This window comes from Sciurus carolinensis, chromosome 9, assembly GCF_902686445.1.
Source record: "Sciurus carolinensis chromosome 9, mSciCar1.2, whole genome shotgun sequence".
Taxonomy (NCBI): domain Eukaryota; kingdom Metazoa; phylum Chordata; class Mammalia; order Rodentia; family Sciuridae; genus Sciurus; species Sciurus carolinensis.
Window position 1 is genome coordinate 67,277,210 of NC_062221.1, and position 144,179 is coordinate 67,421,388.

The 144,179-nt window shown below is 44.6% G+C and overlaps 2 protein-coding genes, 1 non-coding gene and 2 pseudogenes across 3 annotated transcripts; 3 read left to right on the top strand and 2 right to left on the bottom strand.

The window, feature by feature from the left end:
* The first annotated feature begins 34,159 nt into the window (after positions 1–34,159).
* LOC124993413 (protein tyrosine phosphatase type IVA 1-like) lies at positions 34,160–34,647 on the top strand (annotated as a pseudogene).
* Positions 34,648–46,746: 12,099 nt separating this feature from the next.
* Positions 46,747–96,193, top strand: Muc4 (mucin 4, cell surface associated). The gene is made up of 25 exons (XM_047565556.1): positions 46,747–46,918; positions 65,949–68,057; positions 68,380–68,532; positions 70,263–70,396; positions 71,151–71,315; positions 72,142–72,297; positions 73,641–73,771; positions 75,629–75,717; positions 79,640–79,819; positions 79,988–80,113; positions 80,719–80,838; positions 81,177–81,385; positions 81,893–81,983; positions 82,451–82,618; positions 82,941–83,042; positions 83,513–83,746; positions 84,770–84,907; positions 86,881–87,062; positions 88,595–88,754; positions 89,593–89,772; positions 90,163–90,236; positions 91,546–91,610; positions 91,693–91,928; positions 94,238–94,400; positions 95,605–96,193. The coding sequence occupies exons 1-25, from the start codon at positions 46,837–46,839 to the stop codon at positions 95,798–95,800; spliced, it is 5,643 nt and encodes a 1,880-aa protein (XP_047421512.1). The 5' UTR covers positions 46,747–46,836; the 3' UTR covers positions 95,801–96,193.
* Positions 58,805–58,865, bottom strand: LOC124993853 (small nucleolar RNA SNORD78). The gene has a single exon (XR_007110370.1). It is a non-coding gene; the product is annotated as a small nucleolar RNA SNORD78 (small nucleolar RNA).
* Positions 96,194–100,571: 4,378 nt separating the features above from the next.
* Positions 100,572–117,888, bottom strand: Muc20 (mucin 20, cell surface associated). Its single transcript, XM_047565557.1, has 6 exons — positions 117,767–117,888; positions 112,886–114,193; positions 108,833–109,504; positions 106,033–106,704; positions 104,682–104,773; positions 100,572–101,824 (listed from the first exon to the last, which is right to left on the bottom strand). The coding sequence occupies exons 1-6, from the start codon at positions 117,840–117,842 to the stop codon at positions 101,756–101,758; spliced, it is 2,889 nt and encodes a 962-aa protein (XP_047421513.1). The 5' UTR covers positions 117,843–117,888; the 3' UTR covers positions 100,572–101,755.
* LOC124993784 (ubiquitin-like) lies at positions 107,389–107,757 on the top strand (annotated as a pseudogene).
* Positions 117,889–144,179: the final 26,291 nt, after the last annotated feature.

The following is a 144,179-nucleotide window of genomic DNA, read 5'->3' on the forward strand; positions in this document are numbered from 1 at the left end:
TTGTGATCCTCCTGCCTTGGCCTCCTAAATCGCTGGTATTACCGGCATGTGCTACCACACCTGTCAGCAGAGCCTTTTTGTACCCCAGAATGGCAATCCTTTGAGAAGTGACAGTGGGGCCAAGAGAAGAATCCAGCGTATGCATGCAGGAGAGGGGTCCCACTTGATACTGTGCCCAGGTTAGTTGCCACTACCACAAAACACCCAAGGGAGAAAGATGGCTGAGCATGCAGACACTGCCGCTCTTGGATGTGTCATGGTCATTTCCTGCTGTGTGCTTGCTCTGTCAAAGTGATCCACCTACATGGCCCCCTTGCTCTTCTCGACCAGCAACAAGGGAAGGGGACACTCCCCAACAAGGTCAGACTGGAATAGGTAGGGCCGACTGACCACCCGCTCCCAGCCCTCCAGGCGGAGGCCAATCAGACTCGTCAGGGAGACCAGTCACAGCAGGAACTCGTTTATCGAGGAAATCACACAGCTTTTATGTAGGGTGTAGGCTAGGCGGGAACCAATCAGCTTAAAAGTCAGCAAGGCATGGGGGGTTCACGCAGGTGAGAGTCCCATAGGACTATATGGCAAGTACGAGCTGATCACATTGGTGGAACTGTTGTTAACCAATCCCTGACGGTGGTCTGATTTATTGTCATTAACCTTTGAAACCGCCTTTGAGCCTTGATCTTGCTCACTCGCCAGGGAGTAAGGAGTCAGCCTGAGTTAGTTAACATGTCATTAGTCCCAACAGTATGTGTGCATAGGGTCATAATGTCTGATTCATTCTACTGTCTGTCCTACCCCCATACCCCACCTTTGCTTTTTTCATGCAGTATATTGTGGAAATTGTTCCAGATCAATACACATGCAGCTGTTGCATTCTTTTCAATGGGCATGTGATACACAATTGCATAAAGATGCTGTAATGAGGTTTCGACGTGGTGATTTTACAGTGATTACAGAATCCCCAAGAATTCAGTGCTAGCAGCTATGTCTTCCATCTCAGAGTTTCAAGGCACAAAGGGAATTCCAAGCGGGACCTTCTAGGTTGCTGATAGTGGGGACAGGGGGTATAGGGTCCTACAGAGTGACTAAGCTACCAATGGAGGGATGAGTATGTCCTGAAAGAGAGCACCAAGACCCGGGTATTGAGGAAAGTCCATAGCTGGGAGGAGAAGGAGGAAGGTGAGGAAACAGGAAACTAGTAGACAAAGGACCAGTCAGAGAGCAGCTGAGGAACCGGGATGGCTCAGGGCAACAAAGGTCAAAGGCAGAAAGAATTCCTTAAGGAGGAGAAAGTCAACACAGACACGCATCCCAGTGACTGGGGCCTCTGACTTCTGTAAAAACTTCTTAGTGTTGAGAGCAGGGTGGTATCTGTGCTGCTAACTGTCTCAAGGACAAACAGGACTGCTGGGCCCCTGTGCTTACCAAGGTTGTTAAGAGATATTTGTCCGAGGAATGTGCGGTTGCCTGGAGACCTTATCTGTCAAGGACGGGAGTGGGGCTTAGCCCCGACTCATCTCCTGCATAGTTCACCCCTTCCCTCTTCCCTTCTTCCGCTAGGACCGTTCAGTTCTGGCAGGACCTAATGAGAATCAAATAGATTGGCAGGACCCAACCAGAGGAGGACTAATGTTTAGCTGTTCAAATGTTAACCAATTAAAAGAACACTGTAAAACTGCTTGCCTTTCATTATAAAAACCCTGCTAACGAGGGCTCGGGCCTCTCTGAGCTTCACCGGTTTTCGAGGACGCAGAGGACCAGGTTTGAACTTGCTAATAAATGACTCTTTGTTGCTTGCATTGATCGTGGTCTTTGTGGGGTCTTGAGCCTTTGGGCACAACATATGGGGGCTCGTCCGGGATGCCCCAAGCCCACCTAGACACCTGATCATCGAGTCATTCGGCCAGTGAGTAAGGCATTGCCGTGTGTTTTCTGGTCTGGATTGCCTGCAGGTTCTGGTTCTGGGCTGGCATAGTCCTGGCGGACGCACTATAGGACCCAACAGGGTCTCAGGAGACGTCCCCTCGACCCATCGGGCGACTTTGTCGCATCTGGTGACTCTGTCACATCTGGACAGCTTCTGTGCTGCATCTGGGCAACATCTGTGCTGCATTTGGGCGACTGTCGCATTTGGGTGACTCTCACATCTGGGAAGCTTCTGTGCTGCAATTGGGCAACTTTGTCACATCTGGGTAACTCTTTGTCCCATTTGGGCATTGTGTTGCATCTGGACAACTGTTTGATACAATCAGAAATTGTTTGTTTTTATTGACAAAGTACCAGCTAGCCAATTTTTGATTTGGTGCGCTACGTGTCTGTCTGTTTGTGTATTGTACTATATGGTCTTTACTCTTGCCTTCTATTAAATTCTTCATTGTGTTAATCCGATCTTAGGCTTAGGGATACTCATTGCAGGGTACTTTACAGTCCTTCTCCTTGTTCCTGAGAGATTTGTTTACTCCAATCCCCCTAGGCAGAGAGCTCAGCAGCTCCATTCCTCAAAAGTAGTAAGAAATAATGTTTTGTGATTTTCTGCATTCAAACCTAACCTGATTTCTCAACCAGGAAGGAAAAGGGTTAAAAAGCCCTAGGTGATCCCTCCCTCCCCCCTGCCTGGCCTTGCTAAAGCCTGCATTGGAATGTAAACTGCAGCAGTCTTAGCGGGAAAGGGGGGTGACCTGAAGAAAAGAAAAAAAAAGATGTCCGTTTTAAACTCCTGGACTTCTACACAGAACTAACTCATTCTCTAGGATTCTTGTTTTGTTTTGTTTTTCTCTAATGCTTTATTTTTGAGCTCATAATTTTGATCCTGCATACCTAGGTTAATGATTTTTTTCTTTTTGATCAGTTCTATTTTTATTCAACTAGAGTTTTTGAACATCTGTTACATTGCAATGGAGATTCACCTATAAAGTTACAAGGCCTTTGATTTTGTATTATTTGTATGTCGTGCTAATGTCATGTTTTGTCTGTATCAAAACTGAGTGCTCCTAAAATTAAAATTAAAAAATGGATCCAAATACTTTTATTCACATGATTTAAAAGGATTCGATTTAAATTGGGTATACTAATAAAAGTAAAATGTCTTTAGAAATAACTCGCAAGTCTCTAGGTGGTCAAACTAATGGAATGTTGATGTTAAACAATGTCTAATATCAATTGTTTCTAGGACTTTTCTTCAACAGGAAAGAGACAGCAAATACTGTTCAGGACACTTGTCTGATATCTTGGTTTTTACAGAATAAGTGAATTAGAGTTAACATGTATGGGATTACTCAAATGTGTTTGTTGGTGACATCTGATTAATTTGCAAAGTTAAAATGCTCATTGTTAAATAACATCAAGTACTTTTAACTCCTTAAATTACATGGGGTAACATACTTAAACATTATTGGTGTTTTCATAGGTTGGTAAATTAAAAAGGGTTTAAAATTGCTTTGTGTCATTACTAAAAACAGGGTTATTAAGAGTTATGTTCTAACAGATAAAACCTCAACTCGGAGGGTAAGCGTTCCATCTGCTCCCTTACCACTTCCCCCTGCTCCCCCTCTAGTTCTGCAAAGCTCCAAGGAGCTCTTAGATTTGGATTTAGAGTTACCATCTCCCCTCTCACTGTGTTTCAGTTAGAGCACTATAAACCACAAAGTATTTTATCTTGTTAAATCGGAGTAATTTGTCTAAATTCAAAAATTTCATAAGAGTTGTTTCAGAATGTGGACAAAAAGGTGTCAACAGATAGGAAAGAGAAAATAAAAGGTTCTGGGTTTGGAAATATATTTAATAAAAAGGAAAAGAAAATGTTTCTGGGTAAGAAAGTGCCTGTGTGATGGAATACATGAGGGTCTAAGTAAGTGCTAAGAAAGTCTGTGTGTAAGGAAAGGGCAAGTTTCAACAAGTCTGTGTGTAACTAAGTTGGTTGTATGCATGTGAGACAGCTAAAGCTATTTAAGGTTTTTCCTAAGGTGAAATACTAATGTTCTGATATAAGCCAAAGTTTAATCTATATGGTAAAATGACATGGTAAAATAACAAGGATTTCTTAGAAACACTAATTTACTCTTAACTTTGTGTCTATTAAGTTTTATTCTTTAAAACAATTAGTCTTAAAAATTGAGGTTTATACATTTATGGTTAAACAACTGTTAAGAGTATTGTACTATGTTACAGAGTCTAAATTTTTCTTTAAAAACTGAATTTAGTAAGATTAAAGTGTCAAGGTAATTGTGAAATGGTCACTCCTTGTATATTAAATGTATTCATATTTTCCAGGTATACAAGTTTTTAAAGCAGGAAATTTGTCAAGCTGCTATTCTCCAGAATAAACTTGTCTGTACTGGTAATATTAAACTTAAAGAGTACATTTTATTGGGGATTTATTTCTATCATTTAATGTTCTATTATGGGACATATTATCAGTAAGGTATATGTAAAATTGGTTACTTATTTCACTGAGATAAAAATTTAAATGTAAATGTATATCTAAGAGTTAGTGACAGCCTGATTTGTTTAAAGGTTCATATTGTAGATGGTGAAAGCATTTTGCTACACAAAAGAAAAGTTAAAAGCTCTCTCAGCCTTTCTTTGATTGATTCCTGTTTTGGATATAATGTTAGACTGTGTTAACTAATGTTCATATGGGTTCAGAAATCAATATATGTAAACTTCTTAAAATGACATTTAAGAAAGAGTGTAATGCGCAATAGCAAAAATGGGACAACAATGACTGAGGTTGGGGTCCCTGACTTCATGACTGTAGCATGTCTGGTACCTGGGAGTGTTCCTGTGTAGGAGCACAAGATGCCTAACTGCTGTGGCAGTAGCCTCCCTGGGGAGGCTCTGTACAGGAGTCCTATCAGCTCTTACATTGATCTCAGGCACACAGCTCTTGGGCAGAAAGAAATTGTTTTGCTAGATAACCAATGTTTCATCAGTTCCGTTCTCTAGTTCCTGCCCACCTTACAGTAACTTTGGACAGTGGACTTCTTTGAGAGCTACACGGAGTTCCTAACATTGCACTTTGCAGTTGTGGGAAAAAGTTATGTAGATGTTCTAGTCTCTGTAACTCTCCTGAAAACAAAGAATAATGCTTACATAGTCTTTAACCTAATAATAAGACATGTATAAAGATTGCTAATATAACTCTTTAGGTCTGCATTTCCATCAGAGAACAGAGCTCCATCTGATCTCAGCTTAATCTTCAAAATCTGTGTTTATAAACCTTTATTTTCTAATACTCCTTTGACTTTCACTGAACTTGAAAATTTGGTCATGCTGGTCATGGCAAAAGGGGCAAAAATTAGCTTTAGGATTAGAACATTTTACTTAAGACTTGTGAAGAGCCCTGCCTTACCTGAGATAAGGCTCTGCCTCACCCTGCTACATGTTAGAATGACTCCAAAGTAAGCCAGACCTTAACTCATTTAAAGTTGTGCTCAAAAGTTTGATGTTTGTTGTAAAGATTACTGTGATCTCAAACAGGGTATATAATGTAGAACTCAGCCAAAATTCAAGATAACTATTATACAAGCTAAATATGTTTTTACTCTTGCTAATTTCATTTTGTAAAACTGTTGCCTGTTACTGTTTTTCAGAAAGAGCTGCTTCCAGAACATACAACCTAGGTAACTTGTGATAATAGGCCATAACCTTCAAAACAGATAGTATGTGGTAGTACTTTAATAAAAGGGTAAATGACTGTAAAGTTATGGACATTAAAGTTATGACTGGTGAGACTGGCTTGCTGGATGATTAAGATCAAACTTAGAAATTGGAATTAAATACAGAGGCCAAGAAAAAAACAGTATCTTGCCCTCAAAGTCAGCCTGAACCCAGGGAATAAGAGGACTTCTCTAAGGAGCGCTGCAACTCTGGGTCACACAACCTCCTGATCAAGGAGATTGTTGAGATTGGAGGATGAAAATCACTCAGTGCATCTGCTGCAGAGGAGGGTTATGGAAAAAGGGAGACACCCCTAATGCTTTCAAGGAAAGCCACCTCATCGAGAAGACCCTGCCTAACCAATGGCACTAATGGAGCTAAGAAGCTGCTCTTAAGTTCTCTATGAGTGGCCCCTGTGGAAACTCAGCTGACTCTTTAACAAGACAGGAACCAGGTTGATTTGACCAGCTTGATCTTGGACACCCAGCAAAACAGTTAAAACCAAAATATAGCCATTCTTGGGCATTTAAAAGAAATAATAGTTAAAAGTAACTTAAGATGTACACTTGTGTTAACCCACTAAAATTAAGAGTGGAAGCTACAAAAGAAAGATTCTTAGGCAAATGTGCCTGATAACTATCAAGGAAAACTGCCAGAGTCAGAAGATTTTAGTCAGTTTAAGGCCTACAGTCACAGGTAGGCTTTATCTATGGTTGCTAGTTGATTATCTAGCCCTAAGTAACAGAAATATAGAGATCTCTACTTAACACAGTCTATACCAATAAAGGGATATTGTATAAAAATCAGATGACATTAAGAGTTAAATATTGTGTTTACATTCCTGATAACCTGGACAATGTTAAAGTCCCCGAATAAAGGCCTTGTCCCCTCCAGCCTTTGCTAGGCCTTGTTATGGGAACAACTTCTCAGTTCTTCTACCCCCTGGTGAGGAATTATTGACTTCTGTCATCTTTATGATATTCATTGGCATGTTCCAGATTCCGCAACATTTATATTGTATCAATCTCATTTCATTACTCATGTCTTTTTGTTCTTCTCTCATAGAAGCACCCATCCCCAGATGCCTTTACAGCCTGCTCTTCCCCAACCAGACTTCTACTTTGGACCCCTCAGTTGACCCAATTTCTAAAAAGGAAACTCCAAACTGCTTGCCCCACGCTGCCCACTTCCAGCTTGAAGAAGCCAGATTGGTCATCGCCCATTTTCCCTACAGCAGTGAAGGAGTTCCTAGTCTTAGAGGGGTAAATGAAGTCAGAATTGGGGACAGGCAGTTAGTATAGAAATATGGGATCGGGTCAAATTAAGGAAGTGAAGGCCATGAAGGCCATCTGCTTCTGGAAGTTGGAGACTGCCCCTGGGAGAATAAAATGTTAAGGATCTCCTAAGCTCATTAATTACCAAATTTACCTGCCTTTAAAGACTGTAAGCAAGGAGGTCTATGTGCAACTCTGGGAGAAGAATGTTGGTTTTATGCTAATCATTCTGGAGTAGTGAGAGAATCCATGGCAAAAGTCAGAGAAGGACTAACAAACAGAAAGAAAGAATGGGAAGCTAGTCAGAGCTGGTTTGAATCCTGGTTCAATTTTCCCCTTGGTTAACTACTCTGGTGTCTGCTATGGTAGGACCCCTATTATTGTTGTTACTAGCTTTAACTATAGGACCTTGTATAATCAATAAGTTAATTGCTTTTGTTAAAGATAGAATAAATACAGTACAGCTAATGGTGCTAAAGGCCCAATATCAGCCCATTAAACAGCAAGAATTAAAATAATAGAGACCCAAGATTGGCTCTCTAAATGTTCTTGGAAAGGGGGGAATGTTGAGAGCAGGGTGGTATCTGTGCTGCTAACTGTCTCAAGGACAAACAGGACTGCTGGGCCCCTGTGCTTACCAAGGTTGTTAAGAGATATTTGTCCGAGGAATGTGCGGTTGCCTGGAGACCTTATCTGTCAAGGACGGGAGTGGGGCTTAGCCCCGACTCATCTCCTGCATAGTTCACCCCTTCCCTCCTCCCTTCTTCCGCTAGGACCGTTCAGTTCTGGCAGGACCTAATGAGAATCAAATAGATTGGCAGGACCCAACCAGAGGAGGACTAATGTTTAGCTGTTCAAATGTTAACCAATTAAAAGAACACTGTAAAACTGCTTGCCTTTCATTATAAAAACCCTGCTAACGAGGGCTCGGGTCTCTCTGAGCGTCACCGGTTTTCGAGGACGCAGAGGACCAGGTTCGAACTTGCTAATAAATGACTCTTTGTTGCTTGCATTGATCGTGGTCTCTGGTGGTCTTTGTGGGGTCTCGAGCCTTTGGGCACAACATTAGATTTGTGACTTTTCCAAAAAAGCCTTATGATTTTTAAAAATATAAACTATTTCTGGCTAGGAGGGGCCACATACCTATAATCCCAGCTACTTGGGAAACTGAGGCAGGAGGATCTCAAGTTCAAGATCAGCAACTTAGCAAGACCCCGTTCCAAAATAAAAAAAATAAATAAAAAGGTCTGGGGGTAGAGCTCAGTGGTAAAGTGGCCCTGGGTTCAATTCCCAGTACCACACACACACACACACACACACACACACACCACACACAATTTTATATATGGATATATATTACTTTATATTATATGTATTATATATGATATGATTTATACACATATAAACTATACCCACAATAACTACATAGTCATTTAACATGTAGTAGTTGGCTGTGTCCGTTTTGTGTGCCAAGCCCTGCTCTTGGATTGGGGCTCAGAGGTAAATAAGATGGTGGGTATTCCTGCTCTCAGGAGGTTCATATTTTAGTGAACAAGTTAATAACATTTCAGGTAACTATAAATGCCAAGAATGAAATTGAATAGTAGTGACTGGGATGGGCAGTGGCATGGCATTTCCAAGGATTGCCTTTCTATGGAGGTGACATTGTGACATTTAAGTGGAGATTTGAACAAGACAGAAGGGTCAGTCCAGCAACCTGCTGAGAGGTGAATGTGAGAATGCAACCAAATGTAGGTTTTAGTCCAGTTTGGAGGGTGGGAAAGAGATCAGGAAGCACTCAAGCGAGAAAGCAGCCCCTGAGGTGAATCTCCCTGCCCTTTTGGTCCTGGAGATCAAATCCAGGGCTTCTCACATGATAGGCAGTGCTCTATACTGATGTACATCCAAACCCTTTTAGAAATCTTTATTTTGAGACAGGAACACACTAAGTTTCCAAGGTTGGCCTCGAACTTACAATCCTCTTTCCTTGGCCTCCTGAGTTTCTAGGGTTACAGGTGGGTGCCACTATACCCAGCCTGAGGTGCTTTTTGATTGATGAGTTCACATTCATCAAGGAGCAGAGCCAGGCTGCCCCTGTGGATTGGAGCGAGTGATGCAAGATGAGGCTAAAAGCTAAGAAAGCACATGTCCTGGGGGACTTTATAACCCATGATAAGAAATTTATATATTACCAGTGTCCTAAGGATCATGAGCAGCCATTCAAGAGTTTTAAGCAGGATAGAGATACAAGCAATGTTGAAAATAAAGAAAATCACTCATCACTAGAGAGTGGATGGAGGGGACAGGGCTAGTGGCACAGTGACAGTTCAGGGGGTTGGGGTAGTTATCCAGGTGAGAAAGGACAGTGTCTGGAGCTAGGGTAAGGTCTATGACGACGTAGGTGAGAGGATGGGACAGAGAGGAGAGATTTAGAGGGGGATAGAATTGACAACACTTCTGTATCATCTAAGTGGATTTTGAAGGTGACTGAGGAAAAAAAAAGATCAAGGAAGAATTTGACTTTTTGGGTTGGGACACTGGATAAAGGGGGATACTCAGTAGATACAGAAGACAGAAGCAAGAGCAGGTTTGGGGAAAAACAAATTGTGCTTTATCTACATAAATAAATCCTCAGTCACAAACAGGAATGAAGTAGTAATGATGCTAATGTGTAATGCTTCAACATGGACGAATCTTGAAAATGTGCTAAGTGAAAGAAGTCAGACACCAAGACCAAATACTGTATGGTTTCATTTATACAAAATGTCCAGAAGAGGCACATCCATAGAGAGAGAGCATGGATTCGTGGTCGCAGGGGATGGGAGAAGGGAATGGGAAATATATTGCTTACTTGGTACAGGATTATTTCAGGAGTGATAAAATGTTCTGGTATTAGGGATGATGGTTCTACAATATTATAAATATATTAAAAACCTTTAAAGTGGCTAAAACAATGAATTTTATGTTAGATGAATTTTATCTCAATAAAAAATTAAAACATTTTTAAAAAAGCAGATTTGGCATATGGTGTTGAGTTTGGTTTGGGAGATGTGAATTTGAAATGTCTGAGGGACATCCAGGTGGACCAGCCCAGCAGGTAGGTGTCTGCGACCTCTGACATAAGAATGAGGTGTCAGATGGAACCTCAGAGAAGCCTCAAGCTGCTCCTCTCCTTCTGGCCCATTCTATTTTGGGAGCCTCTGCCATCTCTTTAGATTTATGCCAGTGGAGACAAAGTTCAAGTTACCTCTTTGTATTGATTACTAGACTTCTTTGCAATGCAGGTCTTTGTATTTTCATGGAAGGATTAAAGGAGAAGCAAAGATGGAAGGCTTCCCTTATTGGTCAGCTTAGTGTACATAGTTGTGACCAAGATAGACCTCGTCCACAAAGACATGTACCTGTCAGAGGGTATGGCCTTAGGGTGCATTCTACAGGACTGCAGAATCTATTGCCAGCATCAATGCTTGGAGTAAGTTATTTGGTGGCTGATTTTTCTGGGGCCAAATTAAACCCAAAGTTCACTTGGACTTTGTGTTTCCATAGTGTTTTTATTTTGACTTATTTGATACTTAGAGACTGAGTTTCTTTTTCTTTCTTTTCTTCTCTCTCTCTCTCTCTCTCTCTCTCTCTCTCTCTGTAGCAGGGATTGAACCCAGAGGCACTCAACCACGAGCTACATCCAGCCCATTTTATCTTTTATTTTAAGACAGGGTCTTGCTAAGTTGCTTACTGGGGCGTTCCTATGTTGCTAAAGCTGGCTTTGAACTCAAGATCCTCCTGCCTGGACCTCCCCACCTGCTGGTATTACAGGTGTGTGTCACTGCTCCCAGCTGCTCTGAGTTTCTTTCCCACATTTTGCATTTAGAATTCTTTCCCTTTGGGCCAGGGGTGTAGCTCAGCAGTAGAGCACTTGCCTAGCATATGTGAGGCCCTAGGTTCCTTCCCAAAAAAAGAGAGAAAAAGAGAATTCTCTTACCAAATGGAGCAAAAGATTTACACAATCATTCAGTTAATCACTTACCACATATTTGAAAACCCAATAAGTACAAATATTTGATCTTCTCATATGACTCTTATCTTTTTCAGTTGAGTGGATAAAAATCAACTGATCATTTCCTCTTCTGAATCTTACATTTTGATCATTTAAAAAAATGAATTATTTTGTGGTTTCTCTTATTTATTAGGCAGTGTATTGATAAATACCCTGGTAGTCTATGAGCAGCATCTTCTTCTTCTTCTTTGTACTGGGATTGAATCCAGGGGAATTTAACTACTGAGCTAAGTCACTGCCCTTTTTTATTTTTTAGTTTGAGACAGGGCCTTGCTAACTAAGTAACTTCGGGCCTTGCTAAGTTGCTGAGGCTGACTTTGAACTTGTGATCCTACTGCCTCAGCCTCCTGAGCTGCTGGGATTACAGGAGTGTGCCACCATGTCTAGCATATGTGAGCTTCTTGAAGGACAGTTTCCTTTTGTATTCTGTATCGTAGACACCCTGGGGGGGCGCCTGGTATAAGGAGTCAGGACTCTTTGGAGAAACGACTAATTCTAGGCAAGAAGTATTACAAGATGAGCTGAAGTATTTTTTAGAAGGACAGAAAGTGAGGAAATTTTTAACATACACAAAGTGATGAGGTCTATCAAAGGAGTACAGGGGCCACTCACAGTCAAAGATGAAAACACTTGGGCAACAAAATAAATAAAATAGTACATCTAAAGTACAAAATAAACATCCAGCCAACCACGGTGGCTCATGCCTGTAATCACAACAGCTCAGGAGGCTGAGGCAGGAGGATCATGAGTTCAAAGCCAGCCTCAGCAACTTAGCAAGGCCCTAAGCAATGTGGTGAGACCCTGTCTCTAAATAAATAAGGGTTGGGGATGTCTCTCAGTGGTTAATATCTTTGGGTTTAATCCCCAGTACCAAAACAACAACAACAACAAAAAACCAAACAAACAAAAAAACCCAACCAAACCCATCCAGATTTACAATTTATATTTTTTGATATAAATTAATTATCAAATAATTAAGTAGGAGAAATCCTGGGATTCTTGAACTCTGAAAACAAATCTCTGCAGAAGAATTCTTAACTATTTGTGGGATCCTCCCCGCTAAAGATGTGGAGTGTAGAGCCCCAACCCAAAATAATAGTCTGTACACAGTGACTTCTCTCCAAAGAGTACAGCAAGGACCGGGGGAGGAGAGACTTCACAGCAGACAGGAGAAGCATGTCCTCAGCCAGGTGATCACCGTCAACATCATGTGGTCGGTCGTGTTGACAGTGTGCACACTTGGGGCACGCGATGGGATGATAATGGCACTTCTGTCTGTGAAGTCCCTCTCAAAAAGCCCCAGCCTAATTGTGGGAAAACATCCGCGTAACCCAACTGAGGGACACAATACAGAACTCCTGGCCAGCATTCCTCCAGACTGTCAAGGTCATCCCAGAAAAATCTGAGAAACTGTCACAGTCAAGAGGAGCCTAAGGAGACACACAATCAAATGCAGTACTTGGAACAGACAAAGGACATTCAGGTAAGAAAGGCTGAATTAAGTTAGGATAAATCATATAAAATTAGTAATGTGCTTACTTTAGTTAATAGGTATCAATATTAGCTTGGTAATTATGGCAAGAAGCCATACTAACATAAGATACTAATAATGGGGTATAGATGTAGAGTACATGATTACTCTCTGTACTGCCTTCACAGTTTCTCTTGAAATCTATATTTGTTCTAAAAATGTACTGAAAATTTGGGGCTGGGGTTGTGGCTCAGTGGTAGAGCACTTGCCTAGCATGTGTGAGACAGTGGGTTCAATCCTCAGCACCACATAAAAATAAATAAATAAAAATAAAGGTCTATGGACTACTAAAAATATATTTTAAAAAAGAAAATTTATTATTAGAAAAATGAAATTTGTGAAGACCAAAGATATACATCAATCCCTATACTTTAAATGATAATATGCTTTTTGCCAGGGGGATTACCAGGGACTGAACCCAGGGTTGCTTAAAAACTGAGCCACATTTCCAGCCCCCTTTTTTAATGTTTTATTCTGAGACAGGGTCTCACTAATTTCTTAGTGCCTCACTAAGTTGCTGAGGCTGGTCTTGAACTTGTGATCCTCCTGCCTCAGCCTCTGAGTCTCTGGGATTAGAGGCATGTGCTTTTCAATCTTTTATTTATCAAGTTGCAAGGTACAATTGTGTTTATAAATACCCAATGATTACTTAGACTATTTTTTTCTGACAAAAATAAGTTATGGCATAATTAGATATCCTTCATCTAACTTTTAGATTATTCTGTTTCGATGATTTAGAGCTGAGGTTAGCACACTTTTTTTTCTTTTCTTTTTTTCTGGGGGCAAGGGTACTGGGGATTGAACTCAGGGGCACTCGACCACTGAGCCACACTCCCAGCCCTATTTTGTATTTTATTTAGAGACAGGATCTCACTGAGTTGCTTAACACCTTGCTTTTGCTGAGGCTGGCTCTGAACTTGTGATCCTCCTGCCTCAGCCCCCCAAGCTGCTGGAATTACAGGTATGCAGCACTGTGCCCAGTAGCAAACTTTTTCTGTAAAGAACCATATCATATGGTCCCTGTCGCAATAATTCAACTGTCATTTTAGCTTGAAGAAAGCCAGAGACAGTTTGCAAAACAGTGGGCATGGCTGTGTTCCATAAAACTTTATTTACAAAAACGACCAGAGGCCAGATTTGACCCATTGACCATAGTTGGCCCCTCCTTCATATGGAGGATCATTTGAACCAAATATTTGTGGAATTTATCAATTTCCTCAAGGGCATCTTGGCTTTCAAATCACTATTTTATAGTGAAGCAACCTATTTGTATCTTTTTCCCAGAGACTCAGAGGCTGAGGCAGGAGGATCACAAGTAGATTTGTTTTCAATTTTTTTGTTTCCAAGGAATATTTATTGATGAGCCCATAAATATAAAAGTGTTTCTAACCACCCTGTGAGAGACATGCTGAAAAAATAGAGATTTTATTTCTTGGGGTTCTACATATGATTTCACACAGTACAGAGTTTCACAATTGTCAAAATCCTCATTTAATTTCCATGATTTTTTTCTAAATAGTTTCTTTGCATTGATCTATTTACCAATTCTTAGGCCAGGAGTATACTTTAAAATATCATATATATTTATGTGTCAGTAATGTCAGCTGTCCTCAGTTTATAACACATTCTGCTATTTAAAAACATGAATTAATCCTCCTGCGATTTTGCTGGCCATGTCTTAGGCCATTGGAAGCCACTGCCAAGGACTGGCCAGGTTTTGGTCCCAGTTGTACTTGTCAAAGCAAAACAAAACAACCAAAAACATCCTTTTCAGCAGGCAGCTATGCTAATCAGTGTGGCCAAACCTCCTGGGGTGCCCATTCCCCCCAACCCTGCTTCCTGCACTGGCCAGGATGTCTGTGGAAAGGTTTTCATTCTTTTACTTTTTAAATACACCTTTATTTTTCGTTGGCAACTGTATTTCTTGTTGGCAATTGTATACATTTGTAGGGTATGCTGTGACATTTCAACACTTGTGTACAATGTGTCATGATCAAATCAGGGTAATCGGCATGCCCGTCACCTTAGACAGACACCACGTCTTGTGTTAGGGACATTCAGAATCCCTCCATTAGCTATTTGGAAGTACCTGACTCATTTTTGTGGTTCTCCATTCTTAACTAAACTGCCGTTTCCAAAAGAATTTCTGTGGAAAGGACATTTTTACTTTTTAAATTTTTATTTAAAAATGTTTTCATGGGTGCCCTATAGTTGTATATAATGGGAGATTTGTTGTTTTATATTCATACATGCCCACAATATAACAATATAATTTGACCAAGATCACTCCCCAGCACTTTCCCCTCCCTCCCCACCTCCCACTTGCTGGTCCCTTTTCTCTACTGATCTCCCTTTGATTTTCATGAGGTTATACTAGAATCCTTTTTTTCCTTTTTTCTCTCCAGTTTATGAGAGAAACATGTGATCCTTGACCTTCTGAGTTTGGCTTCTTTCACTTAACGTAATGTTCTCAAGTTCCATCTGAAGGGTTATGGAAAATAATATTACTACAAGACAGCCCCTGGGAAAAACAGAAAGATGGTGTGGCTCGGGAGGAAGGAGGGAAATTAGCCAAACATTAAATCTCTCCCAGTAAATCCTTTTCCAGGAACAATGGGCCCTGAAGGAAGGAGGTGGATACTGAAGCTGAGCCCTAAAATTGGACCTTCCCTCATTGTCCATTAGTTCCTGAACTGAGGCACAATAAATAGTGAAACTCTGAGAAACAATGAATCCCAGAGGAAGAAGAAAAGCAATGGACAGGAACTGAGTTCTCATTCCTCAGGGTCTGAGTTCCTGTCTCCTCCCAGTAACAATGAATTTCAAACTTTTTACAACTGCCTTCCTGAGTTAAAATTTTAACCTGCACAATTAGTTCCCTGACTGTCCAGTTGGCATGTCAGCAGGTTCCAATGATTAAATCACCCTCATTGTACCTTATAAAATTCAAACCCCTTCTCTGACCAGTGGCCATTTTCCTACACAGAAAATGAGCCCCTCCAGTGCCTGCCTGATTGACTCCATTGCAGAATAAAAGAAAGCTTGAAGATCCATTCGAGGTCTGTTTCCGTCCCCGTTATTTGTGTTCTCATAATGGTGCTGACACTGTGTTGGTTATTTTTCCTGAAAATGACAATTTCATTGTTCTTTATGGCTGAATAAAACTCCATTGTGCATATTACCACATTTTATTTATCCATTCATCCACCGATGGACACCTAGGTTGGTTCCATAGTTTGGCTATTATGAATTGTGCTGCTATAAATGTAGATATGCATGTGTCACTGTAGTATGATGACTGTAATTCTTTAGGATAAATACTGAGGAGTGGTGTAGCTGGGGCATAGGTGCTTCTATGCCTAGTCTTTTGAGGAATCTCCATACTGGTTGTACTAACTTAAAGTCCCACTAACAGCGTAAAAGTGTTCCTTTTCTTCACATCCTCTCTAGCATTTATTATTGTTTGTATTCTTGATGACTGCCATTCTGGTTGGTGTGAGATGGATTCTCAGCTAAGTTCTACAAGACCTTCAAAGAAGAACTCATTCCAATACTTCTCAAAGTATTCCAGGAAATAGAAAAGGAGGGAACTCCACCAAACTCATTCTATGAAGCTAATATCACCCTCATACCCAAACCAGGAAAAGACACATCAAGGAAAGAAAATTTTAGACCAATATCCTTGATGAATATAGATGCAAAGATCCTTAACAAAATACTGGCAAACCATATCCAAAAACATATTAAGAAGATAGTGCACCACGATCAAGTGGGGTTCAACTCTGGAATGCAAGGTTAATTTGACATCCGTAAATCAATAAACATAATCCAGTTGGAGAATATCATGCTAAGTGAGGTAAGCCAATCTCAAAAAACCAAAAGACGAATGATCTCACTGATAAGTGGATGATGACACATAATGGGGGGTGGGAGGGGTTAGTGTTAGGGTTAGGGAGGGGGGCAAGAATGGAGGAAGGAAGGACTGTATAGAGGGAAAAGAGGGGTGGGAGGGGTGGGGGGAAGGGAAAAATTAACAGAATGAATCAAACAACATTACCCTATGTAAATTTATGATTACCCAAATGGTATGCCTTTACTCCATGTACAAACAGAGAAACAACATGTATCCCATTTGTTTACAAAAAAAAAAAAAAAAAAAAAAAAAAAAAAAAAAGCCAAACGAGACACAGCCTCACTGCCCAACAACAGGAAGATGGATAACATAAGGGTGATTCAGTTACATAACGGAATGGCACTTGGTAGAGGACTGATTATCCAGTATGCATGAATCTTCAAAAGGGCACACTGAGCAAAAGAACCCAGACTCAAAAGCATACCTACTGCATGATTCCATTCTTAGAAAGTTCTAGAATAGAAATAGAAATGGTTATCTCTGGGTGGAGAGGAGAATTGACTGGAAGGAACTTTCTGAGATGATGGCAATGTTCTACGTGGGTTTTGCATGATGGTTGCAGGGTGTATATAATGTATATATGATTACATGAATGGTGTGAATCTACATTGTATACAACCATAGAAATGAAAAGTTGTACCCCATTTGTGTACAACAAATCAAAATGCAAAATGCAATCTGTAAAATAAAAAAAGATTTTAAAAAATCTTTTCCACACACACTTCAGACAGAGCACTCATCTCCAAAGTTCATAAAGAACTTAAAAAACTTTACACCCAAAATAAAAGGAACCCAATCAATAAATGGGCTAAGGAACTGGGCAGACACTTCCCAGGTGATCAACAAATATATGAAAAAGTGCTCATCATCCCTAGTAATTAGAGAAATGCAAACTAAAAGCACCCTAAGATTTCATCTAACACCAATTAGAATGGCTATTGGGAACACAAGCAATAATAAGTGTTGGCGTGGATGTGGGAAAAAGGGCACGCTCATACATTGCTGATGGAGTTGCAAATTGGTACAGCCACTCTGGAAAGCAGTATGGAGATTCCTCAGAACACTTGTAATGGACCTACCATTTGACCCAGCTATCCCACTCCTCAGTTTATACCCAGAGGACTTAACATCAGCATACTACAGTGATGCAGCCACATCAATGTTCATAGCAGTTCAATTTCCAATAGCTAGATTGTGGAACCAACCTAGATGCCCTTCAGTTGATGAATGGATAAAGAAATTGTGGTATATATACACAATGGAATATTACTCAGCCTTAAAGAAGAATAAAATTATGGCATTTGCTGGTAATTGGATGAAGTTGGAAAATATCATGCTAAGTGAAATAGGCCAAGCTCAAAAAACCAAAGTCCAAATGTTTTCTCTGATATATGGATGACAATATATAATGAAGGGGCAGGGTGAGAGGGAGGTGGGGAAGAGAAGAATGAAGGAACTTTGGATGGTGTAGAGGAAAATGGTGTGGGAGGGGGTGGGAGACAGAAAGGTAGTAGAATGAAACAGTATTAACACTACATATATGTATGATTACATGAATGGTGTGAATCTACATTGTATACAACCATAGAAATGAAAAGTTGTACCCCATTTGTGTACAACAAATCAAAATGCAAAATGCAATCTGTAAAATAAAAAAAGATTTTAAAAAATCTATAGTTCAGTTGGCTATAGTTCAGTTGGTAGAGTGCTTGCCTCACAAGTACAAGGGCCTGGGTTCAATCCCCAGCACCAAAAAAAATAAAATAAAATAAAATGTATCACAAGCTGGGTGTGGTGGTGTCTATAGTTCCAGCAGCTGTAGAGTCTGAGGCAGGAAGATAATGAGTTCAAAGCCAGCTTCAGCAATTTAGCGAGGTCCTGTCTCTAAATAAAATATTTTTAAAAGGGCTGGGGATGTGCTGAATGGTTAGTGCCCCTGGGTTCAATCCCAAAAATTATTTATATGTAAAAAAACCCAAAATAAAAAACAATGCTTCACAGTCAAAAAAAAAAAAAAAAAAAAAAAAAAAAGGCCTAAAGGTAAAGCACATTACCCCTCATCACTTGCAACTTGCTATTCATGGAGATGAAGAATTGAACTCTCTCATCAAGGCTACAATTGCTGCTGGTGGTATCATCCTACATATCCACACATCTCTGATGGGAAGAAAGGACAACAGAAGACTGTCCAAAGGATGCCTGGATTCCTTATTATCTCAGGACTCTAATACTCTAAACAGCTGTCCAGTGTTGGTGAGTCTGGTGGACTGTATCTCTGTGAAAAAATCCAATTTTGCCTTCTTTGTAATTCTATTTGAGCAACTTGGAAGTTTAATTAACTCTCCAACCAACCAAATTTCTGCATTCGAGTCTTAATCAGATTTAAGTGTTACTGTGGCCTCAAAGAAGCTATTGATTTTGAAGTAGTGGATTTTGATTGAGTTGACTGTTTTAAAAAAACTGTTTGGATTTTAATTGTGATGCAGAAGTTATAGTAACAAACATTTGGCTTTGTACAGACATTATTTCCACCCTGATGGATAAGTTCAATAAAGGTCATATAAAAAAAGTTAAATGTTCAACAATAGGGAAAAAGTATGTTAGATTATGGCATAGCTATTTGATAGAGCTCTTTCATTAAAATTAAAGTTGTAATATTGAAGAAGTATAATAGAGTAAATAAGACAACAGAATATGAATGGTACCTCCTTCATTGGTCTAACAAGCTATGTTAAAATATATATGTAGATGAGAAATTTGGGAACAAAAAATGTTAAAAGTTATTTGTGGGTAAGTTGGGTTATATGTGGTCTTCTACTCTCTTATGTTAGATTTTTCTAAAATATTTGCATATTGTATTTATATTTTAACAAAGGAGGAAAGAATGAAGAGAGAGACTGAGACAGAGACAGAGCGCCTCCCAGTGCAGGTCTTGGTGGTGAACACAGTTGTGCCGCCCGCTCTGGCCCCCCAACCCAGGCCAACATCCCAGCTCCTCCCAGGAAGGAGGTGAGCAGGAAACTCCTGAAGGGGAGGAGAGGTATTATGGCTTGAATGTGCCCCCCACGGTTCAGGTGTTGAAAACACCCCCAAATTCATGTTAGTGGTATTTGAAGTTTGGGATATAATTAGGATTCGATGAGGCCTGAGAGTAGGACCTCCATGGTGACATTTGTGGTTTAATAAGAAGGAAAGAGACCTGAGCTAGTATCCTTGTTCTTTCTCATCATGTGATGTTCTCAGCCACGTTATGATACAGTAAGTAGGCCCTCATCAGAGGCTGAGTGGATCCCAGGCACTGTGCTTTTAACCTTACCAGACTCTAGAACTATGCGCTAAATAAACTTCTATTCTTTATAAATTACACAGTCTCAGGTATTTTGTTATAACAACACAAACTGGACTAAGACAAGAGAGAAGAGTCATGATCTGTCCCTTCCTTGCCAACCACCCTTCTGTCTACCACTGGGTTCCTCCTCCACCTACTCTGGTCCTACATCCTTCAATTCCCTCTCACATCTCAGGATGGTTGATTAGTCAGTCTTTCTCTGTCTTTCTCTCCCTCCCTGGGGGAAGCCAGCTGCTATGTTGCTGAGCAGCTCCTGCACATGCAGCAAGGCATTGAAGCTCTGGTCAGGGGCCCCATGAGTGGATCTGGAAGCCCTTATCTGACGCAGTCTTCACTGACACCTTCACTACAACCTCCTGAGAGACCCTGAGTGCAGCCACCTAGCTCAGCTCTCTAAATCCCCCGCCCTCAGAGTAAAATAACAGACACACGTTTTAAGCCCTTCAGTTTGGCAGTAATTTGACAGGCGGCCACAGCTGCCAACGTACTCTCTTGCTCCCTTCAGAGATGCTTCCTCCAATAAATCTTTGCGTGTCATGCTCATGGCGTCAGCTTTTCAGAGGACTGAAGTAACACAGGTGGAAAGAGATGATGGTAAAAAGAGCCACTCCTTACTGAACACCTGCCTGTGGTAGACACTTCTAATCACATAACTGTTTAGTTAATCCTCACGACAATCCTGAGACACGGTTTATAGATGGAGAAACTGAGACAGAGGGTTAAACTCTTTTGAATGTGGAGAAAGAATTCAGAATAGCAAAAGGAGCTCCGGTCACTGTAGAAGGTTCCAGCTCTGCCGGGATTTTGGATCAGCCATTACTCTCCTCTAGACCTCAGTTTCTCCACGGTCTACCTCCTGTCCCCACCACCCATCCCCGCTGCCCCAGCCACAGCACCCACTCTTCCTGCTGTGGCATAGAATTATCAGATGAAATATAGGGCGTGGAGTCAGGTCTGAATTTCACATAAACCACAAATGATCTGTAGTATAACTATGCCCCAAATTTTGTTCAGAACATGTACTAAAAAAAACAACAATAACAAAAAAAAAAACCATTTTCTGTTGATGTGAACTTCAAATTTAACTGGCTGTTCTGTTTTTATTTGTTAGATCTGGCTTCCTCCCTCTTTGCAGGGATTCTCACCCTTTCCTTTCAGATCACTGACACTCTAGGTTCTGGTCACTGAATGGAGCAATCCGGTCTTCCCAGTCCTCACCCCAAAACTCAGCCCACACCTGCATATCTAAATCCCTTGAAGACATTTGCTCTTTCATTAGCTCAGAGCATTCACAGTTTATGAATTTTCTTTGATTTCCTCAATTGTTCCCTCTCTCTTACTGGCAGGGAAGTCACCTTAAGCACAGAAGACTTCCTCCTCCTCTTCCTCCTCCTCCTCCTCCTCCTCCTCCTCCTCCTCCTCCTCCTCCTCCTCCTCCTCCTTCTCTTCTTTTCTCCTTTGGTACTAGGGGTTAAACCCAGGGGTGCTCAACCACTGAACCACATCCACAGCCCTTTTATTTTTTATTTTGAGACAGGGTCTTGCTAAGTTGCTTAGCAACTTACATATGTGACTGAGATTGTCCCTGAAATTGTGATCCTCCTGCCTCAGCCTCCTGAGCCACTGGGACTACAGGCATGTGCCACTGTGCCTGGCCAGAAAGGTTTCTTGAGCTGATATCAGTGCCTAGACACTGCCAATAATGTGCATAAAGAAATATATATATTTTTTTTCTTTTTTTTTTTTTTGACCAGGAATGGTGGCATGTGCAAAAAATAAAAAAAGGATTAGAGATGTAACTCAGTGGTAAAATGCCTTGAGTTTGATCCCCAGTACCACACACACACACACACACACACACACACACACGGGGGGAGGGGGAGAGAGAGAGAGAGAGAAAGAATTTGCCCTCAGAAGTTGATCTGCAGAACAGGGATGGGACCTGAGAGGGTGTCTAGGCAGGTAGCTTGGTTTGAAGGGAGAGGCCTTGGACACAGGGACCCAGCTCTGCACTCCTTGGGGAGAGCTGAGACACTGTCTGACAAGAGCCCAGCCTTAACCTCTGGATGGTGTTAGGGAGCACAAGGGAAAGCAGTTTTGTGGTCAAATAAATTTGGAAAACTTCTTGTAAACCAGTGTTCACTCCAGAGCCACAAACAGGCCAATGCACACCACAGATTTCCAGGACAGGTGAAGCAGCAGCCTTCTGAAACCTTCGTTAGCCATGGAGTCCTTTTCTGGAAAGTAGCTCCGTAAGGGTGCTCTGCTTTGGAGGAGGCAGCCTTACATTTTCCTCTCCCTAATCCTGATTCTGTGCTTGCCGAGCTGCCTAGTTTTGTTTTCAGACGTCCAGGAGTTGTGAAGGGGCCGCCCTGTCAGCAGACACAGTGTGCTAATCCTTGCAAAGGGACAGTCCCTGGTGAAGATTAAGAGATTCGCACCAGGGAGAAGAGATCAATAGGCAAATGCAGGCATTCGGCCAGTTTGGGAGCTATTTTATATTTTAGGTTAATAAAAGTCCTGGTTTATGTACCAGTTCTGCTCCCGTGGGTCCGGTTAGCAGGCTGTGACCCCAGAGGCTTGTTACAGCTGGGGCAGTAACAAGACCTCACTCCTGGCCTCGTGGAGAGACAGGGTTTGGCCAGTTCCCTCCCATAGAACCCCTTCCAGCTCTGGGATTAAGGGTGTACACAGCACAGATTTTTCAGAGATGCTAAATTTGTCAAGGGCCAAGGGGTCATCATAGAACAGCCACCTTAGCGATGGGCAAAAGGCCAGGGGTCTAGGAGGGAAGAGAGAAGTGAGGGAGAAGGCAAGCAGGACAAAGAAGAGGCGAGATGCATCATGGGGTTGAGAGATCAGGTCCAGACCTGCGGGGCAGAGGCCTGAAAGGAGGCAGTGAGAAAGGGCTGGGGAGCAGGAAGTGGGTGCCAGGCAGGGGAGAGGCCCTGCCTTGGGGCTGAGATGCTGTGGCTCCGCCCTGGTGGCGGGCTGCGGGGTTGGAGGTGCAGAGGCCGTCTTTGAGGGAGGAACTCACTTTGAGCTTCTCACCTGGGTGGAGGGGCTGGCAGAGGTGGTTCTGGGTGGTGGAAGAAAGCTCCGGAACTGAGGACTGTCAGCTTCATATTCCCACCTTCCCGTTTGGACGCCCCTTTGCCAGCGGCTGCCGGGGTCTGGTTCCTCTGGTCCGTTGTGGTTGTGTGAGGCCTATGAGCCTTGGGGACAGTTGAGACCCCTCCACAGAGGACCCCTCCCCACCTCTGCCAGGATCCCCAGGCAGCTGAGTTCACTTACTTGGCCAGCCTGGGTGCCTCTGGGGCCTGAGCTCTCCTCCCGTAGGCAGTGCTGAGACAGGCTTGCCACTCGTGACCCCCCTCCCTGTGCGCCGTAGGGTGCGCCCCACCCAGTTCTCAGGGCGGCCAACATGGAAACATCTTGCTTCCTTGTTCCTCTTGGCAGCCAAATCACCACTGTCTTGGCCCAAAACGCCCCTTGTGCCAGCGCCCTCCGGTCAGAGACCCACCCAGGCAGCCTCAGAGTCTGACAGTGTCAGAACGGGAAGGGGCTGGCCAGGTCAACCTCGTTTCACAGAAAAGGAAACTGAGACTAGTGGCGTGCTTCTTCCCATGGTAGTGAGAGCGACCAGGTCTGGGACTCTTCTGAACCAAGTCAACGCTGGCACACAGAGTCCCTGTGATCCAAGCAGGCTTCAGCCTCCAAGGGGCCGATGACAACAGGTGGCTGCTTTCCCATAACCTCAGTGGCTTACAGGGCCCCCCCAGCCTCCTGTGCTGCACGTGGACAGGTCCAGCCCGCTCCCCTGGGGCCCAGCACCACCAGTGGTTGTTCTGATTTTCCACAGGCCATTGGGTGATTAGTTTCATTACATGTGGCTCAGCGTATCCAGCAGGTTAAGGGGCGGCAATTCCAGTAGGCTCTTTTTCCTCCCTCCCAGGGTTACTGTGAAGCCAAAATGAGATTCTTTTTTTTTTTTTTTGTACCAGGGATTGAACCCGAGGGTGCTTAACCACTGAACCACATCCCTATCCCTTTTTTTATATTTTATTTAGAGACTGGATCTCACTGAGTTACTTAGTGCCTCACTAAATTGCTAAGACTGGCTTTGAACTGGCAATCCTCCTGCCTCAGCCTCCGGAGCTGCTGGGATTATAGGCATGCACCATCACACTGGGCCCCAAATGAGATTCTGATGAAAAGTTTTTAAGGAAGGAACTGTGAGGCTTTGCTAAGGTGACAGGAAATGAAATCCTATCACTGAAATTTGACTTTACCTGGGTCAGTCCACTTTGTCCCCACCCACTTCTGAGCCACATAGATTCTTGCTTTGCTGATGTTGTTCCCTTGTCTGGATGGTCTTTCCTTTATGCCTTAAAGGGTTTTTTGTTTAAACAATGTCTATTAAGCCCTATCTGTGCCAGGGAGGAGGCTAGAAGCAGAGGCAAGGTTGTGGGGAGCAAGACTAGCAGTCTCTGTTCTCATCCGTCTGGTCTGGAGTCAAAAATGAAACAGAAAGACAAGCAAATAATTGTAATTGTGATGTGTTAGGAAGGAAAACAGTACTATAGAGACATACAGACGGATGATAGGGCTTAATAGATATTGTTTAAACAAAAAACCCTTTAATTTTCTCATCTGTAAAATAGAATGGTAACACCTACTGCAAAATTTCCAGTAATTATATAATATATTATATAATATATATAATATATTTTATATAATCAGTGTAATTTTAAAAAATTTAAAAAGCTTTTTTGCAGTATTTGCAGTTGAACTCAGGGCCTCATGCATGCTAGGCAAGTGCTCTACCATTGAGCTACAGTCCCAACCGTAAAACTTAACTTTAATTGACAAATAAGATTTTATATATGTATGTTATTCAGAATATTTTGAGATATGTGGATATTGTGGAATGGCAAAATCAAGCTAGTCAACGTACGCATTACCTCACATACGTATGATTTGTGTGTGTGAGTAGAGAATACTTGAGATCTCTCTTAAGCAATTTCCAAGTATATACAATAGTAGTTATTAACTACAGTCACCATGATGTACAATAGCTCTCTGGAACTTATTTTTCTTTTCTTTCTTTCTTTCTTTCTTTCTTTCTTTTACATTTTTCTTATCTCACTGAAAACCTGTGTCCTTTGACCCACATTTTAATCCTCCCAACCCCCCAGCCTCTAGGGACCACCACTTCACCGTAAGTTTGTAGGAGTCTGATGTCTTTAGATTTTGTGCAGAAGTGAGATTATTCAATATTTGCCTTCGGGTCCTCCAGGTTCATTCATGCTGTCACAAATGACAGAATCTCCTTCTTTTTTTAATGACCACATAATAGTCTGTGTCTGTGCACCACCTTTTCTTCCATCAATCATTGCTAAGGGACACCTGATTCCACATCTGGGCTGTTGTGAATGTGCTGCGATAGACAGGGATGCAGTTTCCTCTGGATGGACGCCTAGCAGTAGGATGGCTGGACCCCACAGTAGTTCTGCTTTTGATTTTTTGAGGACCCTCCACGTGGTCTCCCATGATAGCTGTGCTAGTTTACATTCCCACTGGGAGCCCACCAACGTTCCCTTCCTCCTCCTCTCTGCCAGCACTCACCTCTCATTTTTGCAACAGCATGCTTTCTAAGTGAGTGAGGTGATATCCCACTGTGGTTTTAACGTGGAGCCTTTTTTTCAAATCCCTGTTAGCCAGTTGTACATCTTCTTTTGAGAAATGTCTATTCAGATCTTTGCCCATTTTTAAATCAGGTTATTTGTTTTCTTGCTTTTCAGTTGTTTGAATTCCTCACACGGTTTGCATATTAAGCCCTTATCAGATGTATGGCTTGCAACTATCTCCTCCCATTCTACAGGCTGTGTCTTCATGTGGATCATTTCCTTTGCTTTGCAGAGATGTTCACTTTGATGTAAGCCCACCTGTTTTGTTCTGCTTTTCTTGCCTGTGCTTTTTAGGGTAACATCCAAATAAATTATTACACAGACCAAAGGCAAGGAGATTTCCCATGTTTTCTTCTAGCAGTTCTACAGTTTTGTGTTTTATGTTTAAGTCTTTAATCCATTTTGAGTTGATTTTTGTATACAGTGTGAGATGAGAACCTAATTTCATTCTTTTGCGTGTGGATGTGCAGTTTTCCCAGCATATTTATTGAATATGTTCTTTGGGAGCTTTTTTTAAAAATATTTTTAGTTGTAGATGGACACAATGCTGTTATTTTGTTTATTTAGATTTATGTAATACTGAGGATTAAACCCAGTGCCTCCCATGTGCTAGGCAGGCACTCTACCACTGAGCCACAGTCACAGCCCCATCTTTGGGGGCTTTATCAAAAACCAGTTGACCAACTGGGTGTAGTGGGGCACACCTGTAATCCCAGTGGCTTGGGAAGCTTAGGCAGGAGGATGGCAAGTTCAAAGCCAGCCTCAGCAACTTATTGAGGCCCTAAGCAACTTATGGAGACCCTGTATCAAAATAAAAAATAAATAAAAGGGATGTGACTCAGTCTTTAAGCAATACCTGAACCAAAAAACAAACAAACAAACAAAACTCAGTTGACCAAAATGTGCAGATTTATTTCTGGGTTCCTTATTTCATCCTATTCATCTATGTGTCTATTTTTATACTAGTGTCAAGTTATCTTGATTACTACAGTTTATAGATTTTATAAAGAGAGATAAATACTAAAATGCCAAACATAATGAATGCTTGACAAATATTTACTTTTGATTAAGAAAAAACAACAAAAAGTCAACATACAGGAGGTGCCCAGCACAAAGGAGCTTGGCCTAGAGCTTAGCAGATTGTAGCAATCAGCTCCTCTGGGCGGGTGGGTACATTTTATTCTGCCACCTGTGCATAAGATGACATAGCTTACTGACCCTCAGGAGGCTTCAAACCTCCAGGGGAAAGCCAACGAGGGAGCAGAGCTTGTGTGGCCTTGTGCTGCCCTCCATGGAGATACACCTTGCCTGGGAGCTGCCCAGAGGGGCTGGGGGGCCAGTGGCAGGCAGTGCCAGGAGGCTTCTCTCTGCTTTGGGCCCCCTCGGCCAGCCCTTAGGGGCAACAGGCCTCAGTCATGGCAGACAGCCCGGGCCAGCTTCACTCTCTCTGCCTGCCAGGGAGGAGGCAGGGGCTGCCTTCCTTACTTTTTGGGTTTCTCCTGTGTACACAACACAGTTCTGGGCACACAGCAGATGCCCACTTAATGATCATGAAATGAATCCGAGGGCTCATTGGTGAGTAAAATGGTCTGGCATAGTGGCCTCAGTCCCAGGGTGGGAGGTTGTATTTTAACAGACCAGGTGGCCAGAGGGGACGATCTCTTCAGAAGAGGCTGTGGAAGGTAAACCTGGTGGTGATGATGGTTAAGGAACTGGAGAAGCCAGGGGACAGTGCACTTGGGGTGACGCGGTGGCTGCCTTCAGGTATCTGAGGTGCTGCCCCAGGGAGGAGGGGTGGGGGCTGGCCAGGCATGACGAGTAATTAGAGCTTGTTAAATATAAGGAAAAAGCCTGACGCTTTGTATTGCCCAGAAGTCATAAAGGTAGCGAGTGCTCTAGTTCCTTGTCACTAGAAGGGATCCGCCGGGGTGGACCGTGCCTGGTGGGCTACCACAGAGTAACGCCTCACAGACTTTTAAACTCCAACCCACATGAAAAGACATTTCACACTGCAGCCCTCTACACAGGGAAACAGGGTTGTAAGGCAGCGGTGCTCAGGGCAAGCTGGGCAGGCTCTGCAGTTCCCGCCCAGAGGTCCCGTCCGGCTGGGAGACTCTGCAGGCCTCTCCGCCTTCCTTCCTCGGAATTCAAATTCCTAATCTGAGAAAAACTCACTTAGGAATATAAATCTTCATTTTAGTAACTAGCAAAACTTTATTTTTTTGGGAGGGGGGTACCAGGAATTAAACTCAGGGGCATTGGACCACTAAGTCACATCCCTAGCCCTATTTTGTATTTTATTTGAAGCAGGGTCTCACTGAGTTGCTTAGCACCTCTCTTTTGCTGAGGCTGCCTTTGAACTCAGATCTTCTTGCCTCAGCCTCCTGAGCTGCTGGGATTACAGGTGTCCAGCAACTTTTTTTTTTAAAATCATAAAAGCATATTCAATGTTGAAAAGACCAATGGGGGGGGGAGAAAAAAGATTACCCATAATCTCACCACTTATTCACTGTTAATGTTCATTTTAATACATTTCACTGTTTTTTTTCATGCTATATAGCTTTTTTTAAAATTAAAATCCTATTGTATAAGACATTTTATAAACATGTTACTTCAAGATGTTTTATTAATTTATTCATTTTCCCCTGATTGCAATATATATTCTTCCACATAATTTTTCATAAGTACAGTATATTTTATTGCACTGATGTGTCATAAAGCCATTCAGGTAGTTTCCAAGTCTTTGTGTATGTGACCTGTGATTTCCTTTGTATGAATTCCTAAAAGTGAATTGTGAAGAGGAAAAGGAAAATCTTAAGACTACAACCATGTGTTAGCAAGTTATTTTCCATAAATGTATCAATATATAATCCCAAGAGACTAGGCATGGTGGTGCACGCCTATAAACCCAGCAACTTGGGAGGCTGAGGTGGAAGGATGACAAGCTTGAGGTCAGCCTTAGAAACTTAGTGAGACTGAGACTGTCTCAAAATAAAAAAATAAAAAGAACCAGGAATGTAGCTCAGTGGTAGAACATCCCTGGGTTCAATCCCTAGTACCAACACACACACACACACACACACACACACAGTCCCAAGAGCAATTATGAATGTTCATTTTCCTGTATGTTCTTCATATAAGGTCTTTTATTTCAAACCTTTATAAATTTAATTTAAAAATAGTTTCTTTTAAAATACGAATTTCTTTAAACACTGATGGAATTGCAAACTTTTTCTGGTTATTTATTTGTTTATTCACGTCCTTTCCCCTGATTTTTATTTTATTTTAAAATGTTGATATTCTTATTCTGGAAGTGATTTTTACATATTAAATAACATCATATTTTTAAAGTATGTTGTTCTAAATATTTCCTTAGCTGTTTGCCATTGCCTTTCAAGCTATGCTATTTTTGCTGGGGATATAGCTCAGTGGGAGAATGCTTGCCTACCATGCCCAAGGTCCTGGGTTTGATCCCCAGCACTGAAAAAAAAAAAAAAAAAAAGTCAAGTTATGATAGTTTAAAAAAAAAATTGGTACCAGGGATTGAACCCAGGGGCACTTAACCACTGAGCCACATCCTTAGCCCTTTTTAATACTTTATATGGAGACAGGGTCTCACCAAATCATTTAAGGCCTTGTTAAATTGCTGAGGCTGGTTTTGAACTCGAGATCCTCCTGCCTTAGTCTCCCAAGTCAGTGGGATCACAGACGTGCACCACTGCGCCCAGTGTTGTTGTTGTTTTTAACATATAGGGTTGACCTTTTTTAAGAAAAAGATATTGCTACCACATGTGGTAATGCACACCTATAATCCCAGCTGCTGGGGAGGGTAAGGCAGGAGCGTTGCCGGTTCCACACCAGCCAGGGCAATTTAGCAAGACCTTGTCTCAAAATAATGACACAGGTAACTCAGTGGTAGAGCACCTGGGTTCAATCTCAAGTACTCAAGGGGAAGATGGTATTGCCAAATACTTTCAGAAGCCAAAAGCAATCATTTTGGATTTTGCAGTTATTTCCCCACCTCTTCACAGCTTCCTCTGCCTTCTCTCCCCTCAGCACGCACACTCCAGGAGCACAGAAGGGAGAGTTCTTGATTAGCGAGGCTTATTTTATTTTCTGATCTCATTTTCTCTAATGATCTCCAGATCATGGTCAGGGTTCTGACCACAAAGTTAGACAGCAGGATCAAGTGTAGATAGTCTACATCCTGGACTTCCCATCTGAATAACTCTGCCTTCACCCTCCATCTTGTAAAAAGTCTGGCACCAAACCTGCCCAATATGGGACAGAGGGGACAGTGGCAGGTGTGGGAAGACTCCTGGCTTCCAAGTCTCCTGCTGCATCACCCATACCCAGGCCATCAGGGGCCTCTCAAGAAGGTTCCAGAGTAGAAGGACCCTTTGCAGTTCTGCCTCTTGGGCCCCCCACAGCCATTCCTCCTCTCAGATTGACCTTCTCACAACAAAACCCTGCATCCCAGGCCTTCCCACTTTGACCTCCCCACTTGCTCACTTGTTCACTCCACGAGGAATCTCCAGGCTGTTTTGCGTTGGTGGCAAGTTGAGAAGTAAGAGTGAATAGGCTGTGGACAAAGACCTGAGCTCTAATTCTGACCCTGGCCTTTGTTGTCTGCATAATCCTGGTGCTGAGCTACTCAGAGACATTTTGGTAGTTTTCTGTATGCAAATTATTTGTTTACATATATGGAGAAGAATACCTATTAGGCCATTGTCAATAAACAAAAGCAAAAACAGGATTTTTAAAAAGTGGGCAGAGGGAAAAAAGTTGTTTGTGAAGAGTTTTGCATTTATATTTTTTCAGCCCATTGGTAGGTGAGTGACTGGACAAAGGGCCCAGGAAGCAGTCTGCCCCTAAGCAGGCTGGCTGGGGCCCTCCAAGACAGCAATTTTAGTTTCTTATGGATTCTCTGGAAGCCCCAAGAATTTAGCCACAGGATGATGGGCCCTCTAAGGCCCAATAGGGTCTCTTTTGTTATTCATAACCTCTCACATATATGGGTCCCCACGTGCTCTTTGGATTGCCTCAAAGTAACTCCCTTACAGGGTTATTTCTGTGACAACTGCAGGTATCAACGTATGCAAACATCAGACCAAAACAGTCAGTCTGCTACAACTCCTGTTCTAAAGCTGGAATTGGTTCCAATGTGATTGATGTATTAGGATATGTGAGCATACTGTGAATATTTTATTTATGAGCAACTTTGAGAAACACTAGGTGAAAGAGTAAAAAAACAGACCCAGCTGAATGGAGCCCTGTAGGAATACAAAAAACCCACACACGCACACTCCTCAGACATGCCCCAGCTTCCTCAGTTCACCAAATGGGCTATGAGCCACCTCGTTCCACATCTAGTGTCACTTCCTCCCTCCCATCCACCTTGCTTAATAACAACAGCCACTACCTTTCCAACATCATGCCCACCAGCAACTGCAGGACCTTCTCAAGGTAAAATGCTATGTTCATTGTAATGTTCATGGTTCATGTATTTCTTCTTTTTTTGGTTTCCAGGATTTAACTCGGGGGCACTATACCACAGCCATTTTTATGCCTTTGTTTTAGAGACAGGGTCTTACTAAGTTGTTGAGGCTGACCTAGAACTTGCAATCCTCCTGCCTCAGCCTCCCAAGTCACAGGATTACAGGTGTGCACCACCATGCCAGGCCAGGTCACATACTTTTGAAACCACCTCTGGTTACAGCAGAACTGACTAGTTGGCATGCCATTTCTATTGGCGTTTCTTTTATGTTTTAGCAATTTTCATATTGTTACAGCAGAAATTCTATAAAGACCCTGCCTTCATTTATTCATCCATCCATTTGACAAATATTTACTGAAAATCTTTCAGGGGTCAAGCACTGTACCAGGCATGGAGACCTGGGGGAAGGGAGTATATGACACTTGAATGAGCCACCCAAGGAAACCAGAGACAGGAAAAAGAGCCAACAAGCAGTGCCAGTTTGGCCTGGGTTGCCCCTCTTGGGTGTTGGGAGGCAATTCTTCATGAATCTCTCACATTTCTGAAAGTCTCACGAGCAGAGGCATTTGATAGCCTTTTGATCTGGACTATCTTTTCCAGAATGTTTATATAGCGAAAGTCTTGGAAGAAAGGGTTAGTGTCTCCCTCTGGGCCAAAAGGCAGTTTTGTTTGCTGTTAAATATAATAAAGATTATATCTACCACTGGGGAAAAGGTTGGGCAGTTTTGTTTTGCAGTCCCTTGTAAGAGACTGATGGGGGCTTCTCAGCTGTGATGTCACAGAATCCACGTCGGTCTGCCTCTGTGTCATCTCCATGGGACTTGGAGGGCAAGGGAAACCAAGGTGACCATGAAGTTTATGCTCCCTGCTATGCCTTGAGCAATGAAGTCCTTTGTCTGACCCAGGGTCTCATGTCTTCTGCCAGTACCTATGAAACTATGGCAGGTTACCTTGTTGGCTTGCAAGTAGAGTAAAATCCCAGAACCTTCACAGTTTCTGATATCCATGGGGCTCTCTTCAACCCAGTGGATTGTGAAGCAAATCCAAGAGGACCTATAGGAGGAAAAGACTGGGCACTGGGCACTGGGCACTTGCAGATCAGGAAGAACCCTGGGCAGCAGAGTAGGTAAGGAAGCTAAGTTCTGCCTGGGGAAGAAAGAGTTGCAGCAACCCACCCCCATGAGCTTCAGTCAAACCCCGAGGCACTGTGAAGACCAGCCAGGGAGAGTGGGGACCAGAGGAGGCCAGCAAACCTCCTCCTCCCTGCAGGGAGAAGGAAGGCCTGGGAGGAATCCCTGGGGCGATGTGGGGGAGGGTCTTCTCCCTGGAAGTAGGTGTGAGCTACGAGGGAACCTGGCCAGAGCTTCCTGAGGGACAGGTGGTGGCAGAAAGGCTCAGGAAGGCTCTGAAGTCTATGGAATCCAGCTGGAAGCTGGAGACTCCAGCACTGCTGCAGAAAGACTCCTCTCCCTCAGGTGACAACTTTCACAGACTGGTGCCCTCCCACTGGCTGACTAGCCACTCACTAACTCTCACACTTGTACATGAACTCGAAAGGCCTCCATCCCAGGGAGAAAACAGAGACACCACCAAACCCAGACCCTCTCTGCACAAAACCCTCCCCTGACCTGCTTCCCAACATAGGGCTGTGGGAAACGTTGCTTTCGACAAAGCTGGATTCTCTATGTCCCCTTGGTTCCTCTGTGGTTTTCCTCATTTCTGAGGCTGCCCTGTAGAACTGGATTCCAGCCAGGTACCCAAAGAATTTCATCCACATTCAAGGGAATTTTGGTGAGTCAGTTACCAATACTTCTCAAACTTCTCATAGGGCCCTGCCGAAGGAGCTCTGGTTCCACTGTCCCATTTATTTATTATTCTCTGACAAAGTTGTAGTTTATGTACCACCCCCAAAAAAACTTAAGATTTTATTTTTTAAATTTAAGTTAAATATGGTCATAGTACCAGTACTTAAGAATAATGACTTCAATTTAGAGGGTTCAATATATACATTAATAGTATTTGAAATTAGAGATTATACTATAATTCATATGGAGAAAAATTTCCCAGTTCTTGGAAGACCAAAATGTATTGTTTTATTACTATAAAATATTATTAATTCAGTGTCTTTTTTGATAATTATATTCAAGTCGCTCTTTATAAGAAATAATCCTTGTAAGAGGCCTTAATTTTGGTTTAAATGTAATTTTTTTCTGCCAGTTAAACTAACATAAAGATGTATACAATATGTGTGCACTATTTAAGGTAGGTACACATTGAAGGGTAATAAACTTAACCACTAGAATGTTCTCCCAAGGATAAATGAAGAAAGAAAAGCTTAGGATGGTTCCCCCGGCACCAATGGAACTTTTTATTTAATTTTATTTATTTACGGTGCTGAATATCGAACCCAGGGCCTCTCACATGCCAGATAAGTGCTGTACCACTGAGCCACAACTCCAGCCCCTAGGACAGTTTTTAAGACAAATGTTTAAACAGCACTCTTCTTTTAGATAATTTAAAAATAGGGGCTAGAGAGATAACTCAGTTGGTAGAATGCTTGCTTCGCAAGCACAAGGCCCTGGGTTCGATCCCCAGTACCAAAAACAAAACAAAACAAACAAACAAAAACCTCTGTGTGGGTACTGGTTCCTTTGACAGTGGGGACGCTAGTCTGGTGTCCCATGACCACCTGCGTCACTCCTGCCATACTGTATTGCTACTGCCTTGGGAGCAGCTGCATGATAGGGCCACAGTAGTCAATGAGTAAACATAGTCCTCAGTTCTGTGGTCTTTGATCACACATTTATGAGGCTAGTGGAGATTACTGCCAGGCACAGCCCAACCCGATGCAGACAAGTGAACTGTAGAAATCCACTCCTACTCCACTAAGAAGCCCCCGCGACAGTGGTCAGCCTGGACACAGAGGTGTTGGGTTGAAAGCACACAGCATTTTACGAGTTCTCTCAGGGAACATCCTTTCTACTGCCCTGGTGTCACTGGACTGAGGATTTGCTTCTTGTGAGCAGGCTCCTTTCATCTCCTATCACTCCCACCTTTAATCTTGAAGCACTGAGAGTACCAGGTGAAGTTTATTGAAGCAGGCGTCAGTTACTTAGCATCATTTTTGTATTGAATTTTAAACATTCTGTCATAACTCTATTGAAGGTTCTTAAACTAAATTAATAAGGCTCAAATGAACTACCCTGCTCCTGTGGAAGTCATGCACAAGAAGCCCCCATTAAGGGTGGGGAGATTTCTTATTACACACAATGCAACCTAAAACAAATACGCAGAACTTCAGAAGTATAGAGTTACCACAACAGTAACAGTATGTGAAGCCACTTACGACTCTCCTCTTGTGGAGAAAGAAGGCATCCATGTTCTCCATAGACCTTTTGATGATGGTGTATTGCTGTCCAACCAGTCTTGTAAATCTAAGTTTTGTGAAGAACCTGGTTGTGTCGCTGTCCACTGTGTTTCAGGCCCTGGGAGCGCTCCTGTCTTGTTGCTCTAGCATTAACTGAAGGTGGAATGAAATACCAAGATGCAGTACAATTCAGGAGCCAAAAGTTGTGTGGAGCTTTTAACAGCAAGCAACCTTTGTATTTGGAGAAGTGTTGTCCTAAAATGTGGCTGCACTTCAAAGACTTCGAAAGTCATAGAAACAATTGTGTTCAATAAAACAGGGGTGCCTGATGCTATTGCCTTGCTGTGGTGAATGTCTGATGAAACTTCCATAGGAGTATTGGAAAGCAGTTTTATCAGGTGACAAGCTTGAAATTCAACCTGTATGTTTGGGTCAACCCAACCTATTTGGACTCATAGCAAAAGATTCTTGCTGTTCAACCTTTAAAATGTGCTTACCATTTGTACCTATTGACTTTTTCTGAGATCATGCAAAATTGTTTTTAAATCTATTTCCATACCAGAATTTATCAATAAATAAGAAATTTTGAAAGATCAGGTACCAAAATACCCAGCATAATACTTGCATATTTTTAGTATCGTACAAAACCATATTCTAGAAACCAAGAATGCTCTAGACCTCATGTGATCTATTTCTTCAAGTCATTTCAGACATTGTAGGGATGGTCATTTGCCTGCTCACTTTATGTTGGTATCTCCCACATTTATACCAGTATACATAAGATTTGCTTAACCATTGGTCTTTTGATTTTGCTTTTGCTTCTTACATTTTTAAAGGTCTTATGATGATTATTCAACATCTTTATATGTCTTATTTTATACTGTTTTAGAAAAGCTCCATTTTGAAAAATCTAAGTTTTACAGAAGCACATATCTTTTTTAGTTTGTTTGTTTTGGTACTAAGGATTGAACCCAGAGGCATTTAACCACTGGGCCACATCCCCAGCCCTTTTTATATTTTATTTTGAGACAGAGTCTAACTAAGTTGCTTACAGCCTGACTAAATTGCTGAGGCTGGCCTTGAACTTGTGCTCCTACTGCCTCAGCCTCCTGAGCTGCTAGGATTACAGACATGCACCACCACACCCAGCCAGAAGCACATGTATTTAGTGTCTCCAGACAAAAAAAGCAAAGCTTGCAGTTACTTTAATATTTGTGCTCTGAGATGCAACGTAACAGGGAGGGCCTGAAAAAAATGGGAGGGGCTACTAAATGTTCTTAGTAAAATATTTTCTTTGTCTCATACAGAACATGTAGGATAGGTTCTTTAATAAATTTTTTGAAAGGTAGAGATGCTTTGTTAATGTAGCTAAAAAAATCCTTAATCATGGGCTGGGAAGATAGCTCAGCTGGTAGAGTGCTTGCCTTGCAAGCACAAGGCCCTGAGTTTGATCCCCCGTACCGCAATAAAAAATAAAAATAAAATGTTCAAGTAAAACAAGAAATTAAAAACAATAAAACTTTTTAAAAAACCTTAATCATAAAATTTCTGAAATTCTTGTAATTTTTTCCATACTTATCAGTAGTTCTTTACCAATTTATTTTTGTTTGACGTGTGACTTCACCCCTTCTTTTCTCAACTTCTTACAAAAAGAAAAAAAAAGAAGTGGTTTTCTGCTAATTAATTAAGCAGATTAATTAATTAAGCAGATATCTAATATTTTATATGCCTTTGAACTATGTAACATAACATTTGGATACTTGATAATTTGTCTTAATATGTAATTGATAAAATGTTGATACACATGTGCATGTGAACCCAGTGAGCTCCACCACTGAGTTCTATCCTGAGCCCTTTTTATTTTGAGACAGGGTCTCACTAAGTTACTGAGGCTGGCCTTGAACTTGTGATCCTCCTACCTCAGCCTCCCAAGTTTCTGGGATTACAGGCCTGTGCCACCACACCTGGTGGTGGTGTGTATTAATGTTAGTTCAACCATATGTTTTTACTGTCTGAGATTGTGCGGTTATAATTTCATGAGAGAAATAATTTGTCAGTGTTCCCCAGCTTATTAAAAACAGCTTAAACATCTAAATAAATAATTAAATGCAAAAAACTGTTTTTGGCAGCTAAAGCACCTATGTAGCACATAGTCATTTACAAAGGTCAAGCAACAGATACAGAATTAATGATATACTTTTAATATTTGTATAAGTCCCTTTAAGTATGTGCATAGTGGTATTTAACAAGAATTTTGTGTTTGGTGTAAAGAGATTTAGAACATAAACTAAGTAATAGATATAATATCTCTATGTCATGAATAAATCAACTTCTTACATATCATGACTCCTGAATTAAAATTCAAACCATTCCTGTCTCTGCATCACTTCATTCTTTGGCACCAGACTAAAAACCACCATGGGTTAGGAAATAACTGTTTGCTCCTGGTTTTCACTTTTTTTTTTTTTTCAAAATAAATAAATCTTATGAAATGTGAGCATTTCATAAGAGCAACCTGGGCTGTTTGCTTTATACTAAATAATTATAAGTAAGCAAAAATATGCTTATTTGGCTAATCCATTCCTAAGGTTTTGAGTTGTCAGTCAGTCTCCTTGCCTTTGAAATAGAGGCTAATGGTAAACTTTGAGCAACATGGTGCTTTGGCCATCTTTCCAGAAATTTCAATTCTGATTTCTTTGAGAACTTGATTCACAACATTCTGGCTTTCTTCTTCATCATGGGAACTTTAGAAGATGCCATCAAGTGGGTCAGTAGGTCAACAAGTGTGTCGTGGATCATTTCTTCAGTCATTTCCTTTCTCATGTTTTCCTTCTGGAAATTCTGCATTGTTTGTAATGTTGTATGTGGATCCATCTTCTTGTTAATTAGCTGGGCACTGACAGGAACAAAGGGTCAGGACTTTGCAGGGCTCCGGTGGCAGAGTGATTAGGCAGGAGGAAGAGGTCAGGGTCACCAGGCAGGACCCTCGAAGGCATGTATCTGAAAGGCTACCTTGGAGAGTGGCTGGGAGCTCAGGTGACAGGGAACTAAGACACTTTTCAGACATGTTACTTCTCCCATTTGTTCTTACTAATGTGCCTTTCAGTCCCTGGCCTGGGTTGGGTCTGCAGCACCTAGACTCCTCAGTCAGGACTCTTTCCATGTCCCTCAAACTTGGCCCCTTCTGAGGCTGAGTTCAAGGCCTGAGCTGTGAAAGGAACTTACAGACTTGCTTAGTACTCTGCTCCTGACCTCCCATTTTCTCTTTGCCTTGTGCATCTTTTGTATTTCTCTGATGAAAGATCATACTTAAAGTCCTGAGAAAGGTAAGCGAAATCATCATTGTTCTATAAATGCATCCATCATTCATACAGACTCAAGTGTGAATTGAGTGAATTCACCAGTGAATTTTAATGTTGCCTCTTGTTTCTGTTGGGGCTGGTGGTGGAGGAAGGAGAGGCTCTGCCCAAAGAACAGGAGGGGAGCTTTCATTTAATACTGTGTAGACAAAGAGCAGTCAGTGATCTTTACTGTGATGGCAGAGGGCTGGGTGCAGGCCAGGTCCTTGCAGGCTGAACGTCAACTTCCCACTTCTCTGGACAGCTGGATTCAGGCTCTGTGCTGGCGGGTCTGCTCGGTGTGGGCCAAGCTAACTGAGGGCAGATGGCCTCACTGTTTCAGGACTGTCCTGGGCTTGAGTTTGGCTGCCCAGACATGTTAAAGGTGATCAGAAATTCAAGACAACCTAGGCCATAAACTCATGAAACCTGTGAAGGCATTTTTAAAATCAATTTTGCATCTAAATCAGACTAATATAATTATATAACTGTAATTATATAACTGTAAGTAATACAATTATACAGTATACAGAGATATTATACAACAGATCATAATATATTGATTATTAGGTTATGCATTAATTGTTATAATACAGATATTGAGGTCTAGATTTGAACCCTCACTAGACAGTCACAGTTAGTTTGTGTCCAGGGCCTGTAGTTGCGTCCAAAATTTTAAAAACCCTCTCAGAAGTGTCCTCCCAGACACCCTTCATCCTTTGTATATTTTGCTTTTTAGTAGATTGATTCAGTTCAATTGCTTCTGAATCTCAAAACCTCCTTCTCTCACACAGGCCCCTGTCCCCCTGTCTCCCGACCACAGTCGTCAAAGAACTTACCACCTCACATAATCACTGTCTCTAGTGAGCTTACTGGAGTTTGAGAGATACCAATTCTTTTGATCCAGTCATGCTGACCGGCCCCCAGTTTTTGAGAACTCTGGTGGGAGCAGTAGCCCCCTGAGCCAGGCAACTTCCCCTCCACCATTCACCCTCCAGAGCTAGTCTGTATCAAGAGTGGGGCACTGAACCCCTCACGTCCGTGAGCTGACCCCTCCACCCAGAACAGCTCCAGGCTCTCCTTCCACAATTCTTTCTCTCTTTTTCCATGCCTTCCTTCCCTGGGGGTGAGCGGGGAGGGCACACAAACACTTGTGGAAAGCTTACTCTGTCCTAAGCTAATTATTACCACTGTGACCACTGTGCAGGTGCGGAGACTAAGGCCCAGCTAGGAGGTTCTTGTCCTCAGTGACTCCAAAGCCCTTGCTCTTTCCCCAGCACCCGCTCTGCCTTCCAGGCCTCAACAGCAGTCCCTCTCACGCCTTCCTTCCCCAGAAGGAGACCAGGCTGGTGGCTCCTCTAGTCCTGGGTTGCTTATTCTGTATCTGGCACCTTTGTGGCTAAAGCCATTACTGGACCATGATGATCCTTGTGCCCCCTTCAGTTCCAAGAGTGGGAACTAGGGGCTGGGGAGAGAGAGCAGTCCAAGTGCATCTGAGGAAGCAATTTCAAGGAAGTGGGCAGTGTGAGGGGTCACGTTTTCCTTTAAAGGGAGAGTCTGACGTTGTGAAGTTAAAGAGAAAATGTCCAGGTCTATTTCCTCCCCACTTGGAGAGCCATCAGGGGCCACCTGGGGTTTTGGGGAGTTGACTGGCACACCTGGCTATGGAATGCTTGGGGACAGGGTGTGGTTGATTTATTTTTAAATATACTATTCTGTCCCTCTGCCCCCTCTCACCCTTCTCTCTTCCTGGGTCCTGAAGGGAACTAGGAAGTGTGATACCGTCACTCAACTGCAGCAAGCCCACCTTTGAGAAAGTAGGGCTGAAATCACCACTGGCCAGTGTGGCCGGCACCACTTGAGGCCTGTTCTTCTGCTTCTGCCCCTTCTCTCTGGCCCTCCGGGGCAGCAGTGGTGGGCTCTTAGCTTGGACCTGATGAGGCCCCGCAGGGGCTCTGGAATCTGCTGTCTGTCCAGTTTCACAGGCAGGGAAGTTTAATCAAGGCATTAGTCCAGCTGTTTCCCTCAGTTACCCAGCCTGGCTTGTAACTCGTTGGTGACATGGGCAGGTGTTTGGGAGATTTCCAGGGCCAGCCCAGGTTGAAGTGGCTTACTGCTGGCCTTCTCCCACACAGGCTATCATTCAACAGGAATCGATTATCGCAGGGATCCATATGCTGACCCTTCCCCAACTTTTCTTCAGAGACATTGTACTGGGTTGAATGAGCAGCCTCCAAAAATCATTTCACTCAGAACCTCTGCATGTGACCTTATTTGGAAACAGAGTCTTTGAAGATGTTATTAAGTTAAACTGAGGTCATACTGGATTAGGTGGCCCTCCTCTAATGAATGGTGTCCTTAGAAGAGGAGAGGATGACCATATGACCAGAGGATACAGAGAGTGGAGTGATACAGCTGCAAGTCCAGGAACGCCCAGGACTGCTGGCCACTGCCAGAAACCACGAGAGAGGCAAGGAAGGAACCTCTCTTGGAGCCCCTGGTGGGAACATGGTCCTGCTGACACCTTGATTTTGAACTTCCAGCTTCCAGAACTGTAAGAGAAGAGATTTCCGTTGTTTGAGGCTATCAAATTTGTTATGGCAGTCATGGAGACTAGGAGAGATCTTGGATTGGCCTCACTGAAACTTCTCCATTGCTCAACACCAACTCAGGGCCACTGACCCAGAGGGCCTCTCATTAATGCCCTTTCTTCCTTGAAGATCCCATGAGATTGTGACCCTATGAGGGCAGGGTCCTCCACTTACTCATCAGCAGTGCCTAGGACAGCAAATGTCTGGGACACAGGTTCACACAGTAACTTGGCAGCTGGTTGCCAGGCTGACCCTTCCTCTGAGTTCTGCTGCTCCCTCTGGACAGGGGGGAAGCAGGGCTCACTGGGATGCCCTGGTCCTGTTCCCCTTTCATCCCCTTAGCCTTTCCCTCCAGCTTCAGCTGGTCCCTCTCCCCAGGGAGCAGCGGGAGGAGGAGGGATTCCCCACTCCCTAACTCCCCATTTCTATTTTCTTCTGCTCTAACCCTCTGATGAATCTCCCTTCCTCCCTACCCTCTCTCTTTCTTATTCTTTCTGGATCACCTTCTCTAGAATATTCACTTGGGCTAAGAATCAAAGGTCAGGTATTCAAATGAGAGACTTGGCAGTTGATCCAGGATCAATGCGGGCTCAGCCAAGGAGTCCTGGGGCACTCCCAGTTTTACAAACCACCAGCAGTCCTTGGTCCAGCCAACATGTTTTATGTCACCTGAGTAATCACCTCATTCTGTTCTTGGTTTTGCCTCTACTATCACACTGCCAACATTAAAAGGTTTAGTAGACCCCAAGTGTCCAAGAAAATGCTTTATATCCTGGACCGAGCTAATTCATGCCATTGACTGCCTGCTGTGGAGAAGGAAGCAGCTCAGATCTATGGAGCAAAACACACCAGGCCTGATTCTAGTTTAAGGAAATGAACTGAAAAACAGAAGGAGCTTTGGGTACAAAGCTCTTCGTTATTTATAATAGAGACAACTGCAACTTGGTTAAGTTATGATGGCACTCGATGGAAATGGTGACACTCGATAGAATATTAGGCTATCTTTAAAATACCTAAATGTAATGTTTGCAATAATAGAAGAAATGTCTAGATTTAAAGATAGGTGGTAAAGAAAGAATGCAAATTGCATCAATGATATGATAAATTAATTCTATGTCTATGATAAACTAATTCTATGTCTATGAGTGGGGTGTACACCATACTCCTATCTACTTGGGAGGCAGGAGGATCACAAGTTCAAGGCCAGCCTGGGCAACATAGTGATGCTCCATCTCAACAAATGAACAAACAAACAATGACAGCAACAAGAACTATGTCTATGAGCTTTTCATGGGGAAAAAGCCTGAACTCTATCAAAATATTGAGGTTGTTCTTAAGTGTGAAACTTTGATGATGTTTATCTTTTCTCTAAGTATTTTCATTATCTCTATAATGAGCATGTATTACTTTTATAGTGGGAAAAAAACTCAGTAAATTTTGTTTTAAAAGTCAACTTCAAGATGGGCATGATGGCACATGCCTGTAATCAGGAGGTTGAGGCAGGAGGATCATGAGTTTTGCCAGCCTCAGCAAAAGCAAGGTGCTAAGCAACTCAGTGAGACCCTATCTCTAAATAAAATACAAACTAGAGCTGGGGATGTGGCTCAATGGTCGAGTGCCCCTGAGTTCAATCCCTGTACTCCCCTGCCCCCCATTAAAAAAAGTCAACATCAGCCTGGGTTGGGTTTTCTGCCAGAAATCTGCATGGAGATCTCCTGGATCCACCCTGAGATGACAGTCCCTCATCATGTTCCATCATGGCCACCTTTACTGAGTGTTTCTGTGGCAACACAGGAACTGGTTGTAACTGGGATAATCAGAAGATGCAAAGACAAATCAATAGGGGCTGGGGGTGTAGCTCAGTGGTAGAGCGCTTGCCTATGATGTGTGAGGCGCTGGGTTGATCTTTGATACACATAAAAATAAATAAATAAAATAAAGCTATTTTGTCCATCTACAACTAAAAAAAAATATTTAAAAGAAGAAGACCACTCAATAAAAACCTGGGAGGAAGAGCAGGCAAGAGAAGGAGCACAGGAAAACTGGGTTCAAGGCCCAGAGCTCTGTGAGTTGGGACACTCTCTTCTTTATGGGCTCACACCTCCTCCTTAGTAGAATGATGTGGACCTTGTGGTTGCCAAGGTCTCTTCCAGTTCTAAAATTAAGTTAGGATTCTTTTATTCGTTTTATAAAAGGGGATGCCCAGAAGTAAATTCAGGGGCTTGGATGCTGGGTTCCTACTTCCCACTGTGGTTAACTTCCTGGCCTTAGTTTTTTTTGTTGTTGTTGTTTTTGTTTTTTGTTTTTGCTTAAGGTTGCATGAGTGGAGCAAATTGAAATTCCTGGGCTTCAAGCCAACACTTGTCCTCCACACCCTCCTGTGCACTCAGGATAGTCCCTGCTCCGTGGGGACACCAGCCCCAGATGACGGTTGGGTACGGATTATGCCCCTTCTGCCTCAGAGGTAAAAGGAGAAGGGAAATGAGTTAATGAGCATGAAAATGCTTGGCACCTTTAGAGAAAGGGGCGTGAAACCCAACCCTGAAAGGACGGTGGATGGAGGCCTTTCTAGCCTTACTATAACCCAAATACCAGGGCCCCTGCCTTCACCACAGCTAGGGACCAAGACTGCAGCCATGGGCCTTCCTATTCATCACCTCCGCCTCGTCCTCTACAGTGGTGCCCAACGTCTCCCATCTAGGGATCCCGCCATGGCCCTGCTGGCGTCAATCCCTTTGGTCTTCATCTTTTACAGCACGAGGGTCTTGTCTTTGCAAGCAGAACCCATCCCTCTCCTGGACAGGGATCATGGGCAACCCTCCTTGCTGAAGAGTTGGGTGTGGAGCATTGGGAGACGAGAGGCTTTGGGGTGTGGCTAACATAGGTCCCCATCCCCCCATGGAGAACCAGTTTTTATATATGAAATGATTGTCCCTTTTATGTCAGGGTCTCAGACTGTGTCCTGCTGAAAATTGAGACAGAATCAGGACAAAAAAGCCCACTAGGGAGAAACACCCATGAAAAGGAAAGAGGCGGGACTGGGTGGGGGGTGGGGGGGGACATGGCAGAACTGACAAGGTCACAAAGCCCCTGCCCTATGGGTACTCTGAAGTACAGACCACTTGTTTGAGAATCCCTGGGGATGGAAATGATTGGTTCTCATATTGCCACTTTGCTCAGTCATTGTCGGAGGGTCACCGGTTCATCGAAGGGCATGATCTCAGCTTAAAACCAGAGGGGGAGACAGAAGGAGCCAGCAATTGGAGACCACCCTCTAGCCATTTTCCTTGCAGCTGGACAGCAAGTCTCCTTGTAAAGGCCACCTCTGGGTCTGCTACTGGGAAGCAAGATAGAGCTAAGCGCGTGGCGAGCACCCAGCCCAGATTAATTCTCTTCTTTTCGCTTTGGTCCCAGGTAAACCTGAGCTGGAATTCCAGCTTTGTGACTTAGCGTGTGACTCAGGACAAATGCGATCAGGGAAGTGAGCTTTCTCCAGTTTCACTTGATCGCCCAACCTGGCCCATGACACTGTGAGAGGGGAGTGTACATTTGACTCCCTGAACCTCATGTGTGAGAGGGGGACGTGATAGGCGCCTCGCAGAGTGCAGCCGACACACACAGGGCCCAACACTCTAAGTTACAAGTCTTTCATCAAGCCTTAATAAATCAGATTTAATAAATGTTCGACTTTCTGCCCTATCTCAGTTTAGGTATCTTAAGTAACTTTTTAAGGTTCTATGAAGGCATGAACTATCTGGAGGTAAGCAATGTTAGGTGCCCCTAAGAAACTAGGGACTCTCATTTTAGGGGATTTAGAAATCTCCATCAAATATCATGACTTTGCTACCCAGAGCCCAGCTGTTAATTCCAGCCAGCTCTGGCTTCCTACCATGAGAAAAGTTCACAGTATTATTCCCTCTCCAACTTACCTACATCCCAAGTCCAGATTGAGCTCTTTTGGCCCTCTAGGGAATACTGATTTATTTTATTATTATTATTGTTGTTGTTGTTATTATTATTATTGATACCAGAGATTAAACCCAGGGGCACTAACCACTGAGAAACATCCCCAGGACTTTTTAATATTTTATTTAGAGACAGGGTCTTGCTGATTTGCTTTAGGACCTTGCTAAGTTGCTGAGGCTGACTTTGAACTTGCAATCCTCCTGCCTCAGCCTCCCACTAATATTACAGGCATGTGCCACCACACCCAGCCAGGAATACCAATTTAAACCTGACTTCAGATTCCTGTTTGGGGGTAACCAAGCAGTCTGCAGGCCCTGGGAGGTCTCCACTGGACAGAGTTCAAAGAATCCACTCATTTCTCCCGCTCTAAAATCACCTCTAAAATGCCTTGGGAGGAGAGAAAGACAAACAGGTGTCCCATGGCCCACCCAGATAAAGGGAGAGGCACTTATCACAGGAACCTAGAAGCACCCTAACTCTGGGTAATGGGCAAGTTAAGAAGGAGCTGGGCTCTGACGGAAAGCAGAAGGGAACCGCGAATGGGCAGGAAGAAGATGCGTCAGGATCACACACACCTCCTTATCCAAAGCTTAAGGTTCCTAGTCAAAATATTTTAAGATCCAGGGATGGGGAGGTAGCTCAGTTGGTAGGCACAAGGCCCTGAGTTCGATCCCCAGTGCCGAAAAAAAAAAAAAAAAAAAGCTGGTGAAAATATTTTAAGATCCAAAGGGGGCACAGGAAAAACTTTGTAGGCAGATAGGCCTAGAAATTAGTTTCTAGTCTCCTCCCCTTCCCCTGACTCATTTAATTCATTTCTACCTTCAGGGATGATGTCAGGATGAAATGAGGAGTTACACGCCCTTTATGGGTGACTTAACATTTTTAAAGCACCTTAACACCTATAAGCTCATTTCAACCAGAAAACCTTTTGGATAGGTCTTCTTATTCCTGTTTTACAGATGAATAAAACAGTTTCACAAAGACCATGACTTACTTGGGGTGACAGCTGGAATTCAAGCCCAGGTATCCTGATGCCCACTGGAGTCTTGGATTAGGTCAACAAGATGCCCAACTTTTACTTTGGTGCAACTGGAATGGTTTTTTGTTTTTTTGTTTTTTTTTTTCCTCCCCTGTATATACGGGCAACTACTCTAGACAGTGTCACCAAAAAGACTAGATGTGTTCATAGGGAGACTCCAAATTGGGCCTTGGTATCTAAGCAAATTCTCTTCAGTGATATCCTCCTGCTATTCCATCCAGGTTCTCTGTGCACAAAATCCCTCTTGACCTTTATGCCTTTCCTGATCTCAGAAAAGAACAGGACAGATTTGTCTGTACAAAGGGGTGGAGGGGGTACCCTGCTACTTACTTCTCTATGATATGGTATAGTATCTGCATGAAAATGGCAAGGTCCAGCCTTTGGACTTGGGTCACAGCTGTATTTTCAGCTTCAGAAGGCAAGTGGTCAGTGAGATGGTAGGGCCAGTGTGGGGCTCAGAGATGGCACCAGTGTCAGCGCCCACTCCTCCTCGGGCAAGGCTGGCTGTGCCTGGGAGTGCAGAAATGATTACTCCGGTGAGATCTGCAGTGTCCAGCCTGAGCTCCCTGCTCTGGGGCTAAACCCTCCACAGACACCACAGTCAGGGGATCACGTCTCAAAGTGCCATAAGCAGAGATTCGCCCTGTGGACAAGAGTGGGGGACCTCCATCATTTCTTCCACAGTCACACGAACTGCTTTCCCTCGCCTTTGGAACTTCATCCGGCGCACCCTGGTTGAGGTCCCTGCTCCTTCACACTTGAGTTTTTGAGTTCCAATAGATCAAAAGGGGGTGACTTGAGCCCCCAGGTCCCCAGGAGCCTCCTCCACTTCCCTCTTTGTCACGGTCACACATTCGTCCCAGGTTCTACCTCAATCCCACTCCCCACACCAGAGCCCTCAAACTCCTTTCGGAGATTGCCTCGGGCTCCCTCACTCGCTGCTCCCTGTCCCGGGAAGGGGGAATCTACCGCGTGATAAGCGTCTACTGTGTGCCGGCACTGAGAAGATCGTCTAAGCCCACTGCCCCTTTCCAAAACAGGCCATGGGGTATTTCCAACTTCCACTCCTCACCCCAAGTGGTTCCCCCCACGCCGCATGTTTCTAGGGACTCTGTAAATCTCACTTTCTCTGACCACCTTTGGTCCCCATCCTCCTGCCCTTTCTTCTGAAGTGTGGCTGTAGCCATCTGCACCCGACAGAGGGAGAAGAGGGCTCAGGACGGCAGGCGAGAGGGCGTCTTGTTTCTCTTTCCCCACAGGTCCCCGCCCCGCACCCCCAACTTTGGCTCAGGGTGAAGGAGAGCAGAGCAATGGGTGTATCGGTATTTTTTTTTCCTGGTGGGGGAAGAAGGTGGAGATTGAGGAAAGAAAAGACCAGGCAAGGATGATTGGCACTGGGCCCCGCCTTCTTTTGTCCTCTTCCCTGCTACTTACTCTGGCCCCTTCAGGGAAGTACACCTGTTTGAGGCCAGCAGCCAGTGGGGACAGGCTCGCCTCTGCTCTTCACCTCTGAAGCTTCTATGCCAGGGAGCTTTCTCCGGGGAAGACTGAGGGACTCTTTCTGGAACCATGCCGGGGGCCCACTGGAGGAGTTTCCCCTGGGTGCTCCTGAGCTGCCTGTGTTTCTGCCTTGTTTGGCCAGTGGTCATGGGTAAGTGATGCACCTGGGGGAGCATTCTGGGCGGCAGAGGAAGCTGGCTTCAGGGTGCCCATCAGGGAACTGGGACCTGGCAGGTATATATATGTATGTATGTGTATGTGTATATAGATAGATAGATAGATAGATAGATAGATAGATAGATAGAGAGAGAGATGAATGGGCAGAGGTAGGATAAAATGAGGGAGATAAGGAAGTGGTAGAACACAGAAAAGAGGAGATAGGCAGAGAGAGGCAGAGATGTCTGGTGGTGGGGATGGGCAGAGGGTGGCCTGATTTGGGGAGCTCATGGAGGGAGCTGGGCTTGTTTTGCATAGAAAAATAGAACCACAGCAAGGGGTAGAGAGAGTATCTAGGAGAGACTGATTGAAAAACAGGAAAGCTGGTGACAGAAATGGAAGAAAAACCATATGAAGATATCAATTCAGAGGACAAGACAGGTGAGAAATGAACGAATCAAAGCAAAAACAGACACAGTCAGAAAAGAAAAGGAGGGGGCTCTAGCAGAGCGGAAAGGAGAGGGCCAGGGGGAGCAAGACAGTCTGGCTAGGAAAGTGGTGGAGAGATGCCAGGCAGGGACTAGATGTAGCAGAGATTCTGGTGATGGTCAGCTGATTGACCTGGCCTTAGGTATACAAGCCTCTTCTTGGGCTAGCTCTGGCACTGACCTTGGCCTCTTGCATACCCGTTTCCCCACCATGCACAGAGCTGAGGGGGGGTTGGCACAAGGCCTGTTGGGGATGTGCCCCTCTGGATCCCCCCATTCTCTTCCCGCCACTTTCCAGGCTGCCCCTCCAGCTCCAGGATGGGATTGTGCTCTGTGTTTCTGGTCGCCTGAGTCTTCTGGGAGGGTGTAGGGTTTAGGAGAGTGTGAGGGGTTAGGAACCCAAACCAAAGTCAGAATCACCTCACAGGCCTTGGGGAAGAATCACTTATGGTACAGACAGTAAGAGACGCAGGACTGGTAGTGGGTAACAGCATTCTGCCTTCCTTGAAATTTTTAAGGGCTTGGATAGAGTAAAGGAAACAAATACCACCTCCCCAAACCTCAACCTCCCCATATACAGTGAGGAAATTGAGGCCAGAGGAGCCAGCATGGCCAGTCACTCAGGGGTTTCTCCTGAGGCTGGGGAAGGAGTTGCCATGGGAACTGTGACTCTCAGGGCTGTGGGAGGTGGCTTGAATTCAGGAGTCCTGGGTTACACCTTGGCTTTACTGCTAACAGTTCTGCTCCCTGTGACCAGTTCCTATGCTAGCTCTCCAGGCCTTATTTCCCCTGTGCTAAAATCAGGGTGGTGAATGGCATGACCCCTGATCCCATGGTTCTTAAGTTCGTTTGCTTGTTGGTTGTGCTAGGGATTGAACCCATGTTAAGTGCACACTCCGTCACTGAGTTGGACCCTAGCCCAGTTCTTAAATTTTGACATTCTGTGATTTAAAGTCTACTCTCAAAGTGTTAAGTACCAACTCTACACTCAACCTCAAAGTGTTAGGGTCATCGAACTCAGGAGGAGACAGGAAGTGGGGTCTGCACAGAGGATCCCTGGGGGCAAGAATTAGGGTGGGAGTGAGTGGGGAAAACAGAGGTAGGACCCAGAGAAGGAGGGGGAGGACGATGAGGGTAGAAGGACATCCCCATAATAATCCAAAGAAGTGCGGGCATGCCCTGGTGCTCCGAGACCTGTGTGCTGTTAAAGGGGACAACAGGGAGCAAGGCCACAAGAATAGGTGGGAATGCCGTTTGAAATGGCGCCTGAGTGCCTAATGGAGCCCAGGGCCTTGGTGAGGGAAAGCAACCTCTGGAAAGGCAGGGAGTCATACCTCCTGTAACAGCTTCTGGGGGCCAGGGGTCTGTCAGTCGTTCCTTAGGGTTCCCTGGGTTGCTCGAGTCCAGGCTCTACCTTCACACTGGCTGGCAGGACCCTCTCCCAAGCCTGGGTCACCTCTGAGGCAGTTGTTAGAGCCTCCTCTGCCTTGGGCCACAGGGAAAACCCAGGGTTCTACGAAGGAAGTGCAGCGCTAAGAGCTTCCTTCAGGAAAAGCTTGACTTTCCAGGGGGAAGGTGGGAAAACGGGGTGGGCAGAAGTGGGCTGGACAAGGAACAAACAGAAATGTGGCTCCTGGTGGCTCCAGCAGGAATGACACAGAGGAAGCCCAACAGCTCTACTTCTTTGCCCCACAGTTAGGAAGGTGGTTTGGCATAAGCCTCCGTCTCCAATATTATCAGAGGCCCACTCACTGCTGAGAGGCTGCCGCTCTGAGTGGCTGCTATGAGGTTAGGGTGCTGCAGCAAGTAGAGGACAGGGAGGAGATCCACAGCCACAAGGGACCCAGAGGGACAGGGTCCTGCAGGCCTTCTCTCAGAGATCCTCCCTGTCAGTCAGTCTGGGAGAGGCCTCCCAACCTTCCACCCAGGGCACCAAAACCTCCACTCTGTCCTCCCCAGGAAACCCTCTCTATGTCAGGTCCACTCAAAAGGAGAACATCCCTGGTCCTGTCAAGAAAATCATTCAAATTCAGGTCATGGTTCAGTGAAGAGCAAGAACTTAAAATCAGAGACCAGCATCAGTATTGCCACTTATCAGCCCAGGGAGCCCAGCTAAAGTCCCTTTAGCTCTAAGGTCTCAGGGTCTCAATGGCAAAACAAATCAAATGTGATGGGGCTGACACAGAGTTGCCATGAGGATAAACTGCGTCCACATCTGGTGTAAAGTAGAAAAGCCTTGCAAACTTCATTGAGAGGGACTGCTTCATTTCACAACAAGGAGGAGCCAGGAATGGAGTGGGCACCTCTGTTGGCTCAGGGCAGGTTCATTTACCCAAGGACCTTATGCCTCTCCAAAGCTACCCCTTCCTTCCTGTGGCTTGGTTTATTTAGAATGTGTCTTATTGTGAACTGACCCTGAATGCCAACCACAGCCATTGAGCAGAGGCACGCTTGGGCTGACAGCTCTGTTTCCTGGCTCCCTGCCCAGCAATCTCCTCCACCCCCTGGTTTCTGGGCTCAGCGCAGGGCAAGAGTGGCCTGGTGCTGCTATTTGAATATGAATGTTGCTGTCTTTACTGCCAGGAGAGATTGAGAAGCAGTTGGCCTTTTATGTGCTCAAATCAGTGTTTTTGCCACGTGTCTGTCCTCTGGTTTCCTGGAGTGTTAGATACTTCACACAGGCATTTGTGCAGCTCACAGAGCCTCTTCTTTCTGGGACAGGACTGAGAGACCCTGTAGGCCAGGTTTCCTCCAATGTTTCAACCTTTTGCCTCAAATACACATCTTTCCTTCCGATAGGCTAAGTTAACTCCCTGGCACATGTTGAGTTGTCGAGTCAAAATGAATTGAATTTGTTGGTGCTTCAAAGGGGTTTGAATACTCAGCCTTTTCCCTGAGACTCTGAAGTGTCTCACACAAGGTCTCCACAATGGTGACCGTGTTCTTGGGGGGCACCTGTCTGCCTTGCAGGCATCTCTGCTCTCCACATGTGCATGTTTAAAGACCTCATAGACATTGACTCTCTATGTAAATACCCCAACTTCCGTGTGGTTTGGGTTCCTGAAGTCCAGTTGACAGTGGATTCTGGGAAATTCAGAAGAGGAAAGAGCTCAGACTTTTGAGTTATTCATTCACTTACTGAACTTCTACTTGTGCCCATAGGAAGTCATGGTCCCTGCCTCCGAAGTGGTCTAAGCAATCTGCTTAAGGTCACATGACCCAGAAGTGGGACAGCTGGGACTAGATTCAGGTCTCCCAAATCCAAGTTTCCATGGCAGTACAAAACTTTTCACAAACAAGCTTCCAAACCAACCAGCCCATTCATGGAGGGAAGAACCCCTGCTGAGAGAGCCATTCATTCACTCATTTATTAATTAAAGAACACCTACCACGCATCTGACATTGTTCCAGGGCAGCACTGTATATACACTGCGAAGAAAAAAGTAGATATGGCCCAGCCTCCTGGAGCTAAGGTTGTGCCATATGTCGGCAGACATTAAGTAATTACAGAAAAGTCCCCAACGGCAAATGCAGCAAGTGCTATGTGGAACAAGCACAGGGTGCGATGACCTTAAATGGGCCCACATTTAGATGGGTAAGTCCAGAAAGGCCTCGCTTGCTTCAGGAAGTGCTGCACATGAGAACCGAGACTGAAGGTTGAGGAGCAAGCAGGGGAGGATGCGCCAGGCACAAGCAGGCAGGGGAAGAGTTCATGCAGCATGGTAAAAAGTGTGGCCCCTTGGGGATTTAAAAGGTGCTAAAGTGTGCAGGGCCTTGTAAGGGGTGGAATGGATTATGAACTTTAAGTAACTAACATGGCAGACAGTGAGGAGTTTTAGGTTAAGGAGTGAGGTGTTCAGACATCAGAATCATCTTTGGAATGATCACGCTGAATACTGTGAGGAAAATGGGTTGGAAGGGGGCAAGGGTGAGATGGGAGACCAGTTAGGAACTGCATGGGCACCAGGTAGAAGATCTGTGGTGTGGCCTGGTGGCAGCTGCAGAGGTTCTGCTTTAGTAAGGACACAGTCCCAAGGACTGTTGAGTTTGTCAGGGCCTCAGAATTTTGCAGAGACAAGAAGATCATGTACAGCAGAACAACATTTATTGAGCTAAGTCAAGTATCTCACCCAGGTCCTACAGCAATGCTGGTATGTCTAACTCTAGATTCCCTCCTCGAACACTCCATGATCTCCATATAGTCTCAGAGTACCAGAAACATCAGTGACATCCTCCCAGCTCGCTCACGTCCCCCTTCTCTTCCCTCATCAGGAAGGATGATCTTAAATGTTTAGGTTGGCTGGGCACAGTGGTGCACACCTGTAATCCCAGCAGCTCAGGAGGCTGAGACAGGAGGATTGCAAGTTTAAAGCCACCCAGCAACTTAGCAAGGCACTGAGCAACTCCAGGAGACCCTGACTGTAGATAAAACCTAAAAAAAGGCTTGGGATATAGCTCAATGATTAAGTGCCCCTGGGTGGTTCAATTCCTAGTACTATTAAAAAAAAATTAGTTCAATAATATCAAGGAAAATAATTTAGAATTCACCCTTCTCAACTGACTCTAAGGCAAGAACCTCACTTCTTTCCAACTATTCCTACTAAAGTCATACCCAACAATGCCTGTCAACCAGACGTTTCTTCACCTTGGATACTATTACAGGTCACTGGACTTCATTTCTCTCAGCATGTGGTGTGGCAGCACCTTGGCTACCCTGATGACAGCTCTATAAGCTTCAGGACAAGTCAAGAAGCACTAGTCCCAGCTGTAAGCACTACATCCTAATCCAGCCCTCACTTTCTCCTTTCCCCTGACTCCTTCTCCATAGAGGAAGTTCCATCTCCAGGCTCCACAATCTTGGTTTTGGAGCTCATCTCTCCTGGCTCCCAACGGAGGTGGGCACGCCCTCCTAGCCTTGGCTTGCCCTTGGAAGTTCGGCTACTGTCTGCTGTGGTGGTAGTCACATCTTTCAGACCATAACTGTCAAGACAGCTCCTGCTGGTCTTAGGACCACCTTGACAGTCACAGGAGAAACAAATGCAACCTCAGGTGAAGGAACCAAAAACCAGGGTCTAGGGATATATGATTTCGTTCACTCAACAGATGTTTATGAGGTGATTACTATATGCCAGGCAACACCCCAAGGGCTAGATCAGTTACTCTAAGGGCATTTTGAGTTAGTGTACTACCTCCTCCTGAATTTTAGGAGCAACAGGGAAAAAATATCCAGTAACAGACACAACACTGGTCACAGTCGACTCTGAGACTGACACAGGAAGAGCCCTTGACTCCTCACACAGAGTGGCAGGGCTGCAGGTCCTACCCTCCTCCTTCAACCTCTTCACACCTTTTAGGACACCCGATACCCATTTGTGTAACTGTCACATTTCCTCCTCAAGTCTGTCACTACAGTTGGGGGCTTTGCTTGGGCTCTACCCTACTTACCAATCAAGAAAAAGCAGCAGAAAAGTGACACATTGAGGGAGATTTAGTTTATGGGTTCCTCACCTCTGATTCCAGGAAAAGCTCAAGGCAAACAGACCAGGCACTAAGACCTAGCCTCAACCCACGGCACTTGCAGGGTGCAGGCTTGCTGTCTCTTTAGGGAGGGACTTCCCCACTCCGATGGTGTGATGGTATGTTATCTCACTGCTGTGCCACCACCCTTCCTCCTGAATCAACAACACACCCATCCCCTCTCACACCTGTGGAGTCACCAGAGGGCCACCGGGAGGAGCAATGCCTGTTATCACTTTCAACTTTGCCATCCCAAGAGGCACAAGACAGCTGCTGGACGTCTCCCACCTAGCACAGTGCAAGGGAGAAAAATAATCTTGCTGAGGGCTTTCTGACAGAAGTGGTGGCAGAGAATAGAAGAGGTTTCAGGGACTCGTGTGTGAGGAAGTCCTCTCCCTCAGCGCTCTCACTGTCACAGGAGGAAGCCCCCTCCTCTGACAGAACTTCTCAAAAACTCTCTGTTTTAGAGTATATATGACACACATGTCATCACGTGGGGGTCTTGTCACCCCCAGGGGTCAACAACCATCACAATTCACTGTGACATCATCACAGAAAATAGGCACCAATAAAATAGGCAAGAAATAGCTTGGTGTCATCATTTGCTCCTGAAAATGGAGCAGACTTGTCCTTAGACTCACACTCCTCTGCATGTGGCAGGTCAGGAACTTGGGGCAGGTCAGTCACTATTGCTCCATTCCTATTGCAGCTATCCACCTGCTTAGTGGCCGGAGCGGAGCAACATCTTCAGCACCTTGGCTCTTACCCTGAATCCCCAGCCCTGCTGCTTGTAAGATATGTGATGTTAGGCAAGTTGCTTTGCCTCTCCAAATCTGTTTCCTCACCTGTAAAGTGGGGACCACCATTAGTGAGATAAACTATAAAGCACTATACAAATATGAGAGATTAACAATTCTATTAATCACTGAGTCAAAATGTACCTACTGAAAGAAATCTCAGATGTATGCACTAATTAATCACAAAAGCTGGTTGACACTCAGGAACTCAGAGTGAAGATGATGTCTCCCATGGAAACTGTCTACAGTGTAGATGTGTCTTGGTAGTGTTCATTCCTTCTGACAGAGGCCATCCTGCACGCCAACAGACCTATTCAGAAGACTCTTAGGCACTCTCTCAGTCACAACCAGAGCCATCAAGAGTGGCCTTCCTCTGAAGAGAACAGCTTTGGGACCCTCATTTCTGACATTCTTATCACAGTCAGGAGGGAGTGAGAGGAGCAGTTCTAATCACCAGTCTCCAAGACACTGATAAGTCAACCAGACCCATGTCCTCAGAATCTCAGCTGCCTTCCAGGGCAGGCAATCCAGGCCACTTCCAAAGCACTCCTTGCTAAGGAGATGATAGGAAAAACTCCCCTCTTTGGTCCCTGAAATCAAAGATCAACCCAGCATTGGCGTGATAGAAGTTTGGAGTGGGGTATGTTAATACACTTTTCATTACTATAATGAAATACCTGAGGCAGGCCAACTTTAAAAAAGGTTTACTTAGCTCACAGTTTGGGATGGAAGGTGCAGGCTCTAATGAGGACCTCGTGGTAGAAGAGTGGGAGTGCATATGGGAATGAGCAATCACAATGCCAAAATAGGAAGCCAGAGAGAGACTGGGGTCCCACAGTCCCTTCCAAAGGCACACCTAAGGACCTCCCACTAGGTCCCACCACTGCACTGAGGACCAAGCTACCAACAGATGAACCTCTGGGGGACAAACTCAAACCATATCCAAACAAGAGCAGGGTGGGAGAACTGGAATCAGGAGGCACAATTAAGAGGGTGGGGCGACGGGGTAACAAGAATGAACGGCAAAGTGACAGGGAGAGAGAATTTGGCTGAGAAATAGTTCGTGCCAAACTATTATGTTGGGGACAAGGAAGAGGAAGGAATTAAAGATGACTCGGAGGTTTCTGGCTTGGCCATCCGGGGGATTGTTGTTACAATTAAAAATACTGTTGAAGGAAGATGGAAGAAGCAGTTTGACTTGGGCACGTTTCATTGGACGAGAGGCAGAAAATCCCGGGAAGGTGAGTCTGGACTGTGGGTGAGAAGCCAGGAGGAATTTCAGATGCGTGAGGCATGAAGAGAGGTGTGATGTAGCCAAAAACAGAGAGGAGCAGGAGTGAGAGGGCGGAAGATGCCACCCAGAAGTGTGGTGGCCAAGGGGAGAAAAAAGCAGCCCAGGAGCAGGACGGGGAGGTGGAGGCGGGGAGAAGAACCACGAATCCTTCCGCTTCCAAGGAGGCAGCACCCTGCGGGACCAGGGGGCCCGGGCCAAGGGGAGAATGTTGACACTGGCGCTGCAAAAATATGTGTTAAATGAACAGATGAGTCCAGATGTTACAGAGATAGTAAGGCCTGAAAAGACGGTTGCTCTGGGTGAGTAGGAAGGACAGTCCCCTTGATGTCAGTGATGTGGCTGAGGTAGCGCGCGAGTGTGAGGAGGGCCAGGAAGAAGAGGTGGGGGTGTCAGCTGCTCCTTCAAGATGCTTGAGGGGGAAAGCAAAGATAGGAACAGGGAGGGCACAAGGTGGATGATAGACGTTTCTCAACAACTGCAGTTTTGTTGTAATTGATGAAAATCCCTTCCTCCTCACAAGCCCATAGCTGAAAAGATGGCGTGCCTGCTCCCAAGACAATAAAACTGCCGTCTTCAACGTGCCCTGGTTTGCTTGCCTTCCTGTCTGCTATAGCAGGAGCCTCTAATCAATCAATCATGATTAGAAAGTTCTTAAAATAAACATTTGAAAGAGAGATTGCTAGGCAACTGCCCTGTTTGGTGAGATTTAAAATCAGTACTGCAAAGGTCTCCATAAGGGACCTAAATGTGATGGTGGAAGAGAAGGAGCGATGCAGAGAGAGGCTCAGACAGAGAGAACTGGTGGATGAGGCCGTCAGGGAGGAAGGAGGAGGGAGGAGAGGACACTAGGGAGGGTACAGCCTTTCCGTGAGGAGTCACCTCTTTTCTAAGATGAGACAGGGACCTGGAGAAGTCAGATAGTTTTCCTGGTGAGAGGGTTCCAGGACGTGGAAGGAGATCAAGGTAGACTTCTGCCCACTTCCTGCGTGGGGATGGAGTGGGTAACTTTTGGAGGTGTGAGCTGGCTGGAAAGAAAAACTCTGAAAGTAATATTAAGAAAATATGTCAGTACTCAAAAAAGGTAAAATTTTGTTAAAAATTAAATGAAAATTACATGAATTTTGAACAACCTTTCATTAGCATTTTAAATAGAGATTTACATTTCTTTTTATTCTGTTCTCTCATTTTGGTGCTACTCTCAGCACTTTTTCTTCCTAGAGACTCAGGCCTCCATAAAAGGGGTTAACTGCTTGACTAAGAAAATAAATTAAACTTTGAAGATGGCAATTTAAACTTCAGTTTATTAGATAGGGGGAACTAATGAAAAGAAGAGAATGAGGACTTTGCAGCAATGTAGGCTACTTGCTAACTCAAATCTATTTTGCTTTACATGTTCCATCCAACTAGTTTTTTTCCACATTGTGATAGATTTGTGACTGATGGAACTATAGTTTGTAATTCCAGACATATAACTACTTAAAACAGTTACTTTTAATTTTCTAGCACATACAACAAACACTATTTTTCTGCAAAAAATTCATTATTGCATCTTCTAGGTAGAAACAATCAGCATGTATATTTCTGATTTTCTTAAATATATGTATTATAAATTATTATGTTAAATAAATTTTATCTTTTTTCACACACACAAAAAAAGAAATAAACACAAAAAACACAGGAAATTTAATGAAGCAGGGGCCTGACTGGTGGAAGAGGCCTGATGGGTCTGATCCTAACAAAGAGAAAAGCCCTTGAATGCTTTATTCATCGTGGTACACACCAAAGGGAATCAGTTAGAAGCTTCTTTAGGAAAATATGATAAAGTTGGAAAAAAACAGGTTGTTTGGTTCTTGGCAGGTCATGCCCATCTCTGGGCAACTGTGTTTGAACCTGGGGCTGTGAGCTAAGGCAGGGAGCCAGCATGGTCTGGGCTTTCTTGAACCAGGGAATTTCACCCAGGAGTTCTCAGAAAAGCAGCTTCCCTGCTGTAATGGCTCAAACAAAACTCATAGTTCATACCTAGCTTCCAACAGTAGATGGCTTGTGTAAGATGTGTCATGAGAAGTGAGAAGAGAGGAGAGGAGAGAGTCTCTTTCTCTCAAATAGCAACTCTATAGTCAGCTCTCGTGACTCTCTGCTCTGCGTTTGGCCAGAGTGAGAAAAACAAGCTGCTGTTGTCTAACCATGGGATGGAAACTTCACAGCCTGACTTGCATTCTGGGAAAAGACAAGGCCAGTGCATTCTGGCAACGCTAGTAAGAACAAGACTGAGCGTATTCTTCAGAACACAGCTTAAATAAGACCCCAACTTTTTGCACCTTGCAACTTCAGTAATATGGTGTTAGTTTACAAACACTTCACTGGTTTTGTTGTTGTTGTTTTGCTTCATTGGTGTTGGTGCTGGGGACCAAACTCAGGGCCTGGCACGTGCTAAGCACATACTCTGCCACTGAGCTACACCCCCAGTCCCTACAAACATTTTTAAAAGTAGAGGGTATTAGTTTATTTTAAGGGCTGCATGTGGTCCATAGACCACCTGTATCAGAATCTCCCTGAGCATCTATTAAAATGCATATTCCTGACCCCACCCCACAAGAATGAAATTTGACTCTCAAGGTCAGCCCAAGGATGCATTTTTACAAGCTTCCCCAGGGATTCTGATTGATCCTATCTGTTGAGGACTATTCCTACCAAAAACAACTCTACCTACCAGTGTTTCTTTTATTTTTAATTTTTTTAAATTAGAGCTTTATAATTATACTTAGTAGTTGGGTTCATCCTGACAAGCTCATACATGCATGGAATTCAATTTTGGTTCATAATCTCCCTTTTCTTCCTGTCCTCCCTCCTCATCAGTGTTTGTTAACTAAGAATAACCTACTCAAGATTAGTATATTGAGTAATAAGCAAACTGTTTTCTTAAACAGCTGAATAATCTGTTGAAGGAGTAGCTCAAGATTTATCCTTCAAATGGTAGTGAAAGAAAAATACAGTAACTACAGTTTTGATATACTCAATAAAAATCCCTTCCTCCTCACAGCAAGCCCCATAGATTTAGGAAAGTGCTTTACTACTGAGCCACAACCCCAGGCCCTGCCCCATAGATTTAGAGACCTTGCACCTACTCCCAAGAAAACTGTCATTAATGTGCACTGGCTACCTTGCCTTCCTATCTGCTGGAGCAGGAAACTCTAACCAATCAATCTTTTTTTAATATATATATTTGTGGGTGAATTTTTTTTTTATTTATTTATTTGTATGTGGTGCTGAGGATCAAACCCAGTGCTTCACACGTGCTAGGCAAGCAATCTACGCTGAGTCACAACCCCAGCCCTAATCAATCAATCTTGATTAGAAAGTTCTTTAAATAAACATTTGAAAGAAGGACTGCCAGGTCACTACCTTGTTTGGCAAGATTTAAAATCAGAACTGCAAAGCAAAGAGCTTTTCAAAGGGAGGGGAGACTGGGCAAGGAGAACTCTCTCATACACTGCCAGTGGGACTGTAAATGGGCACAACCTTTCTGCAAAGAAATTTGGCAGAGTGTTTGAATAACACAAAAATCTGTCTTTTTGTCTAACAGTATTAGCCAGTAATTCTACCAACAAAAATTTATAATAAGGAAATGAACTGAAATAATGAAAACCAAACCAAACATTATCCACAAAGATACTCATAAAAACTTTCCTTATAAATAGCAACACACTGAAAAACAGCCTAAATGTCCAGGAATAAGTTAATTATAAGCTTTCCCCATGATGGAATATTTATTTAATGTTTTCTTCTTCTTCAATGTTAAATTTGTCTACATGTTCATTTCAAGTCATTTGATCAGCATCATTACAGATATTTAATATTTGAAGGCTGCATCCAGTGTTCCATAGGGACATAGATAAACACATACACGTGTGCACGCACACACATTCATACCAGCAACACATGGAATAAGCACAAAGGAAGGTTTACTAGGGGAAAACTTGCATGCTCCTGATCCTGAGCTCATATTTTTGCACAGAGAGGTGGGCATGGTACAGGATGTGCTCCTATCTGCAGGAACATGGAGATTTGGCAATGGAAGTTTCCAGTTGGAGAATGGCTTTATTAGGAATGATGGCAGTGGGGAAGTAGGGGGTACCTTCAGAACTCAATATAGAGCGTTTTCATACACCACCCAAGGTCCTGCTTTTGGGTTGAGCTCACCCAGCCCCCCTGAACCAGTTCTTCAGGACTCCAAAATGGGGCAAGGAAAAGAACTACCATCTAAGACATGAAAAATTGGTCTCTACTTGGGCCATGTTCACAAAAATAATAATACAAAGAAATCCTCAATGATATCAGGTAAAGCTAAAATTGTATATACTGGGTAAATTTATTATATATATATATATATATATATATATATATATATATATATTTTTTTTTTTTTTTTTTTTTTTTTTTTTTTTAATGGTACCAGGGATTGAACCCAGGGGAACTTAACCACTGAACTACATCCCCAACCCTTCTGATTTTTTTATTTTGAGGCAGGGTCATGCTAAGTTGCTTAGGGTCTCACCAAGGTTGGCTTTGAACTTGTAATCCTCCTGCCTCAATATCCCAAGCCTCTGGGATTACAGATAGGGGCCACCATGCCTGGCTAAACTACATATATTTTCAAAGTATAGGAAAAATATAACAATGTTGTCTGTGTAATGAGATTGTGGAATTTTTGTCTTTTAACTATATTTTCCAAAATGCATATAATGCTTTGTTTAATATATTTCAATTGAAGTTGTATAATTTGGTCCATAAAGATGAAGTTTTTCTTTTACTAGATTTATTCTTAAATACTTTATATTTTGTCAATATCATAAGTATTATAGATTTTTAAATATTGTTTTCTTTCACTGATGTATAGGAATGCAGTTATTTTTTAAAATTTTATGTATATAGAACTTTGATTATAATTAATAAAATAAAGAGATTTCTTTGTTTATTAATTTTTTTCTTTTCATGGTGCTGGGGCTCCAACTTAGATTCTCATGCATGCTAAGCAAGTGCTCTACCCTCTACCACTAAGCTACATCCCCAGCTCAAAGAGATTTTCTTATGTAAATGACTACATTATTGGCAAATATTCATAGATTTGTTTCTTTCTTTCCATGTGAAAATGAAATTCTTTATACCCACATGTCTTTTGTTTATTTTTCTTGTCTTATTGCACTAACTAGGAGCTCCAACCTAATGTTTGTACCATATTTTGTTTTGTTTGGTATTGCTTAGGATCAAACCTAGAGCTTTGCACATACTAAGCAAGTACTTTACCACTACACTATACCTCCAGCCAATCAATGTTGAGTAGAAGCAGTGACCACTGACATCTGGGTTTTATTCCAGATTTTAAAGGAAATATTTCCAATGTTGAATTATTATGTTTACCATGGGCTTTTGATTGATATTGTTGATGAGGTCAAGGGAGTTAACTTCTATTTTTCATTTGCTAGGACTGGTAACCGGAATGAGTGTTGACTTTTATCAAGTACCTTTCCTGTATCTGCTGGATAATTATGTTTCCCTTCCATTCTGTTTATTTGGTGATTTACATCAACTAGTCTTATATTTATCTTGCATTTGTGATTTAAACTGAGTTTGATTCAATATATTAGATTTGGCTTGCTGATATTTTGTTTATAATGTTTCAGTGTACATTATTAAGAATTAATTAATCTATAGCTTTCCTCTCTTACACTGTCTTTGGTTTGTGTACTAAAGTTATATCAACCTTAGAACATTAGGCATAGACCTAATGGCTTTTGACATTTTTTTTTTTTTTTTTTTTTGGTGCTGGGGATCGAACCCAGGGCCTTGTGCTTGCAAGGCAAGCACTCTACCAACTGAGCTATATCCCTAGCCCACTGAGCTATAGCCCCAGCCCTGGTTTTTGAAACTCTGGGAGAGTTGGTATAAAATTCAGTTGCTTATTCCTTGAATTGCCTATAAAATCACCTTGGTCTATCTTTTTCAGTAGGTGGATAGATTCTCTCTCCCTTTATTTTATTTTTATATGGTGCTGGGGATCGAACCCAGGGCCTCACGCATGCTGAGAGTTTTACCACTGAGCCACAACCCCAGCCCTGAGATTCTCTTTTTTATTTCTTTCTCTCTCTCTTTTTTTTTTTTTTTTTTATGATGCTGGTGGAGATTGAACCCACTGAGCTCTACCACCAGCCCCCTAGATTCTTTTTTAAAGTGCAGGCAATTTAAAATAGTTTATTTTGTTTTTTGTGTTTACTTTTTGTTTTGTTTTGTTTTGTACTGAGGTTTGAACCCAGTACCTGGCAAGTGCTCTGCCCCCTGCACTATACCTCCAGCCCCTTAAAATAGTTTATATCTGGGTTTTCTGTTTTTTCTCAATCCAAATTTGATAAATTGTGCATTTTAAAAAAATTATTCAATTTGTTCAAGATTTACATTTTTTGGTATAAATTCATCAGAGCATTATCTGTCTTAAACTTTTTTTTCCTGAAGTTATAGCCCCCTTTTTTATTCCTAATAATCTTCATTTCTTTTTTTTCTTATCCATATTGCCTCCCTCCCCACTTCCTCCTTTCCCTTTCATTTCTTTCTATCTTAATTTTGCCAGGAGGTCGTCTATTTTGTCTTCAAAAAACCAGCTTTGGGCTACACTGATTCTATTTTTAATCCATGTCTCTGTTCATTCCACTCAGAAGTAAGGTCTCTAGGAAATAATTATTAACAAAGTACACAATCAAGTGAGTCACTTCTTTTTTAATAGTCAGAGCTGATTCATAATCACTCTCACTCACTTGAGAGTCTAAATGACTCTCTTAAGAAGAGAAAGTGGACTGGGGCTGTAGCTCAGTGGGAGAATGCTTGCCTCGCACATGCGAGGCACTGGGTTCAATCCTCAGCACCACATCAAAATAAAGATATAGTAACCATCTACAACTAAAAAATATTTAGGAAAAAAAAGAAGAAGAGAAAGTCCTGGAATTACAGTCAAGCCTAGGAACTGTACTTGAACCCAAATTCTTCCTGGGAGTTTGTCTCCCTGTGAACTTCCTCCTGTGAGCAATGAGCTTTAAAAAAAAGCTGGGTGCAGTGGTGCACTACTGTAATCCCAGTGACTTGGGAAGCTGAGGCAGGAGGATTGCAAGTTTGAGGTCAGCATGGATGACTTGGTGAGACCCTGTCTCAAAATAAAATAAAAAGCCTCATGATGAGCAGTAGTAGAGCATCCCTGGATTCAATCCTCAGTACAAAAAAAAAAAAAAAAAAAAAAGTTTGAGAAGCTGGGAGTGTAGCTCAGTGTTTCAGTGGTAGAGCACTTGCCTAGCATGTGTAAGGCCCCTGGTTTGATCCCTAACACCACAAAAAAAAAAAAAAACCTCCAAAATGTGACCAGTTAAATTAGCATCAGGATAGGATGTGATCAGGGCTAGAGTGTGTGCACCTACTTCTTACCTTTCTGCCAGATTGGCACAAATACTAAATTTTTTTTAAACCTAAGAATTTAATTTACTCTTAAAATTATGCTGTACAGAACATTCCAGAAGTGAACAATTCATAAATTTTAAATAAATTTTTATCAGACTATCATTCTATTTTTATTAGTTATTATTAATCTCTTTCTGTGCCTAATTTATAATGAAACATAAATAAGATAGTATATGTAGGACTCAGTTCTATTAGAGGTCTCAGGCATCCACTGGGCTCTTGGAATGTGTGCCCAGGGGAGATGCGTATTGATGATACCCATTAGTGTGGTACAGTATAATATTTCCACACATGCATGCAAAAAGCACTGATCAAATTCCACCTTCCTTTGTCCTCCTCCCACACCACACACTTTCCAACTGCTAGAATTCTAAAACTGGTTATTGTCACCTTGGAGGAAACAACACTGTCCAAGGAAGGAACAGTGTCTCAGCCTCACTGTTCATGTTTCTTAGAAGAATAACACCTCTTGATTTATAGAAAAGGGTTTTCAATGAAGAAACAAATACTGCAAATGTGTTAAAACTGGGTTTGCTGTTGTACTACAGTAATGGTTGTATCTCAGCATTAACAGTATAGTTGAATCAAAAAGAGCTTAGCTCTGTGATTTTTTGTTTGTTTGTTTTTGGTTTTGCTTTTTTGTTGTTGCTGTTGGTACTGGGGATTGAACCCAGGGGCTCTTTACCATTGAGCTTTTTATTTTTTATTGTGAGACAGTCTTGCAAAGTTGTTAAGGCTGCCCTTGAACTTACAATTCTCCTGCCTCAGCCTCGAGTAGCTGGGATTACAGGCACACATCACCATGCCCAGTTTAGCTCTGTGATTTTTTTTTTTTTTTTTTTTTTTTTTTTTTTTGCGGTACTGGGGATCGAACTCAGGGCCTTCTGCTTGCAAGGCAAGCACTCTACCAGCTGAGCTATCTCCCCAACCAGCTCTGTGATTTTTTTGAACAAATATTTTACTTTTTGGAAGCTGATTTTTTGGGGGTGGTGGTGGTGGAAAAATACCAGTACAAGCTGCCCAAACTAATGAAAAATAAAAATGAAATTAGATGGTTATCAAACAACTTCTTTCATGCCTATCTCTTTATCTATTAAGGGCCTTAGGTATTTTTGCCTTCCTGGGCACATTTCTTCTGTAAAAAACAAACAAACCACCCCCCCCAAAAAACAAAAACAAAAACAAAAAAAACAACCAAACAAAAAAATCACTAATGCAATTGAAGCTGGATTCATTGATTTTTATGTTGATTTTTCCCTTTCTGATTGTAAAAGAAATTAATATGAAAACTTTTTGTGGGCCCCTAAAAGTACTTCAGGTCACAAACCCAGTGACCTCCAGGTTCCGCTGCTCCGCTGGCACTGCTGGCAATCACAGAGCTGTGGAGCCTTGAGAAACTGTTCATGAAGATTTGTTTTGAGTTCAGCCACATCCTCCCTGTGTGATTTTGAAAATAGATCAGAATTCACTTCCTCTCAGGCAAAAAGAAAAAGTGAATCAAGAGGGAAAGTTTCCAGATTGAAAGTAGAGGGAACCAACCAATGGCAGAGACACCTGAAGGACTGTCCATGGGGAATCAAAAAGGAAATCAAGGGCTGGGGAGACAGCTCAGCTGGTAGAGTGCTTGCCTCGCAAGCACAAGGCCCTGAGTTCAATCCCCAGTACCGCAAAAAAAAAAAAAAAAAAAAAAAAAAAAAAAAGGAAATCAAAAGGAAATCAAAACAATTGTGTATCTGATGATAAGGCAGGAGACCCTCTCCACCCCCTGCTCCCCAGGCCCTCACATTGTCCCCAAAAGGAGGGAGTTGTGCTTTGGTTTGAGTCCTCATCAATCCTCCTGTATTACTGTGCACTCTCTCAATCATTTCATAACAAATAAATGAAGATGCAAGTGTCAAAGCACAGGTATTCAGGCAGGGAAGGTGTTCACATACAGTCATATGTCACTTAATGATGGGGACACTTTCTGAGAAATGCACTGGAAGGCAGTCATGTCATTGTGCAAACACCAGAGTACTTACCCAAAGAGGGCTACAGCATCATCAGGGCACACAACCTCAAGCGACCACAGTCCCGTGGGGTCCACTGAAGTGTCCTTATGCGGCTCGTGACTGTACACATTCACAGCCTCTTCCCTGCCTCTACTCTCTAAAGCAGGTGCTGTCGGGGCCGGCGAGGTCCGTAGGCTTTCCAGATGGGTAATTGAGAGATAAGAGAGGAACAGAGGGTCGTGGAGCTCTTGCTGGGGTGAGATATTTGGGGGATGGGTTGTGTTCAATCCCAGGACTGCAAATGCCCTAGTGTACTGTTTATGGATCCCAAAGGAAGAAATCAGAGGACTCCACAGAGAGATTCTGGACGTCACTCACTCACTCCTCAGCTGTGGGAGGGGATACCAAGGAGGGCTGTCCAACCTACAAGCAGAGGGATATACAGGAGAGGGCGCGCACCCTCCATGCAGGGGGCTTTCCTCTGACGTTTCCTTTACTGTACAACCAGGATTATTCTGTTTGGCTCCTCTCCTAAAGAACGGAGATAAGGAGAGGGGCCAGCACCCATCTCCATTTCCCTCCTTACCACATTCTTTTTTAAATTTTTTTTTATTTTTAAAGACTGCATTTTGATTCAATGTACACAAATGGGGTACAACTTTTCGTTTCTATGGTTGTGCATGATGTAGATTCACACCATTTGTGTAATCATACATGTACATAGGGTAATGATGTCTGTCTCATTCCACTATTTTTCATACCCCCCCATTTCCCTCTATGTAATCTAAAGTTCCTCCATTCTTCTCTCAGCCCCACCTCCCCACCTCCATTATATATCACCACATTCTTTTAGAGACCTTCTTATCTCACTTCAAGCTTTTCTAGGCACTGGTAGTGTTTAACCCAACAGATTAGAAGATGAGTCAAAAGGAAACTGATAGGAGTAAATAGTAGATTAAGGAGGAGAAAAGGGGCCATGAAATAGAAGAAGACTACTGTTTGAAAAATATGTGTACAGGACTTAGGGTAATTTGAAATTTTTTTGCATGCATGATCTATGTGTGTATTTTAACTAAATATTTGACTGAAGTACATGAACCATGGCTTTCAAACTTCACATGGGGAAAGTGGGAGGTGCACTTGATCAATCATTCCAAAAGAAAAATCATTCTGTTATTACATTTTCCTACTATGGAGGAAAAAGGTTGCTGCATGTTTTTTGCTGTGTATATTTTAATAGTAGTCATGTGCCTGTATTTGTAGAATTTGCAGCACTGGTTAAATAACTAAAGACTTACAGCAATCATTCTATAGGAAAGTGAAATGGAATGAAAATATTGGGTCAAAATTTTTGATTTCACTGAACTAAACTCTTCAGTCTCACAAAATCCTTGTATCTTACATGACACATCAGTGATATCCCTTTCTCCAACTCTTTCAGTGGAAGTAACCACCTCATGCCTTTCAAGTATCACCAATGCACTCTCCGTGACACCAGAGGTGCCCACCATGATATCCTCCACAGACTCCACTGCAGAAAACACAGGAGCCACGTCACAACCTGTAGCCACCTCAGGAATATCAGTGACAGCTACACTAAAAGGAGTATCAACAGTACCAACATCTAGCACTTCTACTGGGAAAGCATCTGCATTTCTTCTGAACCCCCATATTCAAACCATGGAGACCTCCCAGGAATCTAAACCCAGCTCCTCCCCAGAGGTGACCACATCAGCCCTATCAACCTCCGTGAGTGGAAACACTCTGACAGTGACCGTTTCTGTAGCGACATCTCCTCCTGGTGATGCAACCGGCTTGTCCTCTTCCAGTGTCAGCAACACACCTCCAATGACAACGGAGGTGCCCAGCACAACAGCCTCCACAGACTCCACTGCAGAGAACACAGAGGCCACGTCACAACCTGTAACTGCAAGCTTTACAACAGCCACCTCAGGGGTTTCCAGGACAGCAGAACCAGAACAATCAACTGTTCCAACACCCAGCTTCTCTACCCAGGGAACATCTGCATTTCCTCTGAACCCCCAGACTCAAACCATGGAGTCCTCCCAGGAATCTAAACCCAGCTCCTCCCCAGAGGTGACCACATCAGCCCTATCAACCTCCGTGAGTGGAAACACTCTGACAGTGACCGTTTCTGTAGCGACATCTCCTCCTGGTGATGCAACCAGCTTGTCCTCTTCCAGTGTCAGCAACACACCTCCAATGACAACAGAGGTGCCCAGCACAACAGCCTCCACAGACTCCACTGCAGAGAACACAGAGGCCACGTCACAACCTGTAACTGCAAGCTTTACAACAGCCACCTCAGGGGTTTCCAGGACAACAGGACCAGAACAATCAACTGTTCCAACACCCAGCTTCTCTACCCAGGGAACATCTGCATTTCCTCTGAACCCCCAGACTCAAACCATGGAGTCCTCCCAGGAATCTAAACCCAGCTCCTCCCCAGAGGTGACCACATCAGCCCTGTCAACCTCTGTGAGTGGAAACACTCTGACAGTGACTGTTTCTGTAGCGACATCTCCTCCTGGTGATGCAACCGGCTTGTCCTCTTCCAGTGTCAGCAACACACCTCCAATGACAACGGAGGTGCCCAGCACAACAGCCTCCACAGACTCCACTGCAGAGAACACAGAGGCCACGTCACAACCTGTAACTGCAAGCTTTACAACAGCCACCTCAGGGGTTTCCAGGACAGCAGAACCAGAACAATCAACTGTTCCAACACCCAGCTTCTCTACCCAGGGAACATCTGCATTTCCTCTGAACCCCCAGACTCAAACCATGGAGTCCTCCCAGGAATCTAAACCCAGCTCCTCCCCAGAGGTGACCACATCAGCCCCGTCAACCTCCGTGAGTGGAAACACTCTGACGGTGCCAACTTTGTTATCTGCAACAACTAATGGGCCACCTGTGGTGGGTTCCACCACTCAGAGTAATGCTACTTCTCATTCTCCTTCCTTAACTGTGTTCACAAGTGGAGATGTTCTGACAATAAACCCAAGCTCAATTCCCCCTGTAGGTTCTGGCAGTGGGTCCTTCACAAATACCCCACAATTCCCCACTTCCACAGAGGGCATTTTAAGCACACCAACCCAAGAACATCCTAAAACTGTTCAAACAACATCTGTGATCAATCCCAGGACAAGCCTAACATATATGGATCCTACAAACAATCTTAGCAGCACAGTTGGTTCTATGTTGACTTCATCATTTCTACCTACGAACTCTCCTTGGATCAAGACCACTCATGAAACATCTTTATCATCTATGTCTCCTTCTCTGCAGCCATCCACAGAATTTTCTCTCTCTGATTCTACTTCCTCTAGTAACATGGGCACAGACCAGACCACATCAGGTTTCTATACTTCTACCATGAATACTTCATTCTCTCAATCAACCCCTATTCCTGTGGTCACCTGGAACCCCGCCACCCTACTCACAGGTCACAACGCTCCCTTGTCTATTACCAGCACTTCTTCACTATCCACAGAATCTTCGGGCTCCACCGTGAAGACAGAAACACCAGGTAGGTGGGGAATCCAGGGTTTCCATCTCTTATAGTGGCTCTATGGGCTCCATCTAGCTTAGAAAAGAACTTGAGAATGGTTGGTGAATTAGCATACAGCCTAGGGCCAAGGTCAGGTTCACCAGAGGATAAGGTGAGCAGGGGTATGATGGGTGACAAGCTCACCATTCCCTTGGCCCCAGCAGAAAACTGCTTATGTAGGGAGTGGCTTGGGTGTCACCAGTAGACAGACAAGGTTTCCGGCTGTCTCTTCCAGCTCCTGGTTTCTTTGAATATCTTTGACTCTAAGACCTGCTCCTTTTTTCTCTCCCTAAATGTTCAGGAATGATTACAGCCTCCCTAGGGACAGACAGTGGGAGAAGCACAGCAACACCTCTACCTTCTAAAACCTCCCTGACTCTTACAACCTCCACTCCCAGAACATCCACCAGTTCGCGCTCAACAACTTCCCCAAGCCCTGACCAGCTGGGGCAAGGTGAGTGATGCTGTAGAGGTGGTAGCCCTCCCCCACAACTGAACTAGATGTGCAGTGGTGGTAGATGGGTTGAATTTGCCAGTGAAGGCCCTGGTGTGTAGTTGAGGGAACAAATTCTCTGGGTACCTCCACTGCCTCATCTGAGCCACGGGAAATCCGGTTGTTCTGCATATTCCCTTTGAGGGGTGGTATAACTCAGTGCTTGGTCTCAGCATGCTTGCTCATGGTCTCTACTCTCTTGGATCTGAAGGATCCTTACAGGGGAAAGTTAGTGCTAGAATTGGGATCTAAAGGTGGTTTTGTACATGACACTGGGCTAAGAGCTGGAGATAGGGAAATGATCATGTGCCATTCATCAGGGGACAGATCAATTGTCTTATAGATGTAAGCCCAGGGTACACAACGAAAAGTCCCTAAAGGATGTGGGAATGGGTTCAAGGTGAACAGGAGGCTTCCAGGCAAGAGTGAATAGAAGCGCAGGCTGGGTACTCCAGGCAGAGAGAAGGAGCTAAGCAATGGAACAAAGGCACCGAAGTGGGAAAAAAAAGCATCCCAGTGTCACCTGGAGAGGAGATTCTCGAAGCATTTGGGGTTGCTAGAAGGTGAAGAACAGTGAGAAGGCTGGTGTGTGCAAGACTCCTCTAGGTAAGAGGAACCAGGAGGACAGACTTGCATTGCATGAATGGCACTGAGGCCACTGGTGTGGATACACTTGCAGGAGGGGTTAGTGAAGAGGCCAAGGGAGCTGTGCAGCCCACCGCAGTATTCCAAGTCAGATCAGGAGAGGGTGTCAAGGAGTCAGCGGCTTCCAGGATGGAGCAAGAGCCATTTGAAAACATTTAGGACAAAGTGTCTCAAACTATAGCCCAGGTATCTCTAGTGGATCCTGAACAAATTTTAGGGGGTCTTCAAGTTTATTTGGAAAAATACCATCTTAGGAAACTGGTCCCATTCTATGAAAAGAACTTTCAATTATTAATCTTCACTGCATCAGAGTTTAGTCTTTTTAATTCTTACAAGAATTTGGACTAACAAAACAAATATAGAATAGTTTGTGGGTATTCTGAGAGCACGACTGTTTTTTCTCCAAACTGAGGGATGGTAAGTGTTTTTAGTCAGCTTTTTTGCTTCTGTGACTGAAAGATCTGACCAGAACAATTTTAGGGGAGGAAGTTTATTGAAGGCTCATAGTTTCAAAGGTCTTAGTCCATAGAAGGCTGGCTCCATTCCTCAGGGCTCGAGGTGAGACTGAACATATGGAAGAAGAGTGTGGCAGAAGGAAGCAGCTCACATGATGATCAGAAAGCAGAGACTCCACTTGCCAGATACAAATATATACCTCAAAGGCACACCCCCAGTGACCCATCTCCTCCAGCCACACCCTTCCTGCCTTCAGTTACCACAGAGTTAATCCTGTCAGGGGATTAAACCACTGACTAGGTTAAGGCTCTCATAACCCAATCATTTCTCCTCTAAGCCTTCTTGTATTGTCTCACACATAAGCTTTTGGGGGACACCTCACATCCAAACCATAACAGTAAGAATACAGGAGATGTGTTAACTTTGTGGACAGAAGAGTCCTTGATGATTCCCAGTCAGGGCCTGCTGGAACCTCTTGAGGAACAGAGAAGGGTGAGGAACAGCTTGGGGAAAGCTCTTTTGGGATCACTTTGAGCCTAAAAGGAGGTCACAGTCCCCAAGGACTTTGTACTCTTCTCTGTCCTGGCCAGGTGTTCCCCTCTTCTCTTATGGGTCCAGTGCTGGAGACTTTCAGTTGTTTATCAGGACTGAGGACTTCACCTCGCAACTCTTCAAGCTCCAGATTGGCTTCCCACTTGGCTCCTCTCTGCGGGATTCTCTCTACGTGAGTCCCTGACTACAGCCCAAATGGAAGGACTGGTGCTTTCTGGGTCCTGCTTCTCTGTTCAGCCTTGGAGATGACCCTGTGACTAAAAAGAAGGGAGAATGGAAGCCATCTTGCTAGGCATCATTTTGACATTTATAGCCTTCTTTAATGTCAGGGCTCTAGCTGAGGAAAAGAGGGAGTGAGGCAAAGCCTCCTCCCCACGCAGACAAAATGTCCTTATCCCAGTAAAAAGAGATAGAGCCCAGTCAGCTCACCAGATTTCATGGGACCTTTTTTTATGAGTAGGAAGCTGTACTTGGGAAACTTGACTGGTTTATATGCCATTTCCATTTCCTATGATTACTTCCTGGTTCTCTCTGGCCCATGTCTCCCAGAGAAGATTTGTACATAGATTGTGGCCCCTGTTGCCCTTAGGACACAGGATGAGGGAGAAACAAAGGCAAGAGTGAGGGGTCACAGGCTTCAGGATGTGGCTGGGCAAAAGCCAGGGGTCCACACTGAGACCAGGACACAGTCCACCTCCCTCAGATATGAAGACTGTCCTGAGTTTGATGAGTATTTGTGAGGTTACTATGTAAAGAGCTCTCCCAGAAGACAGAAAGTGGAAGAGGTGAGCTTCCAGGGGTTGTTGACATCTCTAATCTGCCCAAAGAGGCCTTTGGGTGTGATACTTCTGAAGAGCTGGCCCTAAACTAGGATGTCTCCTCACTTCCTCCTTCCCTGAATGCTAACCAAAAACTCTCCTTCTCAGTTTACAGATAATGGCCAGATCATTTTCCCTGAGTCAGATTATCAGAAGTTCTCCTACCCCAACCCACCTCTAGGAGGCTTCACAGGAAGAGAAACTGTGGCCATGGTGGCTCCATTTTGGGATGATGCTGACTTTTCCAGCCACAGGGGAACCATATTTTACCAGGTGGGCCTTTCAAAGCTGGGGAGTCAGGATTCTGGAAGTGTTACTGCCTGGGCTCACACAGACAAGGACTGAGACTTAAACATGAGGTAGGGAGTAAGCCAATAAGAAATATTAAACAGATTCAGGAATACCCCAGTCTAACCATGCAAAGTCTTGCAGGTGACAGGAATAGGAATTGGCAAGACAGTATTTGATTTTAAAATAGGGCTGTAGTTTGGTATGCAGCTCAGTGGTAGAGCGCTTGCCTACCATGTGCAAGGCCCTGGGTTTAATCGCCAGTGTCTCAAAAAACAAACAAACAAAAAATAGGGCTGCAGAGAGTCTATTCTAACAGATCTGAGTCAAACAGGGGCTCTCTGGTGCTCCTAGATTGGGCTAATAATTCCGGACATTAGGAGCACGTAATGAAGGCTACTGCAGCAAATGTGTTTTGTGCCCTTGCCATAATGCACTGCAGAGGTTCCAAAGATGGAGAGACCCATGCCTGTCCTCAAGTAGCTTCTAGTCAGAGGTAAAATTGGGCACGCATGGCCACCACCATCTGAGCTGGTTTGAGGTAAGAGATGCATGAATTCAAGTTCAAAGGACTCAAATTTCTGGGCGGGGACCCTCCCACCCCATTCCATACCCCAAGTTTTCCTGCAGTCCAAATTTGAATGGATATTAAGGTCAAAAGAGCTCATTGTAAAGATGCAGGCCCAGGAAGGGAAGTATAGGCAGCACGGGGGCACCAAAATGAGCAGGATCCCAAGCAGAAAGTGTGGGTCCCTCAGGGGTCTTGAGTGGGACCCTCATTTCCTTGCTTTTATCTACCTTCCTTTTCTAGGAATATGAGACACTCTATGATGAATACAACCTGCTAGTTCAGCAGGTGGAGACTTGGATTAAAAAGTTCACAAATACCTGGAGCTATAAAGCCAAGTGGACCCTAAAGATCACATGGGTCAATGCCCCTGCCTATCCTGCCCAGAGAACCTTCGGGGTGAGTGAACCAAGGATGGTCCCTTGTGAGACATGTGGGGGTCAGACATCCTAGAATCCCAGGGAGAGGCTACTCTTCTAGAATCCTCTGTGACTCAAGGAAAGCAAGAAAGATTGCTGATTATAATAATTCCTGCCAAAACCAGTTTACTGAGCACAAACCATATGCCAGGCCTACTTCAGCCCTTTCTTATATCACTTCATGGTAGCTTGGAAACCAGAAACATAGGAAATGGCAATTTTTGGTCAAATATGTCTGGCTATTGGCAATTTCATATGACTAATATATTAGTCAATTTTTCATTACCATAATAAAATACCTAAAACAGGATACTTATGAAGAAAAGAGGTTTATTTAACCCACAGTTCTGTAGACTGAAAGTCCAAACTGTAGTGCAGGCTCATCAAGGGCCACCCTTTGGCTGCATTGCCTCATGGCATGGATAGCAATGCGGGCAGCACATGCAGGAGTCAGCGAGTGATTACGTCTCAAACCAGGACCAGAGAGCAAGGGTGGGGCCCATGCTCTTTTTATAACAACCCTCTTGAAAAACACTCAAGGGGGTCACATAAGAACTACTAGATGTCCCCAGTGACCAAAGATATCCCACTAGACCCTACCTCTTAAAGGTTGTACTATATCACAATGCAATCACCTTGATATCCAAATCTCCAAGGAAATAATCCTTTGGTGAGGACACAATTAAGCCATGTCTATTCATATCACGGTTCAAAATGATATTATTACCCACATTTTAGAGATGAAGACAATGGTTAGAGAAATTAAGCAATTGTCTAAAATTTACCCAGCTAGCAAATGACAAAACTAGTTCTGAGACCAAGGTTTTTCTGACCCCAAACTCTGGCTTTTAAGTACAATGCTCTCCAGTGGCATGTGCCTTATCCAATTTCCATTGACAGAGAACTCTGTCTCACCTCCTGCAGGTCCTCCATACCATTCAGGTGGAGGGGATTTTTGAGCAGTGTCTTTAAATATCCCTGAGGAAGCTAACTGAACCTCTTACAGCACTAGTGTCAAATCTCTCAGATTTGTATAGCTTTCTCCTATAAACCCTCTTCTAACTGGAATTTTCCCTTCCTTGGAAAAAAACCTTTACAAAGAAGGCAAATCCATCATGGTAAATACTTAGACTTCCAAGGTGAATGCTGCCCTGATTGTAAATTTGCCAGCATTTTAAGCCCCTACCTTTACTCTGGGTAGGCTAGAAACAAGTAATGTGTATGTGGGAGGGAGGGAGGCAGGCCAGATTGGGGGGTGGCATCTGGGAGGAGACACGAGGACTCTCACAGGCATCCTTATGTTTGTCTCCCATCAACTTTCAGACCAACACCTACCAAGCCATCCTCTCCACAGACGGGAGCAGATCCTATGCCCTATTTCTGTACCAGAGTAATGGGATGCAGTGGGACCCAACCCAGCGCTGGGGCAACCAGGTCCTCATGGGCTTCTCCAGGTAGGATGTGGAGGAAAGACTGTAAGTACTAAGCAGATACTCCCCTCCCTACACACACACTCCATCCCCCGGAGGAGGAAGGACTCCTCACTTACCTCACTTCCCATAGTGCCTCCTTCATTGCTGCTTCCAATGAAGAGATCCCCCAATTCATCCTGCCATATTTCTTATCCTAGTCCCTGGGCTCTGCACTATTTTTACTTTGAATTCCCCAATTTCCATTGACATATTTGATTCTCTTTACACCTCAAATATCATAATACCAGCCAACATTTACTATGCTACAAACTTCATTTACATTATTTTACTGTTTATCGCAACCACCCACGAGGTAGAACTATTTGTCAGCTCATTCTGCAGACAAGGAAACTGAGATACAAATAGATGAGCAAATTTCCCAAAGTCTGATTTGAACAGAAACATCTGAGACTAGAATCTGCTTTCCTGGTTTCCTGAGTGTTATCTACCTACCCAGGGGCACCTGGCAGCTCAGATGGCACCAGAGGTAGAGGAGGGAGAGGTCTGTGGATGGGGGCAATGTAGGTGCCTGTGTGTGGAAGTGACCCAATCTCTGACATAACAGATCCCATCCACATACTGGTGTGTAGCAATCAGGGGTGAAGGTTACATGCCATTTATTACTGGCCATTGCTGCAGATGGTTTTCTCTTACATTAGGGTGTGTTCAGGTTGCCCTATAATTACATTGCTTTCACTTGATTTTTTTTTGTGGGAGTCACTGGAGATTGAAGCCAGGAGGCACTTAACCACTGAGATACATCCCAAGCCCTTTTTAAAATATTTTATTTAGAGACAGGGTCTTGCTAAGTTATTTAGGGCCTCACTAAGTTGCTAAGGCTGGCTTTGAATTTGAGATCCTCCTGCCTCAGCCTCCAAAGTTACTGAGATTACAGGCATGTGCCACAGTGCTCGGCTTCACTTGATTTTTGATGTGCTATGAAGGAGAAAGGAGTGAAATTACCCAGCTGGCAAGACATTTCACTCCACCCTCAGAACATCTAAGGGAGCTGTCATGCATGTGAGTGTCATCTAGCCTGTGTCACAGAGGAGCAAAGATCAGGAGTCACTGCTCTGTGTCACACACCCAGAGTAAGGCTATGGGCTGTGGGGGTAGCGAGGCTACATCCCACTAGACCCTACCTCTTAAAGGTTGCACTATCAACACAACCACCCTGCCTGGACCTACACTGAGGGTGGTGATGCAGTGGTAGAGGTGGTGGCGCCATTGTATAGGGTCTTCACTGAGTTCTGAGGCATGTGCAGATGTTACTGCATTGAATCCTCACAATGCTGCGAGGTAGATGTTACTGTAATCCCTAAGAATCAGAGGTAAAAACTAAGGTTAAACTAAGAATCAGAGAGTGTAAGTAACTTGCCCATGGTCACCAAGCCAGTATGAGTTGGAATCATCAGTTGAATCCAGGACTGTCTTACTCAGAGTCCAGCTCTGAACCAATGCAATATGTTGACCCCTAGAGTCTGTCCCTCTCCATCCCTAGTTTAAGGGAAACAAATGAGAAGGAAGGCTGAACTCTATTATTTTCACATTTCTATCTCATGACCAAGTGGACCTACTGGTTTCTTGTAGTCAGCAATCAGATGTGGAATAAGCAGAATCTCTCCAGCCCTGCCCATCTTCTCCTCCCTTCCCCATTGTACTGGGACTCGGTGATTTAAGTTGGCTGCCCAGCTGACCTACTGAGTAATAGGCTACCAACTGCTGACTGCTGACTAACTGGACTGAGTGCTGGCTGACTAACTAGCTGAATGAATGACTTTCAACTGAGAGGGGAGAACCTATAGTGACAGAGGAATAAGAGTCTTTCCTTGCCTGCAGTGGAGATGGGTATTTTGAAAATAGCCCACTGATGTCCAGGCCAGCGTGGGAGAAGTATCGTCCGGACCGATTCCTGAATTCCAAATTAGGTAAAAACATCACCTTATCATACCTGAGCTGGACTCAGTCTTCCCTTATCCTTTACTCTGTATGTCATGGCAGTATTATAGAATGGATCCCTAACTTCTCCATCATCCTGAAAGGCAATCCCTGCATAGTCTGACTGCCTTCAGGAATACTCTGGACCTAGGACTGCCCAGGGAGCAGCTAGTGCCTTCCTTACCTTTCTCACCGTGCACTCTCAGTTGGAGCTCTGTCTCACATGAGCCAAATCAGATGCACCAAAATCCAGGAGGTCTGTTAGTGGGGGCCCAGATCCTAGAATTGAGGAAAATGGGAGGTGGGGATATGAGTGGACAGATGGGACAATACTCCAAATGTCCTGTTCCAGAGCTGAATTGAAAGCCTAGATGAGATTCCTTAAAACATTCTACCAAAAGGAGTTCCAGAGGTCTGATGTTCAGTCAACATTTATACAGCACCTCTGTGAGCTGAATAAAAGTTAAAAGGTCAACTATATTTGCTTTCAAATAGCTTTCACTCTGATAAAAAAAAAAAAAAAAAAAAAAAAAAAAACCTTTAATATCCAGAGGCAAACCATGGTTGCCTCCTCTATGACTTAATGTAATGTGCAGAGACCCCAAAGAGAAAGAAATTCTAGTTTCCAGAATGTAATAGAGCAAAGGATATTTTAGCATTGAAAGTCAGTCATGTAAATAGTTATTCAAATGAATGACCTACCAGTGCATATTAAGGTTTCACAAAACCAAGAGCAAACCAAACCAAAAATCAGTAGAGGGAAAGAAATCAAGATCAAGGTGAAAATTAATGAAATAGAGACTAAAAGAATAATACAAAGGATCAATGAAACAGAGTTGGTTCTTTGAAAATAAACAAAACTGACAAATATTTACCTAATATAAGCAATAGAAAGAGAAAGAAAACATAAATAAATAAGATTAGAGATGACAAAGGAGACATTACAACAGACACCACTGAAATCCAAAGGCTCCTTAGAGAATTTTGAAAAACTACATGTGGATAAATTAGAAAATCTAGAAGAAATGGACAAATTTCTAGACATGACATACTGAATTGAACCAAAAGGGTACAAAAAAACCTAAATAGATAAATAATAAGTAAGCATATTGAAACAGGAAAAAAAAAAAGAAAGAAAAAGTCTCCAAACAAAGAAAAACCCAGGACTGGATGAATTCAGTACAAAATTTTACCAAACTTTTAAAGAAAAAGTAACACTAATGCTCCTGAAACTATTCCATAAAACATAAAGGGAAATATGCTTTCAAATTAATTCTACAGATTCAGTATTATTCTCCTACTAACAAAACCTGGTAAGGGCACAACAGCAAAAAAAGAAAACTATGGGCCGATATTTACAATGAACATAGGAACAAAAGTCCTCAATTAAATACTTGCAAATTTAATTCAATAGTACATTACAAAGATCATACACTTCAAGTTGGTTTCTGTCCAAGTATGTAAGGATGGTTCAACATACACAAATCAATAACTGTAATACAGCACATAAATTGAATCAATTATAAAAGTTTTATGACCATCTTAATAGATGCAGAAAAAGATTTTGATAAAATTCAATATCCCTTTATCATAAAAACCCCAAATAAATTAGGTATAGAAGGATCATACCTCAATGTAATAAAGACTATATATGGCAAACCCAAATGGCCATACTACTCCAAATGATCTACAGATTTAATTCAATTTCCATCAAAATACTAATGATATTCTTCCTAGAACTAGAAAAACAATCTTAAAATTATATGGAAGTACTAGAGACCCAGAATAGCAAAAGCCATCCTAAACAAATATGTATAATCAGAAAAATGAGAGATTACACTCTATGTATGATATATCAAAATGTATAAATACATTCTACTGTCTTGTACAACTAATTAGAACAAAAAAAATAAAATAAATAAAATGAAATGAAAAAAGAATAATACTGAGGCATCACAATACCTGATTTCAGAACATACTACAAAACCATGGTAACAAACTCAGCATGGTATTGACCCAAAATAGACAGTTGGACCAATGGAACAGAACTGATGACCCAGAAATCAGTTCACACCTCTTCAGTTGACTGAGCAAAGGTGCCAAGGACGTGCACTGGAGAAAGGAAAGCCCCTTCAACAAATGCTGCTGGTACGAATGGAAGTTCACATGCAGAAGACTGAAGTTAGACCTCTAGCTCAGCTTGTACAAAAATCATCTCAAAATGAATCAAAGACCTTAACTTAAGCCTAAGACATTGAAGCTTCTGTAACAATACATAGGGAAACACTTCAAAATAGTGGTACAGGTAATGATTTTCCAGATGGGACTCCAATAGCTCTGGTAACAAAGAAAAGAATTAATAAATGGAATTACATCAAATTAAGAAGCTTTGCACAACATAGGAAACAATCAATGGAGTGAAGAGTCAGCCTACAGAAGGGTAGAGAATCTTTGGCAACTATTTGTCTGACAGAAAATTAATAACCAAAGTATATAAAGAACTCAAAAAACTTAGCAACAAAGTAATGCAGTCAAAAAATGGTCAAATGATTTGAATAGATACTTCTTTAAAAAAGAAGTACAAATGGCCAATAAAAATATGAAAACAACTCTCAATATCTTTAGCCATCAGGGAAATGCAAATCAAAATTACACTGAAGGCTGGGTTTAGTTTAGTGGTAGAGTACTTGCCCAGCACACACCTAAGTTCTATCCCTAGCATTGCACAACAAACATGGCTATACTGAATTCTTTTTCACTGCAGTTAGAATAACTATTAGCAAAACAAACAAATGTTGGGGAAGATGTTGAGGAAAAGGAATCCTTATACACTGTTGATGGGAATGAGAATTAGTACAGCCACTATGGATAATAGTATGGATATTTATTGCAGCAGATTGACCATGGCCAAGATGTGGAATTAGCCTAGGCACCTGTCAACAGATAAATAAAGAAAATATAGTATATACACAGTGGAGTACTAGACAGCCATAATGAAATCCCATCATATGGAGGAAAGTGGGTGGAACTAGAGGATGTCATGTTAAGGGAAATAAGCAAGACACAAAAAGACAAGGATCTCACGTTTTCTCTCATATGTGGAAACAAAGATAAATCAAGAAATATATTAAAAATGACCTGAAGGTAGAAGAGGAACTATTAGGGACTGGAAAGAGGACCAGGGAGAGAGGGGAAGGTGAAAGTGGCTGGAGGGGAGGGTGAACATGATCCTGGCATGATGTGTGCATATACGGAACTGTCACCATGAAACCCATTGATCTGTACAATTAATATGTGTTAATAAAAAAGAAAATCAGATGGCCCCTAGATGCAGAGGAGAATTCCTCAGCCCCAGGGTGTTGCAACCAGTTCCTGCTTCACATGTGAGCTTCTTCGTGGCTCCCAGCTGGGCTCTGGGCACCAGCTTCTATCCCGGCTGCTTTGGCCACTGAAGGGTCTTGGTGGGTGGAGAGCAAGGGTGGGGCATGAAGGGCAGTGTCTCCCAGCATGACTGATGGATGGTGGTGTCCCTGACCACGATGCAGTGTGCATGAGGCAGACCCGATTTGGGGGGATTGGAAAGTGCTAGAGCTTAGAGGGAGGGGAAGGAGGATGGGAGGTGGGGGTTCAGACCAGGGTTTGGCTCCAAGTTGGACTAAGGTAAGGCCTGCCTGCCCAGCACTTGCAGAGTTTTGCGGTGAGAGCCAAGGTTTGAGGGCTTTGGAGCTCATGTCCAAGGGGTTTGAGGGCAGGAATCACTGCCAATCTGAAAAGGGTCCCATCCCAGGAAGAGCTGCAGGGAGGCAGGGAGTGGCAAGGGGATGCTTTCATGAACTGAGGTTGACCCTAAAACTGAAGCAGAGCCTGTGGCCCCGGGTCCTGGGATAACTCCCTCTTCTCTTGCTTCTCTAGGCCTCCGGGGGCTGCAGGTCTACAGGCTACACAGGGAAGAAAGTCCCAACTACCGACTCAAGTGCCTCTGGCGGTTGAAGAGCCAGCCTCAGTGGCCCAGCTGGAACTGGGACCAGATCTCTTGCCCTTGTTCCTGGCAGCAGGGACGATGGGACTTACGTTTCCGGCACGTCAACATAGGTGACACCTTCTTCCTGATTCCCACAAGCTCACCCACCATCCCCTCAGCTCACACCCTCACTTTCCTTTCTAATACGCTCTCAGCGCCTTCCCCAGAGACACCTCCTGCCCACCCCTGCCCCACCTCAGGCACCCCGCCTGGGCTGAGTCCTCCTGGCCTCATTGCAGGATGGTGGGGCTTCCACCACAGACAGTTGTGCAGCTTCTCCTCCTGGCGCGGTGGCGTGTGCTGCAGCTACGGGCCCTGGGGAGAGTTTCGAGAAGGCTTGCGTGTGTGGAGCCCTTGGGAGATTGGTATGTGCATCCCCGGAGGTCTCCACCCCACCTACTCTGGATCTCACTGCTCTTCCTGACAGCCGAGCAGTAGGCCTCTCCATATGAAGCATCCGGTCCCCAATCCTTCCCAGTTCTTTCCCCACTGGTCCTCATTTCCCTGACCTTGGGAAGTTAGGAAGTTTCCACCATCCCTGCCAGTGGGTGTTCTAGAGATTTACTATTAAGTGCCTCTTGCCCACTTTCCACTTGGCCCCACCTGGACAAGTTTCCAGGAGAGTACTTAGTCTGAACCGGTCCCTGAGCCCACATTAGCAGGCTATTTGGGGGAAGACAGAGTGCTCCCTGCAGAGACCCACCAAGGGAGCTTGGGAACATGGAGGTAAGGGGGAGAGGGTGCAGGTTGATTTGTGTCCACCCGCCTCGGTCTACCATCATAGTCTCCGTTCTCCCCACATCCTCCCACTCTGGCTCTGTGGGAGCCATGGAACTCCACACCTGCAAGGGAGACAGAATGTGAGCCGCTGCGTGCCTGATTCCAGAGCCACACTCTTGCCCCTGATGCCATCTTGCAGCTGTTCTCTGGGGCTCCCCTCTGACCCCCGACACCTCATCCTTCTCCACAGACAAGGAACTAGAGACACAGAACTGGTGCTGCCGCTGGAACGACAAGCCCTTCTTCTGCTTCCTGTACCAGCAAAGGCGGCCCCGCGTCAGCTGTGCTGGATACAGGCCCCTGCGGCCCGGTGAGGACTGGGGCCAAGGCAGAGCATCCCCCTGGCCTCGGGATGTAGACCAGGATTGGGAGAGGACCAGATTCCTGGCGCAGAACTGGGGTCACAGGGAAGATGAGGACAATTCCTGTGTGGGCCTGACAGCAAAGGGAGGGGCTTTGTATATAGTGTTAGGGAAGGGGTGTGGATGGGGTCAGGAACACACATGCGAGAGGCTTGGGGGCGGGTTATACACCCCCTGAGCATCTGCCCAGGCTTGAGTCCACTTGGCAGATGCCCTGCCTGGTGGGCGGGGGAATCTCAGATCCTAGCCCTGGTTTGCTAGTAATGTGTTATCTCCTTGTTTCCAGCCTGGACTTTTGGAGACCCCCACATCACTACCTTGGATGGTGCCAATTACACCTTCAATGGACTGGGGGACTTCCTGCTGGTCCAAGCCAGGGATGGAAACTCCTCCTTCCTGTTGCAGGGTCGCACTGCCCAGACAGGCTCAGCCAGGGCCACCAACTTCATCGCCTTTGCTGCTCAATACAATTCCAGCAGCCTGGACCCCATCACAGTGAGTGGGGGGCACCCAGAAGATCCCTGCATCCCCCTCACCACCAGAGAGCCCCTCGGGGACCTTCAACTGATACTGAGGCTCGGAAGGAGGAAGAGAATGGAGACTGGGAAGGGGCAGAAAGAGGGGGGACAGATCCTGCCTGTGGAGCCCCCAGAGTAAACCCTCGAGATGGCAGGATTAGGATCCGCTTCTATCTCTTACCAGCTGTTTCACTTTGAAGAAACCACTGAGCTTCCTGTGTCTCTATTTTTCTTATAGTAAAGTGTGGATGTTGTGAAATTTAAATGAGATAATCCAAGAAATGTGCCTAGCACAGGGCCTGGCCAGTGCCAATCTCTCTGTTCATGTCAGCTGGCATAACCTCATTGCCACCCTCCCCATACATAGCCTTCCTCTCCCTCCAGGGACCAGGCCCCAGTCGAGTTGCTCTCTAGAGCCTCCTTTCTGGACCTTGGTGCCACCTGCCCCAGTGGGAATGAAGTCTCTCCTCTGATTCCCTTCCAGGTTCAGTGGCTCCTTGAGTCCAATGACACAATCCATGTTCTGTACAATAACCAGAATGTGACGTTTGAGACCAACCATGAAGACACAGAAGGTAGGCTAGAGAGACCTGTCAGTCACCCTCCCCCAAACCCCCAGGTAGGAGGTCAGCAGGGTGCTCAGCACCCTGGGAACTGTGTTGGGGCATGGAGATGGCAGCACTAGGCAGAGAAGAGTGGTCACCACCCCTGTGGTCCCTGTGGCAGCCATGTTGCTCAGCTGCTTCATGGGCTCAGCTGCTGACACGGACTTTACATTTTCTCTCCTTGCTTCCCTCCTTCCTTCCAGTACTGTGAGTGCTCCTTTGATAGCCCCCCTCTTCAGTCTCAAGGAAGAAGGAGTGGAGTGGGGCTTGAGGGTAGCCTGAGTGTGTGGGTGGGGCCTCTAAATAAGACACTCTCAGAACATCTCAGACCTGCCCTCAGATTGTCCTCTAGGTCATGACCCTTCACTGCTGCCAAATCCTGTGGCCTGCAGGGTGCTGGTACTGGCTGTCTCTCCATTTGCCTCCCCATATTCTAGGCCCAGAGATATTCAACACCACTGGAGTCCTACTGACCCGCAGTGGCTCCCAGGTTTCAGCCAGCTTTGATGGGACGGTGGCCATCTCAGTCATGGCTCTCTCCAACATCCTCCATGCCTCCTCCAGCCTCCCAGAGGAGTACCAAAACCACACACAGGGCCTCCTGGGTAAGAAACGGGAGATGAGATCCCAGATGGAACTTGGTCCTTCTCCTGCCCCTCCAGGGAACATGGCCGCCCTTCCCACTTCCTGTCTCCCATATCTGTCCTTCCTTTTTCCATGCTTTCCACATTCCTCCAACCCTACCACCCACCTTCCTTCATTTCCTTCTCCTCCCCTTGAAGAAGAGGAGTGTGGTATGAGGTGATGGTCCTCTCCCTTCCTCCTGAGACCCAAACTGAGACCCAATACAACTGCCTGTGGGATGCTCCCTCAGGGAAGAGAAGAGCCACATTCGCCTGGTGGTCAACTTCCTACTCTGTCCCTCAGGGGTATGGAACGACAATCCAGAAGATGATTTCAGGATGCCCAATGGCTCCACCATTCCCAGAAATAGCTCTGAGGAGACACTTTTTCACTATGGAATGACCTGTAAGTGTGGGCCTCAGGATCCTCAGAGCAGATTGGGGAGACCAAGATGAAGGGTCTCTGTATGCTCTCTCCCTCAGGGGTGTGGAGACAGACCTCCATCCTTGGTAAGGGTCTGAGGATTCTGCAGGCTCCCCAGATATGCCCCACTCCAATCCTACCTTACATGTCTCTACTGAGAAGAGAGAACGGGGAAGGGAGTGGCCCTAAGTAATGATCAGAATTTCCAGGCTCAGCAGCTGGAAGCTGATGCTGGGGTGTAGCTCAGTAGTAGAGTGCTTGCCTAGCATGCACGAAGCCCTAGTTTCAATCCCCAACACAGAAAAAGAAAAGAAAAACAAGCCAAATCCATGCTGTCCTTCCCTGCCCCCTCCCCTGCCTGAACCATATACAGTGAGGGTAAGGAGTAGGTGCAGCTGAAATATGGCTGGAGTCCCACCCCTGGTGCCACCATTGTCACACCTGTGTCATAGGGAAGATCAGCGGATCAGGCCTCCTTGGCCAGAGGGTCGACCATCCGCCTTCCAACTTCACCCCTGTCTTTTATGACCAACTCATGGGAAACAGCTCCTTGGATAAACTTTTGATCTCTGGGTGTAATGGAGATAGACAATGCATCTATGACGCCCTGGCCACGGGAAACGCAGGCACTGGACTTCACACCAAGATGCTCTTCACAAGCTACCAGCAGATGAACACCTCCATCAGTAAGTGGCGGGAGGCCCAGGGACAGGGCGGATAAGGAGCCCCCTTCCGTGGCACTCCCTTCAGCTCCACACGTTCATTCCCTCAGGGGTCATTTTGCTGGTGTTACTCCTCTGAGGATGAGGATACCACCCTTACCGTGGCCTCTGTGGCCAGTCTGCCCCCGTGGCCTCCCCTTTCTAGCACTCCCTGCCTTGCTTTCTCCACTCCTGCCCCAGTGCCTTCTTTGGGCTCTTCCAACGTGTGGGGTTCACTCTCCACTCGACCTCCCTGGATGGACCTTTTCCCCAGACAGCCACTGGCTTGCCCCTCGGCTCCTTCCAAGTCCCTTCCTCAGTGAGCTCTTCTTGGCCTCCCTATCTGAATTTCACAGTGACCACACTTCCTAATTACCTGTCCTACTTATTTTTTCCCTTAGTATTTATAACTACTTGTATTTTGTAATTTTCATAGTTATCTTTTGTGTGTGTGTGTGACTTGCTCCTTGCTGTATTCTAGAATAGCGCCATCTACATATTAGGCGTTTAGGTGTTCAATAAATATTTATTGAATGACTGGCTGACTGAATGACTGAATGACTGAGGGAAGGAATGGAAATAGTGGGCCTCCAAGAAACAGACCATTAAAAGGGTCCACTTGCCTCTATTTCTAGACACATACAGTGTCCGTCTAGACATCAACCTCATGGTTTTCAGCCCTTCCCTTCTGTAAAAGAGATGATCTAAACAACTCTCTTCTCAAATTCACTGAATGCCAGGCCCAGTGTGGCAGTCTGTCCAGGAAAGGACTTGAAATGACCCTGTTCAAGGGGAGGTAGAGAAAGAGAGTCTTAAAGATTTGGGCAGGTGGACAGGACAACGTGCTCTGCCTAGGTCTGAGGACGGGCACAAGACTAACTCCTGCTTCCAGAAGTGGGTCACAGGCCTGGGTCTGCTCACTCAGGTCATAGGGGGAAAAGTGGAGAGAAAGTTCATCCCCTGTCCCCCAGGTCCTGTCTCAGATCCAGTCCCCTCCCTGTGTTTCAGATCAGTACCCACCCTTTATCGATGGTTGCCGGGAGATAGAAGCCTACCGGGGGCAGACCACGAGAATTCAGTGTACCAGCAACTCTCAGAATGCCACTTTCACCCTCAGAAACCACAATCCTGAGGTCAAGGTCTTTGGTAAGAATCTGGGGGTGTGGGTGGATAGAGGATGAGGTCAAAGTCAAGCTGGGTCATTTTGCATCTCTTTACCCTGCATCATTTTTTATTTGAATATCCAGGACCAACATTTTCTTAGGAAGGACACCTACAATTCAAACAGGCACCTTCCCCCATAGCAGTGACGAGCTTATGGAGATTTGACCAGATGGCTAGACTGACTCAGGGCACAGACAACCGATTCAAAGACCAGTTAATCTTCATCTGATAATGTGCAATTCTTTTTTTCATTGTTTCTGTTTTTAGCTTTTCATTTTTATGTGATTCTCTTTAATCATTATTATGCATTCATAAAATTATTAGAATAATCAAACACTACTTTACAACATTTTTATGTCTATTAAAAGAAGGATAGAATGGGGGACTGTTGTGGGAATCACCCAGAAAGCGACAAGTGGCACTCCAAGGGTGGGAGAAGCAAAGCTTTATTTAACTCTGGCGGGCCCAGAGGAGATTAGCACTCCAACATTCTGAGCACCTCTGACTGATTTTTCATGACATTTTTAGGCTCTCTAGTGTCCTAAGTTTTCCAGTCTACAACAGTACACAAGTTTTCACAAAACAACATATGATTGTGCATAAGGGTCTTCGAGTGGATCTGTTTACAAAAGCAGACTGGGATAAGGGAAGCCGGCTTACAGGGTCTTCTGTACCTCTAGCCTTGAGCCCCCAGCTTTCACAGGGGCGTTTACACTTCAAAGGGACGTGGTTAGGTCCCAGGGAAAGTCCTTTACATTCCAAAAGCAAGGAGTAAATGGTGCTAATTAGTTTTCCTGACACCCAGCTGGTGGGAACAGGAAGAGGGGGACTCTCCCTCTCTGGGGGCGCATCCTCAGTTTACTTCATATCCAGGCCTGGGTCAGTTACCCACTACAGGACAAGATTTAACGAAATACAAATACCTTCTTTTGGTACCTTTTCCCCTATTTTTGTGTTGGTTAACCACGTTTTCCTGACTTTGTCTCTTCTTATCTGGTTTTCTGTGTTGGGACCACGCAGAGCTGGTCTTGCCCTCTGGAAAGTGTTAGAGACCTCCAGGTTTGCTTCTGTGGTCTGGGTTGAAGGGGCAAAGCACATCGAGGTAGCTTCCCTTCTGTCGCCTGCACTAACTGCACTGGCGACCATTCTTTGCTAAATCAAAGCCTGCAGAGACCTTCTTCTGAGCTCTGGTCGCCTCCTTGCTGCTTTTTTTTTTTTTTTTTTTTTTTCTTTCTCTGTGCAAAAGGAGGGACTGCTTTGTCTGCATCTCTTTCTCTCTGTGTGGCATCTGCCCTGGTGCCAGACGGTGACATCAGAAGATTTTCTTCTCCACTGGGCTCCTCTCCTGAGGAGTGATGATCTGGAAGTTACTCCCATGTATTTCCTACTGTTGGCTCCTTTCAACCTACTGTTTAAAGGAGATTTTCCTATTTTCTTGAAAAAACAAATATAAGACAGGTTTGATCACTAGGAGTGTTTTCCTGTAGTTTGGTGTCTGAAGGGGCAGCTGCTCAGAGGTCCAGGAAGTAAAAGGGGTGGGTGAGAAACCAGGGATGGGGCTGCTCTGATGAGAAGCCAAGAGGTTGGCCTGCATCGTAGCCTGGGCAAGTGTTGGGGGATCCTGGCCTTCACCCTTCATTGCCCAAGACCTTTCAGCCTGGTATAGGCCCAGGCAGGGTTCTCTTCAGGTGGAAAGGGCCTTCCCCTCTGTGGAGTCCCACCTACGATCAGTAAGCTGAGCTGGTGTGCCCTTTCTCCAGCTTGGAGCCTGACCAGGATCACCCCCCGCACACAAGGCCCTGCTCAAAGGAGATGGCCCATAACATTTTGGGGGAGGTCTGAAGTGGGTGGGGGAAAGCCCAGAGCCAGCAATCAGGGTATTAGTGGGCAGGTCACCTCAGGCCACAGAGCATTGGAATCTCCTAGCCCTCAACTGTCTCATCTTTCCTGGACAGAGAATGGTACTCTGCTATGGACACCAAAGCTGCTGGAGCCATTCACTCTGGAGATTCTAGCAAGAAATGCCAAGGCTAACTTGTCATCCATACTCCAGCCCAAGACTGTGGTCTGCTTTTGCAGGGCAAAGAGCCAGTGTTTATATAATCAGACCAGCAGGGTGGGCAATTCCTCCATGGAGGTGAGTGTTGGGAGTGGGTAGGAAGAAGGTTGCCATGTTGAGGGGAAAGAAAGTGGGGATTGAAGTGACGTGCTAATTCAGCCTCTCCTGGGTAAGGTGCTGGTTGGGGACGTGGGAGGAGCTGGGTGGGTGAGTAAGCAGGTACCACTCTCAGGCTACAAACTCATGTGTGAAGAAGTAGAACGTCCTTGCTTGTAGCTCCATTCTTCCAGGCTAGCAGGAAATTTCCACCTAGGCCTTTCTTACATTTCCCCAGCACAGGAGGTGTGGGGGGAAGATGCTGTCCTCCCTGGGGGAGACACGGCACTGCTGCTGTGCTGTGCTCATGTCCAGGAAACCTTCCCGAGATGCTCGCTTAGGGGCATCTGCCTGGAGCAACACCCAGACTTTTCTCACTGGGGGTCTTGTCATCATGGTGTTGGAAGAGAAGTGAAGGTGCCTTTATCTTGAAATCCCCAAGCTCCTTTGTTTTCTCCTACTCCAGTTTAAGGGAGTCTCTTTTTTAGTTTGGAGATAACCTTCTTCATCGATGTTTCCAACCAAGAGACTCATCCACAAATCTTGTCCATCTGAACTATTTTTTTTCTCCCTCCCCTCCTTCCCTGTCTTACTCCAATAAGGATTCCAGGGAAAGAGAAGGCTGAGTCTGAGATCCTGCTGCATAGCCAGGCAGGGGGCTCAGGGTGAAGAGCAGCTCAGGGAGGCTGAATGAGCAGGAGGGTGGTATGGTTTCAGGCAGGATTTGCAAGCCCAGACTGGTCAAGAAAGTGTTTGACATCAATGTTTATAGCAGCACAATTCATAATAGCCAAGCTATGGAGCCCACCTGGGTGCCCTTCAACAGATGAATGGAAAAAGAAAATAAGAAAATGTGATACACACACACACACACATACACAGTAGAATATTACTCACCATAAAGAAGAATGAGTTTATGGCATATGCCAGTAAAAAGTATTTCACTTATCATGCTACATGAAATAAGCCAGCCCCCAAAAGTCAAAAGTCAAATGTTTTCTCTAATATGCAGAAGCTAATCCAAAATAAAGGGGGATTAAAAGTAAAAGAATAGAAGAAAGATCAGTAGAGTAGCAAAGGGGAGTGAAGGAAAGGGAGAAGACAGTGGAATGAATCTGACCTAACTGTCCTATGTACATATATGACTATATCACAGTGAATCTCACCGTCATGTAATCCACAAGACACTAATTTTAAAAAAATAAGTAAATAGCAGGAAGATCAGTAGAGTTGAGGGAAGGGAACAGGGATAGGAAGGAGGGGAGGGGAAGTACTGGGGACTGAAATAGAACAAATTATATTCCATGCATTTATACTTATGTCAAAATGAATCCTATTGTCACGTACAACTAAAAAGAACCAATAATTTTTTAATGGTGTTTAGTAGATGCTAGAAGAACTGACAAGGACTCAGGGTCCACAGGTTCTCATACCAGAGGGGTCGGTACAGAGACACCCAGAAGCCCTCAGTGGCTCAGCCTTTTGGCCGGCCAGTGATCAGCAACCTGTTTCAGGTGGCCGACTGCAAGTGTGAGGGGGATACCTTCGGCCAGTACTGTGAGCGCTCCCGGGATCCCTGTGATGAGCAGTGCTTCCCAGGCGTGCAGTGCCATCCCGGGATGGGCTGTGGGGCCTGCCCTCCAAGCACGACCGGGGATGGGCGTCACTGTGCAGGTGAGCTGGGAGCAGGGCCCGGGCAGGAGGAGGTTCTGGGCCAGGTGACAACTCAAGGGCAAAGGCAGCCAAAGGCAAACAATTGATCTTCCTTTCTTAGTCAGGCTCTAGAATGCTCACCAGGGGAAGCCAGGGGAAGGATGGCGTGGAAAGGGGACAGGAGTTGGCATGGTGCTGAGGGAGAAGAGTTTGTCCAAGCAGCGGGGAGGGCCAGGCCAGAGCAGCTCTGAGGCACTGGTGGAGAAAACCCAGAGCAGAAGACTCAAGCTGAGAGAAGAAGTCCAGAGAACCAGGGGCAAGCTGGGGCCCTTGGGCTCCTCAGGGGTCTTCAGAGACTCCAGGCCCGGGGGCTCTGCAGTTCACAGGTCAGGGTGTTTTTCACTTGAATCCTCTTCCACTCATCCTGGGAGCCACTGCAGTCACCATGAAGGAGATCACAAGGAGGCTTCCCCTCAAGCCCCTGAAGGTGACCAAATAAAGTCAGGAGAAAACTGTGTCTTCTGAGCAGAGGCCACAGTGGGCAGAAACACAGCCTGAGGAGATGAACGTGAAGTCTTTTGGGTCCTTCCTTGATGCAGAGGCTCTGATAAACATACTACTCCTTCGGTAGAAGTGAAAGAACACCTACCTGGCAGAGGAAAAAGGGGTCGCCTTGCAAGAAATGCCAGAAAAAGGGAGGATAGTTCAAGGTTCAGGGTGGCCCACAAGCAGAGCACAGATTGAAGGGGCAGTGGGGGAAAGAAACTGAGATGTCCTGAAAACAGTTTCCCATAGATGTCCCCCAACCCACCCCAACTGCTCCAGTGTGGTCTTGCTGACCTCCCTGCTCCCTCTGCAGCTGTGGAGGCCTCTCCTGTCTGTTGGAACCATTCCTGTCCTGTAAATTACTGCTACAACCACGGCCACTGCTACATCTCCCAGACAATGGGCTGCAAGCCCACTTGCACCTGCCCACCAGCCTTCACCGACACCCGCTGCTTTGTGGCTGGGAACAATTTCACTCCAGCCATCTATAGAGGTACGACCAGAGGCACCTGCCAGTCCCATCTCCACACCCATCTTGTCTTTGGGGAAGACGAGGAAACTAGGGTCCCGGGCTAAGTTCCTCACACTCACAGAATAGACCTTTCACGTGGTAAGCCATGGGCTGCCCGGGCTCCTGAGGGCAGCTGCCAAAGCCCAAACCACGGGCCTGCTGAGGAGGGACAGAAGCAGAGGCTTCCCAGCTCAGTGAGGCAGGAGCCACAGAAGCCCTGGCCAGGACAGAAGGAGAACCGGGGTGAGAGTAGGAAAGGGGTCAGTGACTGTCACTGTGAAATGAAACGGTCTCTGTGGGCCGGCCCGACGGACTTCTGAGACAAGTCTGGGTAAGCTGAGATGGTGATGACTCTGCCTCTTCCACCTCCAGAGCTTCCCCTAAGAATCATCCGGCTCCTTCTCACTGAAGAAGAAAACGCCTCCATCGCAGATGTCAATGCCTCGGTCAGTGCTGCGTGCTGGGCTCTGGCTGAGGCCGGGCTGTGGTTTATGTGTCCCTCTCCTAGATCCACTTGCCAGAGGAGGCTGGAGCCTCTTCCCCAGGGGAGGTCCATGGTTGGGGCAGGGAGCCAGCAAGCCTCAGGTTAGAGACCCCAGAAAGTGTTGGACTCACCAATTGCCGTGAGCAGAATCTAGGGTGCCAGTTCACCTCAGCCTCTCCCTCTGACTGTCCCTCAAGACCTGCACCTGGGTGTTATGTGGAAGAAGCATGAGCGGTCGCTTCACTTCTACTCTGACTTCCCAGAGGGAACTGGGTGCTCTGCCCCTTGACCCCATGTCCTTGTCCACACCTCAGCCACAGGCAAAGCAGCCCAGCTGTTGAGTGCCTGAGACTCTAGAATGCCAGACATGGGCTTCAGATCCCTGCCCTACCACTTATGAGAGCAGGTGTAATAAGAGGACAAGCTTTTCAGTTGCTCATATGTATAAGTAGGGACAATAATAGTACCTGTGTCAGTAGGTTGTATCTAGGTTTAAATGATAATGTACATAAGGTACTTAGCACAGTGCCTGAAACACAACAAGCATTCAAAAATATTATTATTCCCTGGGGAGGTGGTGCACACCTGTAATCCTAGCAGCTCAGGAGGCTGAGGCAGGAGGACTACAAGTTCAAAGCCAGCCTCAGCAATTTAGTGAGACCCTAAGCAACTTAGCAAGACCCTGTCTCAAAATAAAAAAAAAAAAAAATCAAAAGAAATGGGGATGTGGCTCAGTGGTTAAGCACCCCTGGGTTCAGTCCCTGGTACCAAATAAACATACAATCACTATTACTACCCCTACTATCACAGCGCTCCACACCTGCAATGCTAAAATCCATAGACAGTTTTCTACTGCACCTGACTGTGACCACTTTGAATACAGCCTCTTCCTAAGTTACCTTGAGATCCTAGCACCTGTCCAGTGTGGCTAGGCAACTGATGTTCAGTACACACGGGGGGAAGATATGGTCTGGCGAGTCAGGGATCAGAGGCAAGCTGGGGTCATTCATTTCAGATCCCCCCCTCATAAATGTGAGGCAGAGGGGCAAAGAATGTAAAGCCCTTCACTCACCAAGGAGTACTGATGAGCCATCTCTGGACTTGGCTGGCGTGTGGGGATGCAGAAATGGGTGGGAAATGTTCTGGGGACCCGGGGTTCACTTTCAAAGGTGAAGCCAGACAGGGATGAAGAAATGCATTACAGCGGGGGTCTCCTCTCTAGTCTGGGCCTCACCACCACTCACCCTCCCATTCCCCAACCTCCATCACAGGTGGCTTACAGACTGGGGACTCTGGCCGTGCGGGCCTTTCTCCGCAACAGCCACGTGGAACAAAGGTAAGCGAGACTGTCCCTGCCTGGCGCTGGTACATCTCGTCTCCCCCTCCACTTAGGCCCTTGCTGACCCCCTCCCACACAGCTCTTCCCCAGCACCAGCCTCAGGAAACTCCATTCGACACTGGGTGGTCATCTCAGAGTTCCGGTACCAGCCTTGGGGCCCTGTCATCCACTTCCTGAATGAGCAGCTGCGGGAGGCCGTGGTGGAGGCCTTCCTCCTCCCGGTGCCCAGAGGGAGATGGAAGAGGAGTCAGGAGCCCAGGAACGACGTGGTCTTCCGCCCCATCTCCAGGGAAGATGTGCGGGATGTGATGGCGCGTGAGTCACTCTCTCTTGGGAACAGTTGGGAGGCCGAGTCAGGGAATAGAGGGAACCCGTCACAGATTGTCAGGCCACCCCAACTCATAATGATCCCCAGACAAGGAAGAAACAAGTTAATTTAGTTTTGTTGTTCGTAATCTTTGAGAGAAATTTACATCTCAAAAGCTGAGATTCCAAGCAGGGTCACAAAACACCGCTAACATCCCAACATGTATAGTCTCACACAGCAGTTTGCCAACCCTAGACTTCCATATATGTCCCCTGCTCCACCCTTGTCCCAGAGAACGGGGAATTGAACCCAGGGCCTTGTGTCTGCTAGGCAAGCACTCTACCACTGAGCTACGTCCCCAGACAACCCAGGCCTTCCTGACTATTGCTGCTAACGGTTTCCTTTCCTTTAGTAAAATTGCTCATGATTTTCCTAAAATGTCATTGTGCTTCAACACACACAAGGGGCCAGACCCAGTGATGCACACCGGTGATCCCAGTGACTCTGAGGGGGGCTGAGGCAGGAGGATCACAAGACCCTGTCTAAAAGTAAAAAGTAAAAAGGACTGGAGATATAAGTCAGAGGTGAAGCTCCCCTGGGTTCAATTCCCAGTACAAATAAATAAATAAACAAACACACACAAGGACATTCCCTTCCCCTTTGACCTCCAGCTGGAGGATCTTAAGTTGGAAGCTGAAGATTGGCCAGGGGCAGAGGTACCCCACTACTGAGAGGGTGTGGCTCTGTGTGAGTGCCTTCCCCAAGCCAAGCCTCAACACCCTTGTGTGTAAAGTGACATGGGATTTCTGAGGCCCTTTTCGGTTCTGACAGCCCCTGGTTCTCCTGCAATGGGAATCAGCAAGAGCAAGGAGTAACCCAGATGGGGCAGGCAATAGGACAGTGACCATTCCCAACACAACAGAAACTGCTGTTTCACTTGGGTCTAGAACCAGGCAAGAGTTCCTTCTAAAATCCAGTTCATGCCCCTTCCTTCCTGGGCAGCAAGGAGAAATCCCTCCGAACTACCACATCTTGAGCAATCAGGATGAGAGGAATGGGTGGCAGTAAGGGAGCAATAACCCCAGCCACGACTGTGATGTTTGTTAAAGAAAAGCTACAATTTTATTATATGAGCACAGTATGTTTATTACTGAAACTTTAGGAAAAACCAGTTAACAAGAAAAAAAAGAAAGAAAGAAAGAACCTGTAATTCCAATCCCCAGATATGACACTTTGTACATATCTTTCTGAATTTTCTTTTATGCCTAGGGATCCCCACATATTGATTTTAAAATAAGGGATCAAATCATACCTCATGTTTGACAGCCTCCTCATTAAGGAGTGGTGAGCATATCACCTCATGAATTGTGTATTCCCATTTGATTTTGTTCAACCCCAGGGTTGCAAACGCTCCAGTGTACTGTTTATGGATCCCAAAGGAAGAACTTGGAGGACTCCACAGAGAGGTTCTGGACATTTTATCATCCACTCCTCAGCTGTGGGCAGGGATGCAATTGAGGGCCCCCCATGCCTATAAGCAGGGGGAATATACAGGATAGGATGCACACCCACCACACAGTGGGTTTCTTCTGACATTCCTTTACTTTACAACCAGGGTCACTCTTCAGATCCTCTCCCAAGGATTGTGAGAGTAGTCAGCTCCCCCTCTCCATTTTCCTCCTTACCATATTCTTTTAGAGAACTTCTTACCTCACTGCAAGCTTTCCTAGGCGCTAGTGTTTAACCCAACAGATATATTATTTTATAATGCTATATTTAAATATATTATCATGATATATTTTAAAAATTATGATAATTGTTGCTTTATTGAGCGCTCACTCTGTGTCAAGCGCTATACTATGTACTCTGCATATGGCGTTTCCTTTAGATCTCACAGCAAAGTCAATGCTGTGATTATAATTTTCTTTTAAAAATAAGGAAACTGAAATTTTAAAAAAATAATAAACTGAGTCTGAGAAAAACTTCCCTATTACACAACTAGTTAGGAGCAGAATTTGAATTTCAATTCAGGTGTGGCCAACTTCAAAGTCTGTGCTCTTCACCAATGCATTTTCCATACCTTGGAAACTGTCATTCCTTTGGTAAGGATATACAGTGATTTATTTACCAAGACCCTCTCCTTTTAAACTTTGTTGATATTATCAATTATGTTGATCTGAGTACCCATAAATATGTATTTGTGTACTCTTTCAACTATTTCTCAGGATAAATGCCTGAAAATGAAATTCTTGATTGAAAGGTGTGAATTTAGTGCTAATCACTTACCTTCCATGTGCATTCTTGTCCAACCTGACAGTGAACCTGAGCATGCTGGGTGATTACTTCAGATGCAATAGCTACAAAGACTACCGCCTGGTCTACAGCCCCCAAAGTGGCGTCACTTGTGTGTCCCCATGCACCACAGGCTACTGTCACCATGGAGGCCAGTGCCAGCACCTGCCTAATGGACCTCGCTGCAGGTTTGTAGGTCTCTGGGCAGGAGGTGGAAACAGTGCAGGGGAATCTAATTCGGGCAAGATACTGCAAAGGTTCCTTTGTAATTAGCAAGAACAGGGACCAGAGCTCAGATCCTGAGAAACAGATTCAGGATCCCGGCATGTGAAAGAAGATGTGAGGTATAGTTGGGATAGTAGACATGCTTTATTCAAAGGTGGCAGCAGTCCCTGAGCCTTTCCATAGGATTTTTTAAGTGCAGGCCAAAGAATACACAGTGCCAACAGGTTACAGAAATGAGTGTATACTCGCAAGCAGATTTTTATGACCTTGAGAACATATGCTGAATCAGGGTGTTTATGACCTTGGCTATATACTAAAAAAATAGCCTGCTAGAAGTCTCGTCCAGGGAGCCTAACTGTAGCCATCTTGGGCCTACCCTATAGTGAGAAAGAAGAGTTGTGCATCCTTACCCTATGTGGAGAGTAAAGATGCTATATTACCTCTGAAACTCAAACCAGCCAGAGAGTGGGTATCATGACCATTTTGAAGATGAGAGAATTGCAGCTTAGAGATAATAAGAAACATAAACCAGTAAGTTAAGAAATAGGGTATGGTTTCCTACGTCAAACTCCTTGGAACTGATTGTACTTCTCCAGAATGGATTCTCAGCTGGTCCCCTTTGCATGAAATAGGGTCTCATTGTCTTGTATCTTGGGTCGACCCTGCCCCTCCATAAGAGCACTCAGCCCAAGAAGGCTCCTACACTAGCGCCTTACGCACTCTTGGGTTCATTAAGAGTCTGAGTGGCTTCCGTGAGAACAGCAGAAAGGCTGCAGCTCCATCCCAGCTTCGGCTTCTATCACCATAGGGCCCTGGGTCTACCCTTGGCCCACTGCAGTTCCAGATCCCACGAAGTAGAGGGTGGTTTGAGTTGAGGGAGGAGCCCTGCCCTGCAGGTCGTGAGGAGGGATGTGGTTTACGACTGCGCCTGCGCACCGTGATTAGCCCCTGTCCCTGCTGTCCTGGTGGAGCTGACTCCAGGTAAATTGACACCCACTTTTTTAAGGTCCAGGCCTGACTCCTTTGCCCAGTGGCCTCGCTTTGGCATGGCTTCAGGTCTGACATAGCCCCTTTCCCTAGTGGGTGTGCCCAGGCTGTCCTGGACAGCCTCCCCTGTGGACCACCCACCTCCCCGCCCATGACATCGCTGTCTCTCTCTGTCCCCAGCTGTGTGCCCTTCTCCATCTACACGCCCTGGGGCAAGCGTTGTGAACACCTGAGTGTGAAACTGGATGCATTCTTCGGGATACTCTTTGGGGCCCTGGGCGCCCTCTTGCTGCTGGGGATGGTGGTGTTTGTGGTCCTGCGCTTCAGGTGCAGCTCCAGAACCAGGAGCTCCTACCCGCTGGACTTGGAAAGTTGAGAACTTGCCCCAGATGGGCAGCTGTGGCCAAGGATACCTCAGGACCCATCCCATCCTCAATACTCACTTCAAGTAGCACTGCTTCAGGGAGACTGGAAAGGGAAAGGTGAAAGCTGGTGATTCGGGATTCTTCAAGAATGAATAATGGGAATAAAGACAAGATTGTACCTTATTAGGAGGCCGGAGTGCCCCAGGAAGGTGCCATAAAGACCAAGGCATGTAACCGGTTGGGTTCTCTCACACAGACATACATATCCTCAAGGAGGACTCTGGCCCATGTGTGAATGCAAGCACATGTGCTGCGCACGTGCGCGCACACACACACACACACACACACACAGCGGAGTTGGGGTGATTGACTCTAAGTTAACAAGTGTGCTTTTGCACATCGAACTCTCTGGTTTACTTCTGATTAAAGTCTATTTAAATAAAATCTCTCTGACTTGTGTCTCCAAACCATGATTGCATTCCAGATTTTCTCCTGGTGATGCAAGGACTGGGCACAGACTTCTCCCAGCCACCAGAAGGCACATGGCATGGAAGTTAAGCATTAGGCAGGTGTCAGGGAAGCAGAGGTGGACGGGGCCCAGTCCTACCTCAGTTCTCAGTTACTCCATATAGGGAGGCCTCAGTTGCCACAACCCTGACTTGGGTCCTTGTTTCCAAGCACCTTCCATATCACCTTCTTTCCCCACCCAACAGAGACTGTGATACTTTAGAATTGGTTTGTCCCCCAGAGATTCGTGTGCTGGAGGCTTGGTCTTCTGTGACAGTGTTGAGATGGTAGAACCTTTAAGAGGCAAGACCTCGTGCAAGCTAGTTAGGTCAAGGGGGCATCACCCTCAGAAGGGACTAATGTACTTTCTGAAAAGCCCTGAATGTTTTGTTTTTGTTTTTGTTTTTGTACCAGAAATTGAACTCAGGGGCACTTGACCACTGTATTGTATTTTATTTAGAGACAGGGTCTCACTGAGTTGCTTAGTACCTCTCTAAGTTGCTGATGCTGGCTTTGAACTCGAGATCCTCCTGCCTCAGCCTCCTGAGCTGTTGGGATTACAGGCATGTGCCACGGCACCCAGTGAGCCAACACATCCAGTGATCCCTCAGTTTTGAAAGTAGGTTTTAAAGTGAACATACCTCAGTGCCCTCGTTCCTCTTGCATGCAGCTGGTTTCCTTTCTGTTTTTTTCCTATGTTGTGACCCAGTCAAGGGGATCCTTACCAGAAGTCAAACAGATGAGGCCACCCAATCTTGGATTTTTCAGCCTCTGAAACTATGAACTAAGTAAGCTTCTTTTCTTTATTAAGCACCCTGCTTCAGACATTTCGTTATAGCAACAGAAAAAGTTGCAAGAGGTGGTATTAAAAGTACAGTTGTCAGACTTAGCAAATAAAAATATGGGATGCCCAGTTAAAATTAAATTTCAGATAAGCCACCACCATAAATTTTTTTTGTATAAGAATGTCCCATTAAATATTTGGGACACCTTTATATTTTTACAAAGTTATTTATTGTTTATCTAACATCACTGGTAACCTGTATTTTATCAGGCAACCTTGGTCAAAACAAGTTCTGGAAAGGAAATTAGTGGAGACCATGTGAAGGGTAGTTTGGAGGGGAAAAAAAAAAAGATGGTTCCATTTAAAGAAAATAAGAGGACAAAATAATGTCACATGACCTTCTTTCTTTTCATGTTAATAAACATACATCTCAACAACACTTTTCTAGATGATATAAAACCAAACACTACATTGGAATGTCTTAGATTGTGTTTTGTTTTTTTCTTTTATTGGCTGTTATAGACAGTTCTGCGTGGATTCTCTATTATTTTCTGAAGATAAACTAAGAATGAAATTGCTGATTTAAAGGGATCTACTTTCTTTTTTCCCCTTGCAGTTCTGGGATTCCATCCATGGCTTCGTAGGTGCTAGGCAAATGCTCTACAACTGAGCTACATCTCCAGCCCGTTTTAAATTTCATTTTAAGACAGGTTCTTATTTAGTTGCCCAGGCTGGCCTCAAACTGTGATCCTCGTGCCTCAGTCTCTGAAGTAAGTGGAACTCTATAGGCATGTGCCACCATGCCCAGCTTGGGATCCACAATTTAAAGCCTTTAGATAAACAGTCAAGAAGATAAATCCAAAAAGATCGTATCCATTTCATTCATGCTAGGAATGATTAGGAATGCTCACACCCTCATCAGTATGGATAGTGAAATTGTTAGAAATCTTTACCTTTTTGACACATGATAAGCAGTATCTCACTGTATTAATTTGTCACTTTTTAGCTAGTGCAGTCGAATTTTCTTTTTCCATGATAGGGCTTTTATGTTCCTTCTTCTGTGAATTGCCTGTCCTCGCCAGTTATTTATTTTTCTAGTGATATGTTTATCTTTTGATTGCCTTGTAAGAGTTCTCTGTATAGGAAGGACATTCTGTGGTTTTCATATGTGGTGTAAATAGGTCTTCCGGCCCATAATTTCTGTTGATGTCTAGCTTCCCCTACTAACTTACCCGCTCTGGGAAGAGACAACTTTGAATCCTTTGCAGCACATAGCACTGTCTCTCTTCCATTGTAGATACTCAAAAAATATGCCAGGGTGAACACTGGATTTATTTTGGTCCAGTCTACTTTCTGAAATTCACTCTATCCTACTCTGAAAGTAGAAGGGGGTCAGTATAACATACACACTCCCCTCACTGAGAGAAATAGCCAAGTTGTTTTGTCATGCTCATCATTTATTTAATAAATATTTATGGAGCACTGTTTTTAGTGGGGTGGTTTACTGGGGAACTTGACCACTGAGATACATCCCCAGTTCTTTTTTTTTTATTTTTTTAATTTGAGACAGGCTCTCACCAAGTTGCTGAGGGTCTTGCTAAGTTGCTGAGGCTAGCCTCAAAGTTGTTATCCTCCTGCCTCAGCCACCTGAGTGGTTGGGATTATGGGCATGTGTCACCATGCCATGTTTTAAATTTTATTTATTTATTTTTGGTACTGGAAATTGAACTCAGGACCCTGCACATGGGGCATCTTTTTTTGGTTGTTGGTAGTGGTGGTGCTGGGGATGAAACCCAGTTCCACCATCAGCTACTTATCCACGCTAAGTACTTGCTGTACCACTGAGCTACACCCCCAGCCCATTATGTGTCAAGTACTAGGGTTACCACAATGTGCAAAATCTTTTATTCTAGTTGGAAGATACAGATAATAAACAATACAAATAAATGAAATAAGTATGAAATAAGTATGATGTTAGGTTGTGATCAGTGCTATGAAGAAAAAGCAGAGGGGATATTGATTTTTAAATTGGGTGGTCAGGGTTGAGCTCAGTAAGAAGAGGTGTGAGGGTGGTGGAGGTGGAGTTAGCCCAGTGGGTATCTGGAGGAGAGACCTTTTAAACAGACTGAGCTATGTGTGCAAATGTTCCAAGACAGCCAGACATGGTGGCACATGCCTGTAATCCCCATGTGGTTCGGAAGGCCGAGGCAGGAGGATTGTTATTTCAAAGCCTGCCTCAGCAACTTAGTGAGGCCCTAAGCAACTAAGCTTAAATATATAAAATATAAAATATAAAATATATAAAATATATATATAAATATAAAAACGAGCTGGGGATGTGGCTCAGTAGTCTCAGTGGTTAACTGCCCCTGGGTTCAAAAAAAAAAAAAAAAAAAAATAAGTCCTAAGACAGGAGCAGGCCTAATGCATTCAGGAAAAACCAGGAAGTCAGTATAACTTACAGTGAGCAAGTTAAAAAGGTGGGTGGAGGGATGCCAACCACGCACGGTTTTGCAAGCCTTTGTGAGAACTCTGCTTTTCCTCTGAATGAAATGGGAGGGTTTGGGCCTCCAAGTGGCATGGTCTGCCTTATGTTACAAAAAGACAGCTCTGCTGACATCCTGGGACTAGACTGTGGATGGCAGGCAAAGGTAGAAATCCTGTGACGCTGTAGTAACCCAGGTGAGAAATGATAGCATCTTGGACCATCTTGGTGATGGCAGTGGAAAAGGCGAGGTGGAGTCAGATTGTGGGCATTGCTTGGGGCAGTAGGGCCAACAGAATTTCCTGGTATAAAATGTAAGAGAAAGAGAAAAATAAAGAATGGAGGGCTGGGGATGTGACTCCATGGTAGAGAGCTTGCCTAGCACACATGAGGCCCTAGGTTCTATCCCCAGCACCAAAAAAAAACAACAACAACAACAAAAAAGGGTTGCTTGCTGGGCGTGGTGGCTCATGCCTGTAATCCCAGCAGCTTGGGAGGCTGAGGAAGGAGGATCATGAGTTCAAAGCCAGCCTCAGCAACTTAGCAAAGCCCTAAGAAACTTAGTGAAACCCTGTCTCAACATAAAACATGAAAAGGGCTGGAGATGTGGCTTAGTGATTAAGTGCCCCTGGGTTAAATCCCTAGTACCCAAAAAAAATCATTCTCAGAATTTTGATTTGACCAACTGAAGGATGTAATTGACATTAGCAGAGATGGGGAGGATGCAGTTAGAGCAGGTGTAAGGGGCAAAGATCAGAACTTCAATTTTGGAAATGTTGAATTTGAGGTGTCTCTTTAACATCCACCTGGAGAGGTTGAGTTAGCAATTGAATATATTCATTAATAATCATTGTGTATAAGAGTTGGGATTTTTAAATTTTTCTTTCTCTTCCTCTCCTCTTCCCACTTTTATTTTTGCTGCTTCTTTTTGAATTTTTCAAAATTTTAAAATCAGAAGCCAGTTTTGCTTTTACAATAGGAAAAAACAATAAACCATGTCTAATTTAAAAGAGTAACATGTGAGTTATGAGCTATGGAAGGAATACTTGAATACTGCAGAGTTTCTTTTTTTTATTTTTTTAGTTGTAGATGGACACGGTACATTTGTCTTATTTATTTATTTATATGCAGTGCTGAGGATCAAACCCAGTGCCTCACACATGCTAGGCAAGTGCTGTACCACTGACTTTCTTTTCAATCTGGTTAAGTCTAGAACTTAAAATTTAGGTTCATTCAACAAACATTCTCTTGACATTCTCGGTGACACACAGATCAGATGCTCTGCTAGGTTCAAGGGAATCTGAGACACACAAATATTGTCTTTTCCTCAAGTACCTTGTTATAGTTTGTTTCTCAAAGGCCCATGTAGTAAAGGCTTGGTACCTGTATTAGGAGATAGTGGAACCCATAGGAGATGAGGCCTTGGGAAGGTCCTCAGGTCCCTGGGGATCTTGAAGGGGACTGCAGTACCCCAGCCCCTTCTTCCTTTCTTTTGTCTCCTGACCATGAAAGGAGCAGTTTGTTCCACGATGCTTTCCCCACCATGGCCATCCAGCACACCCACCAGGTGCCCAGAACAATGGATCTGCCTGATCTTGGACCAGAACCTCCAAAACTCTGAGCCCAAATAAACTTTTTCAGAATGAATTCTCTCAGATATTTTGCTATAGCGATGGAGAGCTTACTAATACAAGTTTAAGGTTCAACCAGTTCCAGAGCTGGCCTCATTAAGTGCGAAATCAAGGTCCAAGCCAAGAACTGGGAACAAGAAGAATAGGGAGAACAGTAAGGATGTACAAAATCCCTATATAATAAATATGTCAAAGCATACAGGTCACAGAGATAACCTCGGTACACACTGAGTGTAATTTTAGTACAAGATGGAAGCACATGGATGAGTGATCAGGTCTCTCTTTACTGAAATCCAACACATGGGCCTAGGAAAGTGAAGGACACCTCTGGAAGCAGGGGACGCACCCCTCTCCACATGCACACAGTCAGGCATAAGTGAGCCAGGGTCATTTGGCTATGTCTGGGGTAAAGGGCTCAAACCAGCTGACCTTCATGGGTACCTTCTGGGTACATCTCAGCATAGTAACACGGCTCTGGTCTGTTGGTGAGGGCCCAGACCATGGGAAGCACTGGTCCTTTTTCAGCAGAAGGTATACACTTGGCTTCAGCTGAGGTTCGTTAGCCCTTCCTGACATGCAGTAAGGAGACTTGGACGAGAGGCAGGTGGGTATGCAGTTCACACTGGAGCTGGAAAGCAGAAGGAGACAGAGGGTACACTCAGCCTATCTGACCTAGGAGCTCACCTCAGGCCAAGGACAGGCAAGGACAGTGGGAGAGAATATCAACAATGCTTCCTGATCCTCCTAATGATAAACACGAACTAGGTGCTTTGCATATGTTATATCATTTAAACCTCATAGCAATCTTGTAAAGCAGGGATTGTTTTATAAGGGATAAAGGTAATAATGAAAACCTTCCCCAAGGTCACACCGTTAGGAACTAGAATTCACACTCGAATCTATCACCCAGAGCTCCAGAGTTCACTGACTGATCCCTGACCCCTACACCACTGGCCAGGCCCCAGGAACAGACACCCAACCCCATGCAGCCTGATTCCTACATCTCAGCTGCCTGAACAGCTCCTAATCACCCAGTTTTTTCCTGACCCCTGAAAAAAATTCCAGTTTGGAGGCTCAGATACTATACTCAACCCTGGCTTCCCTCTTTGACTGGGATTCCTGTTCACTTTTTTGATTTTCGTGAGCAGAGGGCATTTGTCATTTATTCGGCTGTCCCACATCAAACCTCCGTGCCTTGTGTAGGGAACTCCTCAATGGGGGAGTCCTGATGAGCCTCCCTGCCACCAAGAGAACTCAAGGACCCACACAGTCCCTCTTCTCATCCCCTGGCAGTGACTGTGGACACGAGATCTAAGCTTAGACTACTGGATGTTCCCTCTCAAGAATTTGACTCTGGAACAGGTGACACAAGATAAAGAGGCAGTGAGAAGCCATTCGCAATGGAGTGTGCAGGCAGCATGATGTCCACTGACCATGGCGGCATCCAAGAGTGACAGTAGTCAGCAAGAAAGACAGGGTCCCACCAGGCGGGGTGGTGCAAGTCTGTAATCCCACCTGCTCAGGAGGCTGAGGCAGAAGGATCGCAAGTTCAAAGCCAGCCTCAGCAACTTAATGAGGCCCTAAGCCACTCAGCAAGACCTTGTCTCTAAATAAATTATAAAAAAAGGCTGGGGATGTGGCTTAGTGGTTAGGGACCTCTGGGTTCAATCCCTCGTACCAAAAAAAAAAAGACAGGGTCCCAGCCTGTTGGGACTAATGACACGTTAACTAACTCAGGCTGACTCCTTACTCCCTGGCGAGTGAGCAAAATCAAGGCTCAAAGGCGGTTTCAAAGGTTCATGACGATAAACCGGACCACCGTTAGGGATTGGTTAACAACAGTTCCGCGAACGTGATCAGCTCGTGCTTGCCATATAGTCCAATGGGACTCTCCCTGCGTGAGCCCCCCTGCCTTGCTGACCTTTAAGCTGATTGGTTTCCGCCTAGCCCCCACCCTACATAAAAGCTGTGTGACTTCCTCAATAAACCAGTTCCTGCTGTGACGGGTCTCCCTGACGCGTCTGATTGTCCTCCGCCTGGAGGGCTGGGAGCGGGTGGTCAGTCGGCCCTACCTATCCTGATCTGACCTTGTTGGGGAGTGTCCCCTTCCCTTATCGCTGGTCAAGAAGGGCAAGGGGGCTTAAGACCCCGACACCAGCCAGAATGCTCCTGCTCTTCTTCTGGCATTCCTGTGACTCTATGTACCTGGAATCCTGCCAACAAATCTCCTTTTTGCTTAGGACAGACCATGGTTTTCTTTTACTTGAAATGGCTGTCCCCTGCCTCCATCGGCCAGGGTAACCACCTCACCTGTCCAGCTTGGATACAGATCTCTAGCGGGCATAAGACCCCCCACTGGCACTTCTTCCAGGTTTGACCTTAGAGGGGATGACACCAAGCCCACACTGCTGACAAGCTGTATGGCACCTACTAACTGTGACAGGCATTAGTTGCAAGCTTGAGGTGTGGGCAGGGACACTGCTGAAGGAACAATCCACATTAGACTCTGCAGGGAGCCCGTTTTCACTGGTTATCCTGGAGATACAACTTAAACCCCTCCTCCTACATCACACTCCATTTCCCACCTGGCAAAATCTACACTGTGCCAGGCCAATGAAGCCTACGCTGAGCTGGCCCAGTCTAACCGTCCATGCTTCACACCCTCCCCCAGCTGAGATCCCAGAATCTCATCACCGGAAACCCTGTCCAACAATCTTTGTTTAAGAGAATTTTCCTCACTTGTTCTACAAATATCTCCCAGTCTTGGTACCCATCTAGAATGTATCTGTAGTTTTTTTTTTTTTTTTTTTTTTTTTTTTCTACTTAGTATCCATATTTCATCTGGGGCCTATCCTTCCCAATCTATGTGGTAATGATTGGGCTGACAGTCCTGGGGGCAAATGCAGGTCAATGAGACCAACCCTCCTCTCAATGGGGAAAAGTTAGTGCCTTGTGAAAATAGAGCTGTCAGCGTCACTTTCACATATGTGGGTAGAAAGGCTGAATAAGGATGGAAACAGAGCTGAGAGTGAGAGAGACTGAGAAAATTCTCATGATCATGTTTGAGCTGCTGGATCCAGCCATAACTGAAGCTGGAGAAGCCACTGTAGGTTTCTTGGATTCTTAGACCTTGCCCTTTCTATGTAAACTACTATAACATGGGTTTCTTCCATAATCCACCAAGTGTCCTGTTTCCCTACCTATGGGCCATCTCCTCAGAGGCCAGAAGCCCAACACTTCCAAGGACCTGAAGAAATTGGAAATGGGGGAAAGAATTTGTTTACATTGTAGAAAAGACAAAATGAATTCAGAGAAGCAAGGCAGAGGCGAAACAAGGCAGAGATCCTTCAATTCAGCTCCTAACCTTCCACAAGAAGCTACACCTCCTTCTGGGTAGTAGTTGCTCTTCTACATCCTGAAAATCTTCCCTACTATCCCTGAAAACCGCTCATTTTACTCTCCTGACTCTGAAAGTGTCCACTCACCTGCTGCCGCACCCTCTCCGCCTGACTGGGCTCACTGAGGTCTTCTGGTGAGGCCACACTCAGCCGCACTAGGAGGAGGCCTCCACCATCGCCTGTGAGTTGAGAACAGGAAGAATGTGGAAATAGCGAGTCTGTTTAGGAATCAGAACGTGCCTCCCACTAGACCATCCTGCCCCTCTGCATACATGTGTACACTTTTACATGGAAATGTATGTGTGCACACAGGATCTTACAGGTGCTGGCTACAAAGAGAAAAGACGATTCAGTCACTCCTGTGTCCTCCTAACAAGAGCGAAAGGCCTGGTGACTCAAGGCACCTCTCAGACTTGAAGAAGCCAAAAGGGCAGAGTGAGGAGGGAGAAATGGGAGCAGAATTACAGTGTTCTCAAGGCCAAGAGGTCCTGGAGGGGCCGAGGGAAAGGCCCAACAAGGGAGTGAGCTTGACTGGCTCCTGGGTGAAGCCCTCTGCCAGTTCTTCCAGCGTTATGTTGGTGGGAGACCGAAGGGGTCTTCTAATCCAGCCCTCCTGGTTTAGCAGCTCTGCAAAAAAGTTCTGTCTTTTGTTGAGCCCTAATCTGCTTGCCTTCACTGGGCAAAGGGAAGAACCTGTATCCCAGGAAGAGGAGAGATTGAAGCAAGAAGATTGAAAATTCCAGGCCAGCCTCAGCAACATAGCAAGGCCCTAAGCAACGTAGCAAAACCCTGACTCAAAATACAAAAGATATATGTCAGACACCTCCTACACCTTCACCCACCGTCATCTACTAGTATTTCAAGACACTGTCTGTGGCACAGAGCCAGCAAGTACACGCAGCAAGCCCCCCTTTCATGGGGTCCCAGCTGCTCAGAGAGCAATAACTGGCTCTGATGACCACATGCTTCCCTCTGGGTCCCTATGGCTGGACTAGAGGCTTCCAGAGGTTGGGGGCCAGGGCTTTAAATAAGAGCTGGGACCTTGCCATGTGCACCAGAGTCACTCGGCACTTAACTTCATGGGAGGTTGGAGCTGGAAAGAACTCCAGTCTCCTCCAGTGCAATCCCTGCAGCTACAGGGGAAACTGAGGCTCAGAGAGGGAGAGGGTCAGGTCCAAGTTCACTCGGCTTGTCAAGGCAGAGCCACGGTCTCACACCACTTCTCCAGATGTGCAGCCTGCACTCTTTCCATCCCCCTCCTACCTCTGCTCAGGGCTGACTTTGGCAAAAGCACTAGGAGACCATGGAGAGGCCACATCGCTGAGAGGCTCAGCAGAGCCCCACACCCACAGCTCCTTCCTCCCACCTGCCTACGCAGGCAGGCCTCCCAGAGACTCCAAAGCCCAAATCCCAAAGATCCCATCAGGAAGTCACTTACCTGCAGTGACTTCTGTGGTCTGCCTGGTCTGAGCAGTGGTGGGAGTGGCTGCTGGGGACTCTGGTGGGGATGTGGCCTTGTCTAAGGTGGAGTGTGTTTCTTGGCTGCTACTGGCTGTAGTGGGAGGCACAGAAGGAAGGCGGCTCCTGCTGATGGGGAAGGACCCCGAGGTTGTGCCTTCTGTGGCAAAAGTCTCTGAGGGAGTGGAGTTCTGGATGGTGGCTGCCTCTGAGGGGCTGTAGACTGAGGCCGTGAACCCAGCAGAGGAAGTCACTTTGCCCGCCGTGGACCCAGGCTCCGTGGAGTGTGTAGCAGTTCTGGAGGCCTCCACGTGGGGTGTGGTCTCAGCAGAGAGGGCTGAGGTTTCTTGCCAGGGCTTGGTGCTAACGGCCATGGAGGTTCCACTTGGGCTGGGGGTCTCGGCTGCTGTGGTTTCTCTCTCTGTGGTGCCATTGGTGGGGAGTGGGGCCTCAGGGGTGGTGTCAGGGGAGGCTGACTCTGAGGTGCTGGCTGTGGACAGGGCCTCAGCAGAGGCTGGGGTCTTGGAGGTGTGTGATTTTGCCTCAGTGGAGGTGGACAAAGCCCATGTCTCGGAGGAGGACAAGGCCTGCACTCCTGTGGGGCTGTGATCTGTGTCTGAGGTGCCAGAGGTGGTGGCCCACAGAATGTTAGCTGAAGAAATAATGGGGAAACAAAACGGAATGTTGAGCAGGCATGAAAAAGAACCGTTTAGTGGGGGTGGGAAATGGGAGTTTCTTATCAATGGGGATAAAATTTTAGTTATGCAAGTTGACTAAATTCTAGAATTCTGCTGCACAGTGTGCCTGTGTGAACAATACTGTACTGTGCATTAAAAATCTGCTGCAGGTAGAGCTCATGTTAGTGTTCTTACCACAATTAAAACACACTAAGGAAATAAAATCAAAGAGACAAAATATGAGGTCACAAACTTGAACTTAAAATATGAAACACTTTTCTTCCTTTGCCAAATGGGTACGCGCGCTCACGCGCGCACACACACACACACACACACACACAGGAGATTTTTCACAAAGATGTGAGCTTACCATAGGCTCCACTTGGATAAAAAAGGAGTATGTGGAAATAAATCAAATATATGTATATGCCGAACACCTCTTACTTTACTACCTGGCCTCCCCTTTGCATCTTGGAATTTTGTCACGTGAATGTATTATCTAGTCACAAAAAATAAAGAAAAACATATGAAGAAACTGAGCTTATAAAAATAGAAGCACAGATTCAATGGCAAGAGGCTTTGTGGAGCGGTGGTTCTGTGCATAAGAGTTGGTCGACGTGGCGGGTTGGAGGCCTCTTCACATCTGATAACAGGTCAAAATGCAGATCTTTGTGAAGACCCTGACTGGCAAGACCATCATCCTGGAGGTGGAGCCCAGTGACACCACTGAGAATGTGAAGGCCAAGATCCAGGATATAGAAGGCATTCCTCTGACCAGCAGAGGCTCATCTTTGCAGGCAAGCAGCTAGAAGATGGCCGCACTCTTTCTGACTACAACATCCAGAAGGAGTCCACCCTGCACCTGGTCCTGCACCTGAGGGGTGGCTGTTAATTCTTCTGTCTGCATTCATGGTGTGCAGTGATAGTATTATGCTGCACGTAGCCATTTGCCCCAATTTAAGTTTAGAAAATTACCAGTTTCAGTAATAGCTGAACCTGTCCAAAATGTTAATAAAGTTTTGTTGCAAGGTAGAAAAAAAAAAAAAAAACATAGAAGCACAATGGGAAGACTCTAAGTTTGGGAGTTAAATTGACTTTCATTTGAAGCCCACTGCCATACTTCTAGGACAATCTAGGTGTGTTTAAAGTCTGTTTCCTCTTCTGTGAGATGGGTAATGTTTCCCAGCCCCTGACATTGTTTTGGAGGATACATTAGAGGCAATGGCAAATGCAAAGCTTAGAACACTTCTCCTGAAAACAGAGAGAACACTAGGCTGGTGCCAGTGGACACTGGGTGTGATATGTGTAAATCACCCCTGAATAGAATACAAAAGATGTTCATCAGAGAGGTTGTGATCAGAGCACAGGACAGAGTGGCAGGAAGTGGAGGTGGAGGCTGCAGGCTGACCAGGAGTGGGGTTCACCAAGCAGCCTCTGAACATGACTGCTCCTGAGAATTGCACGCTCTCAAAGATGTATCTCTGACACCTCCCACACCTTCACCCACCGTCATCTACTAGTATTTCAAGACACTGTCTGTGGCACAGAGCCAGCAAGTACACGCAGCAAGCCCCCCTTTCATGGGGTCCCAGCTGCTCAGAGAGCAATAACTGGCTCTGATGACCACATGCTTTCCTCTGGGTCCCTATGGCTGGACTAGAGGCTTCCAGAGGTTGGGGGCCAGGGCTTTAAATAAGAGCTGGGACCTTGCCATGTGCACCAGAGTCACTCGGCACTTAACTTCATGGGAGGTTGGAGCTGGAAAGAACTCCAATCTCCTCCAGTGCAATCCCTGCAGCTACAGGGGAAACTGAGGCTCAGAGAGGGAGAGGGTCAGGTCCAAGTTCACTCGGCTTGTCAAGGCAGAGCCACGGTCTCACACCACTTCTCCAGATGTGCAGCCTGCACTCTTTCCATCCCCCTCCTACCTCTGCTCAGGGCTGACTTTGGCAAAAGCACTAGGAGACCATGGAGAGGCCACATCGCTGAGAGGCTCAGCAGAGCCCCACACCCACAGCTCCTTCCTCCCACCTGCCTACGCAGGCAGGCCTCCCAGAGACTCCAAAGCCCAAATCCCAAAGATCCCACCAGGAAGTCACTTACCTGCAGTGACTTCTGTGGTCTGCCTGGTCTGAGCAGTGGTGGGAGTGGCTGCTGGGGACTCTGGTGGGGATGTGGCCTTGTCTAAGGTGGAGTGTGTTTCTTGGCTGCTACTGGCTGTAGTGGGAGGCACAGAAGGAAGGCGGCTCCTGCTGATGGGGAAGGACCCCGAGGTTGTGCCTTCTGTGGCAAAAGTCTCTGAGGGAGTGGAGTTCTGGATGGTGGCTGCCTCTGAGGGGCTGTAGACTGAGGCCGTGAACCCAGCAGAGGAAGTCACTTTGCCCGCCGTGGACCCAGGCTCCGTGGAGTGTGTAGCAGTTCTGGAGGCCTCCACGTGGGGTGTGGTCTCAGCAGAGAGGGCTGAGGTTTCTTGCCAGGGCTTGGTGCTAACGGCCATGGAGGTTCCACTTGGGCTGGGGGTCTCGGCTGCTGTGGTTTCTCTCTCTGTGGTGCCATTGGTGGGGAGTGGGGCCTCAGGGGTGGTGTCAGGGGAGGCTGACTCTGAGGTGCTGGCTGTGGACAGGGCCTCAGCAGAGGCTGGGGTCTTGGAGGTGTGTGATTTTGCCTCAGTGGAGGTGGACAAAGCCCATGTCTCGGAGGAGGACAAGGTCTGCACTCCTGTGGGGCTGTGATCTGTGTCTGAGGTGCCAGAGGTGGTGGCCCACAGAATGTTAGCTGAAGAAATAATGGGGAAACAAAACGGAATGTTGAGCAGGCATGAAAAAGAACCGTTTAGTGGGGGCGGGAAATGGGAGTTGCTAATCAATGGGGATAAAATTTGTTATGCAAGTTTTAAATTCTAGAATTCTGCTGCACAGTGTGCCTGTGTGAACAATACTGTACTGTGCATTAAAAATCTGCTGAGGGGCATTCTGCTTCCTGGTTGCTAGATCCTGAGCTCCTTTCCTCCTACATGCCTTTCTGCCCCGATGTTCTGTCTCATCTCGGCCAGAGAAATGGGGTTGATCATCAATGGACTGAGACCTCTGAAAGCAGTAAAAACCCCAGGACCAAGATTGAGAAGAAACATGCTGCAATAGGGCGACTTGACGAAAACCAGTGTGACATTTAACTCATCACAGCCCCCAGATGCATAGCTCTGGACTCACATTATTGGACCAATTCTTTCTTTATTACAGTGCATAAGAATATCTCTTTCACAGTTATGAAAATTTATCTAACAAATCTCAGGCACCTCAACATGTGTGAAATGCTATATGTTATGGTTTGGGTAAGTGTCTCTGTATTAAAGGTTAGAACCCAGGAAGTGGAGAGACTTGTGGGAGATCCTTAGGTCAAGGGGGTTGCCTTTGAAGGGGGTTGGTGGGACTGCAGCCCCTTCCTCTTCCTCTCTTCTGCTCCCTTGCCATGAGGTAGGTGGTTTTTTCTCCTCACACACTCCACACCATAATGTGTTGTCTTGCCACAGGCCCAAAAGCAACAGGCCTGACTATAGACTGAAACCTCCAAACCTTAGAGCCAAAATCAGCCTTTTCTGTTTGTAAGTTGATTATCTCAAGAATTTTTATAGCGTTGGAAAGCTGAGAAACACAACGTCTCAGTGTTGTTTAAGTCCTTTGCTGCCAAACTTGGTAATACATTTCTATATATTGAATGATCATCAATATGTTGACTCTTTAAAAAAAATATTTTCAGTTGTAGATGGACACAATACCTCTATTTAATTTTTTTATTTTTTTATGTCATGCTGAGGTTCGAACCCAGTGCCTCACACATGCTAGGCAAGTGCTCTACCACTGAGTTACAACTCCAGCCCTGTATTGACTTTTTATTAAGTAATTTTTAAATTAGTGCCCTATTGTCATGCATATTATTTGGGTTCATTTTGTCATAATCACACATGCATGGAATATAATTCAGTCCCCAATACTTCCCCTTCCCCTTCCCATCTCCCTCCTTCTGTTCCCTTTCCTCTAATCCACTGATCTTTCTTATGTTTATTTAGTTTTTTAAAATAAACACCACAGTGAATTTCACCTGTATGTATCTTGATCTTTAAAATCATTAAAGTGTTCTGTTTTTTATTTCCCTTTTAATCTTTATGAAGTCTCTAGCTATATGTTACTTTAAGCGTATAGAAATTTGACTTATTGCCAGACATGGTGACACAGGTCTTGTAATCCCAGCAACTCAGGAAGCCAAGGCAGGAGGACGGCAAGGTGCAGACCAGCCTCAGCAACTTAGTGAGACCCTGTCTCAAAAATAAAATATAAAATAAAAATTAAGAAAAGGGGACCAGGGATGTAGCTCAGTGGTGAAGCACCTCTGGGTTCAATACTACTACCAAAATGAGAAAAGAAGAAGAGTTTTTGATTTTTTTACATTTATTTAGGATTGGGCATCTCATTTCATCAATGTAGTTTAGATATCTAATTTTAAAAGGGACAAAAACTAAACATCAGGAGAATACTTTCTCAGCATTCTGCTTAATGATAAGAATGTGTACAATGATACTGGCTAATCAATACAGGATGCTAACATAACCATTCTTCTTTTTAAAAGCTTTAAACTTTTTAAACTCCAAATCTGTTGAGAGTAGATCTCATGTTAAGTGTTCCTACCTCAATATAAAAAAAAAATAAGAGAATAAAATCAAAGAGACAAATTATGAAGTCACAAACATGAAATGAATGAAAACATTTCCCTTCCCTTAAGGAACAAAATAGAATAGCTTTATCACGGAGAGGTGAGTTCAACATAGGTTCTGCTTGCAGTAAAGAGGAGCTGTATATCCTGAGAACCTCTCACTTTACTCCCCTGGCCTACAGTCTCTTGGTAGCTATGGGATTTTGAATAATGTGAATGTATTATCTAATCAACAAAAAATTAAGAAAAGTAATATAAGTAAAAATATATTAAGTCCAGTTATAAAAGTAGAAGTACAGTTTAAAGGCTAAAAACTTTGGAATGAAATAAACACTCATTTGAATCCTATTGCCATATTTCTAAGACAATTTAGTAACTATTCTTAAATAGTCACTTGTGAGATGGGGCAATGATTCCCAGTTCCAGATATTCGTTTTTTTTTTTTTTTTTTTTTTTTTGCGGTACTGGGGATCGAACTCAGGGCCTTGTGCTTGAGAGGCAAGCACTCTATCAGCTGAGCTGTCTCCCCAGTCCCCAGATATTGTTTTGGAAGATACGTTAGAGACAATGGCAAATACAAAGCTTAGAACACTTCTCCTGAAAACAGAGAGAACACTAGGCTGGTGCCAGTGGACACTGGGTGTGATATGTGTAAATCACCCCTGAATAGAATACAAAAGATGTTCATCAGAGAGGTTGTGATCAGAGCACAGGACAGAGTGGCAGGAAGTGGAGGTGGAGGCTGCAGGCTGACCAGGAGTGGGGTTCACCAAGCAGCCTCTGAACATGACTGCTCCTGAGAATTGCACGCTCTCAAAGATGTATCTCTGACACCTCCCACACCTTCACCCACCATCATCTACTAGTATTTCAAGACACTGTCTGTGGCACAGAGCCAGCAAGTACACGCAGCAAGCCCCCCTTTCATGGGGTCCCAGCTGCTCAGAGAGCAATAACTGGCTCTGATGACCACATGCTTCCCTCTGGGTCCCTATGGTTGGACTAGAGGCTTCCAGAGGTTGGGGGCCAGGGCTTTAAATAAGAGCTGGGACCTTGCCATGTGCACCAGAGTCACTCGGCACTTAACTTCATGGGAGGTTGGAGCTGGAAAGAACTCCAATCTCCTCCAGTGCAATCCCTGCAGCTACAGGGGAAACTGAGGCTCAGAGAGGGAGAGGGTCAGGTCCAAGTTCACTCGGCTTGTCAAGGCAGAGCCACGGTCTCACACCACTTCTCCAGATGTGCAGCCTGCACTCTTTCCATCCCCCTCCTACCTCTGCTCAGGGCTGACTTTGGCAAAAGCACTAGGAGACCATGGAGAGGCCACATCGCTGAGAGGCTCAGCAGAGCCCCACACCCACAGCTCCTTCCTCCCACCTGCCTACGCAGGCAGGCCTCCCAGAGACTCCAAAGCCCAAATCCCAAAGATCCCATCAGGAAGTCACTTACCTGCAGTGACTTCTGTGGTCTGCCTGGTCTGAGCAGTGGTGGGAGTGGCTGCTGGGGACTCTGGTGGGGATGTGGCCTTGTCTAAGGTGGAGTGTGTTTCTTGGCTGCTACTGGCTGTAGTGGGAGGCACAGAAGGAAGGCGGCTCCTGCTGATGGGGAAGGACCCCGAGGTTGTGCCTTCTGTGGCAAAAGTCTCTGAGGGAGTGGAGTTCTGGATGGTGGCTGCCTCTGAGGGGCTGTAGACTGAGGCCGTGAACCCAGCAGAGGAAGTCACTTTGCCCGCCGTGGACCCAGGCTCCGTGGAGTGTGTAGCAGTTCTGGAGGCCTCCACGTGGGGTGTGGTCTCAGCAGAGAGGGCTGAGGTTTCTTGCCAGGGCTTGGTGCTAACGGCCATGGAGGTTCCACTTGGGCTGGGGGTCTCGGCTGCTGTGGTTTCTCTCTCTGTGGTGCCATTGGTGGGGAGTGGGGCCTCAGGGGTGGTGTCAGGGGAGGCTGACTCTGAGGTGCTGGCTGTGGACAGGGCCTCAGCAGAGGCTGGTGTTTTGGAGGTGTGTGATTTTGCCTCAGTGGAGGTGGACAAAGCCCATGTCTCGGAGGAGGACAAGGCCTGCACTCCTGTGGGGCTGTGATCTGTGTCTGACCTCTCAGAGATGGCTGCAGCTGTTTCTATCTTCATCACGCTGTCCCTGGTCAGCTCAATGTGAGTGATGCTGTATGCTACTAAGGCTTTGGGTCCAGTTGCAATGTCAGGTGTCAGCACGTGTGATGTGGTATTGCTGGAGACTGAGCTGTCTACAGAGGAACTGCTCTCTGAGGACAAGCTCTCAGCTTCTGGGGAGGTGTTGGTCAACATCCAACTGTCAGCTGTCATCCTCTTTGTCTCTTCTGAGCTGTCATCAGTAAAAAGGGTGTCAAAGATGGCTTTTGTGGGACCACTTCTCTCAGCTGTGGTGGTTCCAGTTCCCATAGTGCTGCTGCTCATGACAGAGGTCTCCACAGGGGAGGTGATCACAGCCATGAAACTGGAAGATGTTACCTTTATGAGGGCGTGGGTTTCCATTGCAGGGAACGTGGTCTGGGCCTCCCTGGTCTCTGCCTTTGAAGTGGTGCCAACTGGAGTTAAGTTCTTAGAATGTGTCTTGGTGCTCAGGGTTTGAGTTTTCAAAGAAACATGGGTTGGTGCTGCAGTCTTAGCAAGGTCAGTGGTCTGGAAGTCTCCCTCTGAGCTTGTCCTGACACCCTGAGTCATAGCAGGTACTACTCTGTCATTTGATGTCACCAAAGGGACGGGTATACTGGTGCTGGGGCCTGTGTTGAATAAGACCAACCTTGTGAACTTTGTGTCCCAATAGACTGGCTTCACACAAGCCCTGGACACTGCCCAGAGGGGTGGGGTAATTGTTATCCCATTTTCCATCTATATAAATGAGGAAAAAGGAGGCAGCACTGGGAAGCCCAGTCCCATGTGGGATTCATGGAGCTAGTTATCCTGACCAGTGGCTTCTGAAGCCCCCATGACCTACTTGAGGCCAGCAAGCTCTAGGATCTGAGCTGATTATTGGTCTGTGGCCATCCAGAGGGATTGTATGTGGCCAGGATCTACCATCAAGGATGGACAAAGAAGGCAGAAATCCACAGGAGTCAACAACTGCAGAGCAGGGACCAGGACTCTCAGAAATTTCTGAAAGAATCCTTGTCATTTTCCCGTGGATATTTTCTCATCCAAAAGTGTTTCCCCATGGAACTATTTTCTTTTTTGAATGGGAATTGAACCCAGGAATGCTTTGCCATTGAGCTATACATCCAGCTCTTGGATTACAAGTATGCACCACTGTGTCCAGCTCTTTTTATTTCTTGAGATAGTCTCACTAAGTTGCTTAGGGCCTTGCTAAATTGCTGAGACTGGCCTCAAACGTGAGAGCCTTCTGCCTCAGCCTCGAAAGTTGCTTGGATTACAGGCATGCACCTCCACGTCCAGCTGGATGTATTTTCTTAAAATACAAGAAATATTTGTGGTTTTTGTAGAGTAACTGGGAGGACTGGGGAAGAAGAAACTCCTGTGTGAGTGTAGGGCCTGTTGTTTCAAAAGCAAAGACAGCAGTAGAGTCCTTGGGGCTGCAGCAAGGGAAGAGAGTACTTCCCATTCCTGCCCAAAGCTCTTCCCCAGGGGGACCCAAGAACTACCAGGTTGGAACCCCAGGACTACAGAAGCAATGGGCCAGTGGGGAGTCTGGTGAAGCAAAGCCCAGCATTTTAGAGAGAAGCTGCTAGAATTTCCGTGTAGAGCAGGCCTATTCATGTGACTTCTGAGGTCACAGGAGTGTCGGTCTGACCAGCGTCAGTATCTTTTATAGCCTGATAAAGGTGACTCTCCTGCCTACGGAGGGGGAGTGCTCCCTCTGTGAGTGGGCCAGGCAATCCACTGCCCTTGGGGAACTCTTCCAGATTCAGCAAGTAAAAATATAAGACATCCAGTTAAATTTGAATTTGTATTTCTGATGAACCAATGAGTAGTTTTTTAGTTATTATGAGAGAGTGAATGATTTTTTAGTGTAAGTATTTTTCATGAAATATTTTAAACATACTTACACTTAAATTTTTTCATCACCTGACATTCAAATTTAACCTGCTACCTTGTGCTTTATCTGGTGACCCTACTCTTGGAAGAAAAAGAATCAAAGCATGAACCTCCTTTTTGGCATTCTGTCATGTTGAGATGGTCTGTACAGAGATCCATTAGCCCAAACATAATCCAAGGAGAGGCTCAGACCCCCACATGGGGGGTGAAGGCAGGGTCTCAGGTCCTTGGCTCACCCTCCCTTGGACCTCTTTGAATGACAGCAGGAGTCAAGAAACTGGGTTGCAGCCCCAAGTCTGCTACCCACTTGCTCAGAAGATCTACTGGTTGAAATCCCAACTGCCTCCTACCAGCTAGGCTGGCCTCTAGATGGATCTCTCCCAGCCTTCATATTTTTACCTGAGGAAAGATGGTCACAACACCCAACCCACCACAGCAGTCAGGACAAAGGGAGGAGGTGAATGGGAGAGCACTGATATTCCAAAATCTGCAAGAGGTATGAAACATTTCCATGTGTCCCCTCAAGGAGTGACCTGAAAGCACACGATCTGGCTTAATACTGGGGATTTCAGGCTGTGTCCCACATGTACATTGAGTGGGCCATGGGGACAAGCTCTCCTTACTCAGCCCAGCTGCTCACAGAAATCATGCTTGTACAGGAACTACAGTCTGCCTTCTTAATATACTTTCTTCTCCCCATTTAAAACCCCAGGTGTTTCCCTGAGCCTCCCTGACTGGGCCCCATGCAAGGGAGGCACAGCCTTGCTGCCCAGCCCACACAACCAGAAGCCCAAACAGGGCTGGCGGCTCTCTTGCAGTCTGATCCCTAACTTCCACAGGCACATTTTCTCCTTTTTCCAGGAAGCTTTGGTTGTCATGGCTGCTATGAAACCTTCCCATCCCCCTCAAACCCAAGGCCTCTCTATCTCCAGAGCGGGGGAGGGTCCCCCGCAAGCCTCTTTCCTGCCATTGTTTTCTGGAACAGAGTGAAAGCTACCCATCTGCCCAGGGCTCTAGAATGTTGCCACTCTCCTGCTCTGTTCAAAGGGTGGACTTTGGAGTCTGATTTGAGTCTTCTTTCTTCTGCTTGCTCTCCTGTGTGACCCTGTGACCCTGGCCACATCTCCCAGCTCCAAACCTGTATTTTCTCATTTATAAAATGAGGCTAGGGCACCTATTTCATGGGGTTCATGTAAGGATTAAATGAAACGAGATGGAACATGTAGCACAAGCCTGGTGGTCTGAGAGCACGTGGGTGTCAGTGTGGTCTAGTGGTTAGGCACACATGACATCACTTCTTGGCTCTGTGGATAAATTTCTTAATCCCCATAAGCCTCAGTCTCCTTGCCTTTAAAGGGGTGGAGGTGAGCCCTATGTGCGGGTACGTCTGTAATTCCAGCTACTTGGGAGGCTGAGGCAGGAGGACCATAAGTTTGAGTCCAGCTTCAGCAACTTAGTGAGCCCCTGTCTCAAATTAAAAAAGGATAAAGGACCAGGGATGTAGCTTAGTGGTAGAGTGCCCCTAGGTTCAATCCCTAATACCAGGATAATTAATTGATTGATTAGTTAATAAAATAAAGGGTGGCAGAAGGAATGAGGATAGTACCTTTCTTATAGGGTTATTCTGAGGACTAAAAAGAAAATGTACAATGATTATGTATCAAGGTAGAACCATCAATAGTAACACACATTCCACACTGGTGAGGGATGTGGATAGTGGGGAGCTTGTATGTGGTGGGCACAGGGCTATATGGGAAATGTTTGCTCTCCTCAATTTGGCTATGAACCTAAAACTGCCTTTTAAAAAGTCTATTTTTAAATGTATATAATGTGTTTGGCATAGTGCCTGTCAGTGACAGATCCGTGTTAGCTCCCTTCTTCCATAAAAGCCTGCCTCTTGGAACCTCTCCTGACCAAGAAGTTTGTGACAGTCAGACTTTTCCCACGAAGTCGTATTTTGAAGGAAATCTATGCTAGGTAACAAGTGTCAGACTCTGAAGCCACATTCTTCAACTTTGGGTAGAATTATCATCAGTGGGCGCCTCCTATCCCCCACAACCCTCCCATCCCATGTACACTGCCACATGCATAAAGACAAACTCACAGAGACCCTTCCAGCGATGGCTGCGGTGCTGGCTGATACACCCTGATTCGTATACTTGTTATCCACAATAATCACACTTCACACATAGATTCTGGCTAATTATGATTCATGAAAGAGCCCACCCTCACCCACCCTCATTGCCTCGACTGAAACTCACACCCAGGGGAAGAAGCCCACAAGGCCCCTGTCCCCTCCTTACCTGTCGAGCTCCCCGAGCTCCCAGCCTCCCAGCAAAAGAAAAGAAGGGGCAGAACCAGGCCCCTCACAGAGTCCATCCTAGCTCAGGCGCTGACCACCACTGCCCAGCAGACCCGCCGGTTGCCTCTCACCAACACCTTTTCCTGCTTCCTCAACCCAGGGAGGAGGGGCAGGCCACCTGCCTAGGCGTGACTGGGTAGTTTCCAGGATGCACCCAGGTGCAGGCTGAGAGCTGGCCAGTCAGGGCTATCAGCAACCTAATCTTCCTGCCCTTCTTCCAGTGACCTTGCCTCTCTAAAGTCTGATTCCTATCATCGTTTCCATGGTGATATTCGCCCCCACAGTCCCACAGCTAGGGAGGTCGAGGGAGGTGGTATTCTACCTCCTTTATGCCATTACCTGAGGCTTGGCTCCCTGATCAGGGTTTCATTCCTGATCCTAGACCTTATCAGCTCTAGGATCTTTAAAGGGGTGGAGGTGAGAACTTATCAGCTCTAGGATCTAGGACAAATAAGAGAACTTTTCTGAGCCAAAACTTCCTGATCTATAAAATGGACATAATGTCTACCTCAGTAGTTTGGTCTTTTAAGGAACATGTGAGACAGTAAAGCTCCTACACTGCTTGCTACATAATTAGTGCTTATCAAGAATGTATACATTTTAGGTGCTCAGTGAATAAGCAGAAGTCCTGACAGCCACTCTGGTTCTCAAGCAATAGAGAGAAAGGATAGCCCCTGAGGTCTTAAGGAGATAGCTCCCCAACATGGGCCAGGTCTTTAATCTCTAAAATCCTTCCATCTCCAACATCCTGTGATTGCTTATCCAAGCCAAAGCCAGGACCATGTCCCCCAATAAGGCAAGTGTAAGCAGGCTCATCCAACTGTCAGGACATAGGATGGGAAGTGTGAGGGTCATGGTTTAGGGACACTTAGGGGATTAGTCCAGACTTTCTAGAGAAGAATATTTTTCCTCCAGGGCCAAGGATATTGAACTGGAAAACCAGTGACCAGATAAGTTACGTCAAGAATTTTAAGTAGGAGTTTTGGAGGAGAGCAGCTCTAGGGTAGAGGAAATATGCTGGATGGGTATCATGGAATCGAAATCTCAGGGCGGGTGCCAGATGTGGTGTCACACACCTGTAAGCCCAGCAACTCAGGAAGCTGAGGCAGGAGGATCACAAGATCAAGACTAACATTCTCAGCAACTTATTGAGACCCTGTCTCAAAAAGAGCTGGGATGTGGCTCAATGGTTAAATGCCCCTTGGTTCAACTCCTTATATTAAAAAAACAAACAAACAAACAAACAAAAACCCTCAGGTTGAAAGAAATTTGAAACTAAATAATGTGGTACAAGTTCTGTTCCAGCTCTGTCATTAGTGATAGTATAGAAGCTATGTCACCTGAGACCAGTTATTTGCCCTCTCTGGGCCTCAGTCAACAAGAGCTCTGGGGCACCTTTGACCCTGTGGTGTGACACCATCTTCTAGAACTTTATCCCATTTGGGGATGAAAGGTTGTGCTTCCTGGAAGGAAGAGGATTTGCCCCAGGGAAGGGGAAGGGGACTCTCCCAGAAGAGGCTGCAAAGGTCCATGTGGGACATGACTTGGCACTTAGAGCTGGGTATGTTGGACCCCAGTTTCAGGAATGCCATTGATCTGCAGAGGCCAAGCCCATTCCATCCTCCTACTCAACATTATTGCTTCACTTTATAAAATGGAAGAATGGACTTTCCCCTAAGAGGTTGTGGATGAGGAAAGAAGACTGGGGACACCACAGTGATGTGAATTCTGTGAGACCCTGTCTGGCAGCTGTGATCCACTGAGAGGCTCACCTCAGGAAAAGATGGAAAAGAAGCCCAGCAAGAGTGCAGTTCTTCTTGGTCACCCCACTTCTGTCTCCTGGCCCCACCCCAGTTGGCAAAGGGCTTCCTCATTCCAGGAGAAGGTGGGCCCCTAGACCAAAGCCTAATCTTCTGACAGGTGCCTTTTTCACCCTGATAGGGGACTCCCCACTCCATTTCCTTTTCCTTTTTATCATTAAAATGATCAACAGCCTTGCCCCCTTGTCCTGTCTGCCCCCCAACCTCTGCTTATAGATGAGGATCCTAATAGAAAACCTGAGAAGGAAATCTGGCTGAAAGTGTCCCTGGGTTTTTCTGAATTTTGTTTGGGCTGGTTTCTTCTGTATCTGGGGAAAATTCTAAGCCTGGGCAGGCAGCTATTGGCCCTGGCGGGGGCAGTCATAAAAAACTTATCCAGAAAATTCCTGGGCTATGTCTTCAGCCAGACTTAGTTCTACCCTGAGGGAGCCCAGGAAGCTAGTTTCACTCATTTCACCAGCATACCTGGAGCATCTGCGGTGGACCAGACACTGCTCCGGGCCCTTGGACTAACTTCCCTTCTACCCTTGTGGAACTAACTTCCTAGTGAAGAGAGATGGCAAACAGTAAACATAATAAACAAGTGAAGATACAAAGGTGAATACTTAGGGAAATAGGGAAGAGGAATCATGAGCACGCGGGGTGGCGCAGGTTGCAGGACGGAGTGGTGTGGTGAGAGGGTCATAGCAAGGTGCCAAGTGGATTCCTGGGGAAGAGCCTGCCAGGCAGCAGAAACTGCTGGAGAAGGGCCGAGAGGCCTAAGGCTCCTAGGAGCAAGTTAAGAGCACCACAGAACCACGAGACTGGAACCAATGAAGGGTAAGGGTTGGGGGTAGGAGAGAAGGGTGATGGTGCTGGGTGATGGTAAAGGACTCTGTGGGTCTCAGGGACTTTTACTCTGTCAAAAGACAAATTACAATTGAGTTTAAAGACCTTGGTCTGTGGTTTGGGTTTTCCCCCGCTTTTATGTGGTGCTAGGATTTGAACCCAGGACCTTAAGTACCAAGTGCTTTGCTACTGAGCTACACTCCCAAGTTTAAATACCATAATGGGTTTTATTTGTGTATCTAGAAACAGTAAACACTTCATTCCATAAAACAGAACAAATCTTCCAATGAACCGAACAGAGGAGGTTGATTTCACAGACAGAAAAAGGCTGCAGGAAGCAAAAACATAACAAAGAGCAAGACTGGGGTACAGCTCAGTGGTAGAGTAAGTCCCTACACTCCATCCCCAACATAACCACCAAAAAAAAAAAAAAAAAAAAGTGAATCGGTCACTTCTGCTTCAGTTACTTTTCTTTCTTATAAGGCAGGAACAGGGAAACAGAACAACAAAGATATGACCAGTTAATATCAAGTTACTTTTTCTTTTCATTCTCCTTCTCTCTTTGGTGAGGATAAAAGCAAAGGGAACTTTATTATTATGTCAACTGAAACTGGTGTGTTTGGAACATTTGACCATTTTTTCTCTCTCCTCTGACTTCTGGGAAGAGCAGAAAACAACTTAGCTTCAGCTTGGTAAGGAGGAACTTGGGCACTGGAGATTCCATTCTGGTCTTTAGTCCAGTCCGTCGGGCCTGGTCTAAAACAATGGCCTCCAGTAATTGTGATCTAAACTGAGTGAGGTAGGATCTGCTCCTGTGGAGTTTTGAGCAGCATGATGGGACTTAGCAGGTTTTGGAAAGACCCCCTCACCTATTGTGTTGAGAATAAGGTAGATACAGGGAGTTGGAAGACTTTTGCCCTAATCCAGGTCAGAGCCACCCCCATCAGATGGGATAGTGGAGAAGGCGAAGGGAAACGGTCTGATTAACAGTATATCTAGGAAGTAGAGTTGGTATGATTCCCTTCCAGACTGATGTGAGATGTCAAAATAAGAGCGGAGGGGCTGGGAATGTGGCTTAGTGATAAAGTGCTTGTCTCACATGCATGAAGCCCTGGGTTTGATCCCCAGTAACACACACACACACACACACACACACACACACACACACACACACACGAGTTGAGAATAACTCGAAATTTTTCTGCCTGAGAACCTGGAAGAATGGAGCCATCCATTCCATTTAGGTCTGGCCCTCCCCTCAGGGTAGATGGACCGCCTTACCTCATGAAACCAGGGCATAAGGTAGTGATGAACACTGGCCTGCTGAAGGTCTAACAGAAGAGTTAACTTGGTAAAATGCCCTTGAAATACAAGGTCACAGATCCAAATCTGGAAGGCAGTTATACTTACCACTCTACCACCAATACCGCCCAAAGATCATAGTTCTGCTAGACCACTGAGCTGAACTCTATATTCACAGGCCACAACCAACTTTTTCTGGGTTTGTTGGGACCTGGGGGGCCTATAAATTAACTGAAAAAAGATTGTTTATTTACAAGGGCCCCTGGGAGTTACTAAGTAAAGAGTAGCTGTATAATCAGAGATAAAGGTTCATATACCAAATTTAATAAAAGGGGTTGAGGGTTTCCTTGGGAAAGTACAGACGGTTCTGTTGGGCTTTTTGATGCTAATGGAATGGGCGGTCTGTCTCCAAAGCAGCTCAATAGGCAGGAAACTGTCTCAGCCCCTGTATTTTGGGGAGGCTCAGTTTCAGATACGTAATGGAATTTGGGATATGACTTCTTCCTACTTCTCAGATGCTTTCACTTTAAAATAATCTTTATACCAACTCTTTATACCAACCCCATGGGCTCCAATTGTTGAGCAGGCACACACTAAGTGGATGAGATCTTGCCAGGCAGGGTTCCCTCAGGGAGATGCTGGGAATCCTCTAGCTTGAGAACAGGTTGTAGAATAGAAAACACCAGGGAGGCCACTGCTGGTTTGTTCATTTACCTCCTTTATTATAGAATAACTTACATACATTAAACTGGTCAATCTCAAGTAGCATGCAGCTTGATGAATCCATTCTCAGCTCAAGATACATTTTCAGCACCTCAGCAGGCTCCCTTGTGTCCCTTCTAGTCAATATCCCCCCTCCAGATGTAACCACCATCCCTATGTCTATCACCATCGATGAGTTCTGCCCATTTCTGAACTTCATATAAATTATATCATACATAAATACTTTTTGCATCAGGTCTCTTTCTCAAAATATTTTATCTGTGAGACTCATCCATGCTGTGCTTAGCAGAAATTCATCCTTTTTTGATGGGTAGTTTTCTATCATATAAGTATACTACAATTTATTTATTTTCCTATTAATGGACATTCAGATTGTTTTCACCTTTTCACTCTTCTAAATAAAGCTGCTATGAACATTATTGAATTTATCTTGGGTATCTATATCCAGGACCCATTGGAGCAACCTATAACCCCATGGAGAATAGAAACTGGAAGACAGATTTGTCCCTGGGAGAGATGACTCTCAGACATTTCCAAAGACATCTTAGGAGATCCCACAGAATCAAGCAACCAGTCAGCCAGGGCTGGGGCCAACTAGGTGACACATCTTTGTGCTGGCTCTCTCTCTGTCCTTGTTTCACTTCCCCTTTCTCTAACCCCTGCCCCTTGACATTATGTTCCTAAATAAATTAGTCAGAGAAACTCAGCCTAGATAAACCCATTAGTCAAGAGCTGGGCTCTGTGCCAGCAAGACTCCTAAACTCTAATCATTTACCCAGAAACCAGTGTTCACATTAGCAAAGGCCAAGAGCACAGCTTGGACAGGGATAATGGGTCTGTCATTTCATTTGGCTGCAACACAGGAGTGAACGAAAAGAATTAGCAGAAGATAAGGCCAGAAATGTGCACTGAAGGGCTGTTGTGGAGGATTTGGCATGCCACGCATGCCTAGGAGTTTAGGCTTTGTTCTATAAATGAAGGAAAGCCAGTGATGACTTTTAAGCAGGGAACTGGCAACACCAGCACTCTGCTTTGGGCAGTACAATCTGGGCGAGGGACCAGTTAGGGAATAGTACAGGGCAAGAAGACCGGGTGGTAGGCTGTAACCTAGAGACCCAGCAATTGAACTATAATGGGGATGGATGTGACAATGTTGTGAACTAGAACTGAAAAGACTTGGTAAGCAGGGGAAGAAGGCCAGGAGAAGAGAGAAGCAAAAGATGACTTTGGGGTTTGGAGTCCAGGAGGCTGAGGCTAAGAAAACCATTGATGGAAACAAGAGGAGGAGCAGGTCTAGGAGGGAAGGGCATGGGCTTGTCAGGCCCCACAGATCCTGGCATTGCCCCCTAGAGTTCTGCAATAATGCACACAAGGAGATCCTTTGGAGGTCACCCCTGCAGAGGAAGATCTGCTGCCTCATCTTCCACCCCTGGGAAGAGAAAGAAGTGGGACAGGAGGCCTGGGTCACAAGGCTCAGATCAGGACTGTTCCAGATTTGTGGGCAGTGATGTAGAGCTCAGGAAAAAATACTGAAGAAAGAGAAAAAAATTACTAAGCTAAAGGAGAGCTAGGCTCTTATTTTCTACTTTCAAGAAATGTTTGCTATATTGTCTGAAACTATCACAGCACAATGAATAATACCATGAGGCAAATCTATGTTTTAGAATTTGTATGACTGATTCTATGCACATTTAAATGGGTTTACAACAGTTGCAGATTTCCTTTTTCCTCTAGTTAAACCAATGTGGAAGGAAGCATACAGTGGGTCCAACAACACTGGCCTGGACAAGCCAAAGTGGAGACAGATGACCTCTGCAGGCACAGGTCCTGCTGGCGTGATGGAGGAGGAACCTTAAGGAGGAATCAGGCCTTCTTTTGAATCCCCTTCACAGCTATGGAGAATGGCCTTCCTGGGAGGCAGTTTTGGAGAAGCTGCTGAATCTAAATGAACATCAAGCAAAGGCCTGTTTCTCTCCTACTGATGCATGTGTTCCCAAGTAACAGGTGTCTCTTGTATGCCCCCCAAGCCACACCCTTCCATACTTGATCTCAATTAACTCTCTCCACGGCTTTATTAAGCAAGCTGTAGGCTACAGATTAAGAAATGGGCTAAGAAAGGCTAAAGGAATTGCTTATAGCCCCCCAGGTAGTAATAAGTGGTGGAGTCAGGACTTGAAGTCATGTCTACCTGACCCACAAACCCCTGCTCTTTCCATTGCACTGTGCTGCCTTTCTTTTTAGCACTTGTTGTAAATGCCAGGGTGAAGGCCAAGGCCTGTGCTCCAGTGCTGAGCTGAGAGCTCTGGATAGGTTAGGGCTGGAGCCAGGACACAGAGGAAAGAAGAGAAAGGAGGAGGGTTTGGGGAAGAGGGTGGCAAACTATAGCCCATTAGCAAAATTTGGCCTATTGCCTATTTTTGTATAGTCATCAAGCTAAGAATGTTTTCTCCATTTTTTAAAATGAGGATCAAGGGGCTGGGGAGATAGCTCAGTCGATAGGGTGCTTGCCTTGTAAGCACAGGGCCGTGGGTTCAATCTCCAGCACCCTAAATAAATAAATAAAATGAGGATCAAAAGAATACATCATGAAAAATAAATGAAACTTATCATTTCCATGTCCATGGGTAGAAATCCTGGCTTTTACCCCAAGCCATCATTACAATGGTGCTCTGACCTAGCACAGGGGGCACCTTTTCCCCCTTTGGTAATTCCCCCTGGTAATTTTGGGACTGGAGGCTAAAGTGGGTGCCGCTCAGCCCTCCAAGGGAAACTCCAGTGCACTCACCATGCTCTGCACCCAGTCTAGATGGCTTCTGGCAGGGTTGGGTGGGCTCTCCATTCTCAGCACCATCTGCAACACCATCTTGGTAGTCTGGGAAGCTGAGAGAAACACGGTGAAAGTCCTTGTCCTGCTGCTGTCCAACATCCCAAGCACCTCTCTGCAGACTCCTCTCCGCCCTCAAAAGTCTACATGGGACAGGCCGAGAGGCATGCATACTGCAAGAGAAGGTAAGGCAGTTAAGTGGAATCCAACTACCTTACTCCCCACCCTGAACCCACCACCAGCATCTTAACTTCTCCATGTAGAACCTGGAAAAGAGGCTCAGAGGGGAGCAGCAGGTGGCAAGGAACATTGGGAAGACAAAATTAGGAGGAACATATAGGCGTTTTGGGCATGAAATGGATAGACTGTGAGAATCTTAGGATTGTCAGGGTCCTAAGGTACCATCCAGTTGACAACCTGACCATGCCTAAAGGTACAAGCAAGGGGCTTGCCTCTGTCAATCACACATGCAGCTCTTCCATGGAGGGAAATGAACCTGCATGAGTTACCAGGTTTGCAGAGGGCAATGTGGTCTGGGCAGCAGTCCGGTACCACTTGGCAGAATTCATCACAGTAGCAGCTTCCTCTCTTGCAGTGGTGATCTCTTCCAAGGCAGCAGAGAGGCTGGGGTTGGGAACAACTGCCTGGAGAAAAAGGGAAGTTAAGAACAGACGATTTTCACCAGAAGGCTGAGGCGGGAGGCTCAGAAGTTCAAGACCAGTCTGGGCAATTTAGTGAGATACTGTCTCAAAAATTTTAGAAAGGAGTAGTGATGTAGCTCTGAAATATATTACTCCTGGGATTGATCCTCATTACCACAAAAGAAAAAGAGAGTGATAAACAGGTTTAACAAATGGTGCTGGAACAACTGGATATCCACACACAAAAGAATGACTTTGGATCCCGATCTCACATCATACACAAAGCTAACTCAAAATGGATCATAGACCTAACTCTACATTCACTAATTAAAAACAAAAATATAAGTAAATAGTAGAAAGATCAATAGAGTAGAGGAAAGAGAACGAAGAGAGGGAGGAGAGGAGAGAAAGGGAAAGAACTAGGGGCTGAATTAGAACAAATTATATTCCAAGTTTTTATAATTATGTCAAAATGAATCCTATTGTTATAGACAACTAAAAAGAACCAATAAAAAATTAGAGGAAGACACTATGATCCTTATTCACAAAAATTTTGCCAAATTCATCCCTCCAACAATTTACCCCGGTTGCTCAACTTAATGGTTGTCTGGTCATTACCATCCACAATACAATGAGAGGATGCATCTTCTTTCAGACATGGAGAGCAAGGCATTGACAGGCAGGGGCTATGGACCAATTAAGTGGTGAATCTTTGGCTTGGGTGGGAATGGGCCTTAGGTATTCTCCCCACAAGACTCTCAATGCTATTCTCTCTCTACTTCTGCCCTGACCTTTCCAGTTGCCTCCTGTTAGGTTAGCACCTGCCTAGGGCTTTGTTTAAGGATAAACCTGAGGACTTTTCAAAGTTGACCTAATAAACAAGAAGCAGGCTTCTGGGTGTGACTGACTCAGTCTATTGTGGAAACAGGGACCAGCAGATATCTGATGAAAGGGCAGCAGTGGCCCAGACCTCTCAACACGAGGGTGGGCTGAGCTGGGGTGGTGGCCTCTGGGTTTGACTTAGCTTCTGCCTTCATGTTCAACTCAGGAGACTTCCACAAATGATCTGCTCCCCTTTTTTATGTCATCCCTATTCCTCAGTGCCTGGTCTAGCACCAGGTTGTCATCAAGACCAAGGATCAGTAGAGATAGCAAGTCCCAAACTAAGGTTGTAGGCCATTTGTGAGTCAAAGAGCAATTCATTGGTCACAACCAACATTTATTTTAACAGAAAGAGATGAGATGGAATGGAATGGAATGTAATCAACTCAAATCAAATTGAATTGAATTGAATCGAATCAAATCAAATCAAATAGAATGAATGGGTCTACATACATCTTATATAATAAGAGGAAGTTCTTTAGAGTGCTCTTTGAAATTTTTGTTTGCTTTATCTACATGTACTTAGGTCCTGGGTCACAGAATAAAATGTGTTTATTGATGGATTCGGGCCAGAAAAGTTTGAAAGCCATGGATCTACAGAGGCCCTCTCATTTTATAGATAAAGGAAGAGTCATTTGCCCAAGGTCATGCTCGAGGTGCTAACAGAGCTGGGAGATCATGCTCCCAGCAATCCTGACTTCTTTCCTTTTTTCCCCCACCACACCATATTTAGGAGTTTCACTCAAAAATGCCCATCTGGGGAGGTAGTTCAGTTGGTAGAGTGCTTGCCTTGCAAGTGCTAAGGCCCTGGGTTCAATCCCCAGTACTGCAAAAAAAAAAAAACAGAAACAAAAAAGCCCCTTGTTGCGCCTGCCACCCACCCTACTATTGTCTAAACCTCCTGCCTCTGGGCCTTGGCTTACTTTATTTCCTTTTATTGGAAGTCTCTTCCTTCCCAAACCCAATAGAAGAAAACATTCTTATACTTCAAGGTCACAATTAATCCCAGCCTCCCTGAGGGCTGCTGAGGAACTAGCTCATTCTTGTGAAACTGTTAAAGTAAAGATTCAAACATTTGCTCTCTTTCCTGATTGCCATGTCCCGAGCTGTCTTCCTCCACCATGATGTTCTGCCTCACCCGGGGCACAGAACTATGGAATTGGCTGACCATGGGTCAAACCTCTGAAAATGAGCCCAAATAAACTTTTCCTCCTCTTAAAAAAAAAAAAAAAAAAAAAAAAAAGAATCAAACATTTATCCAGTTTTTTCTATACAAAACAAATAGTTGATAAGGGTAATCTCAGTAGAAAAATTCCAGCTAATAAATGCAGAAAGAATGATAGAATTTTAGAAAATCATCACTTGGCAACCACTAATAGAAAAAATAAAAGGTTGTAAGCAGCAATCATCAATGGAAACTAAATCTATTAGATAAAAGTTAATCAGAAACTTTGACGATGTACTTTTTCTCTGACTGATCAAGTTTAACACCAGTAAAAATGGAACAACTAGACATTGTGTCTCCTTCAAGATGTAATAGAGGCTGGACACAGTGACACACACCTATAATTCCAGCAATCCTGGGGGCTGAGGCAGGAAGATTCCAAGTTTGAGATCAGACTCAGCAACTTAGCAAGACCCTGTCTCAAAATAAAAAAATTAAAAAGGGATGGGGATGTAGCTCTGTGGCTCAGTGGTACAGCGTCCCTGGGTTCAATCCTTAATACCAAAAAGAAGTAAATAAATAAAAAGGTTCAGTGGAAAGTTCACAGTCCCAGCTTTGGAGAATTTGTGCCAAAAGAAGTGATCTAATTCTGATCCAACCCCAACTACCAGGTTTTAGGAAATATAGGGGCTGAGGTACCTTCATAAAAAATTCAATCAGTCAAATCCAGAATGTAGGATGTTACAGAACAAATCACCTCCTTTGTTCAACAAACAAATGGCCTGAAAAAATAGACTGACATATAGATTTAAAGATACTTTTAAAAAATGCTAGTCAAAAGTGTGTGTATACCTTGTATGGATCCTGATTCAAAATAAAACAAAGTAGAAAGGATTTTTTTGAGCAGTAGGTACTAGGGATTGAACCCAGGGGCACTTAATCACTGAGCTCCATCCTCAGCCCTTTTTATTTTTTATTTTGAGACAGGGTCTGACTAAATTGCTTAGGGCCTCAGCTAAATTGCTGAGGTTGGCTTTGAACTTGTGATCCTCCTCCTTTAGCCTCCTGAGTCACTGGGATTACAGGTATGTACCACCACATGTGGCAAAAAGGCATTTTTGATTAAGTGGGAAAATATGAACACTGATAGGTATTAAATCATAGTAGGCATTTTAATCATTGTACACGTGATTAGGTTTTTAATTATGGTAAGAGCTTGAGTAAAATGTTGATAATTTTGAAACTGGCCAATAGCTACAATGGGCTCATGATACTGTTCTCTACCTTTGTGTATGCTTGAAATTTTCCATGATAAGGCAGGCACAGCAGAGCATACCTATAGTCCCAGCTACTCAGGAGGCTGAGGCAGGAGGATTGTAAATCTGAGGCCAGACTGGGCAATTTAGCAAGACCCTGTCTAAAAATGAAAGCATTTTAAAAGTGGCTAAGGATGTAGCTCAGTGGTAAAGTGGCTTGTCTAGCATGTGAAAAACCCTGGGTTCAATCCCTAGTACCAAAAAAAAAAAAAAAAAAAAACAACAACAACAACAACAACAAAAATCCTGTAGTAAGTAGCCTTAAAAAAATAAATTAAGTCTATTCTGAGAGAACTTTGTACATCTTTCCAGCTGGAATTAATCTTTTTTTTTTAACCTTAAAAGATGTTGATTTCAACTTCTTACATAGCATTCATCCCTGCTCCACTATTAGGACAACTTTCTTTGTACCTGTCATCCCTACCAGTAAGTACTTTGAAGGCAAGAAATGCATTTCTAAGGCCAAATAATTTGAATTTAATCAAATTAAATGGCTTTCCTTTAATGTTCTTTTATTTTCTGAAGGTACCAGACAGGACTGTTAAAAACTGTAACTCTCTCCTGGCCCATAGGCAACGTGCTCATACTTGCACCCCCACATTGCCCATGGGTCAGGAGAGAGATACAGTTTTTAATTGTCCTGATTGGTACCTTCAGAAAATGACAGCATATTAAAGGAAAGCCATTCACACCCACTGTGACCAAGGACCCATTCATTCATGCATTTTACCTACCAAGTAACTCTGAGCTGGGTACCGTTGTGGGTCATAGAGGTACCACACCCCTAACCCCCACCATCCAAACAAACGTCCTCCACCTCAGTGAAGAGAACATCATCACTGCATATAGTGCTGTGTGCAGACAAGAGAGCACAGGGTTTCATGGAGGGGCAGCGAGGCCACCAGAAACAACTTCCTGGTGAGGGGACATCTAAAGTGACCCTTTTAAGACAGTCTTAGTTCATTTGTTACTGCTGTAAGAGAATACCGCATACTGGGCAAATTACAAACAATAGAAGCATATTTGGCTCACTGTTATGGAGAATGGGAAGAACCAAGATTGAGGGGCAGCAGCTGGTGAAGGCCCATGATGCACTATGACTGCATCATAACATGGCAGAAGGGGCGTCACGGGTGAGAAGGTACATGCCTGAGAGAGGAAGCAAACAAGAGCAGGCCAAATTCTTTTTTTTTTTTTTTTTTTTTTTTGCAGTGCTGGGGATTTGAACCCAGGGCCTTGTGCTTGTGAGGCAAGCACTCTCCAACTGAGTTATATCCCCAACCCCCCAAATTCCTTTTTATAACAAGCCCATTCCCTCAAAAAATAACCCACTTTGGTGATGATGACTTTCATTCGTGTGCGGAGCCCTTCTGTCCTGATCACCTCTCAAGGTGTCTAGCCTCCCAACACTGTTGCTCTGGGGTTAAGTTTCTAACACCTGAACTTTGGGAGACACATTAAAGCGGTAGCAGTGACCATACACTGACTTCAGAAACATAAGGTAAAAGAAGTGCCAAGCTGGGGGATCAGGAACAGGCCCCAAAGGAAGAACAAAAGGCATCCCTAATAGTCTGGCTTCTCTCCAGAGCAATACTCTTTAACTATGTTTGACCAAGTTCTAGAGAAGGTGAGTATGGTGAGGGCGAGGAAGGGCACTGGGCAGCTCTTCCCATCTCTATGGTCCCACCTATCTTGCTTCAGCCTCAAGTCTGCAAACCCCACTCAGCAAAACGGAAACCCTTCCCTTTCTCACAAACTTTTTCTTTTGTTGTTGTTACTTCTCCTTGAGATCCCACTTCCACAGGAAGTATTCCTACCAATGATCAAGTTTTCTCCCCTGAAAAGTTCTTGTAAATACAACCATATTGAATTTCCCATTGAATTTCCAGGGATGTTTTAGCAAACCTAATGAATTTGTGCTTGACAGTTACCCAGTGAGTCTGCTATTAATCTGGATCTGGGCTTGTCCATTCACCTCCCCTGCTGTTCCTGCAACCCCCAGACAAACAGTGCATCTTCCAGAGCTCCATGCTGCCTGTCCACACCAGAACATTCTCTGGATCCAACATATCTCCCCAACCAGTCTCTCCCAAGGTAATTACCCAAAGATATCTTATGGACATGAAGCACACAGAGAAGCCACATCAAAACACACCACAAGTACTTAGTAAAGGTCTGAATAAATTAATTATTTGATTAATGAGTAATGAATGCTAACTTTCAGGATGTGGTGGATCATGCCAGAAAAAAAAATTGGTAGATTGAATGCATGAGTGAGTGAGTGAATGAATAAGAGAAAGAAAGAGATCAGAGGTCAGGGTCCCTCTAGCCTCTAGTACAGTTGCCAGCTTGGCTTCTCACCTGTCTTCTGGTTTGGGGCCACAAGGTTCAGCCACAGCAAGAGCAGAAGGACCCACCACATGGCTGCAGGCTTGAGCACAGACTAAAGTATTTCAGGGATCAAGGTCCAGGCTTTTAATACCCACCTCAATAAGCTTCTGCATTCCAGGGGAGGAGCCAATTGACACCTGGATTAAGTGAGTGTGTGGCAATAAAGCAGTAGTAGCACAGGTGTCCCAGCTGCTTGGACTAGCTCATCCAGACAGAGGTAATTTTCACATCTCCTGGGGACTCCAAACTCTGGGGAAGAATCAGAGAAACCAGAGTAGCAGAGCTGCTGGGAACCTTGGAGGTTATCTCATCTGACCTCCTATTTTATAGGTAAGGACTTTGAGGTCCAGGGAAGACAAGGGACAACCTGGGTGCATGCAGCTTGGATGTGGTAGAGCCGAGGTGAGAACTCTGATCTCCTGATTCCCTCTGCACTGTTCTTTCCACCAAAATGTGGGCAGATATTAAGAGAGATCCCCTGAGAAGTCCCATCAACCAAGAAAATGAGGGGGGCATCTCTGTTCCCTCTCAGAGTTGGCAAAAGTCACCTATACTTCAGCTGTTGGAGTGCTGATAAAACAGGAGAGAGTCAAGGGGTAGAGATTTTTTTGTTCTTATCTCCTATATGAAGATGTGAAGAGTTGACTCCGTTGGGTACATGGAGAATGCCTAACTGCAATCTGGTACTGGTAACACCCTTGGCCTAACCAGGTTCCTGATTCACCTTTGCACGTGGCAGAGAATTTGCTTTAAAAGAGACAGTGAGTACCTAAGACAGACTCAATAGCCATTCCTAACGACACCCTATCTCCTTCTACTACAGAAAGTGGAAAAATTAAATCTTGCTTTTCCAACCTCTCTTGACTTGGTGACAGTGATACAGTTCTGAGCAGTTAAATATAGATAGAAATATGCTGAAGAACTTCCAAAATTTTGCTTTCCTGTAAAAGTAAAGGGGATAGCTGGGCATGGTGGCGCACACCTGTAATCCCTGTGACTTTACTGCAGGAATCAGGCAAGAAGCGGCACTGGAAGAGTGGGGGAAACCAAACTTTATTTTACACCAGCGGACCCAGAGGAGATCAGCACTCCAGATTCTGAGCACCCCTTACCAGTTTTTCACAACACTTATAGGCTATCTAGTGTCATAAATTTTCCAGTCTAAAACGATAGATGGTTGTGCACAACTTTAAAAAAACAAAACGATATATGATTATGTGTAAGAGTTTTCAAGCAGGAAGTGTGCTTACAGAAGGAGAGATCAGGGCTCCTCTTACAAGGCCTTCCTTAAGCCTTGGGCCCGATCTTTCACAGGGGCATTTACATTTTAAAGGAATGTAGTTAGATTCTAGGGAAAGTCCTTTATAATCCAATAGGTAGGAGTGAATGGTGCTAATTAGTTTCCCTGAAAACCAGCTGTCTGGAAAGAGGAGGGGAGGGAAACTCTCCCTTTCCCAGGCACTAATCTTCCCAGACAGGGTCCTTAGTTTACTTTGTTTCCAGGCCTGGATTAGTTACCCATTACAACTTGGGAGGCTGAGGCAGGAGAATCTCAAGTTCAAAGCCAGCCTCAGCAGTTTAGGCCCTAAGCAATTTAGCGAGACACTGTCTCAAAAAAATAAAATTAAATAAAAAATAAATTAAAAAATTTAAAAATTTTTAAAAAGAGGAGGGCTGGGGATGTGACTCAGTGATAAAGCATCCCTGGGTTAAATTTCCAGTACTTAAAAAAAAAAAAGAGTAAAGGGGACAGGAAGAAAAGGAGAGCTTGCTGACCTCCTCTTTCTCCTGTTGAAGTCAGGAAGTGACCTTTAGGGCTGTGGTGACCACTGTACAATCATGAGGAATGAGACCAAATTGAACGTGTTGGCACAGTCCTGTGATCCCAGTGGCTTAGGAGGCTGAGGCAGGGGAACATGAGCTCAAAGCCAGCCTCAGCCACCTAACGAGGCACTAAGCGACTTACGAAGACCCTGTCTCACTGTCTCAAATATTAAGAGGGTTGGGGATGTGACTCAGTGGCTAAGTGCCTCTGGGTTCAATCCCTGGTACCAAAAAAAAAAGAAAGAAAGAAAAAGAAAAAGAATTAAACAAAAGGCAGAATATTTAGACTGGCAGAACATAAAGATGAAAAGAACCTGGGTCTCAGAGACATCACAGAGCAACTGAAGCAGAGTCGACTGAATTAACAATGAATCATAATTGCCTACCGGCCCTCTTGATCTATGAAAGAAGTAAACCCCCATTTGTCTGATGCTCTTAGTTGGTGCTCCTGTAATGTGCAACTGAAAGCAGAGCCATTCAGGGATGATCTTTGCAAGTTTTCAGGCCAGGCTGGAAAACCAGCTCTGGGGAGGCTGTGCTGCAGATGGTGATTGGTGAGAGGGTTCATGCAATGTCTCACTGAGGTTCTTCCAGCTCAGGGATTCTGAGATGCTATGACATGGGGATAATCTTTCCCTTTCAAATGGTCTCTGAATAGTTGCTGGAGGAGACAGAAAGGTGGGGGGTGGGGGGTGGGGACACAGTGTCCAAGGATTATAAATGCTTTCTATTATTTTGTTATAGCCCTAAAACCCATCAATTGATTTAACAATGCTATTTAAATACCTATGCTAATCTAACTCTGAAGATTTAACAATGAACAAGACAGATATAGTTCTGTCTTCAAGGAGCTTCCATCTAGAGGTAAAGGACATATGTATTGGTAATTGCAATTCAACGTGATAATTGTTTAGGAAGAACTTGACACAGGCAGCACCATTTTGAAACATATCCCCATCTTAGAACCAGAGTCACCTCATGGTTACACTGACTCTGCCTGACCTAAAGCCTGGACAGTACTCCATCATCATGCAAAGAAAGGTAATGGTTATCTGGGACCGAAGTTCTCAAACATATCTGATTTGACATGTGTAGGTGACACCACAAGGACCCCCTTCCCTGACAATCCCCTAGCAACCACCTAATTGCAAAAATTCCCCTTTCCCTTACCCCTGATAACTACCCCAGGCTGTAAGGGGAAGATGGGTCTCAGGCTCCACTGGGCTCTCCCCCACAGGTTTGTCCCAAATAAATCTGTGTTACTGTTGAGCTGCCTCCCCTCGCTCCTTATTTTCTTCATTCAGTTCTTTCCAATAAGAGAAAGAGACAGGACACATAGGTGGGAGCAGAAGCGGGTGAGCCTGAAAGACTTTCTAGAAGCATTCTGGCCCCTTCAAAGGAAAGGATATATATGGGTGCAGGTACAGGCTGCATGCTTGGTGGCAGGGTGTAGAAGGGGTTTCTGTCCGATGGCTTCCATTTTCTCTGTGAAATAGGGGAAGAACTATTTGCTGGTTTTGATGGTGGGACTGCGGGATGTAAAAGACAGTCAGTGTAGCTAATGAATGATCAGGACAGATGGGGGTGGGACTGGCTCAAGAGAAAAGGAAATAAAATGCTAATATCTCTTCAGCCCTTCCCCTTCCTCCTCCAACCTTTTGCCAAGTTTACCTGCCTCCAGGGAATTGTTCCCCACTGCAGGGAACTGTAGGAACTGTTAATGAATGCCCACTCCTTGGCTCCCTTTCTGCCTGTACCCGGGGCAGCTTTGTTCTGCCCTTGGATCACTCCACATTTTGGCCCACCTTTTGGTCACTAGTCACATAGGCAAGGTTGGGGGGAGCATGAGAACAAAGGAAATCTAAAATCTATAAAAGGGACAGGACACCCCCACTTCTTCAGACACCCAGCTCTGGGGCCCCTTCTCTGTTCTATCCTATAAATAAAACTCATTTTCTACACTTGCCTCAGCATTTCTCTGGTGTTCACTCTTCACATCGGGGAAACAGGACTCAGTCCTGATTCTCATCTGGTATCATATTTGAAAGTTCCACCAAGATTGTCACTGAAGTAAGCTCCTACACACACACCCCACATCTTTCTGAGGTGCGTCTTCCTGTTTCTTTCTTTTTCTCCGGAGTACAATAATGGACACCTGTTGGCTAATTAAATACAGTTTGTGCAAGCTGTCATCCTATAAGACTCAGGTGACAGAATCCAAGGCCTAGATGGTTCCAGGACAGGTTCACCTGTCCTGTGGGTCAGGCCTGTTGGGTTCTGCCAATGTCGTTTCCCACTACCCTCTCCAGAGCATGTCTGATGTGAGTACACAGGGTTTCTAATCCCAGTCTGCCTCTGGACGCATAAGAACAAAGGGTCGGAACAACTTCAAGATCCTGGCCAGGGCCACTACCCGGTGAACCTCAAAGGTTTCCGCCCCGAATCCCCTCCTGACTGCCCTAATGGGGTATTCTGTGGCGACTGGTAAATTAAGTGGCACTGGCGAAAGCCCCAGTGACACGTGCCTCTGGATAAGCCATACTGCACTCTCGCGTGCAGTCTCCTCCTAGCACCCCCTTCGCTCTGATCAGACACTAGCCATTGAGAGAGGGATATTTTACATGAAGTGGTTTTTAAGGAAATGCCTGGGTTACCTTTGTTAGCACAGTAAGCATTTGTGAGCCCGTAGGGGAGAGGAGGCATTTTTTAAATAATTTATTTATTTTGATTCATTGTAAACAAATGGGTTACAACTTGTTTCTCTGGTTGTACATGAAGTAGAGTAATACCATTTGTGTAAACATACATGTACATAGGGTAATGATGTTTGTCTCATTGTTATTTTTCCTTCGCCCCACCTCTCCCACCCCTCTTTTTCCTCTATACAATCCATCCTTCCTCCATTCTTGCCTCCCTCCCACCCCCCGTTATGTATCATCATCAGCTTCTCAGAGAGATCATTTGGCCTTTGGTTTTTTGGGATTAGCTTATCTCACTTAGCATGATATTCTCCAACTTCATCTATTTGCCTGCAAATGCCATAATTTTATTATTCTTTATAGCTGAGTAACATTCCATTCTATATATATACCACAGTTTCTTTATCTGTTCATCAATTGAAGGGCATCTAGGTTGGTTCCACAATCTAGTTATTGTGAATTGAGCAACTATGAACATTGTTGTGGCTGTATCTCTGTAGTATGCTGATGTTAAGTCCTTTGGTTATAGGCCAAGGAGTGGGATAGCTGGGTCAAATGATGGGTCCATTCCAAGTTTTCTAAGGAGTCTCCACACTGCTTTCCAAAGTGGCTGCACTAATTTGCAACCCCACCAGCAACGTATGAGTGTGCCTTTTTCCCCACATTCTCGCTAACACCTATTGTTGCTTGTATTCTTGATAATCGCCATTCTAATTGGGGTGAGATGGAATCTTAGGGTAGTTTTGATTTGCATTTCCCTTATTACTAGAGATGTTGAACTTTTTTTCATATATCTATTGATTACTTGTAGATCTTCTTCTGTGAAGTGTCTGCTCATTTCCTTAGCCCATTTGTTGATTGGGTTATTTGTATTCTTGGTGTAAAGTTTTTTGAGTTCTTTATAGATTCTGGAGATTAGTGCTCTATCTGAAATATGTGTGGCAAAGATTTTCTCCCACTCTGTAGGCTCTCTCTTCGCATTGCTGATAGTTTCCTTTGAATCCTTTTTAGTTTGAACCTATCCCAGTTACTGATTCCTGCTTTTATTCCTTGTGCTTTGGGAGTCATGTTAAGGAAGTCGGGTCCTAAGCCGACATGATAAAGATTTGGACCTACTTTTTCTTCTATAAGGTGCAGGGTCTTTGGTCTGATTCCGAGGTCCTTGATCCATTTTGAGTTGAGTTTTGTGCAGGGTGAGAGATAGGGATTTAGTTTCATTCTGCTGCATATGGATTTCCAGTTTTCCCAGCACCATTTGTTGAACAGGCTGTCTTCTCCATTGTATTTTTTGGCACCTTTGTCTAGTATGAGAAAACTGTATGTATGTGGGTTCATCTCTGTGTCCTCTATTCTGTACCATTGATCTACCTGTCTATTTTGGTGCCAATACCTTGCCATTTTTGTTACAATTGCTCTGTAGTATAGTTGAAGTTCTGGTATTGCGATATCCCCTGTTTCACTCTTCCTGATAAGGATTGCTTTAGCTATTCTGGGTCTCTTATTCTTCCAGATGAACTTCATGATTGCTTGCTCTATTTCTATGAGGTACATCATTGGGATTTTAATTAGAATTGCATTGAATCTGTATAGCACTTTTGGTAGTATGGCCATTTTCACAATACTAATTCTGCCTATCCAAGAACATGGGAGATCTTTCCATCTTCTAAGGTTTTCTTTGATTTCTCTCTTTAGTGTTCTGTAGTTCTCATTGTAGAGGTCTTCACCTCTTTTGTTAGATTGATTCCCAAGTATTTTATTTTTTGAGGCTATTGTGAATGGGGTAGTTTTCCTAAATTTTCTTTCAGAGGATTCATCACTTATGAATAAAAATGCATTAAATTTATGAGCATTGATTTTATATCCTGCTACTTTACTGAATTCATTGATGAGGTCTAAAAGTTTTCTGGTGGAGTTTTTTGGCTACTCTAAATATAGAATCATATCATCAACAAATAGGGATAGTTTGAGTTCTTCTTTTCCTATTCGTATCCCTTTAATTTCCTTGGTCTGTCTAATTGCTCCAGCTAGAGTTTCAAGGATGATGTTGAATAGAAGTGGTGAAAGAGGGCATCCCTGCCTTGTTCCAAGTTTTAGGGGGAATGCTTTCAGTTTTTCTCCATTTATAATTATATTGGCCATGGGCTTAGCATAGATAGCCTTTACAATGTTGAGGTGTGTTCCTACTATCTCTATTTTTTCTAGTGTTTTGAGCATTAAGGGGTGCTGTATTTTATCAAATGCTTTTTCTGCATCTATTGAAATAATCATGTGATTCTTGATTTTAAGTCTGTTGATATGGTGAATGACATTTATTGATTTCTAGATGTTGAACCAACCTTGCATCCCTGGGATAAAACTCACTTGATCGTGGTGCACTATCTTTTTAATATTTCTTTTTATGTGATTTGCTAAAATTTTGTTAAGAATTTTTGCATCTAATCATTAAGGATGTTGGTCTGAAATTTTCTTTCCTTGATGTGTCCCTGTCTGGTTTTGGTATCAGGGTGATATTAGGTTCATAGAATGAGTTTGGAAGGGTTCCCTAAAGGAGGCATTTTCAAAACACCCTTTATGTAAACTCCTTGAGGAAAGGGCGTTAAGTGTCTCATGACCACTAGATGTCATCCTTACCCTCCCGAGACTCCTTCAGCCCACAGAGCAGAGAAATGTGCACCATCATGGGTTTTTTTGTGGGTCATCACATTTGGAAGTTTATACTGGCAGGAGAAGGTCGGTCAGGTCCCTAAGTCTGAATTCTCCCAGGTCCTTGGCATGGGGCGAACAAAGATTCTAGCATTCTGCCAATGATGGCAGAAATAGAGTTGGCAGAACCATATGGTGAGAGACAGATTTTCTGGACCATCAGAAGCTCATGCGGAGTGTTGCCAGTGAAATGGACAGTTTTCTCTGGTGTGGGTGCCTGTGTTCTGTTGTCTCATACTCAGAGGGGAACTTTGCTCTTAACAGTTATGTGGCCAGGTTCACAACTAGCCTGCATACTGGGATAAGTTTGATCCACAGATGAATTTTCTGTATCCAACCTGGTCAACCTGGGGAATACAACTGGTCTCTGGGGCAAACATAAATTACAGAACCACATCTTGAGAGACTGATTTTACAAAAGAAAATGTGATTAAAACATCCTATACATGAGATTTTGCCTCCAAAGCTCAAACAGCAACTTCCCTTACTTAGTTCCTGCCAGATCTCTATCTCTCCAAGGTTTGTATTTGAAAGGTAAATTGCAGAGACCTGAGGGGCTTGCAAGGCTTGCAGGTAACCAATTTGAGACCAAAGGAAAAACAGTCAATTTTCAATCCAAGCTGCTTGTGGGACATAAATGGCTGGCTATCTTATCTCCCTCTTGCAGTCTACCACACTTGCTTTCTTAACGAGTTCCTCCCTAAACACTACAGCACAGGGAGGGAAAATGGAATGATCAAGTCCTCTTCACCTTGAGAATCTTTACCTAAGTATTTCAGGGCTCTCTCATTCTTTCAATGTTTGAACTGACTCTAATTTGAGCCAAAAGTGCACTCTGATCTGATAAAGATGTTCTATATGCTCCTTGATTAGAGTAATTATGACTCCTGATTTTTAAAATTCTTTATTTTTGAACTCATTTTATGGTGAATTCACATTTGATCTTGTGAACATAAATTAATAAATTTTTCTAACCAGTCTTATTTTATCTAACTATAGAGGATTTTACATTCTGTTTTTGTTCAGAGGCTAATTTTCAAGGGTTAGCTCTCAAATACATTGGAAAAATTTCCTCTTACAAAATCCTAATTAGGACATAGACATGATGATGTTGGGAATGAATCTGATAGACATTGAGGGCAAGTGGCCACCTGAAACTTTTATCTCAGTGTCACCATGACTGTTAGACTTTACACCTAGCATTTCCACCTGTATAGGTCTATCCTATATTTAAGTCATAATGCAAAAGTCTGATTAGCTTTATTTTAATTTCTAACAAGTTTAATAGAGGCTTTACTAAACGTCTGTAGAATTGCCTCTTACTTGTGGAGATGTACCTACAAAAAGCTGCAAGATCTTTGTTTCCTGTCTATTTTATGTATGTATACACACCTGTATTGTGTATTGTGTTGTTGTGTCTATATTTGTGCTTGTGTCTATATATCATGTACATGGTATCAAAATTCACATATAATAAATGAGTGTTCATAAATTAAAATTTAGACGAGAAATGGATCCAAATACATTTTAGTTCACAAGACTTAAAAAAAGGGGAAGTCAGTTTAAAAACAGATGAGAGTAAAGATGTCTTTAAAATTACTAATTCACAAGTTATTCTAAGTGGTCAGACAGTTAATAGGGTGTTGATTTCTATAAAATGTCTGGAATGTAATATCCATTGCCTCTAGGATTTTTCTCCATCAGGGAAGAGATGGTTACTACTGTTAACTGTATTTGTCTGTTATTTTGGTTTTTACAGTTAAATATGAACGAACTAGATTTAACATCAATGGGATTAATCATAAATGTGTTTGCTACAGACATCTGATTAATTTGCAAAATAAAGTCCTAAAACATCAACTGCTAAATATAAAATCAAGTACTCTTGCCTTCTTAAAATTCTGTAAGGTAATATATTTAGATATTATGTGTGTTTTCATAAATTGGTAAATGGAAAAGGTTTAAGATTGTTTTGTCACAGCCAGGCATGGTGGTGTATGCCTGTAATCCCAGCAGCTCGGGAGGCTGAGGCAAGAGGATTGCGAGTTCAAAGTCAGCCTCAGCAAAAGCAAGATACTAAGAAACTCAGTGAGACCTTGTCTCTAAATAAAATACAAAAAATTGTGCTGGGATGTGACTCAGTGGTTGAATGCCCCTGAGTTCAAAACCCCAGTACTTCCCCTCCCTCCAAAAGATTGTTTGTCTCTGTGTCTGTGATTGTTTTCAGTGTTTTCACTAAAAACAGGTTACTAAGAATTAAGATTCTATCAGGTGTGTAACTTGTGCTAAGAATATAAGGTTTCCATTGGGTTTTATTTAAGGTACTATGAAAACATAAAAGTATTTCATCATATTAAAGTGGAATAGTATGTCTAAATTCAAAAATTTCTTAAGGATTATTTCAGAATGTGAATTAAGAAAGGGATCAACATCTAAAGAGGAGATATAAGAAGGTTTTGGATATGAAAATATATTTTAATATGGAAAGTAGAAGGAAAATGTTTCTGGATGAGAAAGTCATTGTGTGGTAAAGTTAAAAAGTTGTAGAAATCTAAGTAAGTTAAAAGGAGTTTATAGAGGATAAATTTCAAAAGTGCATGTGTAACTAAATTGGTTATATAATTAGCATACTCAGTTAAAGCTAGTGAAGGTTTTTCTCTAAGGTCAAATATTAATATACTGATATAAGCCAAAGTTTAATCCTTTATAGACTGAAGTAAAAAGGATTTCTTAAAACATTAATCTATTCTTATCTATCAAGATAATTTCTTGTGTCTGTTAAGTTTTATTATTTAGAGAAACTAGTCTTAAAGGAATTGGGTTTGTAAAACTTTGGTTCAATAACCAAAGTTTATTTTAGAGTATTACACTACACTAAAGATTCTGAATTTTTCTTTAAAAGCTAAACTTGGTTAGTATAAGAACATCAGTGTAATTGTGGTGCTGTTACTGGCTTCTTGGTATACTACATGTATTCTTATCTTTCAAGTATACAAATCTTTTAAATATAAGATTTAGAAGATCATTTCACCAAGCTGATGTTCTTCAAACTAAAGATTGAAGGAAAGATTTGGGATTATAAAAATTATGTTTCTTGGTTCACAGCTATCATACAGACTCAATATGTTTTTAACTCTTGCTAATTTCATTTTGCATTTTTCTTGTAAACTCTGTAACTATTGTCTGTTAATGCCTTACAAAAGTGCAACTTTCAATATAACAGCCTGAGTTGAGATAATAGGCTATTATTGATAGGACAGACAAAATGTGAGACTGATTTCCAGCACTAATACTGACCCTGTTAAATAGAAGGGGTAAGATAACTACAAAGTAAAACCCAGTATTCCTACTTTAAAACTGGTAAAATGGACTTGCTGGAAGTTTAAGGTCAAAACTTGGAGACTAAAGTTAAGGAAGTAAAAGGGCAAAGAAAAAGTAGCCAGTATTTGGCTTTTGCCCTGCAGGTCAGCTTGAACCCAGGGAACAAGAGAACTTCTCTAAGGGCTTTGCAACTCTGAGCCACATGACCTCCCAATCAGAGAGATCAATGCGACCCTGGAGAACAGGAAGTCAACCAGTGCACATGCTGCAAAGAGGAGGGTCATTGGAGAAGGAAATGTCCCTGATGCTTACAAGGTAAGCCACTTGGTCAACAAGACCCTGACCTATCAGCAGATGGCACTAAAGGAACTAAGAGGCTGCTCACAAGTTCTCAAGAGTGACCCTCTGAGGAAACTCAGCTGACTCTTAACAATAGATAGGAACAATGTCAATTTTACCAGCTTGGTCTTAAACAATTAACAAGTTATAACCAAAGCACAGTCATACCTGGGCATTTAAAAAGAAAAACAACAGTTCTTTTAATGTAACTTAAGCTGTACACTTGTGTTAGCCCCACCAAGAGAAGTAAGACTATAAAAGAGGGATTCTTGAGCAGAAGTGTCAGATAATTATCAAAAGAGATTGTCAGAATCAGAAGCCATTTTAGTCAATTTAAGGCCTACAAATCTTCCTAACCTTCTACATAGACAGACTTGATCTGTCTGCTAGTATTATTATCTAACTATAAGTAACAAAGATAAAGGGATCTCTACTAAACACAGAGGTTATGCCAATAGAAAGGTGTTTTACAAAAATAAGATGACATTAGACAGCTTAACTATATCTTATGAGGGCATCTATGACATTATAAAAATTAAGTGTTGTGTTTACATTCCTAATAACTCTGACAATGTAACTAATATCCTTAAAGATTTATATTTCCAAATAAAGGCCAAGTCCAGCCTTGTCATGGGAATGAATTTTTTGCTTTTAAACCTTCTGGTGAAAATACTAGTTTCTATCATCATCATGATATTCATTGGCATGTTCCATGCTATGACATTTATTTTGTATTAATCTCTTTCCAGTACTCATATCTTCTTGTTTCTCTCATAGAAGCATCCCTATCCCAGATGACTTTACAACCTGTTGCTTCCAAACCAGACTTTTGCCACAGACCCCTATACTGACCCGAAACATTCCAAATTGCTTGCCCTGTGTTGCCCCCTCAGCTCAAAGCAGCCAGAGAAGTCTTTTTCCATGTTCCCTTACAGCAATAAGGGCTGCATTATCAGAGGTGGGGGGGTTGAGAATGGGGGACAAAAGTACTGCCAGTGTAGGTAATGAATTATAGGGTCAGATAGGGGAAATGGGAGCTGGTTCCAAAGGAAAGGAAATAAAATTCTAATATCTCCTAAGTCCTTCCCCCTCTTCCAACCTGTTGCCAATGTTACCTACCTCCAGGGAATTGTTCCTCCCTGCTGGGGGTTGTAGGAACTAAGCCACTCCCTTCCTGCCTGTACCCCTGGGTGGCTTCATTCTGCCCTTCGATCACTTCACCTTTTGGTTCACTTTTCAGTCACTAGTCACATAAGCAGGATGTGGAGAGGAGAGAGCATGAGAACGATGGAAATCAAAATGTATAAAAGGGGCAGGACACCCACCCCATTTCTTCAAACAGCTCCAGGGCCTCTCATCTTCAGAGAAGTCTCTCTGTTCTATCCTTTAAATAAAACTCACTTTCTACACTTGCTTCAGTGTTTCTTGGGTGTTCAATTTTCACATCAGGAAAACAGGACTCAGCCCTGATTCTTGTCATTGATATCAATGGGAAGTGATAGGGTCAGAGATGTGGGGAGAAATTGAAAGGTCTGGAATGGTCCATGTGAGAAAATGGGAGTGAGGAGCCATTTGG

Bases quoted from the DNA above. Each gene is read 5' to 3' on its own strand.
- Muc4 (XM_047565556.1), top strand. From the start codon at position 46,837: ATGCCGGGGGCCCACTGGAGGAGTTTCCCCTGGGTGCTCCTGAGCTGC. The intron at 83,747-84,769 runs GTAAGTGGCGGG...CCTGTGTTTCAG, and splicing joins GCAGATGAACACCTCCATCA to ATCAGTACCCACCCTTTATC. The intron at 87,063-88,594 runs GTGAGTGTTGGG...AACCTGTTTCAG, and splicing joins TGGGCAATTCCTCCATGGAG to GTGGCCGACTGCAAGTGTGA.
- Muc20 (XM_047565557.1), bottom strand. From the start codon at position 117,842: ATGGACTCTGTGAGGGGCCTGGTTCTGCCCCTTCTTTTCTTTTGCTGG. The intron at 106,705-108,832 runs GTAAGTGACTTC...TTATTTCTTCAG, and splicing joins GACCACAGAAGTCACTGCAG to CTAACATTCTGTGGGCCACC. The intron at 101,825-104,681 runs GTGAGTGGACAC...TCTGCTTTCCAG, and splicing joins CGGAGAGGGTGCGGCAGCAG to CTCCAGTGTGAACTGCATAC.